Source organism: Carassius carassius, chromosome 10 (genome assembly GCF_963082965.1).
Source record: "Carassius carassius chromosome 10, fCarCar2.1, whole genome shotgun sequence".
Lineage (NCBI taxonomy): Eukaryota > Metazoa > Chordata > Actinopteri > Cypriniformes > Cyprinidae > Carassius > Carassius carassius.
The window spans coordinates 7,471,394-7,615,572 of record NC_081764.1 but is presented as its reverse complement, the minus strand read 5'-3'; the positions used below and the strand labels follow the sequence as shown (position 1 = coordinate 7,615,572).

Below are 144,179 nucleotides of genomic sequence, written 5' to 3'. Positions count from 1 at the left end.
TTTTGCTTAATTTATTATAAATTTTTTGGTTTAATGTTTATCCGCTTGCACTGTAGGATCAAAGCATATTGACTCTCACAGTCCCTTAGGACAAACGTTTTCTATCCGTTAACCTCGTGTAAACATAGCCCTGGCTCCTTCACAATGACCAGCTCCTACTGAATCCTGGATGTATTTATAATGTTCAGGAATAATGTAACTTTATGGTAGATTCACATGATGCATTGCAAACGTGCTTAGAGAACAGATACTGAGATATAATGGAATAATAATGCAATGTAACATGCTGCTTTCCCACACAGTATATACTGTATGCCTTTTTTTTTTATTAAATCGTCAATCAATACTTTATGAAGAACATTTTAAACAGTAGGATATAAACTACATGTCATATAACGTTTATTTGTCATCCTGGGAATTTTTTTAAACTTTACTCCAACTCTGTAAAAGCGTCTGGTAACACTGCAAAGGTTTAATGAGAATTAAGTTGATAAATAAAATTTTAATTAAAAAATTTAAAAAAGTGACGTGACGTGAGGCCAAGTATGGTGGCATACTTTGATCAAAATCAGCATAATAGAATGTTTGCTGAAGGATCATGTGACACGAAAGATTGGAGTAATGACTGCTGAAAAAAATTTGGCAGTCCAAATAAATATGGTGTCAAGAAAAATCTGGTAGTTATTACTTCAGATGTTGTTAACTACAAATTTTGCAAGTGTATTATGCAATTTTCACACCATATCCATAACTACGTCAGAAGTGGCATGGCTTTTTAAAAAACGGTGCTGTCTTACTTTTATCACAACATCTGGTTACCCTAATATGGACATGTGTGTTAACTTACTCAAACCACTTAAATTTTGAGGTCAGAGACTTACAGTAGTGTTTTTAGAACTAACACAACTCTTTCATTTCAAAAGATCAACAAAAATGTGATTTTCTTGATATTATCTCTTTATCATATGTCCAAAGAAAACACTGCACTGATATTTTGAGGTCAGAGCAAGCAAAAAAAAAAAAAAAAACCCCGAAGAGGCATTACATCTTGCTTGATGGTGAAACCATTAAGGCTTAAAAGGGACACAAACCTATCTGCCTGCTGCTAACACACAGCACTATTCACAATGTGAGGTCACAGCTTCAGCATCCCTCCACTGGAAAGCAGTCATCAAACTCAACTGATTCATCCCTTTTCTCACTTTCTCTCCTGTATCTCTCTATTTGAGTGCCTTCCCCTTCTTCTGTAGCCTGTTTACCCCTGACACAAGCCCCCTTGGCAGATGCACAGCATACGGCAGTAATAAGGAGCTTCCCTCATTAAAGAGGTTATCCAGAGGCATTATGACATTACTGTCCCCAAACACGCAGATATGCACATACACACACTGATTCCCTATGAGTGACACTGGTTAAACTGTATGAATGTTATTCATATTATAGCCAGCACATGAATGTTATTTTCTATGTATTTGTTTTAGGGAACTCGTGTTAAAATGTCTGGGAAATTCTATTATTGCATTCTTAAATGTCAGGAATGTTCGATAATTATTGCTTGAACAGCACCACAGAAATATCAACGAAGAAAGAACCTCCAGGAACACGTTCTTAAACATTTGCTCTTTTTATATTTCATCTTTTAATAACATTCTACAAAAATCCAAAACTTTGAAGTATTTTTATTTTTTTTCAGACTAGCTGGACAAACATCAACACATACCTACAGTGATTGTTGGTTTTTCTTGAATCAGTGTGTTAACATTGTCTGTAGCCGCAGTGTGAAAAAGAAAACACTAGTCCAAAAAAACTTGATACCTAGAACATGTTAAAAAGCCATAACCGTAATATTACAACTGTAACATAAGCCTGAAGTCTGAGTAAGACAATCTGACCTTTTATGCTGTTTACTGGGTTAAACATAAATATTATGTAGGGCATCTGCATTCATTTGAATCTCGATGACATGGTTTTATATCATTCTCACAGATAGTGAGAAAAATTAACCCCATGAAGCCCTATTTTGAGGCTAAAAAAGGAGATTCAGCTATTATCTTACATATGCCATATTTCACAGTGTCATTATTCATAACCACAATTACTTAACGAAGATGTAATAATGTGAAAGAATAATGTATTCCATGTTACATTATTAAATTACCTTCGTCTTTGGGGGAGGCCTCTGCTCTTTTCTCTAATTTAGAAAATACTGCTGAAGCAGAAACTCTGATATTTACACTTTTTTTAGCTGGAAGGTAAAACTGCACTTCCTTTTCCTTTCCTTTTGAATCAGGCAAAGTAAAGCGTTCTCTCTCACTCCTGACAGCTGATGCAGAATAACACCATACTGAGGGACAGAAAAAGCACGAGGAAGGGAGAAAGAGAGAGAAGTTAACTGAGATTTGTGGGAATAAATCACTGTCAAGCCAGAAACAGAGACAGCATCCAAATGCATCTGTTTCATTTGCTTAACATTTGAAACCTTTCCATCTCACATATTTGCTGTTAAAGGGATAGTTCCACAGAAAAAAATTAAATACTGCCATTATTTTTTCACATTCATTTTATTCCAAAACTGTATGACTTTCTTCTGTGGAACACAAAATAATAATTTGAGAAATACCTCAGTGTCCATGCCATGGAAGCCAATGGAAATGGCTTGAAAGACCTGTTTGAAATGTATGTTTGAAGTGACATAACGGCGAGTCCGTAAATTTTCACTTTTGGGTAAACTATACCTTAAAATGATTTACGCGAATGTCATTCTATCTGCAAATGATGCACATCTATGGCCTGAATTGTCACAGCCACAGTGTGTGACCTATATTACCAGGGAATCCTGTGGGTGCCTGTATGGGGCAGTAATGATGGATGTTTGCTTGAGCCAGGCAATGAAGCATCACAATCTATTCTCCTTGATGGCCAAGCACCTCAGGTAAAAGAAAGAATGGTGCCCCACGCTCGATCTCAAACATCTTTACACATACAGGGACACACATGCACACATGCATCAACCTCCTAGAAAGACTAGTTTTTCATCCTTGTCCCTCTGTGATATTTCACCTGCCAGAGGCCCGGCTTCTTTATTACCTCTGTTCTGTAGCTGATAACCTCACTTCCTGGTTCTTAGTCAATGTCATGATATTGGGTTTCATCTCATTTGTCAATGTAGCCTTTGTAGGCATCTGGAGAAATATCTCCAATCTGTCCTATACTCTAAAAATGCCTGCATAAACAGCTCTTTAAGGATTTACTGCACTGTCTTATGCTATATAGTGGGTTTACTTACAATGTCATTCATGACATTTGAGTGGCATTATAAATACTCCTTGATAAATTTCAGAACCACACAATTATGTAAACAAACTCCCCAAAATATAACCTAAACAGCAGTCTATCTTGCAATGCAACGTTGAGACACATTTATCTCATCCGCTGCTTATATGTGACACTTAATTAAGACATTACACTAGCCACAAAGAAGTCTCTGAACACAAGGTGAAGACTGATGATTTGTAATGGGGTACTAATTAAAAATATAATTACACATGCATCTGTTGAAATATGGATGCCAGCAGAAGTTCCCTCTAATTAATCTCCCAAGGACGCTCAGTTAGTAATGCTGTTAAATAAAGTGGAAGAGACAGAGAGAGAGAGAGAGAATCAACTCATCTTTCAGTGACACACCAATAGAAAAAAGCAGGAAAGAAAAATGGAAGGAAAAACATGTAGCTATTATTAAATGCTCTGTATTCTTTCTGGAAGATTTATGAAGTGCAGCAGGATGTGTAGAATCAGGAGAGCAGAGAATAAAAGATATTAAAGAGGTAGGAAGAGCGCTCCTAATGGACATGTTATTTAAATATAGTGGCGAAAACACACACACACTTGGTGTACACATGTGAGGCCTAAAGTCAGACTCATGGAGCACACATACCCAAAGCCCATAGAAACACAGAATACATTTGTGCACACTGTTCAACTAAATTGCAAAGGCATTTTGCTAAAAATAGAGACCCAGCTGACAGCCTGAGGGGACAGAGTGCACATCTACCAAGATACTCCTTTTATAACTTCAAAAAGTGCTTAAAGTAGTTAAATACAGTAGACCACAGAAGTCACATGGAAAATACACTGCAAAGATTTAAAGAAACAATTGCCACTATGATATAAATACAAATTATTAATTATTGGAATATATACATATATTAGTAAACTGTTCCACAAAAATATTAAGCAGTGTAAATTACATCATTTATAATAAGAAGAAATGTTTCTTGATCAGCAAATCAGCATATTAGAATGATCTCTAAAGGATCATGTGACAATGAAGTAATGATGCTGAAAATTCAGCTTTGCATCACAGGAATAAATTGCTGTGTTTGTTGTGTGACATAATTTTTTTTTCATTGTAGTAATATTTCTAAATATTACTGTTTTTACTGTGCTTTTGATCAAATAAACGAAGCCTTGCAGAGATTGCTTTCAAAAAACTTTATGAGCTCACACTTTTGAATGGTAGTGTATAAATTAACCCTCTCAGGCTCAAATTAAGTTTAAGTAACTTATTACTTTAATAACCTTTAGTAAAGTTTTTAGTACTCCAGATACATAAAATATGTATCTGGAGTAATAAGGTTTTTAGTTTTTAACTGTTGCAAATCAGCAACGCCTGCCTTGAGAGGGTTAAGAATAAATCATGTTTTATTATTATTATTATTATTATTATTATTATTATTATTATTATTATTATTATAAATCATACAGCTTAAAAACACTTGCCATTTGAAATATGTTTTCTGATACCTGCAAACACATTATTGTTAGAGGCTATTCTCTTCTCAAGTAAAAAGGGATCCCTGTGTCTCTTTTTAAATGTAAGAATGTGTCCAGTGTGAACGGCTCCTCAAACAAGCCAGCCTTTGTCAGATTTGTTCTCTGAATTTTAATGTTTAAAGAGTTTATATCATTTGGGAGAGAGAAGCTGATATCAGTCCAGTGTTTAAAGTTAGTGTTGCCCAAAGCATTTATATCTGTCAGGCCTATCAGTTAAAAACATGCAGCGTGTTGTTGAATGAATGATGAGAGCAAACTGAGCTGTAGCACACTTTTACTGTTGTAAGGGTTTTTGAGTAATCATATTTGTGTACAGGCAATGATCCAGCAAAAAAAATTTCCCCCCCTTTCAATTTGAATTCATACATTACTTCCTGCATTTACTTACCTCCATGTTGCTTCAAACATGTACTGTATGACTTTTATTTCCTCCATGGAACACAAAAGGTGGCGTTATGTGGAACATTCAGGCTGCCCTTTTCCATACAGAGAATAGGGTTGCCAAGCTGCAAAAAAATCATAAAAGTAGTTAATATATCTTGTGTACTATATTCCACATCTAAAGCCAAAGAACATACGTTTATAAGTAAACTACTGTTTTAAAGGTTTTTTAATTCTTTTGGAAAAAGACGTCTCTTATGCTCAGCAAGGCTGAATTTATTCAATCAAAAATAGGGTAAAATACTAATATTGTGAAATTATTACAATTTAAAACAACTGTTTTCTATTTTAATATATTTAAAATGTAATTAATTTTTATTATCAATGCTGAAAACTATTTTGCTGCATTTTTGTGGAAACCATGATATTTTTCTGCAAATTTATTTTTTTCAAAGATTTTTCAAAAGAACAGCATTTATTTTATGTGTGTATGTATATATATATATATATATATATATATATATATATATATATATATATATATATATATATATATATATATATATATATATATATACTTAAAATAAATGCTGTTCTTTGAAAAATCTTTGAAAATTTTTTTAAAAATTGCAGTAAAATATCATGGTATATATATATATATATATATAGTACCAAAGTAAAATGAAATTTTGCTCAGTTTAAAAGTACAATTTATAAGATATTTGCAGTAAAATATCCCAAAACAACTAGGTTAGTGTTATATATTTTGTCCAGCTGATTACTAACAATATCTCTAATGTTTTCAACTACTTGTAAATCATGAGAAAACTCCCATTTTTTAAACAGTGACACTGGGCAGTGCAGTCGCCTGTCAATGACGTTAGTTACCCTTTGTTACCGCCTTTACTGACGTAGAAACCACATGACAACAGTGTCGTGGACAAATGCGGAAGTAGCTTCATGACAAACTTCAACTAGAAAGAGATGCCGATCTCGCTTGTGTTTTACTCGACAAGTGAGTTGTTTTGATTCGTATTTTTACAGAAAACGTATGCTATTATAACGATCAACAAGATTAGTATTATGGGGCATACAGGCCAAACGCAGGGCATCGCGTCTCTAGACCTGCGCGAGGACGTGTCTGATCCATAGTCTGATCGTGTCTTTGCATTGACTTTGTACTGAATCTACTCGTGCAAATCGTTGAACTCGTGTTAAATCCATGATTTATCTTTCCGTCCGATTGATGGCTGTCAGCGTTTGGGTAGAAGACAACAAATCCCATCATTCCACACTCCTTCTTAGCGTCATCAAACCACGCGATTGTTATTGTTTTGATATTGCGCCCTTTTGTGGCAGGTCCTACAACCTGTACCTTTAATTTGATCTTACAGTTTTGATCAGTTTAATTTTAAATGCTGAAGAAAATTTTTTCTTTTAAAAAAATGTGCACAAACAGTAGCGTACATTTTTAAACATCAATTTTTTATGAGACCAGCAACAACAAGTGTTGTTTATGTAATTTAGCTTTTTCAGAGTTGAGATTTCACTGTTACATTTCCCATTGCCTTCGGAACCAAAAACACACATATAAATATTTTAGCAGCGCTCTTTGCTCAAGTGAATAGTCAGCACTATTGTCAATTCTTCAAGCCTTATATTCTCACGAAACCACCAGATGGATTTACACTCAACCTAAATTTACAATGAATATATATGCTTTCCCAGCATGCTAATATTTTGTGAGTTGCATCAGATATTGCCGTTTACCATGCATCTCTCAAACAGATGTCCAATGTCTCTCGTCATTAGAGTTTAACTGTGCATATCTTCAGCTGAATCGTGGTGTGTTAACAGCACCGACAGAGCAGTTTTGCTGTTTTTATGTGATGCAACATGGTTGGCAGGCGTGTTTGATGACAAACAGAAGTCCTCAGATGCACTTGAATATTATATGTTGTGATGTTTTGTACGAGTCCCCAATGCCACAAAGTCGATGCTATTATCTTTTATTTAACACCAAATCCTAATGATGTTTACAGGCCGGGTAGTCTACTTTTTTGTCAGTTAAAATATTTTAAAACTCACACTAGCACAGTAAAGTTACAAATGGATAACATTGGCTCTATATCTGTAAGTGAGTGACATTTAATTAAAATTAATTCTTATAAAAGAATTCAGGGCACAAGGGATATATCTCAGCAACTTTAGGGGTTTAGAGTCAAAAGCTCAATTATCAGTTTAATCACCTAGTTTATGGTTGGAAAATCTCATGGTTGAAATCAATTCACTACTTTGCGTAACAATAAGGGTGTGTTCAGTTCAGTTCTCTTGGTTCTTTTGGTCCGCGGACCAAAAATAAAAAAATAAAAAAATGTATGCAGTTAGTACTAGTTCACTTAACATTCACACACAGCATTCAATTTAACACCAAACCTAAATATGCAAAACAAAAGGCTGTTTGCTGGGCTAAATGCGCTTGTTGTGTGTATTTTATATGGTGGTATTTTTTTACCAGCTTATAACTTACGATATTTGTAAACGATGCCACAAATTCCTCTGTTTCTGGAGCTGGCCGTTCTGATGCCTTTACTGAACTGTAAAGGGCAACACAGCTCCTATGACAAGAAGAACCAGCTATGATTGACCATTCTGTGTTCTTTTTAGGGTCGTATCTTGTGACATCACATCCGGTTTTTTGTTCATTTAGATGTGTTTGGTCCACATTCTGCTCATATATCAGTGAAGTTTGTTTGGAAGAGGGTTGATTCCAACCTCTTTAGGGGTATTTGGTGTGTACCAAGGCCCAGCAGAGTTTGCGCTTATCAAATGATAATAACAAAGTAATCACAGCCGTTTTAATGTAACTAACCCTGCCAAGTGTAAAGACATAATGATTCATTGTAGTGAATTAGTTCACTTGGTTGATTTAAATGAATTGTTATCAGAAGTGTTCAGAAGAGAAGCGGTCGGTTTCAAGGTAGCTTCCCTAACAAAAAATGTATTGTGTTTTTGCTGTTTCATAATTGTTTTGCCGTATTACTATTACTACTAACACAGAAGAACCTTTGATCCTTATGCTGCTCTATCTATTGCCCACACCTGCATGTGGGCAGCAGGGCACGATTATTAACCATGCACGTCTGCATCACATCTAGCTGAAGCACGTAATTGAGGAGAGAATTCCTCCTCACGAGGCGTTAATGAAAGGTTTTCACTTGAATGACTGTGACATCCCAGCAGCTCAAGCACCAGCTACTAACGAGAGAGGTGAGAATATATTCTGTTACACATGCTATATAAGATATAGATGATCATACGTTGTATTTTTTACAGTCAAAATCTCAGTAATAAGGATTTTGTCTGCTGGCCAAAATTGGGTTAGTTTGGGTTAGTTAGATTTGTTACCATTTCACAGGCCAAAACTCTATTTCTAAAAAAAACAGATGTATGTTCACACACACACACACACACAGATACATACATACACAGACAAGCTGATTCACCATTTTTCTTGAATCAGCCATCAACATTTACCAATTGTAATGTATGAAAATAACTTTAATGATCATTTCAAATAGGTATTGAAGATGCGGTGTGGCTTTTCCTGACATTAGGAGATCATACAGACAGTTTGCCTGGAGGCTGATAGCTCTCCCATAAGAGAGAGATGAGAAGCTTTTCAAAGATAGAGATGGGCTGAATAGCTTAAAAGGGATTTAAAGATTTATCGCAAAGTGCCACAGGAGGATATTCCCATCGAAACCTCACCTGATATCAACCTTCCTGCTTCACTAAGCAGTTCAGTGAAAAATTCAGTCAACGAATGATATCAGCTTTAAAAGCAACAGATGATTCACACTCACTTCAAGCAACACCTTCATATATCATAATCATTTACAAAACGTCTCTGTATTCTTTCATCTCAGAGCCATATGTTGAGTTCATCGGGCAGATCAGACCCAAGAGAAATACCACAGAGATAGAGAAAAGACATGTGAGAAACTGTCAGAGCATGAGATGACTCCAGGCAACAGATGCCGTATTACCATCTTTGCACAATTATGGTGATGCGGTTGGATCCGAATGAAGTTGTAAGAGCACAGCTGTTGTTGTCCAGCTCAGGTGTAGCTCAGCATATATTCAATATTTATGTGACATTTCATGATATTGCAATTGCATTGTGCTTATCACAGTCAAACGCAGACCCATTTCAAAGGCTTGATTACCATCTGCACCAAGGTTTCACGGCAGAATTATATTTAACAAAATATCATAAAATAATGAAAGCGTTTCACAGATTTTAAAGAATTTTTGCAGACAATTAGATAATAATTTAGTTCCATCACTATTAAATTGAAGGAGGGATATATATATATATATATATATATATATATATATATATATATATATATATATATATATATATATATATATATATATATATATATATATATATATATATATATATATATATATAGACACACACACAATAATGAACAAAAATAACCAATATCATCTGAGGAATATGCATGGGGCAAACTTGAAGCACCCCAAACTCCTAAATATGCATTTACTGAAAGTAATCAGACGATAAAATGAATGAGACACAAGCCTCTCCGGAATTTTCCCCACTCTAAAATATGTTGCTTTGTGCTTCCCTTTGAAGACAGGCCTGCTGTTCACAGGCTTTGTGCAGTCTAGCCAGCTAGCTCTCGGCCTGAGTCTTTTCAACTTTCAGATAAATTATTCAGACAGATAGCCTATAAATACTGTTCCGTTTCAATGAAATATCCTGGCAAGGCACTGCAGTATGATGTAGCAAACACAGTCCTGTTGACTTCCACGTTCATCCATTTACATTTCTCAGAATACAAGACATTACAGGAAACATTTGATTATCTCATTTCATCTCATCAAGATCACAAATACTTGCTTACTCATACATTACCCTTTAAACGTTTGAGGTCAGTAAGTTTATTACTTCTGTTCAGCAAGGATGCATTACATTATAATTTAGCATTTCATATAAATGCAGTCTTTTTGAACTTTCTATTACTCAAAGAATGCTGACAAAATATGTATCAGTTCCCACAAAAATATTATGTTTTCACTAAATGAAAATAATAAGAAATGTTTCTTAAGCACCAAATGAGTATATTAGAATGATTTTTTAAGGATTATGGGATATTGGAGACTGAAGTAATGACTGCTGAAAATTCAGCTTTGCCAAAACGGGAATAAATTATATTTTAAAATACAGGTTTATCTCAGTAAATTTGAATTTCGTGGAAAAGTTCATTTACGTCAGTAATTCAACTCAAACTGTGAAACTCATGTATTAAATAAATTCAATGCATACAGACTGAAGTAGTTTAATATTTGGTTATTGTGATAATTTTGGTTCACATTTAACATAAACCCACCAATTCACAACAAATTAGAATACTTCATAAGACCAATAATAATAAAATAAAAAATAATGAATTGTCGGCCTTCTGGAAAGTATGTTCATTTACTGTACATGTACTCAATACTTGGTAGGGGCTCCTTTTGCTTTAATTACTGCATCAATTCGGCGTGGCATGGAGATGATCAGTTTGTGGCACTGCTGAGGTGGTATGGAAGCACAGGTTTCTTTGACAGTGGCCATCAGCTCATCTGCATTTTTTGGTCTCTTGTTTCTCATTTTCCTCTTGACAATAGCCCATAGATTCTCTCTGGGGTTCAGGTCTGGTGAGTTTGCTGGCCAGTCAAGCACATCAACACCAGGGTCATTTAACCAACTTTTGGTGCTTTTGACAGTGTGGGCAGGTGCCAAATCTTGCTGGAAAATGAAGTCATCACAGACTGTGGAAACTTAACTCTGGACTTCAAGCAACTTGGGCTATGAGCTTCTCCACCCTTCCTCCAGACTCTAGGACCTTGGTTTCCAAATGAAATACAAAACTTGCTCTCATCTGAAAAGAGGACTTTGGACCACTGGGCAACAGTCCAGTACTTCTCCTTAGCCCAGGTAAGACGCCTCTGACATTGTCTGTGGTTCAGCAAATTCCTTAACACGTCTGTGTGTGGTGGCTCTTGATGCCTTGATGCCCCACCCTTAGTCCATCCATTCCTGGTGAAGTTCACTCAAATTGAATCGATTCTAATTTGTTGAGATAGTGAATGTATTTGAAAATAAATTGTTTAGAATCTGACTCAACAAAATTTAGATGGATGTGACATTCCTTGAGTTGGCAAGTTTTAATATGTGCAAATGAGATTCGAGTGAAGGACAAAATTATAAGTGGAAATTGATTTTTGATTCTTTATGGTGGTTTGACAGGTTTTTTTTTTTTTTTTGTGGAGTTTGACACTCACTGGCCATTGTCTAATACCAATACCACTCCAAGTAAAACACAACAGATAATTTAACAGTCACATGTAAAAGCAAAATAGTAGGTGTATTGTAACTATAAGCGTTTGTCATCAGAGTAAACTTCACTTTGTATGCTGGGGGGAATAGCATTTGTATAGACTCCTTCATGTGCTTAAAGTAGTGCCGCCACCTACAGACTTTCAACAATTAAAACAACTTCAGAGCACTGCCAAAATCACTGACCGCCATCTATGTACATATGACTGACAAATACTCAAATGCATTGCTGTTACATTCTGTAGTTGCATTAATGGAAATATTAATAAAAAACAGCTACTTTATAAATGGATCAACCCCAATCCTCACCCCAAACACCAAGTATTTTCAGTAATACCTATCTTAATTATCTACACTTATCATCTTATCATCATTTTAAGCGTGTTAGTCATCATTTTTCTTGTAACATTCCTGTATTTTTTTCTTATCCAAATTCTTAAACTTACAAACACTTTTGCAGCACTTCAGTTCATAATCCAAGGTGTTCCATAGTTTAACGCCGTAAATAGACAAACACATCTGTTTTTGTGTAGGACGTGCAAAAAGAGTTTTCAAATTATATTGCCTTCTAGGGCCATCTTCCTCTGATACAAGAGTAAATAAATTTTGTAAGACCATAGGCAAAACTCTCTGCTTAGCTTTCCACATAAAAATCAAAATCTTCAAGTCAACCAAATCTTTAACTTTTAGAAGTCCAGAATTTACAAATAAACTATTTGTGTGTTCTCTGTAGCCTGTCTTGTTGATAATCCTTAATGCTTTTTTCTGTAACAAAAACAGAGATCTTGTGTTACTAGAGTATGTACTGTATTACCCCAGACTTCTGTGCAGTATCCAAAATATGGGAGTATTAGGGAATTGTACAACATATGCAATGAAAAACAGTCTAAAACATCTTTAACCTGATACAAGACCCCAATACTTTTACAAACTTTACTCTTAATATAAACTATGTTATCTTTCCAATTCAATTTATCATTCACTAATCACTAATCACTAATTTCAGATGACAATGCAAAAAAATCTAACTAAAAGTGACCACTTTGGCCTTCTAATATACTAAAGCAGCATGAGGTGTCAATTAACATGTGATAAGACAGCTGCCATGCTCCTGATGATCTCCGAGTGCAACATCTTTCCATCTTAGCCTCAAAGTCTTTTAAATCTCCTTAGCATTTCTGTCTAGAAAATACATATAAATGTAAATGTCAGCTCCGATGAGGATAGACACACTGGCTTTTATGGCTCATGAAACTGTCTGTGTCTAAGGGTGGGCGAGGAGCCACGGAAAAGCAGTCTGCGGTATCTTTAATGCAGTAGCTAAACAGAAGACTGTCAGATATGATGACGAGGATGAAAATGAATTGAATCAAGCTAAGTGTCACAAATTGGCATGCCACCTCCAAGTGTCACAAGCAATCATGTCACCTCACACTATGCTTTGACGAACGACACAATCAATGATTTAATGTAGCAAGATTGTGGCTACTGTCACACTTTTTAACAAGACAACACAAATTTGTTCTTCTATGATGGTGGGAAACGTAACTTCTTTTGTTTTTATACTGAGCTAATTATAGTTTATATCTATCTATCCCCTAACCTGACCTCTACTCAGAGAACTAACCCTCATACAAACCTTTTTGTGTTTCTACATTTTCTATAATACATGTCCTTATAAACAAACTGAGACTGAGACTGAGATACATGTCTTCATATTAAGCTGATTTGCCCGTGGGTAGCGTTAGCCTCAATAGGTAAATTCAGCTCTTAATATTTTTGTAAGGACATTTAGTACTACAATGTAGGCAAAAACCTGACCCCAAAACCACAGAGAGGAATAAAACAGACTTGCGGATTGTGACCACTAGATGTCAGAACAATACCATTGAAAAAAACAGCCACATCATTTGTAAAGATCCTTTGAAATATTGTTTTCCCTCAGCCCCTTCACTGGGTATAAGAGTTAAAAGAATAATATAAAAAAACAGACAATTTTGAAATGAAATATCGAACAACAGTATCGAAACACGAGAACTAATACTGACAGACACTTTTAGATTTCCAAACACAAATAAAATTCATATCTGCTAATCCAAATACAGCCTAAAATACAGTTAAAACGAAAAAACAAAACAAAAGCAGTTTTATTCACAAACTGCAATAACGAGTTTTACCTTGTTTGTGCTACGTTGAAGACGGGAAAATTGGACGTCATCTAGCGACGTAAGCATCGGAGTGTCCTAAACTGTTTAAAAACATTATCAGTCCTTTAAAGGTACAATACAATATTTACATTTTATATCTTTATATTTTGCTACGGTTAAGTATTTCGCGTGAGACAAGGGGACTGACTTTTGGTTATTCGTTAATAAAGATTGATAATAGCCTGTACACGCTTTCAGGACTGGTTGGTCTGAACCTACAACTGCTGTAGGCCTGCTCGATTTCTGTGCCACTAAACTGTTTCCATACAGGTTTCCTACACACTCCTCCCATCTTCCCAAAACTCATGCCATTGGCTTAATCGCTTTGGAGTTTTGGAATTGGACCACATTTACATGCATATCATTTTTCAATGAAAAACAAATTAAATAAAATGCTTCACTGCTTTTGGAAATTTCCTGTATCCCTGTAAACCAGCATTTTGCATCAGCTTTTCTCTGGTGGAAAGATGAACAGCCATTTATTTAAATGTATTTGTTATAACTGATTCACTAATTCTTCTTGACAACAGCACCTAAAAGTGTAGCAAACTGTGGGTCAGGATTTTCACCTATTTGTACACTGATGTATGTTCATTTTAATGTTAATTAAAAAGAATCTGTGAAAATGTGTTTAATGGCTTGTCTTTTTTGTGTCTCATACTTGAATGAGCAAGTATGCAGGTATAAATAAGTAATTAATATTGTAAGATGTTTACAAACCTGACAGACATTCTGATTAATATGCCACATGCCAACTGTCTTACTGGATTTCTAAAAGATAATGTTGTCTTAATCAGGTTATGGAAATCCAGTTAGCATTTGAAATAATAAAAATTTTTGTTGTGAATATCTCACACCATTGCCCTTTCTCTCTCACCTTTATGGACTCACATACACATGATGGGTTTCCATGTTTAATGGGGACATTTTTTATACTGTATGACCACACACACACACACACACACACACACACACACACACACACACACACACTCATGAAGATGCTCACACATCTTCAGTTACTGTGTGTGGTTACCAAGCTGTGCTGCTTTCACATTCATGAAAATCCCAGTCATTAATTCCCTGGGATGGAGGCGAGGCTGGACCACTGATGAAATATATACCAGAAGCCCTGCCAATTTCTATCTGAAAGCCAACAGACATCTCATTCACTTAATGCTGTTTTGGGGAGGGGAATGGGGATGTTTTTTTTCTACACCATGGACTTATGCATCATGATCAGCAGAGGGAGAGAGAGAGAGAGATTGAGAAAGAAAAGACTCTGCCTGAGGTGGGTCATTTCTCTGTGTGCCTTCCATCAGCTCTTTTATGGAATAATGGCATTCACATGGATATTGAAATAGATGGTGTGAGAAAAAAAAAACAATAAGTGAAGTAAAAAATGTGAACAATTCAAGCAACTCCAAAGTGCAAAACACAATTCTGACCCAAAGAATCAGTCAACGTAACACTAATTGACTTTGACCATCCAGTCCAATGTTTTTCTTTTTAACGTCTGGTATTAATGAAAGAAGAGCAATGCTGTACTGAATTGTACAACTGTGATCAGCAACTGCGTAGGCCTGTAAATGAAAATCTGAGCTCACTCTGACATCAAATGAAAAGAAATATTGTTCCAACATTTTAGTATTCATATTTGATCCTTTTTCAACCATCTGGGCATTATGGTAGTGAACTTTTTACTCTGTAGAGTTACTACTACAGTAGGCATGCCAGCTGGCAGCTTGGCATAACACATTGCTCTCATAGGTACTGATATTTCAGACAGCCATCTTCCATGCCAACAGTTCCTGCAAATCCTCATGCAAACTATTGTGGGGCCCCACGGACCCCAACAGAGCTAGAAATGCACGCCTTTCTGCATGTCATTTCAAACCGACCCTGTAAAGGCCCCTCTCAGCTTGGAGAGCAATAGCAATGTGGCTCAAAACTGCTTAGGAGCAGATATTATTTCAGAGAATGCAAGAATGCAACATCTGATATTCATTTACTGTCAACGCAAAATCTTCAATTGTATACTTTTTATATAGTCTAAGGTACATCAATATTCAGTCAAATACAATTCAAATTTAGCCATCATCTTCAAATAAGTGATTCATACAATGAGTTCCAAACTATAAACAGGGACTCTCAAACATGATAATAAAATACCAAATATAAAAAGACCAAATACAAAGTAGAGCTATAACTCTCCACCCAATATTATAAGCATAACTGTCTCCTAAATCTTCCCTCCCTTGGACAGCAGATGATTGGCATGCCTGTGAAATCCTAAAGGGTCCCAAAAGAGGTGATGCCTGGCGATGATAAAATCCATTCCCATCAAAGGTCAGAGCTGGTTAAAGAATAATATGGTCAACATAGGGCAAAATCACATCACTTTCCTTATTAGCATATTCCTGAGAGCTGCAGATAATGTCACTGAGAAAAAGTACAATGGGACTGTCGAAGAAAACTGATAACAAATTACAAAAGAGACAAGGCCACCGGAATGGGTGCTTAAGATTGTGACGGTAGTTTTCATTTATGCTGCATGTAATATCTGTGAAAACCTGTATTATGAATCAGCTTTTCTTATCTTCTTCGTCATCGTATAACAAGGCTTAAAAAAGATAACATTTTCTTCTTGGCTTGTTGAAAATGTTTGAAGATGACAGAGTTAGTCCTCAAAGCCCAGGCCACCCTCACAGGAGCAAAGCGCTGCACAAACAACCCTCATCTCCCTGAGGAAGGAGTGAATGAGTTTATGTTGCCTTACTGTACCTCGTCCTTTCTGTTTTTGTCTCCTCCTCCTTTCCTAACTCATGAGACCTTCTTGGCTGAGGTTCAGAGAAGTTTAGTTTGGAAATGACTCACATGGAAACTCATATAGTGTGGACTGCCAGGCTGCCGTGCCTGTTCCTATAGCCTGTGATATAGTGAGAATAATGGTGATTTAATGCCGGTACAGCCTTGATACAGCCACGGAGAGATAAACCATACATGAATGAAGAGCAACTCCTGCTTCACAAGAATAAAATGATTTTTGGCTCATTCTAGGAAATGGTGCTATTTGTGTCCCTGTGACTTAAGTAAAATTAACAATAAAGGAATAAACAGAGACTTAGCTTAGTTGAATGATTTGACATTTAAATATATAATATGCAATGCAAAAGATTTATTTTAAATATCACATTGCATAATGCATAATAATGCACTGACTACGTATATTGATGATTGATGAAAGTCTATCAAGGTTCTTTCACATTCTTAATGGGTTTTAGAAAAAAAAAAAAAAAAACATGGTCATAGCAACAAGAATGAAAACTGCGTAAATATTCCCAGTTTATACAGTCGTTTATTGATATGGAAATACTGACATGAAATGCACATGTAAAATGGTCTAATTCAGCTACATCTACAGATAAATTACTATACTTTCAGTGGCTCTGTATTCTCTGGCTGTTGAATTCATATTTGCACAATGCATGAAGAGATAAACTGTAATATATAGTGTGTGTGTGTGTGTGTGTGTGTGTGTGTTCTGTGGACTTATACACACACTTGCTACCCAGCCATGACATTAGAGCCAGGCGGTTAAAATCTAAGTTATTAGCGTTCAGACAAATGGAGGTTGCATTTGGTGCTATTTATTCTCATTAATTATTTAGCGGCCAGGGCCTCACATTATGCAGTTCAGATACTTAACAGGAGCAGATCACCGAGTGGGTCAGGAATGATTACACATTGCACTGGCTGGCAACGAGAAAGCATTTGCTGAATGGTAATTACTTGAAATGATAAAGCGCTTGCGTTAAACATGATAAAGAGAGGGTTCAAATGCAAAGCCACTCTTTGCAAAATTAAGACAATTAGCAACAATTCTGCCTGCCAGTCATGCAAGGAGTTCACATTGCTGAGGTCAAATCAGACCACAATACACTACAAACATATCCATGCACTAATTGACCAGAATGGATGTTTCTGAGGTTGTTTTAGAATTTTTTTTCAGCCGCATCACTTCCTATGTAGATGATGTCGGTCGAAATGCTTTAAAATAGCTGCTCAGTTTGCAAGCCTCCAGAGGTTCTTCTCTAGAATTGAAATAGCAACGCAGAATGTCTTCTTTTGAAGCAGACACAAAGACGAACCCACAGGAGCTGTAGCAAAGTGAGACAAATGAAGATTTGACCAGCAGTCAAGTTATTACTCCAGACTGGCAGATATGCCTGTCTCAAAGGCACCCAGGTTATCAATTATTAATAATGGGGGTTTAGTTCAGTATTCAGGCTGGTTCTTGAACAAATTCTAACTGTGCGTTTTAATTCATGCTATGTTTCCTCTTTCTGTCAGACATTTCCCTTGTTTGTCACTATCTTGTTCAAACATAATGACTTTGGTCATGCAAATTATGTCTCTCCACGGGCCCTTTTTTCACTCGCACACATTTTCTACTCATCATTTTCCATCACAGCTCATCGAAGAACCCAGTTAGAGGCAAACAAAGACTGAGCGATGAAGTTTATAGAGAGCACACTTGGCTGCTCAGCATGATAACAGTGGCAGATTATCCAAGCACACAGTGTTGACTTCACTGCTGTACTTGTAAAGTAAACACATCCCATGTCTTAGGAGAAGATTTAGTTAAATTCATTGTTTTTAAAGCATCATATGCGTGTTCAATCCAAGTCTAAACCTAGTAGGTAGACCTAGATATCATTCTTGAGCACCATAGGTTAGTGAACCTATTGAGCCGCTTACCTAGTCAACATTTTTGGCACAATCAAAACTAGTCAAAATCTAGTCTGCTACCTACTTTACTTAGCATTTTTGAGCATCATATTTTTTAATTTCACATTTGAAATTAAGATCCAGCATTTTGGGTTAGGCACTTTTGAACCTATTGTTGTAAATATATATATATATTTATGTATCTATATATATATAGGTTGTGGTTTTTGGACAGCACAGGTATGTAAACCCAATGAAAACATAGTGATATACCTATCTAGACAGTTTTTTTGTATTCAAAACTATAACGAAACTAGTGGGTACCTATTCAAAGGCATTCAAAGGCATTCAAACAGTTAAAACCCAGAGACACTCCTACCTAGACAGCATTTTGGGCATCATAGGCATGTACAAACCAGTCAAAACTACCTATCTACGTCATCTGTACGCATCATAGGCACATTCATTGCTAACTAGGCATTACAAGCATTTTAAATCCTGGATACTTCAAAATGTAAACACCCAGGCATACCGTAATATCTGTGCCAGATTGATATATATATATATATATATATACATATATATATACAGAAAGTATTCAGACCCCCTTAAATTTTTCACTCTTTGTTATATTGCAGCCATTTGCTAAAATTATTTATGTTAATTTTTTTTCCTCATTAATGTACACACAGCACCCCATATTGACAGAAAAACACAGAATTGTTGACATTTTTGCACATTTATTAAAAAAGAAAAACTGAAATATCACATAGTCCTAAGTATTCAGACCCTCTGCTGTGACACTCATATATTTAACTCAGGTGCTGTCCATTTCTTCTGATCATCCTACACTGTTAGACTTTGCCGTAATTTTACAGTAACTTACCGCAAAAAGCCCAGTAAAATACCATTTATATTATTTACGGTAAACTACTGTAATATGCACTGCATTGTGGGTATTTTGTATGAATTTTACAGTAACTTACTGTATATGGTCATTTACAGTACTTTACTGTTTACGCAAAAGCAGTAGTGCTACTGTAAATGAAGAAGACAGATATCTATACATACAATTAAGTTGTATGCCTTTTTGTATGCAAATTGCCTTTGTCATTGTGTCCACAACTTGTATTACTCATAGGGCTATATGCATATTGTATTAATGTTTTAGGCCTATTAAAATGTCATATGATAATGTTTTATAGTTTTTTCCGTCTTGTTCTGCAGATGAAAATCATAAAATTATTCTCATTTCACACACTGGATGTTAATTTTAATAGTAGCATTTTCTCCAATAAAAAACAACAACAACAACAACAACAACAATAATAATAATAATAATAATAATAATAAACGGAGCAGAAACAATAGGGTTCTCTCACCATCGGTGCTCGGGCCCTAATAATAATAGTAATCGACAGCTGGTTCCCATACAGGCAAATTAGGCATTTTTTGTTTTATTTTCATGCCAGGTATAAGAGCACAGGGGGGTATTCCAGAAAGCAAGGTTAACTTACCATTTGGTAAATCATAACCTCTGGGTTGATTTACCCCAAACCCGCATACCATGAGTATGTCGGTTCCAAAACACCTGAGAAGAGTTAGTTTAATCAACCTCCTACTGGTTACCCAGAGTTAATGCGCGTGCATAAAGGCATTTTCAATGGATCGCCGATTTCACGAGTCAAAATGGAAAATGACAACGAAAAAAAAAGAGCGGCATACTTTACTGAGGCTGAGTTGGAGGTTTTAATGCACGCATACGAAGAATTCAAGCCAATAATAATGAAAAAAAGCAATACGGCTGCATGGGCTAAAGAAAGAGAGTTGGCTTGGCAAAAAATAACGGACAGAGTAAATGCGTGAGTGTATTAAATTGCAAATTTTATATTGCCTCCCCTTTTATTATAGTGCACAATAATTAAACACCCCTTCCGCATCCTTTTGACTGTTAAATCACTACGAAAGCATTTGCTTTTCCTGCCATTCATTTCTTCAGATTAAAATAGTGTATATTGACTAGGAATATATGGTTTCTTATTTAATAAGGTGTAATCCTTCTGGAGCCAGAAGAACTTTGAGCCAAGTCAAAATGAAACACAAAAACATTCTGCAAAAAGGTAATATTTGATTACACAATTACTGAACTATTTATTAAACACGATTTAGTATATTCTTTCTGTCATGTAGCTAATAGAAAGAAGGCTGAAGCCCGTCTAACTGGCGGGGGCCCACCACCACCTCCCCTAACCCCATCTGAGGAGCTGGCTCTGTCCCTTAATAAAGGGCGACCAGTGGTTGCTGGCATTCCAGGGGGCACTTCATCACACACACCATGCACCACAAGTAACATGGTGACATGTAAGTTTGCCACTGTGATTTGTTCTCATTATGACTTAATAAATTACTCTCTGTCACTTATAAAGGCTTTTTGAACATGCTTAACGTTTTTATGCAGGCTTACATTATTTAACTACATATGATGTATAGGCTACTGTGGTCTTAGTTATATTGCTTTGATATTTTTTCCTGCATTATTGGTTTCTCTTTGATAATATTGAGAATTGTATGGGTTGTATTTTCTTATAGATACTGACAGAGGGATTGTATTATTGGACCCTACAGAAAGAACACAGTCTGTCACAGCTGTAAGTGTTTTGTTGTCAGGTACCTTTAGTTGCTTTTAGATATTTTTTATGTTTATTTTTGCCAGATAATGTATACTTGCATATTTCCACTTAAGGATGAAGATGACGATGAAGAGACCACATCTGCTGTGACAGAAGTGGACAATGCTGGTAGATCCACTGAGGTATGATGCACACCATTATAATGTATGCCCCCTTTTTACATTAGAGTAAAAAACTGTCATTGTCCTTTCACAGTACATACCTGGGGATTTGCCCACAGATGAAGGTCCTTCAACCTCAATGCACAATCTAACCAGAGTAAGAATTTGAGTGCAGTTGTCCATATTTTACTTTTATTGTCTGACAGAATCTCATTCATTAAACTTTTTTTGCCTTCCTAGTTGCCAGCAAAGGAGCTGTATAAGGTCCATCTTCAAAAACAAATAAGAAAAAGTGACATGGAGATGGACCTTATACAGCTTCAAATTAAAAAAGCAAAACTTGAAATTGAATTACTGGAGCATCGCCTTAAGGTGAGAACTTCTGATTAATCTGTTGCATGTTAAAAGTGTTATGTATATAAAGCATTGTAATAAAAAAACAACAAATTTTATTTCAAGCTTGTTTTGCTTCATTTTATTTCATTTTTACTTTCATTGTTTTGCAGGAAATCAAGAAATGAACTGCAGAGCAGACCAGTGCAAACATTTTAATAAAAGTAATTTTGACAAATCCTGTCTCTCAATAGTCTTCCATCTCTGTTGTGTGCAAAACCCTGTTGGGGTTCCTCTGGGCCATCTTCCTCAATCCAAGGAGGGTGGCTCTCTCCTCTTATAGTGGCAATGTTGTGAAGCACAACACAAGCCACTATGATGTCGCATGCCCTCTCTGGACTGACCCGGAGCCCACGCAGACACTGAAACCTAGACTTCAGGATCCCTATGGTCATCTCCACCTTGGCCCGTGTTCGGCTGTGAGCCAGGTTAAAGCGGGTCTGTGGTCCAGGATCAGGTTCAGGGTAGGGTGTCATTAAATAGGGCAGACAAGGGTATCCTCTGTCCCCCAGCAAGTAACCATTGTACTGTCCTGTAATGATTCAAGTGTACAATACAAATATAGTAAAAAAAAAAAATTATACAGCAAAACATACCCTCCTGAAATGCCTGACATAATGATGACTCGCGTAAAATTCTGGCATCATGCACAGATCCTGGCCATTTTGCCTCCACATTAGTAATGATGTGGGTTGCCTCACATATTACCTATAGTTAGTGGGAAAAAGTAATGAGTTTAATGATTTTAACAAGACAAAAAATTAGGAACACAAAATGAAATTGTTACCTGCACATTGATACTATGAATGGATTTCCTATTAACATAGTCTCCCTCATTTACTGAAGGAGCTTTAATAGGAATGTGTGTGCCATCAATGCACCCAATTACATTTGGAAATCCTGAAATAGAAAGTCATATATGGAAGTTTAAAGTGTGTGTGTGTGTGTGTGCAGGATGAATACATGTATAGATATAAATAGTATGACTACATATTTAATATGCGTCATAGATTTTACTACAAAGGACAAACCTGCCACTCTGTGGAATTCCTCTTTAATAACACGCAGAGGTTTATGGCCAGGGCACGCCATACTCAGTAACCTTCTGAAACAAACTAACCCTGGAACATAACCTGCTACCGAGCAGGTTATCTTCAGAGAGTAAGTCCCTATGGTTACATACATACCCAGAAAGTTACCTCCATTTTTGGAACCGAAAGTTGAGGTTATCCACTAACTTACCCTTAAACTTACCCGGGTATGTCACATAACCTGCTTTCTGGAATACCCCCCAGGTGTGGTGATATTTAAATAACAACAATAATAATAATAATAATAATAATAACTTTGCTTAGACCTCACAAATTTTAAATTGTTGCTCACGTGCAAAGCCTGCGCAACAACCTGGCAGAATGTAAACTGATGTTTGTGTGACGTGTCGAGTGCGCGCAAAACTGACGTCTGTCAGAGTGGATCGCTACTAGAAGCCAGCTGCAAGTTTTTCTGAGGTAAGTACTTTTTACTTAACAAATTTATTTTATAAGTTACTTTTACAACGTAAACCATTACCAATATCAATTAAATATAGCTAAATTTATGAAGAAAGTAAATAATACAATCTAATAGGCTATTATTAACAGGACAGTCTGAAGGAACTTTTAGTTTTCCTCAAAAACTGCCGCTTTCATATCCCATTATGTCATACAGTTGACTGACTGCTTTTAGATGGACCCAATGTAGTATTTTCACAATGGTTTTCCGTATTTTTTAAGACCAGTTATGGTATATTTTACTCGTCATTTAAATGAATGCCGTTAAATGTGTGTGACGTTAGGCTATTTAAAGTAACGTTGGCGCGAATTCTCAAACGCACTCTCTCGCAGTCTCTCTCCCCCAGTCCACCGCAAGCAAGAGCACACTCAATTGATACTGAAATAATGTATTGGCGCAACAGATTTGGCAAGCGCTCCAGCTCCAGTGTATATTAGTGCTTATTTGTGTTCACTCTCTGGTGAATGGCAAATGAATCTTACAACGCATTTTGCAGCGGTGAGCATCAATGTAGCCATTCACAGACATAACGTTAGTTGTCTGGTCTCTTGAACGCAATGACCTATCAAAGGTGTTCAAGTTAGTCAGAATCTACTCACTGCTCACAACGCCATTTTAATTCAGTGCCGAATTATGCAGGCTCGCGAATCCTCTCATCAACAAAGTCTAGACATGATGTAAGAGGTTTATTGGACCGACAGCCAATTGAATGCTGCAAACTGTCTGGTTCACCGTGCGATTCACTCTGCACGTGACAGAAATATGACATGTTAAAATAGTAACGCTTTTAAAGCAATGTAAAGGCAGACCAATAGATTAATTGAAAAATATTCATTGCAAAATATTTTAGATATTCTATGCTGATTATTGGTAAAACTGTTTTTCCTCTCCCTTTTTTCAGTGTTGATTGTCATCTGATTGTGTAAGTGATCCCAGATCTGTGATTTAACATCTTCATATAGTCATTACCCATGAATCATTGACGAAAAATAATGTTTCTTCTTTTTCTCTTTTCCCTGTGTCATCAGGAGCTAACTACAGCCCAAAGGCTCTTTTAAGAGCCACAAGCACTGAGGATCTTTGGCTTTGTAAGTATGTTTTGACTATCAGTTCAGATGCATTAACATATTGTAATGCATAACTTAGGGCTTTACACTTACATTTCTTTTTAGGAGCACTTAGGTGTTTTTTTTTATTTATTTAACCTTAATAAAAATTAAATAAAAAATAAAGTAAAACCCTGCCCTCTATTTAATATTCCGTTTCACATGGAAATACTTCACAACACTGGAGAAAAGTTGTTTGCAACTTTCTGTTCACTGGGACTTTAATGAGGCTCAGAAGGGGCATGAATGCATTTAAATTTATGATAACAATATGTTATGAGATTAATGTTTTAAATAGAAGGTTTTGAATATAGAAATATTAAATGATTTAAATAACTGAAAAAATACTTTAAAAATTAAACTAAAACTGCCAGTAGGGGACAGCAAGTCACTGTCTTTGTCACTGAACGATTCATTCAGTCAGTTCGTTCAAACAGCAGATTTATTCAGGAACAAAGCAAGCTTTTTGAATGGGTCATTGACTCACTAGATTTGTTTGAAAACGCAGATTCATTCATAAACGAAACACCGCTGTGTAGTAGTGGGAAGTTTGGATCATTTTACTGACTCGGATATTTGAGTCTCGTTCAGCAAAATTAAAGAATCTTTTTCGAGTCATTTCGTTCATTTCAGAATAATATAAATAAAATGGCATGCAATGCAGCCAAAGCCAAATTATAAGAAACCAAAATGTTTTATTAATTGATTAGTTGTTGGGTCAATTTGTCCCTCCCGGTCAAATATTGCGAACTTTCTGCAAACAGCAACAACAATTTTAAGTTGTCAGTGCTGGCAAATGACCATGGTATAAGCGGGATTATCCATGGCTAGCTGTGCATTAAATGATTTAGGGTCATTTCGTTTTGGGTGGTTCTTTGCCTCCATGTCATTAAAATTGATAAATGCACAGGGCCGCTTTTAAAGATGACTACTGTATGTGTTAATATGAACATTTAAGACCTGTGTTTGTTTTTAGATTCTTTGTCAGGATCAATCCTGAAGAGGGCACAAAGTGCACTGCAAAATTCGGTAAAAGCCGAAAGACAGGTGGAACTGTACAGAGAAAAGTTGCAGCCATCAACTCCCGGGTAGCAACATTCCTGCAGAGGCTTACGGAATTTGAATGGAAGACTGCAAATTAGGTAAGTTTCTAATGCAGGGCTGGACTGGGACAAAAATTTGGCCCAGACAGGCCACCACAATCAGTCAAACACCAAACACCAGTACACAATCTTTGCAGTTCCATTAAATATTTGTCGCTACTGTACTCAGGGTGCCTGTATGGAGCCAAAAGAGTCTCAATAAAGATAAATGCACACACTACATTCACATATGCACACACAGGATTCATACATGCACACACATGATTCATAAATACAAACACAGGATACACAAATGCGCACAAAATTTACAAATGCACACACAAAATTTAAAAAGCACAGAAGATTCACACCTTTTTGAATATTTAAATTAATATTAAAATTACACCTTTTTGAATATTTAAATATATCTAAATATTCTTTTGGATGCAATATAGAAGTCACTTTAATTATAATATTCGGTTCTTACATGAAGAGAGAGTCAGTGGTCCACTGCGAGAGGAAAGTGACTCTCCGACTGCGAAAAGTGGGTCTCCGGCTGCGTGAGGAAAGTGAGTCGTTCGCTGCGTGAGGAAAGTGAGTCGTTCGCTGCATGACTCGTGAGGAAAGTGAATCGTTCGCTGCGTGAGGAAAGTGAGTCGTTCGCTGCGAGAGGAAAGTGACTCTCCGGCTGCGGAAAGTGAGTCTCCTGCTGCGCAAAGTGGGTCGCCGGCTGCGTGAGGAAAGTGAGTCGTTCGCTGAGGAAAGTGAGTCGTTCGCTGCGAGAGGAAAGTGACTCTCCGGCTGCGCAAAGTGGGTCGCCGGCTGCGTGAGGTAAGTGAGTAGTTCACTGCGTGAGGAAAGTGAATCGTTCGCTGAGGAAAGTGAGTCGTTCGCTGCGTGAGGAAAGTGAGTTGTTCGCTGAGGAAAGTGAGTAGTTCGCTGATTGGCTTATAAGTAAACAATCCCCCACGTGGGGTGCATTCTTGTGATTGGCTAAAACAAGGGAGATATCTGATTGGTTGCAGATCATTCCCTGTTTAAAAAAAGGCATTTGTGTGTCGAGCCAAGTCAGGGGAGTCTCAAAATTCACACACAAATGCAGTGAAGTTCACAGACCGCAAGCAGTTTGTAAATCAAGATATATGTGTGTGTGCATCAGAAATACATTTCTGAATCTTGTCCTGTGCATTTGTGAATCTTGAGCGCATTTGTAAATGTTTTTTGCATTTCTGAATTGTGTGTGTATTTCTGAATTTTGTGTGCATTTCTGAATTTTGTATGCATTTGTGAATCTTCTGTGCTTTTTAAATTTTGTGTGTGCATTTGTGAATTTTGTGCGCATTTGTGTATCCTGTGTGTGTATTTATGAATTATGTGTGTGCATGTATGAATCCTATGTGTGCATATGTGAATGTAGTGTGTGCATTTATCTTTATTGAGACTCTTTTGGCTCCATATGCCTGTGGATCCTTTAAAAGTCTTAATGTCTTAAATTTGTTAATGAAAAGATAAGGCCTTAATCAGCGTCAAAATGTCTTAAATCCAGGTTTCAAAGGTCTTAAAATGCAACCACAGAGAAGATTAACATTTTATTTGCACTTGTTGCTTTCTGAAATGTTAAATCCATGTCAATGCATTGCGTGTTATGACTGCTTAAAGTTATTGATGCATTTGAGCAATAAAGAAATGTCGGTAAATGAGAAAAAGGCAAAATGCAAAAATGTAAGTTATTAAAATTGCAATAAACCATGCAAGATATCTCAATTTAGCACTTGCATACTGACAGGCAGCACTTTGTGCACACTCATTCGAAGAGTGAGCACACAGTCTGTCAACATTCGAGCACCCATTTCAGTTCTGTGCTTTTACAGATCAAATACACATATGTATGTGTCAAAATGCATGACCTGAATAGTATTCACGTAAGCCCAGAAATTGAATAGTCCACAATCATGTCTTAAGTGAACGTAAATAATAGGGAAAAAATTGGATGCATGTAAGTAATTATTTTGGATCTGTGCATTCTGTCTTAAAGTAACAGTAGCCTATATACAGTATACTGATGCTGTTTGCCATTGCAATCAAACAACAAAAGACAAAGAGAATCACTCACTACTCTTGACCCGATAGCTTTACTATCCCCCCAAACCTCTACACAGTAGTAAGTGCTCTGGACAAGTGGACTTGTTGATTCGACTGGCACTCTTGGGATAATAGGTGGCAGTGGACTACAAAATCTCCATAAGTAGAAGTACAAGTAATATTTAAAGAAAAAGCTCTGTTAAGAAATTAAATCAAGGTAAAAAGATAACTGTGAACTACACACCAATAGAAAAGCAAATAATATAACCTTTAAAGTGAAAGGTGGAGACAGATTGAGAAATGTGAGAATGATAATTAGGTGAAAGGATCACAGTTCTTCTATTTTTAATATAGGAAAATGTAAAGCGATAGTTGCATAGTGTACACTTACTTATTGTCTATTATGTGCATTTAAAAAACTCGACAATCTTTCCAAATTTTTACGAGAATCATGTGATTCCTTTGCCCAAAAGAAGAGAAAGCTTTAAAAAAATAAAAAATATGTAATTTACTCACTCTTATGTTGTTCCAAACCTGAATGAATTTATTTATTCTGTTGAACATAAAAGATCATATTTTGAACAATATTGGTAACCAAATAGTCCTTTGAATTCTATGGTATGAAAAAATTAAATACTATGGAAGTCAATGGGGACCTGTTCATTTCTTAGAGACAAAACATGTAAAATTCATATCACATGTGCGGTGCTACCAAATCTGGTGCTGGTGCTACAATCTGTAGAACTTGCTGTGTGAGTGTGTTACTCCAAGGATGTAATTGTTTTGTTTTGTTTTCTTTATTTATTTATTTTCCCCTTTCTCCCTGTTTCTCTCTCTACTTCCCATATGCAGAAAGGAATTGATGCCACCTGACACCAGTGATCTGCTGTGATTGGAGGAGTGGAAGTTTGGAACTGTTTTGAAGTGTATTTTTGATTGTGAATTTTTTTTTATTTTATTTGTTTTGTTTTGTAACTTAGTTTTGTTTTAATTAGATGATTTGTTTATAATAAAATATTTTGTTTGACAAAAAAGCACAATAAACAATATGTTGATGTACATGGACTCAAGTCACTTTTTTTGGAATTTGTTAAATTCAATAGCATTAATGTAAAATATAAATATTAAAATATTATTATTATTAAAATAAAATAAAATGACTAATATACTGTTAAATGAAGGGAATCATACTGTAAAATGAAATCACGGTAAGGGCATCTTACTGTAAAATGAAATCACGGTAAGGGCATCTTACTGTAAAATTAAATTGCGGTAAGGGCATCTTACTGTAAAATGAAATCGCGGTAAGAGCATCTTGCTGTAAAATTACATTGCGGTAAGGGCATCTTACCGTAAAACACATTTACAGGTAAGCTACTGTAAAGGGGAACTAACAGTAACTTGCTGGCAATAGTGCTGCCAGTAAGTTACCGCAAAAATACGATAAAAAGTCTAACAGTGTACACCTTCATTTGAGTCCAGCTGTGTTTGATTATACTGATTGGACTTGATCAGGAAAGCCACACACCTGTCAATATAAGACCTTACAGCTCACAGTGCATGTCAGAGCAGATGAGAATCATGAGGTCAAAGGAACTGCCTGAAGAGCTCAGAGACAGAATTGTGGCAAGGCACAGATCTGGCCAAGGTTACAAAAAACATTCTGCTGCACTTAAGGTTCCTAAGAGCACAGTGGCCTCCATAATCCTTAAATGAAAGACGTTTGGGACGACCAGAACCCTTCCTAGAGCTGGCCGTCCGGCCAAACTGAGCTATCGGGAGAGGTAAAAAAGAACCCAAAGATCACTGTGGCTGAGCACCAGAGATGCAGTCAGGAGGTGGGAGAAAGTTATAGAAAGTCAACCATTACTGCAGCCCTCCACCAGTCAGGGCTTTATGGCACAGTGGCCCGACGGAAGCCTCTCCTCAGTGCAAGACACATGAAAGCCCCCATGGAGTTTGCTAAAAAACACCTGAAGGATTTTCTGGTCTGATGAGACCAAGATAGAACTTTTTGGCCTTAATTCTAAGCGGTATGTGTGGAGAAAACCAGGCACTGCTCATCACCTCTCCAATACAGTCCCAACAGTGAAGCATGGTGGTGGCAGCATCATGCTGTGGGGGTGTTTTTCAGCTGCAGGGACAGGACGACTGGTTGCAATCGAGGGAAAGATAAATGCGGCCAAGTACAGGGATATCCTGGACGAAAACCTTCTCCAGAGTGCTCACGACCTCAGACTGGGCCAAAGGTTCACCTTCCAACAAGACAATGACCCTAAGCACACCGCTAAAATAACGAAGAAGTGGCTTCACAACAACTCTGTGACCGTTCTTGAATGGCCCAGCCAGAGCCCTGACTTAAACCTAATGAGCATCTCTGGAGAGACCTGAAAATGGCTTTCCACCAACGTTCACCATCCAACCTGACAGAACTGGAGAGGATCTGCAAGGAGGAATGGCAGAGGATCCCAAAAATCCAGGTATGAAAAACTTGTTGCATCTTTCCCAAAAAGACTCATGGCTGTATTAGATCAAAAGGGTGCTTCTACTAAATACTGAGCAATGAATACTTAGGACCATGTGATATTTCAGTTTTTCTTTTTTAATAAATGTGCAAAAATGTCAACAATTCTGTGTTTTTCTGTCAATATGGGGTGCTGTGTGTACATTAATGAGGAAAACAATGAACTTAAATGATTTTAGCAAATGGCTGCAATATAACAAAGAGTGAAGAATTTAAGGGGGTCTGAATACTTTCCTTACCCACTGTATATATATAAACCGTTAGTAGAGGATAGGGTATGGACCGGGCAAAAGATGGAGAAAAGGCTTTTCAGTGACAAAAACTGATGTAAACACTTAACCAAACAAACCTCAGCAGCTATCTAAATCTCCCCTGCTCCTCTATCCTTTCAAACCTTCTGAAACATTATTGTCTTACATTAATCAAACTATGGAAGTCACGCTGGACTGAACAAAGAGAAGCTCAAATTCAAAGCAGGCAACAATTCCTTCCTGCAAAATGGAGATCAATGCCATATTGGCTCGCACTCCGAGTAAATGATTTTTTTATTGATTCTGCTGGAAGACTGACATGTGGAAGCTAGAGAATTATGCTGTTTGGTAAGATCTGTGAGTGCATTTCTGTGCATGTAAACAATCGAATATTGGTCATAGGTTACCAATCCAAATACATATCATAGGTGTCACAGGTTACAGAAAGATGCAACAAACACACTCTGTGACAGCATGAATCAACTTCTGAGGTGAATTTTGTAATAAGAGTCAGTCAGAGTAATCTAAGAAACATTGAGTAATGTGAGATGCATGCATTCTGAAAATTATTAGGAAGGACATTTAAACTGACACGAGCCAAAAATAGCATAATCTTTTAGCATTTTTTTTTCAGTCCCCCCCCCCCCCCCCCCAGAAATCAAATAGTATGCATACAATATACAAACTGTACAAACAATATATCGATTTCACCACAGCACTTTTGAACTGAAATGATACAAAACATAATTATACACTATACATAATATATCGATATATGGGAATAAAATATTCAAGTTTGTATTCATAATAAATTGATCATTTATATTAATTAAAATAATTTAAAATAATTTAAATACAAATATCTTTAATTGATAAATTTGAATATACAAAATAATGTTAATACAATTTTGTTCATCTTTAGACCAACTTGCATAGTTGGTGCCAATTTCATTCACACATGCACAATATCTTTTATCTTTATCAATATCACCATCTTTTTTTTTTTTTATCAATTCATCCACAGGTTGGGTAAAAATCCTATTTACTGTTCTATTAAACACATATTCTATTTCTCTTCACTAAGCTTCTGGGTTTTTTTTTCTTCGTATGAAAAGCTCTTCCCTTACCTGCAGATGTTCAGATGTTAGCCCCTTCCCAAACATATGGAATTCCTCACCCTATGGTCTGGAGGGAGGGAATGTTACGGAAGAGACCCATCTGGACTGGGAACAAGGTGGGTAATGGTAGAGATTAAGTTCCCCCGTCTCTGCCATGGGCTTGTCTGGAAATGCATCAATCGGGACATACACAGCGGTCCGATCCGGAGCCTGTCACCAGATAGCCCAGAGAGAAGGGTTAAAACGACAACTGGTTCTGCCATTTAATGAAAGAAGCTTCAGGACACTGGAGACTGCACGAGTGCTGAACAGACAGGCTTAGTGAATGCAGCTGAAGGATTATGGCAGATTTTGGGTGATGATGGAGACAAGTGGTTTCGAGACCGTGAATAATCAGATGCAAAGTCAAACTTGACCACTTTTACATGCTTATTCAGACTTATTATCACGTGTGAAGAGCCAATGAGCAGCATTAAACCCCTTTCACCTGTCAGGGCCTCAACGCAGCACTCAACACAAGCGTCACATGCTATTTTGACATATATTGACATATATATTAAAAGCATCTGCAGATAACATTATTAAAGACGATGTTATGAGATTGCTAGGTTTACAAAGGTGTTTTTTGAGGTAAAATGTGAAAACAAAAGGTTTAGCATATTTTAATCTACTGTATGTAATGGGTCACATGCCATGCACTGTGCTGAATAACGATGATGATGAAAAATTTAGATCATGCTTCTTGCTGTACATAAATGGAAAATACATGTTTGTAACACTATTTTATGACTTAAGTACATTTTGATTCAGTGACTATCCAAAATTCTTTCAGCTTTGCAGCACACTTTCGGATCGATCAATGGCTGATGGGGGCATATTTGGGAATATTTTTTTCTGTTTGTTTGTTTTGTGGTACTAGTGTCACAGGAATTACACTTTTTCATCTTAAATGTGTCTGTATACAAGTCTGTCTTCCATCTTGTTTCATATTATGTCTTATTTTAGTCTTAAATTGGAAATCCCTGACTGTTTCACATGTCGGCAGCAATGATTGAAGTATGTGTTCAATGCACTCCAATAGTCAGGGCCATAGCTTTATGAAGCCACCATTTGTCCAGTTCAATGCATTTGGGAACACTGATGCGAGTCATTTAGCTAGAGGAAGAGAAAAGGAGTTGATTATCTCAGTTGGGTTAAAGCACTTGACCCCTCTGGGTCTAGTGTCAGTGCTTTACATGAGGAGTGAGAGCTGTATTCTGACCCAGATGAGACAGCTCCCAGCAGCCCTCAGGGCACCAGGACTCACTATCAGAGCAGCACACATCACTCAACATGCTGAGGAAGAAGTTTTTTATATTGCATGCCAAATTATTTCCTACAAAATGTCATCAGAGGACAGTGGTTCAAAAAGTATCCACACACTTAAGCTGCACTTAACATGTATAAATGTCATTGCATTAGATAAAATACCAAACAGTCACTGTATTAATCCGTTATTTTAGCTCTGGGTGTGCTGAAGATGAACTGTATGAAAAAGACCAAAATCTACACATTGATAAATTGAACATTTTATTTGTGGAAAAAACCAAGCAAAGTGCATCAATAGACATTTCTACTGGAAGCAAGGGATATGATGAAGAAGCATCTAAAAGCAAAGTCGTGCACATGCCAGAAGTCTGTTGAATGCTAGCCCTGTATTAGCCATAGACAAGGAGCAGTGATCAATAAAAAAAATTAATGAGATCCACAATTTTTTCATTAACAGTAATGAGCAAGGAAACAAAATGAGGAGAAAAATAGATTCTTGCTTACAAAATTAAAACTTCTTATGCAAAAGGAAATTGTAAAGGCATTTTTACAAGACACTGACAAAATTTAAGAAGCCAGGACTATACAGGTACACGGTAATTTCACAAGGTTAACGCTAAAGCATATGTAAACAAGCATTCTATATTTGGGTTTCTGACAAAGAAAGCTAAAAAAAAAAGTAACCATCTTTACACAGTAAATTAAGGTTACTAGTCGTACACAAGAACAGAGCTGCTTGCGCGTAAAAACTCCATTGCCATTCATAGCCTATTACGTTGGCTTTTACACCATTTTGAATTATACATAAGCACGGTTTAAATTCAGCAATCGTTTTTTCTCCTCAAATCAAAATAAATTAACATACAATTCATTGTTCTTTTTTTTTTCTTTACAGTTTTACAAAATTCAGGTAACTGTTTCTGACAGCGGATAAGGCAAGTGAAAAAATGGCTATATTCATACAATTTTACGAAACATTGCGTTATGCTATACATTGCACATTTGATGACGTTTGGGGTTAAAATGTAGTAAAATCTCAGTAATCAGAATAATGCAGAATAATTAACACCCCATTGATTTGTGATTTGTCAAACAGCTCCCATTCTGGTTATTACTTTGCATACTTGTAAGAAAAAGAAGATTTTACGAAGTGTCTATCTTGAATTGCACTGATCTAATTGGGTGAGAAAAAGTCAATATCAATACAACTTAAATGCTTTGTATCCAACAATCAATACCGCTTTGGTTGGTTAACATCACAAATATATAAAGAAGACACATGGTTACCCTCACAAAACAACCCAGTGAAGTCTTCATTTATACATAATGCTTTAGTCTGTCTACTTCTGTTAACAAAAACAGTAACCTATTCAAAGCGTCGAAGTTGCCAGCCAATAATATTGTCCATTTATCTCTTCATTTCAAAACAACACAAAGGCTTAAAAGCACAATTTGTGAAAGGGAAAAACAGCTTGATGGGAGTTTACTGTAATAATTCTATGCTGTTACAGAATTAACACGCAGTACAGTGACAAAAGTCAGTTTTGTCTTTACAGACTTGACATGAATGTCTATGACTTTACAAGTATACAAATCTTCTGCATATATCAAGAGGACAAGAATTACACATTTGAAATGGATTATATTAGACTTTATTAAAATGTTATATCACACATATGGTAATTACATTTTGAATTATTCATTTGTCTAGCATGTCTTCAATATCAAATTCCTTTGGTCCTTCAATAAATAAAACTCATATCATATACACATACTTTGTACAAGTTTAATACACTTCAATAGGGAAGATGTGCTGACCTTGAGATGTGTGGGACTGCCTGCTAGACATCTTGCGTTAATGGGGAGCGGGAATATTGTATGAAATCATGCTTGCATCAATTTATTGTGACAAATCAAAAAATTTTAGTACTGAATGCTTGCGAGTTTTCCCATGCATTCAGTGACAGTTCATGTTCAGCACAATATCACTTATTTCTAGAGTTGGGACTGTTTTAGTAAATACTGCACTGCTTACCATCATCTAAATTTCTGTAGATTATGGGGAAAAAAAACTTCACAAGTTTGTATTCAGATTAAAACAAGGCAGAGTAAAACCCTAAGATTAAAATCTGTATCTTTCGATCAAAAATAACTATAAAACAAAAGTAGTTCTTCAAAATTAAAGGCCTACAGACCTTTTAGTGTTTTTACAATACATCATATGTAGACCATAAAGAACAACAAAAGCGGTTACGATTGCAAAACTGGATGTTAAGCCAAGGGAGTGTTGAGAAAGCTCAAATTCACCTCAGAACGATCAAATCCATAGCTCACATCAAGCTTGCAATTTCTCCTTGCAGTTTGTGAATGGCAGCTGTTTTCTCCATAACACACCAGATGCAAAACACCATACGTTCAGTATGTTGACGAAACCAGATCTCAGGACCATCAGTGCACAAATGTCCAGATCAGTTGCAAAAAGGAAAAAAGATCCCAAAACAAAGCAACAGAAGAATGCAGCCGTCATGACACCAGGACACAAATATTTCCACTGTTTCCAGGAGCAGAGGGATCTGTTTCGATGGTGTGAAATCATTTCACAGTGTATCTAGCACCATTGTGAGAAGTTTCTCGGGGATCTTCAGAAAAATCATTTCAGCACTAAAGGGGAGCTGTTGGCTACTTTAGCTGAGAAAAACGGTCCATCCGAAAAAAAAAAACAAACAAACAGGGTACAAAGATGCAACATAATAAATTAGAGCAATAATGGTCCAGAATAGTTAAAATGTTGGTGGTTATTGTGCACCACGGACATTTACATATATAATTTTTTTAAAACAAAAAAATGTTGATTCAGCTGCACATCCACATACAAATATAATACAATACATACAAGAGTGGGATGTCTCCAGGAAGGGAAAATCAATGGTCCGCCATGGTTGCACCATTCACACAAATGTATGTGTAGTTATGTTGAGTGTGTGTGGGTACAAGGACCTTACATCCCTGTTTCAATGATAGAAATGAATACGAGTTGACTCAGGGCAAGGAGAGGGGAAAGTGGAGGCAAAGTACATCCCTGCTGTCTTGACAGCGTCCGAGGTGCTCAGAATGACTCATCGTGCCCGACCGAGAGATCTCCCTTTGGTGTTGAAGCACGGGATGAGCCCTTGTCCATGCTCTCGGAGCCAGAGCTCTGGTGCTGCTGTTCAGAGCTGGCGCTGGAGGTCACTGTGGAGGACGAGGTGGAGGAGGTGCGGGTCTTCTCCTTAAAGTCTGTTATGATCACTGTGACATTCCCCACGGTGATGGCCAGCTGCTGGGCTGTGCTCCTGTCAATGTTTTTCAGCTTGGGCCTGCAGGTTTGGAGATGGGGAGAGAGTGAGAGAAATATTCAGGAGGGTAATGCGACAAAGAACGCAATTTTGATCATGTGAAAAAAATTGATAATGGCTGTATATTTGTGGCTTCAATTTATCAAATGAAGATACAATTCATGTGTCATGTCTTCTTTGCAAAGTAAAAACATTACAGATTCTCTCTGGTCACGTCCATAACAAACAATTCTATGGTTGGATAATGGGGGGCAAGTCCAGCATTTCACCTTCCACAGTATTTGCGTGATTTTGATATTAAAAGCTGAAAAGGACAGGGGTATGGCCGTTGCATGCAAAAAGACAAAAGCAACTAACATAAGTAACATAAGTAGTGCTAACATTTAGGAATAACATTCCCTTTAGTTTAGTATTCAAAAATTTGAGATGAAATGTTTTTCCCAAACATCAGAATCTAAGAACGCAGGCAAAGATTAACAGTGATCAGCAAGATTAACACTGAACAGCATTAATAATTTCATACGATAAACATTACCCAAACTGACACACAAATTTACACAAAATGCCCACCTCAAAATCTGTCAAAAAACGGAGACATATTTCCATGGTTGTGTGCATGGCAAAAGCACAAAGCTAAATTTCATTGATTGGCATTAGCCTCAGTTGTTAGTAGGCCACCAAGACAATGTGACACAATGAGCTCTGCTAGCAGAAGCAGACAGAAACTGAACGGTGGGACGGCAGCCAACAGGGCGTGTGTGGGAGTAAAACTGTGCTGCTCATTTGAGATCAGCCCACGACTCGCTCATTCAGACAGAAAGAGAAAGACATGCAGACAGATAGAGAAAGGCATTCATGAAATCAGAGCACTGTCTGCAGTGACTTTCGTCATTGCTGTCTGCCAGCTTTGTTCACTGTCAGTGTGACTTACAACACATTCTCAAGCCAGACCTTCAAAAGCAGTTATTATTATTATTGCAATACCATTACTCTGGCTTTTAAATGACTGCATCAAGCATCTTTATAAATCTGTAGAAATAGAATAGAAATAACCACCACCTGAACAGCACCCTCAAAATGAGTAATTAAACCACAGAAACCAATATTCTCAGTTGTTTTCTGTAACAAAATTCATGCTGGCAAATTTGTTGTTGTAGTCTGGATCCCTGTGGAGTAGGGAGCCAACATGAATGATCCACAAGCCCAAAACGCTACAAGGATTAAGGCCTGTTCACACCAAGGATGATAACTATAAAGAGAAGGATAAAGATACAGTTCTAAACATTGTTGAGTCCACACCACAGCTATATCGATAAAGGCACAGATAAACAATATCGTTGGAATCACGTTCAGAATGATTTTTTTCCAGCTGATTAACGATAAAAACATTGCAGCGGCTATTTGCACCAAGTGTAAATAGCTATCGATTCTATTTACACCATGTTAAAAGTTTACTATTTATAGCAAATACTGGCAATTATCTGCACCTCAGTATTGAAGTACACTGTAAAACAGTATACAATATTAACTTGGAGTGTAAATTGTAATTTTAATTCAAATTATTAAATGAATGCCACCTTATTGGGACAATAAAGCCCTCCCTACACCTATCCTAACCCTACCCAATACTTTATTTTCAACTTTTTGAATATATTCTTCATTTTCAATGAAAATAAATGCTTTTCTGATATGATTTTAAATTTGAAAGGGGAGGAAAAAAAGTTCGCCAAAAGGCGGATTTGAACCCAGATCGACCATATCAAAATGAATGTGTCACACATTTTACCTGTATCTGTGCCACTGGAGTTGATGATTATGGGTTGTCTTTTGCAGTGTTGGTGGGCGGCGTTAGTGTAAATAGCTTCAACCAACAAGGCAGGCTATTTGCACTTAGTGTAAATCGACACTCCGTAAAAACACTGACACCAAATTAGAATCAATCCTGCTATAATGAGCTTGAGAATTTAAAGCAGCAGATTATTATCCTTATTTTTTCAGAATTCTTTGATAAATAGAAAATTCAAAAGAGCAGCATTTATTTGAAACAAATTATTTGTACAATTATAAATGTCTGTGCTGTCATTTTTGATCAAATTAAAGTGTTCTTGTTGAATAAATTATTAATTTAAGAATTTATACTGACTACAAACCTTTGAACTGTAGTGTACATGTTACACTAACTTGATAAACTATTAGTAGACAGCAGGAATATGTATATAAAAAATTATTTTGGTTGACTGGTAGGCAAGTCAGTATGTAGGTATTAAGTAGGAAGGAAGGATGAAAGAGTGAAAGAACAAGGGAGTAAAAGAAAGAGTGAACAAAAGAGTAAAAATAGATAAATACATAAGAAAATATTAATTTACAATACCAGCCTTTCTACAGCATTATCAAAGAACAGCCTCAATTCAACTTGAATTGAAATATGATTTCATTTTATACATCTTGTGTCCACCAACACACACAAAAAAACTTTACAGTAGAGGGGTAACTGACTGCAAACTTTGCTGCAAACTTGAAACAGTGCGGATTTGTCGTTACAGAATGCATACAAAGATAAAGGGGAGTTACCTGGAGATATGGGAGTTCTTGGTCTTGGTTGTGGATTTGCCGGACTGAATGCTGTTGCGATCACTGGGTGGGCTTTGATGGCTGTCTGACTTGGGTCTGTGAAGAGAAACTTTTCTGGTTACACATGCCATAAAGCAGAAAATCTGAATTTCTCACATTCTTATTGGTGACTAACATACTTGTTCTTTTTGCTCTTGGGTTTCTTGATGACGGCTGGGGTGATTTCTTTCTCTCGGTCCTTCTTCTCTTTGTCAGGCTGCTCCTTCTCACTCTTGTCCTTGTCCGTGTGTTCGCTGTCATGCGGATTTCTATCGGGACGCTCCCCCTCGGCTCGATCTTTCTCAGGCCTCTCAGGCTTTTCCTTCTTGTCTTTCTTTGGTGGAGGAGGAATGGCGTACTGCTGGGCCACCTGCTGTGCCACCAGCTGCGAGTTTATCCGGGGTTTTCTGTGGGGCGAACCGAGTTAATAGTCAGTACCAGAGCAGCACTAACTCCACTGAAACAAGTAAAGTAAACTCTTCACTTAACCGCCGAATCTGGAGATTATGGAGTAGAAATGCAATATCTTAAGTCTGAAGTAATATATCCTTTTTAAATTAATGTTCTGTTCTGCAAAACAATGCATTTACAGTAATGCAGAAATCTATGGTGAAATGCACTCAGCCAGGATATACATGTTAAAATACACAATTTTCTGAAAGTATAGCCATGTCTCTTCAAATTAGCCATGTCAACAGAACATTAGAGTGATCAAAATGTATGCTTTTATTTAATAAACCACTAAAAACTGACTGAAAGAGAAAGAGGCTGTTTTGCTTAGAGCAAACCTATTCATTCATCTAGAACTGATAAATAATCACTAAAAGACTGGAAAAGATTAGATAACTAACCTTGTTTATTTGTTTTTGAAAAAATACTGGATGACATACTATTCATGAATCAAATCTATGTCAGATCACAGCAAAGTCTGCAACTAGTGGTCAAGGCTAAATGAACTCAAATTGTTATATCAAGCACCTCTCACTGGAATAATGTACAGTACTAAAACACGTCTGCTCTTCATCATACATCTAAATGTAATCCACCTCAGCCAGTGTTTACACAAAACCATTTTAAAGCACAGATTCTCTGGATTGTTGTGAGGGCATTAAGACATACCTAGCCAGATAAAGCCCTCTGGAAGCATTTCAGGGACTAAAACCCTTTCACTGGTCTCCTGAATGTGATGACGGCCCATCGCCAGCTGTGTGGGTCTGCTGAATGTGTAATCTCATTACTCTACTCCTTTAATAAATGACTGTGAGGATCATAGGGTGGGACATTTGCAGCATGACAGGGACTAATCAGATTAGTTAGAAGGTTTGGCCTCATTTGCCAAAAACCAGAAAGAAAGCGGTTTTCAATCCAATAGACCTCTGAAACAAACAAGCCAAGCCTCATCAAAACTCGCATAGAGGGGAAAAAGTTTACTCAAATGGTCAAAAACATCATTATTATTAGCTTTTTACACTCACAGGCTGTCCAAAAAAGCCATAAAAATAGTCAACACAACTTGATCTCAAGTATTACGAAAGCAATATGATAGCTTTGTGTGCGGATCAGACCCAACTATAAGCCATTTACTGAAATCATATATTTATATCAGGTATTTACATATTTTCGGATAACCTTTATGCATTTAAAAGTTCAAACTTGTCGATTTCATGATACACATGAAACATATTTTTTAATATAGCAGTGTTCTACAAGAAAATACTATTTCAGTTTTTCTACTTCAAAATATCATGTCTAATTAAACTGTTAGATGCCCTTTCTTTTTTAAATTATTTCACTTGCAATTTCTGAGTGTAAACTGACCCTTCGCCCAGGAGATTGATTGACAGTGCTATAACTAGTAAAGAGGAAGAGATGATCGTTCCACGTGATGCTTGTACTGAGGTCTGAGGTAACCTGCTCTGTCTTGTCTGTCAATTTCCTCTTTGCTCCGCAATGTATTTTTCACTGCGTGAGAACATGATGTGTGGCGTGAGAGCACCATAGCTTGTCGGACATAGAAACAGTCTTAAGGTGGCAGGTCTTTGTGATGGGTCAACTGTTTCACCACATTTGTTTTTTTCAGTGTGTGAACTTCATTTACAAAAAGCGCAAACATGAAACAAAGGCTGAGAAGAAACTGCACAATATATTCATCTATTCTCATTAGGGATGGGTATCGTTAAGGTTTTAACGGTATTAATACTCTGACCGATACTGCTTAACGGTCCAGTACTTTAACGGTATTCTTATCAGTACTTTGTGTTGTGTTACTTTGTGTTGTGATAGGCATTCGAAAACTTTGCATTTCTCTGTCTGCACATAATGCCCTTTTGAAAGTGTGTGCGAGATCTCGCAGATTTCACACACAAACGTCTTAATATCGCAAATTAGAAATGTTTGGTAAGATAAAATGTTCACGATAACATTATTAAACAAATCTCTTCGCCATCGTCACTCTTTATTATTAAGCGGGAGTTCTCATACTGTTATGTCTGTGCGTGCGCCGCGCTCGTTGTGGTGTGTGTGTGTGACTGACAGACATCTCGCAGATCTCACAGACAAACGTCTAATATGATCGCACATTAGAAATGTTTGGTGAGATAAAATGTGCACGATAACATTATTAAGCAAAAATACATAGTACATTAATTTTTTCCCTCCAGTACCGAGAGCAGAACCGATACCGTCAGATCTTACTGATAATACGGTCTTTAGCCCCGGGGCCATTTTAATACCGGGTTTCGGTACCCATCCCTAATTCTCCTATGCACCATAAATACACAGTTTACCAGTTACAAAGTGATTTATAAGAACCTTTACTAATGGTATCTATGTAGCTGAGGAAACCTTTCTTGCGCTTCTGTGCTCATGCACACATTCTGTAATGGTTGCGTCTTGGAGTCTCTCTCTCCTCAGTGCGGTGTGGAGTTAATTAAAAGCAGAGGGGCTGTGTCTGAGATCTGAGGCAGAGCACCATGCAGCCTGAGCCAGCTCACGTTCCTCAAGCATAATGGCCAACATCTGGCAATAGCTGGGGGTAACACAGGATTTCGATCATGGGGGAAGAGCCAAAGCCCATGAGTGTTTTTGCTTTGTCTAAACATTTAGACTTGGGAGTCCTCTTCACCTCAATATTTCAGATCAATCACAGTTGTGAATGTTTAGGTGTTTAGATTGTGGTTAGATTTCCAAAACTCACGAATGAAAGATAAAGGCCAGACACATGATCTATACAAGTGCACAAACATGCTTGGCCAATGCATTGCACTGTGCCGTTGTATGGACTGAAATGAAAGTCATGCTCTAACATTTTGGAAAGTGATGACAAAGCACAGCCTTTGTTGCAACAGGTTGTCACTAGAATGTCATGTTGTGCCTGGTTAGCAGCGCAAGTGGTCACAGAATAAAAAATAATCAGAATACAGTTTAAGTACTGATAGAAGCTGCTCTAGTGATCCTAAGACCCATTGGTCCTGTTGATGCCCTTCTACTCAAAACCAATAGATAACCCACTGGAGGTTTTAAGAAAACTTGTGGCCCTTAGATAGCGATGGTTCTTTCACTCCCTATGACTGATGGAATACAGCCGCCTTTCTCAAAGAGACCGGCCAAAGTGAAGCCAATCTATCCCTTATAATGGGGAATCATGTTCATGAGGCCAGCACAAGTACAATCAATACAACCTCTGTGAGAAATCTAGATGAGCTTCAAGGCCCGCTGGCAAAAGATACTGTAAAGCATCTTTCAGAGCATGTGGGAATAGTATGTGTTGGGTCTGTGCTGGTCAAGGCAAGAAAAACAAAGATGATGAACTAACACGAAATGATGAAAAGCTTATCATGCCTTACGGCTTTCAATAAATGGGAAAAAGAGTGATATGCCAATTTAATAAAGTAATTACCGTATTTTCCGGACTATAAGTCGCACTTTTTTTCATAGTTTGGCTCGTCCTGCGACTTATAGTCAGGTGCGACTTATTTATCAAAATTAATTTGACATGAACCGAGAGAAATGAACCAAGAAAAAACATTACCGTCTACAGCCGCGAGAGGGCGCTCTATGCTGCCAGAGACGCTGCTCAGTGCTCCTGTAGTCTACACTGAGCAGCATAGAGCGCCCTCTCGCGGCTGTAGATGGTAATGTTTTCTCTTGGTTCTAAATGAATGCGACTTATAGTCCAGTGCAACTTATACATGTTTTTTTTCCTCATCATGACGTATTTTTGGACTGGTGCGACTTATACTCAGGTGCGACTTATTGTCCGAGTTTGGACACACCTTCTCATTCAAAGAGTTTTCTTTATTTTCATGACTATGAAAATTGTAGAGTAATTAGGTGTCTGATGGATGTCACAGATATCTGCCAGCATCTATGAATTAAATATTCTGGCAACGTCATTTATTAGCTAGTTAACAACTGCATCTTAATCAGGTTAGACACCATACTGAATATAATGTGGATGAAAAGGGGTTTGTCAGGGATAGACCTACAGTCTTTACAATGACATGCACTGTATAAAAGTCCTAAGTCACGTAACTTTCACAACTCTCAACTTTGAAACTGTTTTATGGAGTTTTTGTCTACTGAAATATTTCAGAAAGACATTTCGCAGGCAGAACTTTCGATATGTTGTTATCCAACAGTAAAAAAAAAATCCATTGAACAGACTGTATTTTAGTCCTACACTGTCTCATTTTCATTCCTGTCAAAAATAAATATGGTGTTACCCTGACTAAGGCCTACGAGAACAATCAGTTCATCACACACCAGTGCTGAAAGCCACAGACATCCGTCCATCACCTGTAGTACCTTGAGCGCTGTTGGAATTCGCTCTAATCCAGACCAGAGATTTGTCAAAAGCACACAATCCTCCACTTAACAGGGACTTGGCTTAGTTTACCTTTCAGAGGGGGATCAAAAAATCCCTTCTAACTTGAGGTTAGCCCTGGAGTCTAGCACCGGACAGGCCCGTGATTGATTTGATTAACCTCCCCTCAGTGGAGATTTGTATCAGGGCAGTACAGCAAGACAGAAACAGGCAGAGTTTCTGAGCGTTTGAACTACGACTCAGTGCCAGCTGTAACTCAGCCACGAGAGCTCACTGGCATGTCAAGCCTGCTGTCAACACTCCCGGAGCACGACAAAAACCACACAATGCATTATTTACTGATCGACACATGACCGCCTCATCACAACCTCGTCCTGTTGACTGGGTCTCGTGTATGAACACAGGTGGCTTCACTCCAGTGGAACAGCACACAGTTTGAGATGGACACGGACCAAACTCACATTACCAAACAGACGATGCCAAGTCGAGGGAAACCTAAATGAAGCTGGTGAGACAGGCCATTGTGGTTGTTTTGGAAAACCATATTACTCTTACTATGGATTAATCAGGGCATATGTCACATTTAATTTGGCTTGAATGAAAATGAGGCTGTGAGGGACAATGCACTGTTGTATACTTTGGTTTCCATCATTTAGAAAACACAGGGAACACGTGCTGTGAAAATTACACATTAAGACAAATATTGCAAGCTACTGAATGGTCGGCATCTCTCTCCCTCACAGGCTTATTTTCATTTGCATCAAAATAAATGATGCATATTTCTCCAGTATAGTATACTGTACAAAGTACATTTCCTTTAAGCATAGAACACCCAAGATTTGAACACCCAAAATTTGACAAAATCTGCAGTTCAATATAGAACACTGTACAATACTGTATCCCACATTGCAGTGCAATGCACTTGACTTGTCTTGTCCTGCCATGTACAGTTTGACCAATGAACATAGAAACTAGGGATGCACCGGTTGACCGGCCATAAATCGGAACCGGACGGTTTTTGCTTAAAATACGCGATCGGCAATCGGCCGGTTTTTGGTCTTTTTTGCAGATTTTTCCGGAAGTGCACATTCTACATTGTAATCATTCGTTATTATGCGTTTATGAGGAAGTATTTTGAAATCTGTGCGCAGGACACGGGCAGCCGTTCAGCACTAGAAGTGCAGGAGCTGCGCGAGCGTATCTGTACCGGTCCGTGCCCTGTGAAGGATGTTCAGATCAACTTCTCACGTGTTGGATGAGAAACGAAACGGACTAAACTGTGACAAAACTGAAATGCTTTTTTTTTTTTTTTATAAAGTAAAACTTGCATACGGGTTTGAAAAGCCAGAAGTAAACATCAGTTCTGTATAGGATGATTATTTTTATTTTACCTTAAATTTACATCGACTTGATTTAAAAATCACCTGCTGTGGCACACTGAAAAAAAATGTAATTCATCCAATTAAAACATTTTAGGGTAATGATTCACATCTATATTTTTTTAACTTGAGACAATAGTTAATTATTTTTTATTGGCTCAAGTAAAAAAATATAGATGTGAATCATTGCCCTAATTATTTTTTTATTTTTTATTTTTATATTGGATGAATGAAACACTTTGCATCTTTGTTTTATTCGCACCAACATTATTTGATTTTAACATTTTGGAATCATTTATATAGCATACTTTTATGTAGTCTCACTGGTAAAGACCTTTTTTTAATTTAAAACCAAATTTAAAAACTAAAACAAATACTGAAGGCTGATTAAGAAACCTCTTATTGAATGTGTGTTGATTGTGTTGTTTGGACTGTAGAACTATGCAGTTGTTGCCTTTAAATTTCACATGGTTACAGTTAATGTTTTCATTTAAGGCCAGTTCTATGTAGTTTCAACCCAATTCAAAAACAAAAGCTAAATGCTGATGTCTGTACTAGGGCTGTAGCTATCGAATATTTTAGTAATCGAGTATTTTACCAAAAATTCCATCGATTAATCGAGTAATCGGATAAAATGTGTTTTTGCTTAAAGTGCAATATTAATTATGCAAGAGAAAATAAGACTCCTGGGTCTCTTAAAATTAACAACTAAGTTTCCTTTTTTAGAATTTTTATTTTATTTTATTTTTAAATGCATAGAATGCAATGCATACATCAAAAATAATCATTTAATTATTACCCATTGTTTCTCTGTCTGTACTTGTACTGCTAACAATGACAATAAAGTTGACAGATGAATTAAGTGCATTTAAGTGCCATTCAGTTTGGGTTTTAAATAAAGCATTTTCTGAGATGCACATTAAACACATAAAACATTAATTTATCTTTTAATTATTTAAAATTTACTTAACTTTTTGGTAAACAAATGGGATTTACTATAAAAAATAAAAGTTGTGTGATTAAAACTTAAAAAAAAAAATTTTTTTTAGTAGTAGGCTATGTACATTCTGCTGAACAATAGTCTTTAACCAGACTTTTATTTTGAAGGGTTTGGCGTACCTTTACAGTTCTGTGTATGTGATGTGACGCTAGTTTTACTCAAATCAAACGGTCAAATGCTCATGAAGTGACTGTCAGAGCAGTTCTGGAGATTTTGTTCATGTGTTCACGTCTTTATTTAGTGAGACAGCAGACGCTGAATTCACCGCGAGCTTCATGCGTGCTTCCGTGTTTAAAGAATTAATTAACAAAGACTATATGCAAGATTCATTTTTAAACGGACTATTCCGGTTTAATATTTACAGATATTAGTCCATATAGTGATTTGATGTAAGTGCAATGATCTATTTTTGATTAATTCATTCAAAATGTGGCAAATTCCGTGCCATTCCGTTTTTATGACTGGATTCCGCGATTCCCTCCGTGTTTTCTGCATCGCGGGAATCATTGGGCCCTAGTTGTGGTATGCCAGCTTTATCTCGCAATGGACACACGCCACGACGTTCTCTTTACGTTTGCCCGCGCTCTCAAATCAAAACACTGCTGACTCCTTGCAGTATGCGATTTCGGAAGCAGCACTTGTGTCTCCTTCCGCTTTGTGGGTGACGTAAACGCGTTGTGTCACATTAAAAAAAAAATCACTGCCAAAGAACCTGACGTGAGATTTAAAATAAATTAAAAGAGGCTTCGAGGCAGAGGAATTTGCCTCGATCATTTTTTGTAATCGAGTTACTCAAGGAATCGTTTCAGCCCTAGTCTGTACCATCTATGTTTGTATTGAATATAGGCTACATACTGTGCAGTTACTGCAGTTAATTTCAGATGGTTACGGTTATTGTTTTCAATAGCCAAAAGCCAATTTGGCCTATTAAATACCAAATAAACATCTCGTTTATGCATACTTTCCTTCTTTCTTGTTTGTTGCTTAAAGATAAAAAAAATAAAATCGGAAATCGGCATCGGCCAGTTTGCTTGTAAAAAAATCGATAGCAGAATCGGCCATGAAAATCATGATCGTGCATCCCTAATAGAAACATCATGATTTAGCCAAAAACATCTCCTTGATTCATTTAATCTAGTTCTTAACCTAAGAATTTATACAAAAATTGATTTAAAATGTGAAATATTCATAGTTACTTCTAGTAGATAAATTAATTATGCCACTTGATGAATTAGTTATGCAGTAAACCGCTAGTATGGTGCTAGTATTCCATTCCAAACATAGTCCTCATGCTCAACAGGCCCTCGACAGAAACCAACATGAGTAAAAGGGAAACTTCAACTTCAAGATTAAACCAAGTGAAAATGCATGGGTCATTAGAAGTCAGAAACCCTTCACAACTTTCTCGCTGCAAAATATCCAGGCTCAGTTGCGAACAGCCCTTAAGCCAAGAGAATTTGTTTTATTTAAAACTAAAGGTTATCATGAAGGGTTTTCTTAGCTTAAATGTTTTTTTGCAACCAGCTATTGCCCTTTCTGCTGAATATTCAAAAAAGTGTTACTCAGATGTAATCATATTTCCAAACTAAACCTTGATTACATTATATAATTTTGTACAAAATTTCAAACATATAACTGGTCATTTTCTAAATGTAGGAGTGTGCAAAAACAAGCCTTGGTCTGAAAAGTAATTAATAACACCGCACATGGAGGCTCTTTAATTCCTGGAGCAGTTGGCATTTCTGTGAGACTCCGGTCTAGGCTTCAGTTACAAAAATGTTAGCGGTGCAGTAAATTACAGTGGCGTTAAATAAAACAGATTGCTTGTAGAAGCAAGACAGAATGAGAGAACGCTCCAGTGAAGACAGGCTACAAAAAAGTGCTCAATTAACACAGCTCTCCATTTCAAGTGCAGCATAACCAGGCAATCACTGTCAGTGACTCTTGCAAGCTATGGGGGCACAAAGTGGCCTGGAGAGAGGACAATCGGGTCAATGGGATACATATCTGCTACTTGTGTATGGCTGTACAGGCAGACTGCAATCTTAAGAGCAATCTGTTGTCATTTAAAAGACAAGTCTATTTAAACTGAACCCAGACTCTATACTGAGCCTACGGATTTAATTAATCTCAGATGGAGGACTCTGAATGTAAAAAATGCAAAGCACTTATATTTGTCCTAAAAATACTCTACATTTTTTTTTGACATTTCCTGACAGCATTCGTGAGATTCTCCACTTGATTTAACATCATTCGCCTCTTACATCATGGCAAAGGCGACAGTTATGAGCAGTGACAGTTCGCAGAGTGCCTTGATCCTCTGGCATAGCAGCATTATGTGTCTTGCTGGTAGGGGATGATGAAGCTGCCATGTGTGCGTGTGTTGAACAAGCTCTGGGACCGGGCTCCCATAAGCCATTCTATTAAGCGATTAATGGCTTTGTGCCTGCTGTACAGAACAGAGATAGTGAAGCCAGCACCTAGAGAACAGGCCCTGGGTTCTTGTTCTGTCGCTCTCGACTGGGTGGAGGACATTAAACATTCATCTCCACCTTCTGGAGGGATTCTGCCCTCTCTCTTCCCTGAGGAAATTGCTCTCTGGGGAGAAGATTTCAGCTGTGGTGAAAAATCTAGCCATGATATCTAACTGCTCAACTTAGACATGGACGTGAAATGCAATATGAAAACGCAGCAGTTAGCTGAGTGCAAAGTGTATAAAATAAAAAACACCAAATAGTGACATAAATGCAATCTGCGGGATATTTTATTTTAGCAGAAAATTATTGATCAACACCCCTCAGGAGGTCAAACTACACAGTTTGTGAATTTAATTTTCTATTAATTTCATACATTAATAAAATTTCTAAGCAATGTTTAAAAATACAAATGTCACAAACTGTTTTATAGACATCAAAATAAATAAACAAAATTAAATAAAAAAAAGAAAAAGAGAAAGACATTTGCAAGTAACAGGGCTTTTTCCTCAACACAATCAAGGGATTTGTTCCTCCAGTGTCATTTTAAAAAAATATGACTAGAATTTTGGACTAGCAGCTTCTGTGTGGGCCTGTCTAGAAGTAGCAAAAAAGCGAGCGATAAAATTTTTTTTTTTGTCTAAACATCTCTTTCTCTTTTTGATCCATCCAAGAGAAGACTTCCTGTGTTGTCTGACCTTTCACCAAAGGAAACCGCACTATTGCCCTTATCACTCACACTGCAAACCCAGGTGTAATGTTTGTGTTTAGCCCACATAAGGATCTATCTATCAGCACAGGCTTGTCATGTTTCTTTTCACATAACGGCCTGAAAGAGTTATCCTTTTTCTATCCAGTTCACTCCCTTGAGTGCTGCCTTGCCTCTGACCTCTATAATTACAGCTCACTTTTTGATTCAGTATGAACGAGTTAAAGGCTGTGCAATGTGCACTCTTTTCAACAACAATTTATTGAATATTTATGTCTAGACTAGTCTGCTCTGCTAAATTAATAAGGGGAAATGCAACAATGAAGCACTTTTTGTTAAGTGCTCAAATAGAAAACCACGCTGTGGCGCTGAACTAGTCCTTTGTGATTGACTTCTTGCACTGAGAGAAAAACGAAGAAAAAAAACTGCATTAAAAAGAATGTGTGAAAATTAGACATTTTTGAAAATGTTATTTAAAAAATCATATTTGGAGGCTGGATTTGTTTGCAGATGTTGCTTGATTTGATATTTTGCACGTGATTTAAAGCTACCATGTTTTCCAAAAGACCATGCTGTTGTAAAATAAAAGCTTCACATGTGAGTTCACAAAAAACATGTTTCCCTTGCAATCACCTTCATACGTTATCTGTGAATCCATGCCCTTACTGCTCTGAAGAATTTCAATATGTCATAGAAAAACACATCAGCAAGTAATAAAGCAAGCGGACTAATCCTCTTAGCACTAACATCTATTTACAACCAGAGCTGCAGATTGGAATGGCTGTATATTTCCTCTGGCAAAAACAGATTCCAGCTTATATCACGAGCTGTCAGTCACATCGGCTTCTATTGTCTGCCTTACCATCTTCATCAGCGCTCGGCATCGCAGACTACCGTGAGTCAGCGCCCCTCAATCGAAACTAGAGGTCGACCGATATATCGGTCGGCCGATATATCGGGCCGATATTTGTCATTTTTTTAATATATCGGCATCGGCCGATATCCGTGTTTAGTAGCGCCGATTTAAAGTCAGGCACGTCGGCTGGCAGCCCCGTGTTATTGGTGCGGTGGAAAGTGCTGCTGCAGCAGCATGTGAAGCACTCCAAGCCAAAAGTTTTGGAAGATTCAACAGCAGTCCTGGGAGATAAAGGTAGTCAGAGAATTTCACTCTGTAAATGGGGTTGAGAAGTTGGCAGCTCTAACAAACACTGCAGCGTGACGTTACTAAAGTAAACTGTCTCTGACGTTACTCCGCCCCGCTCACAGACAGCACCGCGCTCGGAGAGACAGCTGTGCTGGAGCTGTCACATTTGTTCGGAAGCATGGTTTGATGCAGACAATAACCAGTTTTCCATCCAACTCATTTGTATTTAGGGATGTCAATATTCGATAATTTCCATGATCGATCGTCGTTTAAATTAATGATCAATTAATAACCTTAATGCTGCAAAATGCGTCTGCAGTGGTAGGCTATTATTATTATGTGCAAAAGCCACTTGGAAAAAAAGCTTTCTCACCCGAATTAAAGGGGTTTTAGTCTGAATAAAATGCTAGTAGTAGTACTATAAAATGAATAGATGTGATTATGATCATTTGATAAAATGAAGAGAGCGTGCCATACGTTGGGAGATCATTTTACTTTGTTGACTGTTTCCCGTCAAGGAAGACCACTGAATGCGTCTCTTTAAATAGTTTCGTGGTGCTCGTTGTTGTATTTTAAAACGCAACTGCAATGTTTTCAAATGACACACTATAGTAGTGGTGCAACGGATCATCATTGATCAATATCTTCGGTTCGGCACACACGTGACCCCCGGATTGATTTATGAAAAAAAAAAAGTTGCGCATGTTCAGTCCACACTCAGTGGTAATGGCGAGCGGAGGAACGGAGGAGCTTGAACGCCCCGTGCATTTTGGATTCCCTGTCAGATATAATGATGAGGAAAGAGGTTAGAGTGAAAAGATTGTGCCAGATCTTTATGAACAGGAGAAGAAAACAGTTGTGGATGAACTATCCCGAGCATCCTCTGTTGCGCTCACGACAGAAGGGTGTACGTCCAGGGGGACGGAGAGCTATTTGATGATAACTACTCACTTCATCACAGCACACTGGAAAATGAGAAGTCGGGCTATTATGTTAAAAAGAAGATATTATGTGCACTTTAAGTTGATTTCATATATTTTAATTTAATAATTTAATGTTAATAAAAAAAGACAAAACGTATGTTTATTTGTCTTGGCCTTTTTTTTTGTTTTGCTGATCCTAAAAATGATCCGATCCATAGGCTACGAGGACGAGCGAGTGCGGGTTTGACTAGATGTATTTGGAGGTTATTGCTCACGTCTCGTTCTGCACATATCCAAATGTTTCCATATTCGCAATGTATCTGAATGTTAAACTATAATATTTTTTATTTATTTAATGTAAACTAGACAGATAGATCATCCTCTACACATGAGCAAAAACGGCCTTGGAATAACAGCAGAGTGGACCGGTATACTACGGTCTATTTAAACTGACCAGTGTAACCTTTTATATGTTTGGTTGAGTGTTCTTTATTTTAATAATGAACAGACTGCGATGTAAGTTTGAAATTAGAATGCACTTTAGATGTTCTGTGTCATTTATACCAAACACAAATGTTGCTGGTTGCTAGTGTGTTTGCAGCACTACTGTTATTTATTTTTTATATATTTATTTTTTTATATTTTTCAGTTTAATTGATTTTTATTTCTAAAATTGTATTTATTTAAATGTATATTTAAGTTTACATTTATGTTCCAACAAACTTGAAAAATTCTACTTGATAAATGCTCTAAAACTTTAATGCAAATGATTGACTATATATATATATATATATATATTACCTGTTTTATATATTTAATACTTGGTCAGTTTATTGATTTTGTTTGGTTAACTTTGGATACATTTTTTATTTTAATACCGTGCAGTGCACCAAATTAAGATTCGAGAGATGGTTCAAGTCAGTGCTCAATAAATGATGATAAGTTTAGAAATGTTGTGCATCCACTTATTATTAGGGTTTCATTTTAGCATGCAAATGAAGGGGAAAACTTCAAGATATCGGCCCTAAAAATCGGCAGCACATATCGGCCATCGGCTGACTCTGACCTCTAAACATCGGCATCGGCTATAGAAAAACCCATATCGGTCGATCTCTAATCGAAACAACTTCAGTTCCTACTCAGTTAGCTGATTAAGTGTGGTCACCGAACGTCACTGACTGTGGTTACGTGATATGCATGAGTCAGGCAAATGGCAACTGACTGAATGACATGCGGCAGACGAGGAGGAGGAAGACAGAGAGAGTCGAATGAGGGTGAGCCCAGTGCTTCCCTGCACTGGGTAATGATGTGCTCCATTCTTCCTTCCCTCTGAGAGGCTCTTGGCTGAGTGAGCACATCCCAACAGAGCCGTCCATCAAACTCAGCATGCAGTGGCCCACAACCCCCTCCTCACAGCGCACACACGTACAACACGCACACTCACATTCATTCACTCTCTCTATTCTTTTGGTTCCTTTTTTATCTCCTCCCTGGTGCCTTGGCATCTACCTCCCTTCAGAATCACATGGCCAGAAATTTCTCTCTTGTTAAATCACTTTCAGGCCAATTTCAGCCCACTCAAACAGACACACACACACACACACACACTTGGTTGAAACTCAATACGAAGCATCAACCAGGGCAGGGAGGATGGGGTTCAGTGGCAGGGCTTGAAAATAAGGACTGCCCAATAGCCCGGGCCGCGATATTACACTGTTCCAGAGCATATGCATGACTGTCAGCCTTCAGTGACAGTCTTACTTACCAATAGAGTGAGTTTAATCTCCTCAATCAGCTCTGCTCTAGGCAACTGTGTAAACGCCCACCATTATAATAATAAAAATAATTAAAAAAAAAGGTCTGTAATAATAATAACAACAGCAACAATAAATTTTTTTGAGGCAGGGCCAAAAATTTTAATTTAGAAAAAATACTTAGCGTTGAGCCCTGAGTAGGTCCATAAGTCTGAGATGTATTTAAAATGTACTTTTCATCAATATTCTTGGTAGATTTCCAGAAGCAAAATAAATTATGCTAATTACATGAAATTAAAAAGCCAAAATACATTTTTAAAATAGAAGCAATTTAACTGGTGGTCTCAGACTTTTAGGATCTCACTTCATAAAACTGCCAATTCCAAATAACACAATGGCCAAATATTGTTTGACACGTCAGCCTAGCAAACATATTAATAATCCACCACTATTCATTACCTCCATCTAAACTCTTAAAGATACAAAATCTCATCTGTGTATTCAGATCTCTTATTTTCACTGAAAGACAACTATTGTGCTCATTCACTTAAATGTCTACAATCTCATTAAGAAGTTTTAAACACTCAGTTAACACACTGGTATAGATTAAAAGCTTATGCCTGTGGTTTAAAGCAGGTCTAAATGCTGATAACTGTGGATACGAAAAGTGTGTCTAAGTGCATTTGTTGATGCATGTAAGAATTTGACACAGTGTTAGCAGAGCCTGATTGTGTAATTTCATTATCCTCAACAATCTGCACCTAAGCATTGGCAGAGAAAATTACTAGATTGTAAATCTCTGCTTCAATTACACACACCGAATCTAAGCCATCCTTGTTGATTTCACAAATCAACTGTCAAGACAATATTATGTTTTTCCAAGCAGATAAAAAGGCACTTAAAACCTCAATTTCCAATCGAATCAGGAAAGAACCAGATAATCTTAACAGATCTATGACTTTTTGTACATACTTAATAATCAATCTCCTTGCTCAATGTGCCTCCCTGTACATGACACACGAGAGAGACAGTCAACAACTGAAACTTGTTGAACATGCAATGTTAAAACATCTCACAATTTTGATTCAATTTCGATTCAGTGACCATACAGAAAATAATTCAACAAGGTATCCTTCTGCAAAGCGTTGGTGAGTTAAAGAGACTAGATGTCAAATTCAATGAAAAGATTCTGTAAAAAGCCATAGTAAAATATTTGGTCAGACCAATCAATATTCGAAATACAATAAGTGGCAGGTCTCCAACCTTTAATTCAGTGTAAATTAATTAATACATCAGAATGGCTTTAAACTATGGTAATCAGTATGTCTTGTTTTCTGTAGATCAACTACTGAGTATTTGATGCACTAAGTAAACACATATATGCCCTTTAAATATAAAAGTACATAGGCTGCTAACATTTTGTCCTGTGTAAGCTTTATCAATAAACAGAATTTTTTAAAATTTAATAATCTAATGCAGACCAGTTCAGAACCGCAAAGGAATTGCAATGCATCTGTGAATTGATTTTCCCCAGCACTATTGCTGAGTGTTAAAATATAAAAAGCTTAATAAGAAAACTGGGCGAACACCAAGGAGAAACTGAGAGGGATATCTAAGAGAGCAAAATCAGTTCTTTAAGTAAATTCTAGTGTGAAGGCGCACAACTCACATTCACTTTGCTTTTTTCCTCACATGCAAAGAGAGAGACCAAGCGAAAGTGTCTTATATAACATGCAGAATTGACAAGCTATATGTAAACAATATTCTTTATGGTTTTTTTCCTGTCAAAATACTTTAGCTTTTAAGAACTGCCGGGTTCTCTGGTAGTGGGCAGAACTAATGCGAAAACGACAATCTCATTGGCTGGCGCTCACCTATTATCGTCCCTGTTTTGAGCAAATCAATTCAAAAGAATGCACACAACCTGATTAATATTCATAAATCCAGCAGCTCATTAATCCTTATTGCGTTTTATATTGTTCTTATTGGTGGAATTTGTATCATTATTATTTTTATTATTATTATTGTATTTATTATAATTTTTTTACAGATAGAAACGGAATGGCCAAAAAAGCACCACCACCAGTCCTAAGTTTAGTTAAAATGGCTAATTTGCATTCATATATATGGTTACCAAGTTTAAATTCAAATTACTAAAGTTCTATCATTAAATGATACTTGATTATCATCATATTATAATATCATATTATAATGCTTGACTGATGTTAAGAGTGTACTTTCAGATATTTAATAAGCTGTGCCATTTTACAAACATGTGTATGTGTTTGTAAAATAAACAGTACATCAGTCTGGCAAGTAAACGAACAAAAAAAAAAAAAATTTACTAACCAATGGTGATTTAATTGCCTGTGTGTCTGTAGAGGGTTGTGTGGCTTTGCATTTGATTATCTTTATTGAAACAGGAAGGGGAAAAAAAAAACTACTTGGACACTTGTTTAAAGGAGGAAAAACTTTGGCTGGGACCTGGCAGGGAGCTTGAGGAAATTAGATTTTGATGGGCTCAGAGGAAAGAGATCATTTTAAGCATTCCTTGAGGCTCAAGAGTGTTTTAGTTCAGAATATTCAAAAATGAACATGAAAACTCGAATCCAAAAAGTGCTACCTCATAATATACAGACCGCACTTCTTCTTACATATCATGCATCAAGCCCACAGTGATGCAGTAGACATTTCTGCCAGGTTGACAGTAGCATGACCCTAGATAACCTCTACTGCCATGGAAACAAACACTGAATGAGTCTATGAAGTGTGCAGCTGCTGTGTGTAAAAAAAAACAGTGAGAGACATGCCCTCCGGCAAAAATGTCAACCAACTCATACAATCCTGCAAGTTGCGGATACACGAGCATGAAAGCAACACATAATTCATTCAACACTTAATTAGCACACTGTCGAGCATCAAATTGCCCAGTCCACAAGTGAACACCCAAACCTTTATGAGATCTGTTAGGGAGTCAAATGGGCAAAAGAGACTATTGTGCTTAATTAACATTTTTCCCAAAAAGTTGTCTTTAATTATCATTACAAAAGTCCACAGAGGCCAAGTTCACGCTGCATGAAAACAATCGATCAGCCCTAATCCAATGTGCTCAGTAATCAGATTAATCATGATGGTGCTTTCAACAGACCTTCTTTACATGACAAAAAACATTTACTGCTTATCTACAAACATCCTTGCACAGGGGGTTGCTGCATTCTTTGAACGCCAAAGACCAACAAAGATAACATAATTGGTGAGTGGAATGTGTTATCACACCGCAAAGACCCATTCATTGAGGGGAAACGGAGATAAAACATGCTGAGATGGGAGCATAAACCACTGCACACTTGTATGGGAGCGCATCGTTTCTCAGCGAGTGCCCCACGCTCCCTCCCGTGCACCACTGGAATACATCAAACATGGACAAGATGGCTAATTAGTCCTCATTACAAAGGGAGTCAGGCTTCTTACATCAGCAAACAATCACATCCATCAGAGCTTGACAGTGTAGATCAAACAGAGACAGAGCGACTCTCATCACCAATATCGTGTGTTTTCTATTTAGTAGACTGATAGAAGCTGGACTGCTGCCAGTGAAAGTGAGAAGAGGGGTTTCCGTCCCGACATGCATGGTATCTTTTTTTGTCATTACCACAAACTTAACACGCCTGCTTTCTCCGAACAGATCCATGAGCTGTGCTCGGTTTCGAAGGGAATAAACGCACTAATCGTTATTGACAAATACGCCGTCTGAATTCTCCCAACACCTCTTCTTTCCCTCAAACGTCAGAAAAGCACTGGATGTAAAAGAGCAAATGAATTACTGTGTGCAGCCACATATTACTCATCAGTTCACACCACATCAGTCAGCTAATGAGAAGTGTTGGCGGGTTCACACATTAAAAAAAAAAGAAAAAAAAGTGCAGTGCAGCCCAGACAGACGTAGAACATAAGTAACCGTGGATACACAGCTACACTCACTTACAGGAATATGACCACAATGGCATTTCAGGCAAACCGAACATTAATTTGCTGATTTAATCAATGGTTCTCAATCCTGGTTCTTGAGTACCCCAGCACTGCACATGTGCATTTATTTAACATATTTAAAATGCTATCGACATATTTCCCATGCAATATATTATGCAAAACACAGTACAGTCATCATAATAAAAAAAGGATTTTCAAGCCAATGCCATTTAAGAATTAATTTTGGTTCAAATGTGACGAATGTAAAGAAAATGTAAAAAAATTCAAAGAACCTTTCTTGCAATGGAAGCCTTCCATGAATGTTAAAGCTTTTCCATAGTTCCCAATAAAGAACCTTTATTTTTAAGAATGTACAACAGAATGAAATGTAGACCTAATACTTATACTGAAGTGTCCAGCCAGTAGGCAGTTGAATATCCCATGAACAGCTCAAAACCTATTACATTTGGGGGAAAGAAATGGCAGAGAACTGTAAGCCAGGAAGTGATAAAGTGCTGTAGGTATCATTAAAGTTGTTCCTCATCGTTACACTACATTCTTGTGGGATATCATAGGGAGCGAAGGATGCATTTATGCTGCTTTCAAAAACCAACCAGACATTCTAAATAAGGGGTCAAATAAGGTTGACCTCCAAAACGTAGAGTCTTCCAGGACAAAGAATGAGAACAACATGATTAAATGACCTTTGTGAGTACACCTAGACCTGTTAGTGACAGCTTCTAACTGAACAGCACAAACATGAGAGCAATGCAATCATCCAATTAGACAAACCAGAAAGACAACATTAACGTCTGAGTCTCTGCTTTAGCTAAACAGATATTATAAATGGGTAGCAGGTTACTTTAATTCTTAAAACAAGCAGAAACTGATACCCTTGCAGACCTGTTACAACATAAATGTCACATTTTGAAGAATTTCTGACACCTGATTGACATTTAAAGGTTTTAACCAGGTTAAAATGCCAGAAAACCCCAACAAAATTTGTTTCCTGATCTGAATCTGACCAGCAAATGTATCTATAAAAGCTTGACAGCATAAAAACACACCTAAAACAAAAAATGCCTTTGATCAAACCCAACAAATGCCATCCATAGCATTTAATGGGAAATCCGACAGGAGCCAAACACTGCAGCAGTGCAATAAATAGCAAGAATGCATCTGCAGGCATGCATGATCATGGAGCTGCAGTCAATGCATCTGCAGGCAAATCCAATGCAATAAATTGTGTCCAAGCTAATGCAGAACAAAGAAAGTTTGCCTGCCACTGCAATGACTGCACAGGCTGGCTGCCACACTCAATCTAGTGCCAGTCATCAGACTGAATAAATGACATTTAACTTGCAGGAGAAGAATGACGTTTCTCTGAATCTTAAAGAGCAAATCAACAAGTAAAACATCGAAATCAGCTGCATCAGTGATGAGATCAGGATTGTAATGCTGCAGAAGTCCAGTGTAAATGCCCATACCTGGTAGACGTGCCCTTCCGTACATCACAGATGCTGCATTTGAAGGCTTCGGCACTGTTTTTGAAAGTGCACACGCTACAGTCCCAAAATCCGTCGTCCGCTGTCGGTTTGGCTTGTCTTTTCGGCCTTAAATAACAACAACAAAAAAGCCCAAATTATTAAGGTCAACTTCCATGCTGTCCCCCTAACATCCTACACCTTGAAGACTGTCTCGAACGCGTTTAACAACCTAAGTGGCACAGAAAAGTGACAGAAAATCCGAGCCATGACGTGCGAGGACGGTTTATTAGAACCGGAAAATACTGGAAATTCACGCTAACCAGCCACTGTTCTTCTCTACTGCTCCCAGTCGCCGGGCTTAACAGAGATAATAATACACTTTAAGGTTCTAGATTGGTGTCCGTTGGCACTGCAGCTAGCGTTAGCCAGCGAGCTAAAGATATCGCGTCGGTAAACGGCGTGAAATTGAATGTCACAAACCGTCCATTTAACAGTGAACTTCGATTAAAACCCCCTTCCGAAGAGGCCAGTCGTATTCCGTAGGAAGAAAATTTCTTTGTCTGAGAGGCACTGAGTCGTGTTGAGAGTCCTATGTGAAGAAGAGAAAGCCGCCATAGCTGGGCTTGTTTCTGAGAGAAAGGAGAAACACTCCTCGAGAAAAGCATCCGAATATCCACCGAGCGAAAAAACAAAACAGCCGCGCGGACACCAAAATCGCCTCGGAAACTACCGTCTGTTGACGCTTTCTTACCTGGTTGGGCTCTTTTTGTCGCCCATGGTGGAAAACAGACTCTCAGAAGACCGAGAAGGGCTCAGTAATTAACAATAATTATGTGTGAATGTCCGCGTGAGCGTGTACGTGTGTGTGTATGGTGGATCCACACAGAGAGAAGCGCTTGCAGGCAGACTCGCCTTCCCCCGACTGACTGACTGACTCTAGGCAGGGCGAAGAGACTGCGGACCCCGTGACTGCGCCGCCCAATCACCGCTGTCGTCGGATTAAAAGTCTCGCCAGAAATAATCGGCACGGATAGAGTGATAGTAGTACACTACTCTCCGATTGCCAAACGTAATTAGGCTGTGTGCATGTCGAGCTGAGAGAAAGCAGTTGTGAAAGACTGACTCGATGACTGAATGACTCCGTTATATATCAACAGCAGCGCCTGGGAGTGTGCGTCTGACTGGGCTGTATGGGAAGAGAAGTCAAGTTCAACTTGGGACATCGCAGCACTGAAATTACTAAAATATAGGCGTTTACTTTGTCTTATGGCTCACCATCTCAAACCATAGTATCATTTGGCCATATTAAGCCAAACAAATGGAAATTCAGGGATTGAATGATCACATAACCACAGTTTAATGCCCGCCTGATCTCAGTGTGCAACAAGTTTACCAGCAACAGTTATTTTATTATTCATTCCAATACCATATTTATTCATTTTAATTTTAATTTTCAGTGTTAACTGGTAGCCTATGAAGAACCAGGTGTATTTTTTTTAATGTCTGATTATTGATGAATTATCCATAGATTAAGAATGAAATGGACATTATTATGAAAAGTTGTTTGGATATCTAAAAGAACAAATTTATTTTCAACTTTGGCTCATTATTTAATTATTTAAGTTAGTATTATTCTTTTTCTGTAACCATGGCATACACTGAAGTAAAAATTAAACACATGGATCAGTCGTTCACAATAAGAGTGATTTAGAAAAAAAAACAATAGGGCACATTTTCATTTAATGCAACTTTGACCTTAACTTGCTAAACTTGTGAATGCGAGCGATGGTATTCTGTTGTCACTGACATATTGACATTTTGTAAGTCATGGCTTTTTATCTGATTTAACAAGCATGATCAGAGGCTAAATTGTGCCAAAATAAACTGTGGTCTTATGGAAGATACAAGAAGTTCTGACTATAAACACAATTTACCTCATCTGTTTTCTCTTGGTGTGAAACACACACGATCATCACCACACAGCCAAAGAGATTATGAAAGGAGCACACACACATAATGAGCAACAGCCGATGATATGAGTGTTTTTATTGTTTGTCTTAAAGACTTCATGATTTCAATTTTTCAAGTGTCCAGTCCTTACTGCGGGTTCCGTTTATTTTGAATTGCATAGTGAAAACAAACCCTCGAAGAGGCCCCTCAAGGCAGACACAAGGACCCCTGTGTGGGGGATATGAAATGTGAATCATTAGCGGCTCTCTAGGGTTCCAGCCCCTCCGTGCCCCTTTTTTCTCCATGTGCTGCTGGGTCTCTGTTGCAACTTCATGACAGACTCCTAAGTTTTTTACCTGCTGATGTTAACAGGAGGTTTGTTCTGGAAACTCTTTTCAGATGGTTCCCTAAAAAATCCAGGACAGCTAAGAATACAAACATCTAAGGTTCGGAAAAGCCAAGAACTTCAAAGCCCAATGTAGAAAATTATACAAGAATCACACAATTGTAAATGCAAAATACAACACAGACACTGTCAAAGTGTTTTTAGTCACATCAAACTAAATATGAAATATTACACAGCACCGATTACCTGAGCTTACAAACCAAGTTCACACTCTGCCTGATTGTGAACACTGGAGAACTTGGAGAAAAGTTGTAAGGAACTGACAGATCCTTAATTTAGATGAGCAAGCCTGTGAGGTCTTAAAATTAGAACAGTGCATTTGGTTGTCACCTTTGTGGTACCAGATTGAAGTCACAGATTTTTAGCTCTTACATGCTATCTCAAGGATGATGAGATGTAATGTGGGAGGAGGTGAATTAGGTTTCTCAGATGAGCGCAGTCATCAGAACTGAGAATCAAGCAAACAGATTAAATAGAAACTTAGAACATGGTTTATTTCATGATTTCTCACGTGTTTCCAGGGAAATCAAACACATTATGAATCAATTTAATCAGATGGGGCCAATGTATCCTAAAAATAAAAAAGCATTATATGCATTGCTCAGGGACAAATCGGGGTGACCTCTAGATTTCTATCATTTTGTTTGTGTTTGGTTCATGTTTCCCGATTAGTTTCAAACCAATAATTGCACAATTACTTCTAATGTACAACTGACCTTTGTTGCCAATTTCATAACCATCTCACTTAACACACTGCAGCACTTTTCTTTTCTATTGGTATAAACTATAAAAAGAGACGTGATGAAGCAAAGTGAGGTCTTTTAATTCAGTTTGTAATGTTGTTGAAGCCAGAAGAAAGAATCAGATGCATATCTGCAGCCCTGTGGATAGTTTTCATGCTACTGGGAATGAGTTTATGCAATTTGTTCTACTTGACATTTAACCTTACAGATAAAACACATCTGGATTCCATCCCTAGGGCTGCTTCTTGTTGGCAAACTCTTTGTATGCATGTGCTTGTGTTGGACTTCAAACATGTTTTCACTGATCAGTAAACACAGTGTTTGGTGACACATTTGAGTGACTTACAATCCGTGTTCTCTCTTGAGACGGATGTGGCTGACCATTTATGCATATCTGGCATTGACACAAAATCTTGTTTGAGCTCTCAGCTGGCACGCTACCAAATGAAGGGCTCAATCAAAAGGCGTACTTGAAATGCACAATCTTTTAAGATCCCACACTATCACCCATGACTCAGAATAGTGATTAAAGATTAGAGAAGCAAAACTTTTTTTCTTCAGTTTTTACATGTTGTAGGAATTTTCACTCAGACATTGCTAGCTAGTACATTTCTAAACATGACATTTTTTAAACATGAAATGGTATTTTCTTGTAAAACATAATTTTGTTATTTACTTTTTTTTTTTTTTTTTACAGCAAACAGTGCAGGGTAGATTACTTAAAAATTGCATTTCAGGTTCCAATTTATGTGACAAAAATTACAGTTAGTAACGTAATCCATTATAACTGCCTAAGATATTGTAATCAGACTACTTTTTGATTTCCCAATTCATTTATCATATATATATATTTTTCTTTAACCCTAAAACAATAAATCAAACTACGGATAAAATATATTTTATGGACTGTTCTTACAATGTACATATGTTTTAATATACACACTCAGAGTAATAAAGTTCATACAACAAGTGCTTCTGAATATTAAATATCCACTGGTGGTCAGATTCTCAGTGATGTCAACTCAAAGAGCAAGGCATTTTTTGGTATGTGTGTGTGCTTGGAGAATGTTTGGGAAATGGAGGACATGATTTCCTTTTCAACACAAGGAATGTCTCCATAAGTTCCTTTTTGGAAAGTGGTTCTCTCACTCTGGTAGAGAGCCAAGAGCTGCTTATGCTCTGATGAGCCCACAGCGATAAGGAGAAGTGCAGCCAAATCTTCAGGAAGGTAGATTATCCAACCAAATGCTGGCAAACGCTCAGAGTGTGAGCGTTTTATTTGTTAGAGAAAGAAAGCAAGAGGCAGACTGCTAAAGTCAGGTGAAGAGACTGAAAAAATGACGACAAAGAGAGCCAGACTGAGCGAAGGGGGAGAGAACGAGAGAGAGACTCCTTTAGTCTCATTCTACAGAACTCTGCTGAATCCAGGGCAAGCTTTACAAAAGGTTGCAGAACAAAGGCCTGCAAGCTAAGTGTGTGTGCAGGGGAGTATGCACATGCACACAGGCAGCATGATGGGGAGGCTCAATCCCATGGTTTGTTAACTCAGAGGAGCACTGTAACATTAAACAAGAAAACGAGACGTTTTGCATCAGCTGCCAGCTCTGCCGCTCTCACTTTCAGATGTCGTTTCTCTCTTTGAAAAGGAGAGCATTTGCTTATCTTTCAAATTGTCACTCTTCACAGTTAAAGACCTTCCTAAAAGATTTATCAAAATCAAAGTCACTTGAAAACAATCAAGCATGACAGACCAAGAATTGTGGCACATTTTCTATCAGAAGAAAACTCAAATCAAGCTCTTTGAGAACAGGCCACCTTTAGATGAAGTCATGAGAGGTTGAGGGACTTTGTAATGCTTTTATGTGGTACTTCTAACAAGAACAGTTTATACAGAGGACTTTAAATCACCCGGTGTGGTCAAGGAGACCTGAGTCTCGCAGAGCTACACATTAAACTGTCTGAATGACATTTGGGCCAACCACAGTTTGTTTTACATACCATTTAAGGGTGGGTACATTTGAAATTGATGATACAATAACATACTACTGTGCAAAGAATTCATGTCCATACACAACACAAGTAATAAGAGAATTTCATTTCACAGGTAAACTTAGAAAACAACATGAAATATAATGTTATGTAAATAAGCAGTTTACCTCATAAAAATACCTTTGATGCTGGGAACCATGCAAATGATTCAAGTTCTTCTAGCAGACTGATAAAAATCTGTGCATCCCAACTCCCAGAATGTGCATTAAAACCATCAGACTGGAGCTAAATTTAGAATTTGCTCCCTTTAATTTCATGATGTGGAATTTCAATTGAATAGCCATAAGCCACAGGAAGTTAAAATGAATTTTAATTTGGAATGACAGGAAAAGGAATTGCAATTGAAAGAAATTCAAAACAGGTATTACATTCTGCGAAATTGTGTCTTAAATATTCATACTGTTTAAGGCTTTTTTTTTTTCTTTCAAAACTTTCAAATGAGCCAAAATTCATGGCAAACTTTGCTTTTCTAGTCAAAAAAGTGACGTGACATACGGCCAAGTATGGTGACCCATGCTCAGAATTTGTGCTCTGCTTTTAACCCATCCAAAGTGCACACACACACAGCAGTGAACACACACACCCAGAGCAGTGGGCAGCCATTTATGCTGCAGCGCCCGGGGAGCAGTTAGGGGTTCGGTGCCTTGCTCAATGGCACCTCAGTCATGGTATTGCAGGTGGAGAGAGAACTGTACATGCAATCCCCCCCACCTACAATTCCTGCCAGCCCCGAGACTCGAACTTGCAACCCTTGGATTGCAAGTCCAACACTCTAAGCGTTAGGCCACGACTGCCCCACGACTGCTCAAAAAAGTAAGTTGAACTCAATTTTAATTCTGTATCCTTACATTCAAATTCAAATTCAAATTTGCTGTCTCATTCTGGATTCAGAAACAGTACTGGAATAAAGTGCTGCAAACATGGAAGACTAATTTGCCATAGATTCCCTCAAGATTTTCCTATGGGTTTTTATAATGGGGTTTCTCAATTTGGTCTGTGGTTGGAAGTTGTGCTCTACAGAGTAAATTACAAACACCCATTCTGACAACACAACTTCTGAAGCAATTATGTTTATTTCTAAAAATGTATGTAAGTGTGTGTGTGTGCGTGCAGTTTATGTACAACAACAAAATATTGCCAAGTGTTTAACCACAAACCTTATTTTACTAATGAATTGAAACCACCATTGTAAAAACTTATTGGAAAATCTCAAGGGAACCCAATGAGTCTTTCAGAGTTTTGACATCACAGCTGCAACACTCTATTTGAAATATATTCTCGTTTCAATTTTAAATGTTTCACAAAACCATGTTTTTTTGTGGAGTTTGCATTAGATGCTCAGTGAAAGGACTGGAGGTGGTCTGTTTTCCTGCTTTCTAAGGTTAAGAAGACCTCAACTTAGTATGGATGATGTTTAGACTGAATCAAGCAGTAGAATCACACCAGGTAACAATGGGTTCCAGTTCATTTTGACTGATTAGCGCATTGACGAGTGCAATGCAATCAACTGGCAAATCAATCCCCCGTGTGCTTGATTCATTTAACCGAGGACCTTTAGAGGACCCTTTCTCTATTTACTCCCCTTTTTCTTTTCTTTCCTTCTTTCTTTCTGGTGACTCAGCTTGTTGCGTAGCACACAACCCTACGTGAACTGCATAAAAATGGACAATGCTGGAGCTCTGGATATTTTTTTCTACATGACTATTATCTGTTCTCTTCTCAGATGAATGAAATTATCAGAAAATATCCATCTGGCACTCATGGGATAGAGGAGCATGATGCTTTATGTGTTTATCACTTTCCTCCACACCCTGAAGCTCCATTATGATGTATCTGCAACAGTTTTAGAGGGCAAGAAACCTTCACATTAGACTCATATTATTACATGTGATAAGTGTGAGACTCAGAAAAGCAGAGGAGGAAGAGAGAGGGGAGCAGCAGGGAGCTGTGGGTGGGAAAATGCATTAAAGGAAGAAAGAGAGGCTGAGAAAGGCAGAGAATGGGGGACAATAGGTTAAGTGGGACTGGATAATGGAGAGTGATTCGTCAGAACATGAGACAGAATCAGGAAAGATGGCAGGGGGTTGTTGCTGAAGTGAGAGAAGACCTGCTTCTTTTTTTGGCTTCAGTAACAAGCAGGGTGACATTTTATCACAAGCAGAAACCTTTCATGTGTGTATAAAAGCTATTGTGTTTGAAAGCCTGATCAAGCAGGCAACCTCAGGCGAGTAGCTAATGTCAAAAGGAACATAGGCTTTCCAAGAAAATAACTTTCAAACTCCAGATGAAAAAAAACTAAAAAAAACACAATGACCTGAAATGGTCCTGGTCCATGGATTTAATGAACATTCAAACTAAATATAAACTGTACACAGAAGATACACTAATATCTTTACTGTTTTCTGATTATTGTAGAACAAGTTCTCTGCTACTTATGACAAAATCATTGCTTAAGTGTCAGGAAGAATATTGTGATGCAATCAAAGGAGTCCTTCAAAGAAGAAAAACCTAAGGGAGTCATATCATGAGGAATCAAAAGTTCTTTGTTTTTGAGATTAAGGAACTTAAAGCAATATAAAAACATACTGCAACTTTCAGAATTAGAAATTTCCGGTAAGAAGGGTTTACTGAAACTCAATCTAAAGACCAGAAGAACAATATAAGAGTTATACAATAATATATCATTGCTAGAACACAGTGAGGAAATGTTGTCAAACCTTTGGCAGCTTGTTTCTGGTTATGGGTGATACTTTTTTTCATCACAATTCTAAGGAAAAGAAAAGGGTGTAATATAAACTCAGAATCAGTTTATAGCTTTAAGAAATTCTTTAAATATGCATCAAAGGTTTTTTTGTTTTTCATAGAAATTGCAACTATAAATGCATTCAGAAAATGATAGTGTAAACCTTTAAAACCCTTTTGCACTATAGTAATACTTTCCTGTGATTAATGATTTTTATCACTCTACTTATTCTACAACCCGAATTCCGGAAAAGTTGGGACGTTTTTTAAATTTTAATAAAATGAAAACTAAAAGACTTTCAAATCACATGAGCCAATATTTTATTTACAATAGAACATAGATAACATAGCAAATGTTTAAACTGAGAAAGTTTACAATTTTATGCACAAAATGAGCTCATTTCAATTTTGATTTCTGCTACAGGTCTCAAAATAGTTGGGACGGGGCATGTTTACCATGGTGTAGCATCTCCTTTTCCTTTCAAAACAGTTTGAAGACGTCTGGGCATTGAGGCTATGAGTTGCTGGAGTTTTGCTGTTGGAATTTGGTCCAATTCTTGCCTTATATAGATTTCCAGCTGCTGAAGAGTTCGTGGTCGTCTTTGATGTATTTTTCGTTTAATGATGCGCCAAATGTTCTCTATAGGTGAAAGATCTGGACTGCAGGCAGGCCAGGTTAGCACCCGGACTCTTCTACGACGAAGCCATGCTGTTGTTATAGCTGCAGTATGTGGTTTTGCATTGTCCTGCTGAAATAAACAAGGCCTTCCCTGAAATAGACGTTGTTTGGAGGGAAGCATATGTTGCTCTAAAACCTTTATATACCTTTCAGCATTCACAGAGCCTTCCAAAACATGCAAGCTTCCCATACCGTATGCACTTATGCACCCCCATACCATCAGAGATGCTGGCTTTTGAACTGAACGCTGATAACATGCTGGAAGGTCTCCCTCCTCTTTAGCCCGGAGGACACGGCGTCCGTGATTTCCAACAAGAATGTCATATTTGGACTCGTCTGACCATAAAACACTATTCCACTTTGAAATAGTCCATTTTAAATGAGCCTTGGCCCACAGGACACGACGGTGCTTCTGGACCATGTTCACATATGGCTTCCTTTTTGCATGATAGAGCTTTAGTTGGCATCTGCTGATGGCACGGCGGATTGTGTTTACCGACAGTGGTTTCTGAAAGTATTCCTGGGCCCATTTAGTAATGTCATTGACACAATCATGCCGATGAGTGATGCAGTGTCGTCTGAGAGCCCGAAGACCACGGGCATCCAATAAAGGTCTCCGGCCTTGTCCCTTACGCACAGAGATTTCTCCAGTTTCTCTGAATCTTTTGATGATGTTATGCACTGTAGATGATGAGATTTGCAAAGCCTTTGCAATTTGACGTTGAGGAACATTGTTTTTAAAGTTTTCCACAATTTTTTTACGCAGTCTTTCACAGATTGGAGAGCCTCTGCCCATCTTTACTTCTGAGAGACTCTGCTTCTCTAAGACAAAGCTTTTATAGCTAATCATGTTACAGACCTGATATCAATTAACTTAATTAATCACTAGATGTTCTCCCAGCTGAATCTTTTCAAAACTGCTTGCTTTTTTAGCCATTTGTTGACCTGTAGCAGGCATTAAATTTTAAATGAGCTAATTAAGTGGATAAAAGTGTAAAATCTTTCAGTTTAAACATTTGCTACGTTATCTATGTTCTATTGTGAATAAAATATTTGCTCATGTGATTTGAAATTCCTTTAGTTTTCATTTTATTAAAATTTAAAAAACGTCCCAACTTTTCTGGAATTCGGGTTGTAATTTGGATCCATCATGGTGTGGTGTTACATGAACAACAAGGGCATTGCATGAATTCCTTGCATAAACATACATCATAAGACACATGTGAGAGTTATTTCCACTAAGGAAGGAAAGAGGTCAATCTGTCTGTATAAATTGACAAAACGAACCAGAGCTCAATTACACAGCCCTGAGCAGTACATGATCCCAGAGAAGGGTGGAATTATTTGTATTGCAAATGAGTGCAGTACTTCTATTAGAGTACAGATCTACTTTGCAAAAACACTCACCCCTCAGGAGAGTTCATTTGGCTGTAATTGAAACACCACCTGCAGCTTTGAGTGAAATCATTAACAAAGGTCACATGTGTCTGCAGTAAGATTAGCCACACATGATGTTAGCATTGACTTGCTAATCCACCTGGCCGAGCTTCGCCGGGGGTATGGAGTTTGCCCTTTCCCGTCAATAAGGGATTCTTGGCACAGCGTGAGCGTTTTATTGCTTCATGCATTAAACAGTTCTGCTCTGGGTCTGCTTTTGGACTCCAGCTTTAAACCTGTTATAGCTGTTCAGCATTTCCATCAACTGAATGATTCGCTCACCCATGCTGCAATGGAATGCAACAGCTTGCTAGAGAGTGCAACAACAACAACATCCACCTCTGGAATTACAGCCAACACTGTCATTAAGACTCATTTGGCTACTTTGATTTATTGCATGATATTATGCAATGAGAGAAATCAGATCAGCATGAATCAGAAAAGTAGATAAGTTGCAAGTTAATGCAACATTTAGGGCTGTGCTATTTAAGTGCATTTAGAGATATAAGTAAAAACAGTAATACTGCAAAATGTTATTACAATTTAATAAAACTGTTTTAGTATATTTGAAAAGGTAATTTATTCCTGTGAGGATTTCTTACTCCTTAAGAAATCATTCTAATATGCTGAGTTGGTGCTCAAGAAACATTTCCTATTATTATCAATGTTGAAAACAGTTGTGCTGATTCATATTTTGGTGGAAACTGTGATATGGTACCATTCAAGGAAAGCAATACTTTTATTCAGCAAGTATGCATTACATTTATTAAAAGTGACAGTAAAGACATGTTACAAAATGTTATAAAAGGTTTCTGTTTCAAATAAATACTCAGAATGGAGAAATTAACATTCATATTTGCCATCACATAAATAAATGGCCTTTTAAAATGTATTAAAATAGAAAACAGTTTTAAATCATAATAGCATATCACATTATTATATTCACTATATGCAGTCTGGGTAAGCGTAAGAGACCTCTTTCAAAAACACAAAAATCTTAATTATTCCAAGCTTTTGACCGGTAGTGTATATTTACATATATTGTACAAAAAAATTGCTTGCAAACTATTTTTTGTGCTCCAATTCAGATCTGGGTGAACAGTGATTAGACAGTTTTGAGGAAAATTGTTAAAATGACAGTGCCTGCAGCTTCCCCTGCTGGCTTTGAGATTGAAATAGAGATGGAGATGAAAGTGAGCGAGCGAGAGAGGCTGCATCGTGGCAGGATGGCTGGAGCGAGTCACTTCAACTATAAAACATGCGCCTAGGGCAGGTCATGCGTTATGCATTGATCCATGTAACTGTGGCAGGAAAACACCACATGGCAATTCCCTGCTGCTACCGCCAAATCCCTTCTTTTTAGTGTGGAAAAATAAATGGCACTGCACTGTCCGACAGCGTTTTTGACTCTCTCACATTAATTGGGCAGTTTCTTTAAAAATGGCAAGGAGCAAAATATATATTTTTAATGAATTTGGAGAAATTGTGCATTACATCACTTGCTCACCAATGGATGCTGTGCAGTGAAAAGGTGCTGTCAGAATGGGAGTCTGATAAAAACATCACATAATCCAGACTCCAATACATCAATTAAATTCTTGTGAAGCAAGAAGCTTTGTAATTAAAAAAAAAATGCTTCCAGTCCTCTATCCATAATTTTGCTTTCTGCAGTCATCACACCTCAATCAGGAGACAAATATGAACAACTCCAGCATCATTTACAAGCAAGAAGTTGAAATCAGTTTTAAACAAATATGTTAGATGTATCTTAATGTGGGAAGACAACAGGAATTGAACTCTTTTCACTGGAGGAAGCATAAATTTGGATTATGGACTCCTATTTCAGACAGAAATTAAGGTATGAAGTTAAAGTGCTTTAATGATGGATTTATTTCTTGACAAGCATGCCTCTTTTCACTTCACAGAATTTTATATGATGGGTCGTGGGGCTGACTTATGGATTGTTGAAATATATAAAAAAAAACATTTATCAGTTGACGGCACCCATTCAACTGCAGAGGATTCCATTGGTCAGCAAGTGATGTAATGCCAAATTTCTCCAAATCTGTTCTGATGAAGAAACAAACCCATATACATCTTGAATGGCCTGAGGGTGAGTACATTTTTTTTTTTTTTTTTAGCAAATTTTCCTTTTTGTGTGAATCAATCCTCTTACAAAAACCTTGTAACAAACCTGTAAACAATCTTTACCTACAATTATCATTAATTCATGACAATGACAATGCCATCACTCCGCAGCTTGTTAGAGGCACTGACTGGCAGCAATAGTGAAAAGTAAATATAAAGTACATTTGGACAGCTTTGACTTTTTATTTGTATTTTTACAGCACCTGGTCTACAGAAACATAATAATTCACATCTGACGTAAATAAAGTTGAAGACTGAAGCTAAATGTGGTCAGTAGAAAATTAGGCTTTTGATTATCTTTTAGTCAAAGAGATTTCATGGATTGAAACACTTACTAGCTGAGGAAGAATCCATCTAAGATTGGTGCCATGTGAACCACATTCAATTGTTGCTCCACAGTGCTCCAATATGATAGAATCCCAAATGTGATTTCTCATATGAAGGTGTTTCTTGCCCAGCTGTGGTAAGCGCAGGACGCTTTGCATTTGCAGGATTCACAAAGTGCTTGTAAATCTCTCAGCGTTGCTAATGCCATACAGATGTGCGGTGGGTGAGGTTTGTGCTGAAGCTAAGAACAAGTCCTTGGCCGACCACAGCAGATGAATTGCACTTGGGTGGGCGGCTTATTGATCCGGTGTCAGAAACAGATTAGATTAGGTTAAGGTTGCACACACACTTATGAATGGGATAGATTAGAAAGAAATAGACACCCTTTCGCCTCAGTTATAGGTCCTGTCAAGTCAGAGTACAATAGAGCGTAATGTTTCCATACAACATTGTTTATATCAAGTAACAATATGAAAGACATTCAGATAACAACAGTAACCAAATAAATAAATCTTCTGTTGGAATTAATGACAGCCATTGACTTCCATGGTATATTTTTTTCCATACTATGGATGTTAATGGTTTGGTTACCCACATTCTTCAAAATATTATATTTGTGTGTGTGTGTGTGTGTGTGTGCAATAGAAGAAATAAACTCATATGGGTTTGGAACACCTCAAGGGTGAGTAAATGATGACTGTATCTTTATATTTAGATAAACTATTCATTTTAACCTCAGTGTTAAACAATTCCAAATTCTTTCGCACATTTTTCTTAACTATGGGAATGGGAGGGTGCAGCTAGTTTATTTTTACATTCATTTTACATAACAGTTTCATTTCTCCTGCGCAGTCCTAAAGACAACAACCACTGAATAATGAACAAACAGGGTTCCAGCTCTATATGAAGGTTTGCATGGTGAAGTAATCACCAAAGGTTCAAAAGTCAGCAATCACTTTGAGAGTGTAATGGACTCTGTAATAGTCCATTCAGAGATTACATAAGAAGGAGCAGGGCAGCCAATACCAACAAATTCCACTGAAGTATATTAGCATCTTATCTCACTTGACACACTTTCCAGGGTTTGACTTCTAAGTACTAAGTTACTCATTCCACAAGAATGTTACACTGCCAACATCAAGAGCTGACAATCATCAGCATTGCTATGGAGTACGCATACTAAGTAATTAATTAAAAACATGAATTAAAAGTACATTTACACTAGCCTTTATAGTTATAGAGTTGGAGTCTTCATATGCACTACCATATAAATGTTTGGGGTTGGTAATTTGTTTTTGAAAGACAAAATGCAAGAAGTCTCTTATGCTGACCAAGGCTGCATTTATTTGTTTAAAATACAGCAAAAACTGCAATGTTATGAAAAAGTATAGCAATTTTAATACATGCTGAAATGTTATTTAATCCTATTATGGCAAAGCTGAATTTTCTTCAAACAGCATTTATTTGAAATGGTAATCTTTTGTAACATCTTTATTATTATTTTTGATCAGCTTAATGCATCCCATGTTGAATAAAATATTAATTTCTTTAAAAATAATAACCTTACTGACCCCAAACTTTTGAACATTAGTGTGCCTCCATTTATTGGAGTCTCAGTCCGGTGTTTATGGAATCTGGTTTAGGCTAGTTCTGGCTTTTGACTCCAACTGGGGTTGGAGTTGCAGTGTCTCATTTCCAACAACACAGTTCTGGTGGCACTGACAAGACGAGGGAAGTCCTTGACAATCCCAAGAATCCTTGAGAGAGAGAGAAGAGAGAGAGACCTAGACAGCAGCAGGGTGACACATTCTAATGATGTGCCGAGTTGATGAGACCTCCTGAAGCAGCCCTTCTCACATCCCCCTCATTGTGTGTGTGTGTGAGAGTGAGTGTGACATTGACAGAATATGTTTGAACCTAGAAATTCACAATCTCTTTGTTAGCTTCACATGAAAGTGTGATATGATTGATGGATTTGACTTTCAAAATGTAGCATCTCAAGGTCTAGTAAGCAAGCTTCTAATGTGAGGTCTGTCTCAAGAGCAACGTTTTGCTTCCTTCTAAGATGCAGAAATATGGCCATATTCATGTAGTAATGCATATGCTTCACTAAATAGGCAATCTCAGAATGCAGTGCAACAAGGTCAGTATGGAATTTTTTTTTGATGCTTCTATACTTTTGTTCAGATTATAAATACTGACAAAACAATGTAATAAAAATTACATTAAAAAAAAAAAAAAAAAAAAACTTATGCTCTTTGCAATTAAACATCTGTCACATTTGATCAATTTAATACATCTTTACTAAAACACAAACAAACCCCAAACATTTTAACAGCAATGTAGATGAGCAAAATATAAAAATTCTACTCTTTTTATTTATTTCAATAGGGACAGTATCTAAACAAAATAATATAGAGAGTATAGCACAACACTAATTTGCATCTCTGGGCCTTGTCCTTATAAATAAATAAATACACAACAAAAGTAGAGTGTACCAAATTAGTCACTTATCAGTAATGCACTTATTAGTTAGTTATTTAAATGTAGCATTCTAAAAAGACAGCAAGGCATCTTACTTAGTTTTGCAACAGTGTTACCATGTGTTGTGTTGGTTGGCCCGTCACTTCCTGTTTCTGCATATTACTACCATCATTCGTGTGTGTGTGTGTGTGTGTGCAGTGTGCAGATGTAATTTACACCATTCAAGCAGTGAGAGCTGTGCTAAAGGAGTCACAGAGGGCAGTCTAGGGGGTGACAAGCTAACACATTCAGCACATGTAAGGAGATCTGTCTCTCTACACCATATCCCTGGGGGCACTGGGCCACTCTGTGTGTGTGTGTGTGTGTGAGTGGAATGAGAGAAAAGACACAAAGCCAAGCATGTGACAGGCCCACAATCTTGCAAACTACGAACAGACACCAAGGCAGTGGATGGAGTTAATGGATACCAGGCTCTATCAATGCTAAACAATGCACGAGGTAACAAGAGGTTATAAAGCCAACAGCTAGAGTTCAAACAAACAAAACAAGGTGGAAAGCTAATTAAACAACATTCACTGAAACACTACGAGCTGAGAATGAAGTGCGAAGGCAGTTGAGGTGGCCTTTAACTGTTTTTCAAGTCAGGTCAAGTCACCTTTATTTTTATAGCTCTTTATACAAAACTGGTTGTGTGAAAGCAGCTTTACAGTGTCAAACAGGAAAACAGCTTGTCAATAATACAAGAAGACAATAACAAAGAGTCATTTTTTCCAGCAAAAGTCAGTTCATTGATGATTCAGGTTCATCATCCAGTTCAGCTCTCTTCTAAACAATCCAATCCAGTTTTGCAGTAAGCTTTGTTTAGGACAAAGGGGGAAAGCAAGTGTTGCTCTTAATTTTTTTTTTTTGTATAAACGTTTTTACTCAGCTGACTGGGGTGTAACGATTCACTCGTTTTCTCGATGCATCGATTACAAACCCTGTCGATTCATATGCATCGATCTTGAAACATGATTTTTGAATCGCCGATCTTGGACAGTAATTGATTCAAAATGCTAAGAATCGAATGAATTGCGATTTCTATAGCGATTCAATGCTTTCAAAATGTATACACATTAAATTACTACACGCACGAATTAATGGAGACCTTGAAGAGTGTTCGTGAATCGTGCCTCTTATCTGTCCTTCACGCGCTCCACCGTTTACCGCCTGAGACTGTCACAGGATTGCGCTCGCGCTCCGTTCGTCTCTGACGCAGCTGACGTGTGATCTATAGGACTTGTGGCCAGTAATGCTAACGTTAAGTAGTTTTACTTTTCTGTAGTTTGTCAATGGCTCTCTGTATCTTACCTACGGAGTTACCGGAGCCGTCGACAGCTGTGTTTATTGCATGGACGGAGCAGAAATGTAAGTGTCTAAATCATACGCACAGATCCATTGAATGATAAATGTTTTTAAACAATGCGGATTAACCGAATATACGAAGGAAACTTTTAAAATTAACCACAGCATTAACAACGACCTTGAAATAAGAGCGCGAGATTTATCTGATTATCAGATGCATGAAAGTAGCGTTTGTTTCATTAGCAAACAGATCTGGCACGTTTTCTCTCAGAATCATTCGCTGATGGAGAGGAAAAGTTAAATAGCGATGAAGACTTTTTCACACTGAAAGAGAAGCGATCTCGCTCTCATAGACGTGCCAGGCTATATCTGCAGCTAAACTGAATAAAAGCAGAATGAACTGATGAAACGAAAAAAAAAAAAAAAATTATGAATGATGCAGTGCTAATTGACATTTATTACAGTACAGAAACTATAAAGTATATTTTCTACCTTATTCTGTGCAGAAAATTTAAATAATTGCTAATTAAATGTAGCCTAGTATATAAAACAATCATAAAATTGCCATTAGGAAAAAAATATCGATTACAAATGATTGATTATTGTCCAGCAGTGTATTTGATTTATTACCGCTAATTAAAAGTAATTAAAAAAGAAGATAATTCCTTGTAAAAAAAATAAAATAATAATAATAATAATTATTATTATATAGGCTACATACATAAAATGATTGTATTTGACATTTCTGTCACTTCTGAAACTATGGCTATGCCCCTGGTGTGACAAAATGTTAGCTTATACATAATACTCTTTAAGCTCTTTTTAAAAAACTTGGCTTACATACATTTTTACATATGCCATGTCCCATCATTAAACTAGCATTTAACAATGGACAAAAGTTTTTTTTTTTTCTAACCTATGGTTCTCTAACCATAAATGCTACTGTAATTTGCCCCCTGACTAAGCATTCAAAGAATTTAGTAGAAGCATTTAAATAATCCTGTGAATGCACTTAAAGAATGCAGAATCGAATCGTTATAATCGAATCGAATTGAATTTAATTGTGAATCGAATCGAATCGTTCTAAATTTGCAAAAATCGTTCTTGAATCGAATCGAAAACCTATGAATCGTAATCGAATCGCTGCCTTGCCAAAGATTCACAGCCCTAGTGCAGACCCCATTTAAAAAGTTAATTTAGTGCGATGAGTTATATATATAAAATTACATTTCGTAAGTGATTTTCCTACCATCTGAGTATTTTAAGCTACAGAATAAATTGTGTACATAGTTTTAATCAATTTAAAGCACTGGGGTTCAGTTTTATTTTATAGAAATAAATAAATTATTTATAAAAAACTGACAGGTCTACATTGTTATAAAAAAAGCTCCCCTGAAAAAATGAATGAAGATTGGAGTAATAACTGGTGAAAGTTAATCTTTTAAAAACAGTTATTTTAAATTGTAATACAATTTAATAATAAAACCTTACTGACCCCAAACTTTTGAACAGCATGTAAATACAAGTCATTTGATATTTTTTTAAATGATTGACAAGACAAATGTGGTTCAGAAGTAAAAACCTATAAACTTAATGAAAGGATGCACAACTCCCTCAGAGTTACCTCAACTTATGGAAAGAGAGCAGGAGGAATGGAGAGAAGTACTTCGACAGGTTGGCTTGCTGCCTCTGTGGCTTCCAGTCTCCCCAGTCTCTTCCAGCAGAGCTTCTCCCTTCCAACAGCAACTTGCGCGAAAACATTAATACTCTGACTTTTGTTTCAAATGGAAAACAAATAAGGAACTGCGGCTTTTCTCAAAGCAGCAGTTCTTCAAAGTCAAGATTTATGTTGTGGTTCAGAAACTTTCAGACTGAATTTAGAAAACTACACTTTCCTACTCTGACTTGTGAAGCTTTTACATAAACATGGCGGTCTTGAAGTTGAATGAATCTAAGAAAATAGCCTCTGGCATGAAAAAGACAGTAAAAAAGCCATCTTCTTTTAGCCTGGAAATACCTTCAATGGAGCAAACAAAGGCAGTATATTCACATTACAGTCAAGCTACTTGAACTTGACACCTCGGCTAATTGTTACCGTAGCCTTGGGAGTAAAGCTATACAGTGTGCGATTCTGCACAGCGTAAAGTGCCTTTGCAATCTGAGAGCTAATGATGGGACAATGGCTTAAAGACACTCACTCTCTCTCTAACATGCACTAGTGTACCAAACATCCACCTTGTTAGATAGGCAGGGGTAATCGTTTCCATTAGGTAGGCTGATAGCAAACGTCTGCTGCATACAAGAAGTCATTTAACACACACCCTCAGGCACGTACTACTTTAATTTCTCAATTTAAAAAGAGGGATTTAACGGATGCTGCTAACTCCAATTAGAGAAGAAGTGAAGAAGTGAAGTGACATTCAGCCAAGTATGGTGACCCATACTCAGAATTTGTGCTCTGCATTTAACCCATCCGATGTGCACACACACAGAGCAGTGAACACACACACACACACACACACTGTGAGCACACACCCGGAGCAGTGGGCAGCCATTTATGCTGCGGCGCCCGGGGAGCAGTTGGGGGTTCGATGCCTTGCTCAAGGGCACCTAAGTCGTGGTATTGAAGGTGGAGAGAGAACTGTACATGCACTCCTCCCACCCACAATTCCTGCCGGCCTGGGACTCGAACTCACAACCTTTCGATTGGGAGTCCGACTCTCTAACCATTAGGCCACGACTTCCCCTTGAGTGCATCCGGAAGCTCTGCATGTGGGAACTGTTGATGCAAGCACTCTCCGTGGGCCTGTGTAGCTCTCTACAGCTTGGTTGCTTTACGCTTTTCACTCTAGTTGTCATGTGAATAAGTGCGAAAGCATCCATAACATGGGACATCACAAGTCTAGACAAGATGATTTGCTCTTTCTCTACTGAAGTAACAAATAAAGGTTTATTACAACTCTAAGATTGACAAATGAGGAGACAAAGATTAAACAGACAATCAGAGAGAGACAGAAAGGGAGGCATGGCACAAAAGAAACCTTACTTGCATGGTCATTGGAGAAGAGCCAAGCTCTAGAGAGAAAGAGATTCATTTCTCCTTTAGGGTTATTCATGTGCTCAAGTACCGGAATTGCACCACTTAAAAGGAAAAGAGATTGAGTATTCTATTAGTATGGCACACAGGGGGATCCTGTGCATGTAAGTGAACACATTGTCCTTGTTCTGTCAGTAGTAAACCCAGTGCGGGTCAGGACCGTTGGATGCAATGTGTCACACAGATTTCACCAGACAGCACCAAATCTCACCTTTAATGGCAAAGTAGGAAATATTTACAGGGTTACAATATGTTCTCCTATCCAGTTTTAATGTATACCTACATTACCGAAAAGTAGGGTTGATACCCAAGAACCAGTTCTTATTAACAATCAATTCTATTTATTAAAAAATTCTAAAGTGCACGTTCTGGAACATTGCACCAAAATACTTTTGCTGCTTCTCCACTGCACGGTATGGCTCAGTACGGTTCACTTTTGGGGTTTTTTCCCACTGGATACAGTACCTGGTACTTTTTGAAGTACCACCTCGGTTGAGGTTCCAAGTGAACCATATCATTACCAAAATGTGACGTATAAACCCTGCTGATCACGGATTGGCCGGAGAGAATCATCTTTACCTGCATTACAACTTTCACACAAACACAAAAGAACCACTAGATTTAAATCAGCACAATAAGCAAAGGATCAAACGCAACTGTTTTGAATGAGTTCACATTTTTTAACAATTGGAGGGCAATAACAGTTAAAACCCAAGGACCAGATATGATGAATTAAGTCCAGGAGTCAGAGATGCATTCAATTAAAGAAACATTTTCTGAAGAACATGGTTTGCAGTTTCATCAGCAGAAGTCAGCTTCAGTACTCTCGATGGAGTTTGTAGGCTGTTCTGCGTACAATTCAAAATCAACAACAATTATACCCTGGACAGAGGATACTAATTGCGTCAATGCAATTAACCCTAACCCTAAATCAACAAAATTCTGATTGGTTCCAAAACCTAGATAAACTCTCCAAAGATGTATATCTGATACGCTGGACATTGGCAGTTGAACGTTTGTCCTGGGTCTGTCTGAGCTTCTCCCTCTACAGACAGATACTAACACACATACTCAGAGAACTTATCAGAACTTCAAGGCTGCCTTGTCCTAGCTAGAATTTTATCAGTATGGTTCGTTACACACACACACACACACACTATAGAGTCATCATCTTAGAGAGTAGAAGTACAGCATAAAGCAGGATTCTTTAATATCTCATAAGCGCACATAAGGTTACACATTTCACTCTTGCCATAACTTGATTAATAGTCACACAAGAAATCATGTAACAATAATTAATATCAATATGAAGAATAGGGCAACTCGGCATCCACTTCTTCACAATCAAAAAGTTTTGTTGTCTGTTGAGGAAGTACAGACGTTCCTCTTGTTGATAGCAGAGGAGTGGATCCAGCGAGAGCTTGATGGGGTGACGCGGAAATAAAATGTTTTTTTTAGGAGTCGCGGCAGTAGAGGCGACGCATCTATAACAAAATGTGAATAATCCCGCCCACTCTAAAGCGATACTAAACTACAGTGGAACGCAAACAGAGCCAAGCCATACCGTACCACACTGAGCCATGGCGAGGTGAGTCGTACCATGCAGTGGAAAAGCTCTTTTTGTGTATTCACAATTGCCATTGTTCTGTGAATTTTCACAGGCAAAATTCTGGCATTTTATTAGGAATTCCCATGTTTGGGAATGTCACATGAGGGCAAAACATTTCCTCACAAAAATTTCACAACAAGTTCAAGAAATATGATCAAACAAACAAAAAATCTCCAGATATACGAAGGATGCAATACTACTCTATAAGTACTTAAGATTAACATGAGATTGGCATTAACAGATTGCCTTCTGTGTGAAAGCAAACACGTCCCGGGATTGATTCAGCGACCGACCCCATGTTGGGGACCTAGTAACATTTCCGGGTTCAGTCCCAGAACAAGCTCTGTGTAAACAAAAGCCAGAATCAATGCTGTAAAGGGTGTGTTGAAGTGATGACGCACGTTATCATGCGACTTTTTTACAGTGTGTTCTGAAGGCAGATCAACGTTCGGGACAAAAAAATGTGTGCAAACTGTAATGAAGCAGAGATCAGTTAGTTCCTCAATATCCACATTGAAGCTGAGATCGTTTGCCTGCTTAAGTCAAAATTAACGTGCCTAGCATTTTTGACTTGTACATTACATGTCATCCTGGTGTCATTACGAGACCTTTACGGGTTGTGTGTGAACGCATGCACATATTCTGGAAAATCACTGGCAATGTGAATGAACCAAAATCTAGTGACCCGGGAACAATTTCCCGGGACACATTACCCATGTATTTTCCGTAATTGCAGTGTGAAAGGGGCTTTAGTACCTTGTTCATTTACGAGCTGTTAAAAGTTTAATTTGAGCTGCAAGATCCTAGCAAAGCTAATTTTGTCACTCACTGTTATGAGCTTCCTCCTGACAATACTCGCAAACAACAGTTAAAAGATGAGATGAGATGAGGAGCTCACAGCAGAGTGTCAGAGCTGTTCGTAATTACTGTACACTGCAGAGGACGGAGGAAAAAAAGCCCCCTGAAACACGACCGCATTCATCCAGTTTTGTAAGCTGAATACATTTAAAAGGCACAAATGTCCCTTTAGCTGCAAGTGAAACCTATTAAAAACTTGGCTGGAAAACGCTCAAGACAACAAACGGTGTGAAGCACCAGTTTGGTTCCCAGGGGCTGGCATCATAATGGGAAATATAGGTACCTCTTTACCATGAAAAACGGCGATTCAAAAGAGTGTCACAATCAATGGTGGACCCCACAGGGGAGAGGCGGCTACACAAGCTATGGGCAATGAAGTGAGAATAAAAGATGGAGGGATGAAGGAGGAGGGTTTGATAGAGGTCGGACAAATGATTAGGCTCCCAAGGTGCTGCTGGAGAGCCCGGTTGGCCCCACTTGGAGGGAGCTACTTTAACAACGTCATCAATCCTTAACACACTGCAATAGGTAAAGAAAAAATACATAAATAAGAACTGTGAAGAGTAAGAGAGACCGAGCGATGGGGAGACGGACAGAAATAAAAAGCTCTAGTTACAGACAGAGACAGCGTCTGTCTCCAAGGTATCAGACAGACTCAGTCAGATGGCGCTTTTCCACTACACAGTACCAGCTCGCCTCGGCTCGGTTTGGTTTTCCACTGTGTAAAAGTTGTACCTGTACCGGCTTCCAGGTACTTTTTTTCGTACCACCTCCGGCGAGGTTCCAAGCGAGCTGAGGCGATACTATAATGTGACGTGAAAACACAGCAGACTGCTGATTGGTCAGAGAGAATCGTCACTATTCACTGCGTCATCATTACACGCGCCAGCAATAGTATCCAGATAGTATCCAGAATAACCCCGTCATTTTTAAAACAACGTTTGTCTTCTTGCTGTGAGAAACAGCCACATCCCAAGGATCAAAAACAACATGCACTCGATTTCCTCCATTGTCCTGTGTGTGTGGGTAGCGGGTGTGTGTCGCGTAGAAGATTACGTCACGGCAGTTTCCTGCAGCGTCGCTATGACAACCAGGTACTATTGTGGAGGTACTATCTGCAATGGAAAACGGAGCGAAAAGCGAGCCGAGCCGAGGCGAGTCGAGTCGAGCTGGTACTGGTAATGGAAAAGAGCCAAGAGAGTGAACAGAGGAGACAGCCAACAGGAACACATGGCCTAAAACAGCATTTTGTCCAAGCTGCTCCTCACTTGAACAGCTACTAGACTGTCAATGACAAAGTTAACGTGAAATGGTATTCACAGCGTATACTACTTCCCGACATATTTCTGAGCAGAAAGTTAATAGAGAGGGACAAAAATGTAAAGTGACACTACTTGAAATAAACAATTGGTACAGTTTTAGAAAGGCTCTTTTCTTAATGGCTTTGCATGATTAATGTGAAATTGTAACCTCATTCAAAGTTTTCGCAACCCAATCTCAAACTATCTTGCTATTTTACTATTTGACAATTTCATACAAATACTTACGATTTTAATAAATTATTTTATCCCTAAACATAAGCCTTTGGGAATAAGCAAACATGAAAACAAGAATCGAGACTGTAAATTCGCCAAACCGTAAAAAAAAAAAAAAGTTACCAACAGCTATTGCTTTATTTTAAGTGAGGTGTGTTTGCTGATTGCAGTCAGTTAAACGCGGTCTGTTTTCTGAAAGGGTGGTGGTGGAATCTTACAACCTTATCTCCTCAATTTCCACTTGAACATTACACAGTTGGCCATCTATCTGCCTGACAACTGCTTCCCTGCTTGTTATCTCGCCTCTCCGCAATACTGAACGGTTTTCATAAGACTCATCTATTCAGCACAGAACAATCAAATCAGTCAACAGCACTCAAAACTGATACAAGTGAGGCTGCAAATGTGGACTGGGATAACATATATGTGGACTGGGATAACTGCAAATGTGGACTGGGATAACATATAACAATCTAAAGCCAAAACAAAAACCCTCTAAACATTATAAAATAACTTCTTATTACAAATAAGGCTAAAAATGAGCATTTTTACCAGAACAAAATTGATCAGAACTAAAAATAATATAAAAAATAAAACAACAAAAAGGTCACCTAACAATACATGTCTTTAGTTATCGTGTTAGCAGAAAGGTAACAATTTTTTTTCTCAAGACAGGGCTGTAACTAACATTTCCTGTTGATAAACCCCCACCCCCACTTTTTCTGCTATCGTCAAACGACCACCTCCTACTCCTTGACTTCCAAGGAAATGACAATGTGCAACCCAAACATGCTAATCTCACACTCATCAGAGTGGAGGACTGACACGCGAGGGATCATGCTTCACCGCAACAGGATGCATGTAAATAACAGCAGCTTCTTACACTGCAGGAAACTCATTGCAAAAGATCAGTTCATACAGATAAAGAACCCCAAAATCTCTGTGCCACAGGAACGGAGACATTTGACTTGAATGGGTATTTCTTTAAAGACAACACTGTGGTATTTAAACAAAAATTGCTGATGTGCTGTTTTACTGAGGAAGCCTTTAAGTAGTGCAAAAGGGATGCACTATTTTTTTTAAATGTTGTTTTATACGCATTTTTAGACAGATAAAAGGTATACACTTTAAAAATAATTCTGTATATAATACAAATTATATATTGATATTATTTGCAACTGTTAAACACAAATAAAATGTTAGAAAAATTGTTTTATGCAAAAAAAGAGAAAAAGTTTAATATGAAACTACACAGAATGACAAATGTACAAGGAAAAAAAAAGTCATTTATTTTCAACAGCAGAGGCACTGTGAAATGAGCAATTATGACAATGGCACATATAAAACTTAAATTTTTCACAACATAAATCCATGAAAAAGCACAAATTCATTTTGACAGTTTCAAGGATACATCCGTTAGTCTTAGTGTGAAGGAATCGTAATGCCCAAGCAACAATGTTCCCACTAAGGTCCTTCTTTTCCCACTGTAAGAAGTAGATTTCCATCATCGTCACTGTCCAGTTCATCATTGCTTACGATACGCAGTGGATTCCTCTGAAGGCACGCATCAAGTAGCTCTCTACTGGCTGCTGCTTTCGTGTCGTCTCTTACGGTCTCAGCTGCACGCTGATGGTTATATTCTCCCTCGCTCTTTCTCTCTCCCTCTCCCTCCGTGTTACTGCTGCTAATAGAGCGTTTCTCCCGAGGCACATCCTCCCGAATCGTTAGCCCCGCCTCCAGCCTCTCTCCCAACTCCTCAATCAACTGTCTGGGCCCTCGCGACTCTCCACCACCACGCTGGAGCTCAACTACAGTTTCAAGAGTTCTGAGTCCCGTTTGGTTATTTTCCATCTTTTCTTCAGGTTGTGTTTCTTCAGGCTGCTCTTCCTCACTCTCTTCCTCATCCTCCGAGTCACTACCACTGCTTGAGTCCTCCTCCTCTTCTTCTTCTTCATCTGCTTCCTCCTTCATCGCAAGTTCAGCAGCTTGTTCGAGTATCTCCAGCTCCAGGTCTAGATGGTTCTTCTGCAGTTTGGCATTATGTAGGGATTCAGCCAGATCTAGCACATGCTTGGACCTGGTGGGAGAAAACAAAAAAAAACAACAACAATGTTCAGTTGAGCTTATTAAATAAAAAGATATTTGTGACTGGACTTCTGCATCTAAAAATTTGTAATATCTCGAAGTGGCTCATTGTCCATATATGCCAATATCACATACTCAATCTTGTGTTTTTCTATTTTTCACAAACCAAGATAACTAGCAGAATATCCCACATTCTTAGAAAAAAAATTGCACCTTTAGGGGTACAACAGCTTCTCACTGGGGCAGTACCCTCAAAGGGACAACTGTGGATCTTATTTACCCATGAAAGGTTCATAGTACTACTTTAAGGGAACATATTACTACTCTAAGGTACTAATATTCACTGTGTACCATAAGTATCATAAAACACCATAAACATGTTTAATGTGACTTGTGTGCTGTCAAGCCTTCTGAAGTCATAACTATTGTCAAAGGACTGAATTATATTCAAATAACTTCAAAACATTTATTATGCTTTCTGTCATTTTTAGAGCTCAATAGCTCACCATTTCCTTACATTGCATATTAAAGGAGCAGCATTGACATTCTGTTAAAGATCTACATTACCATTCAAAAGTTTGCGGTAAGTAAGAGATAGCATTCTATTGAAGAAAGAAAACCACATCTTTAAAATGCCATGAAGGTGACAGAATCTACATTTCTGGCTGAACAAATCCTTAGATTATTCATTTATAGGCAACATGTTTTTGTGACCCAAAATAGTAGGTTTGGCAGTTGAGTGAAATGTGAATATATTAGAATTCAGTTCACAATACAATTGTCTCCATGGCTACTGTAGGAAGAATTCGAGGACTTCAGCGCATGCTTATCAGCTAGTGGATAACTCCTTTTACAACAGACAATTTACGAGCACATATTTAGAGTGATATAAACATTAACCAGAGAGACTGAAACATATATGTACTTAGCCAGTAACTGTATCTATATGCAAAGTTTTAACAAGGGCACAGAAATGATCTGGAAAGTAGGGAATAATCATGGCTCATGATTATAAATTAGGTGATGTAACATTAGTTCAGTAGTAGTCACTGCAGAAAATTAGGTTAACATATGTTTTAACTATAAATAATTACTATATATATATGTGTGTGTGTGTTTGTGTTCATTTATATATAGTATTTTTTATTTTATGTTGATTACCGCCCACAACCGGTATTTTTTTTTTTTTTTTTACTAAGTTGGATTGATCTTGTGCTAATCATGGTCAAAATATATAATGCGTGCAATATTATGTCTGAACACTAAAATTAATACATCAGTCTAAGTTTCACTAATACTGCATGCCGTCACATAGTTCCCCTGGGGATAAGCAATATGGAAAACAACCTGACAAAGCATTCACCAGGAAAAAAATATTGCAACAATACACTCAATGCAAAGATTCCATTACTACAAAGGACCTCGAGGCATACATTATTCATGTAGCAAATGCGACCGGGTGCTGCCAAAACTCAAGTGGACACTATTCAGAGTTGCTCGCTGCTTAAATCCTTCATCACCATGGAGATTAGCGAGGGAACAGGGGGTCATGCTTCCTGACAGTTTGGAGGTCATGGTCATTCACAAAAAGGATAAAGCATGCAAGTCTGACCCGCCCCATCTCTATTGACGTGCATTGCCATACTCTGTGCTTCAATTAACCCACTGCTGAGAACCAAGATGCCTCGTTATCACCGTGCAGGCCTAATAATGTCCTGGACCGCCGGCGGACAGGGATTCCTAGCAGGAGAGCAGCACTACTGTCTCAGGAGGATACTGTGCACACAACGCTTTAGTCACAAGTATGCTTGGTGCCTTCAGAAAGTGCTTATCTGAGATAAAGAGGTGATCTTTGATATATTGAGGAAAAGTCATGGTTAGATGGAGACGCACAACCGGTTGGAAACTTTTCAGAGACTTTACAAGATAAAAGACTGTTCTTTTGAACTTTTTATTCATCAAAGAATCCTGAACAATCCTGTGCCATGGTTTCCACAAAAAATATTAAGCAGCACAACTGTTTTCTATATTGATAAGAAATGTTTCTTGAACAGCAAAACAGCATATTAGATGTCTGGATCATGTCTCCCTGAAGACTCTAGTAATGACTGATTTTCTCTATATTAACAAAATTCTGCTACTTCTACTCGGAAACAGAATCAGAATTATAAATAGAAAGTAGAATAGAATAGACAAAGAATGGAATAAGATATAGGGTACTATTAAGTAAATAAAAGTGTAGGGGAGAACATTTGACTGTTCATGAGGTAGATTGTCTAAGGGAAGAAACTTTTCTTATGCCTGGCATTCCTCGTCTTCGGTGCTCTGTAGCACAGGTCAGACAATAAATGTTCAAAAAGGAGATGGCTTGGATGTGAGGGATCCAGAGTAATTTTCAGAGCCCTTTTCCTCACTCTGGATATATACAGTTCTTATAGGGTGGGCAGGGGAGCACCAACAGTTATTGAAGTGCACAGGACAGACACAATGACAGCTGATTAGAACTGTGTGAGCAGCTCCTGTGGCAGGATGAACTTCCTCAGCTGGTGAAAGAAGTACAATCTCTGTTGGGCCTTTTTAACAAAGGAGTCAATGTGATTCAGCTCCAGGTTGTTAAGACTGCACCAGACAGCCAGCTGCTCAACCTCGCTTCTGGATGGGGCTGATGACTGTGTTGACTTGTGTTGTCTGCAAACTTCAGGAGTTTAACAGAGGGGTCAGTAGAGGTGCAGTCATTAGTGTAGAGCAGGGGTGTCAAACATATGGCCCGCAGAAGTGTCCAATCTGGCCTGCAGGATGATTTAAACAATAATCTAAAATAATAAAACAATTTTGAAAATTAAATAAAGCGTATTCGCTACAAGATTTCATTTTAAATTTAAAGCAGAACAAATTGCTCATTAATTTACGTTGATATTAGCCTCGGGAATTTGGACACATACAGTAACATGCGCATTTTAAAGCGGCGCCAGAATCTCGGGCAGCAGGAGGATATGATGATAGCAGTGTTGTAACTGATGCTTGTGTGCCAATTTTCTGGTGATTTTAAATATGTCCAAAAGAAGAAATTTGACCTGGAAGGGTTGACAGGCTATTTAAGGAGAAATGGAAAGAAAGGTTTTGTAATCTCAACTCCAACAGGTATGTTTAATCACAACTCGTGGCTGTGGTAAAGGTGTGCAATATTAAACCACTTGACAGCTTCGCATGGAGAAAGTAAATGAGCAAGAAGTGAAGTGAAGTGAAAGTGACATTCAGCCAAGTATGGTGACCCATACTCAGAATTTGTGCTCTGCATTTAACCCATCCGAAATGCACACACACAGAGCAGTGAACACACACACACACTGTGAGCACACACCCGGAGCAGTGGGCAGCCATTTATGCTGCGGCGCCCGGGGAGCAGTTGGGGGTTCGGTACCTTGCTCAAGGGCACCCAAGTCGTGGTATTGAAGGTGGAGAGAGAACTGTACATGCACTCCCCCCACCCACAATTCCTGCTGGCCTGCGAATCGAACTCACAACCTTTCGATTGGGAGTCCGACTCTCTAACCATTAGGCCACGACTTCCCACGATATTGGGAAGTGTGCGATATTTATCGTGTACTAATATCCTAACTGTTGTTTTAATGATGTGCAAGCTCACATTTTGTAATTTTGCAAAAAATAAACACAATGAGAGTTTTTTCAGTGCCGGATGAAGACTATCAGATTACAATATAATTTAAGATTTGAGGGCAAATATGCCCTGTAAGAAATTATATTTTTTATATTTATGTCATGAGTGTTAAGTAATGTCTAACTATAACAAGAGTGTTGCTTTCTCGAATGTCAGTGCAATCGCAAATTAATTGATTTTATACAACAGCTCAACAAACAAGATGTTATTAAGTGTGTTATATTAGTCACAATGCTGTCGATCTCTGTTTCGGCAAGAAAACGTTTTTAACAAAGCTGAAGTATGACCAATTGTGCATCTCTGAGCAGCACAGTGCTCAATGAGCGCATTTATTTCTTACCGAATGAATCTGTTTTTGAACAAATTATCTGAGTCAATGATTCAGTGGCCCATTCATAAAGAAAATCAATAGCTTCATTTCTAAACGAATCTTGAGTTTTGAATGAATGAGTCAATGGATCACTCATGACGACGGAAACTTGCTCCAACCTACTGGAGGCTTTAGTGTCATATTTATCCATGAATGGCTTAAACCAACCAAGGTGCGAAATATGGTAATTTTCACTATATATATATATATATATATATATATATATATATATATATATATATATATATATAAATTACATTTTGTGTCAATATTGTACACCCCTAAAATAACCTAGCATCATCTTTAAAAAACATTTTCCTAGATTTTTTTTGTTTGTATGGTTAATATTAATTTAATTGCGAGCAAACTAGGGTTTAACAAAAGGTAATTCGACTCACACAAGGTGACATTTTCTTGGATCTGGCCCTCAACCTTAAATGAGTTTGACAACCCTGGTGTAGAGGGAGAAGAGCAGTGGGGAGAGAACACATCCCTGGGGGGCACCAGTGCTGACGGTGCGGCTGTTTGACATGAATTTCAGAATCTGTCTGAAAGCTGGTGATCCATTGACAGATAGAGCTAGGAACAGAGTGCTAAGTTAGTTTGGTCTGGGGGAGTGCTAGGATGATTGTATTGAAAGCCAAACAACAAAAATAGGATCATCACATCATGCAGTCCCATGTTGACTGCATCATCCATGTACCCGTTTGCTCAGTAAGCAAACTGCAGGGGGTCCAGTGATGTCCTTCAGATAAGCCAGTCTCTCAAACGACTTCATGACCATAGATATCAGGGCAACAGGTCTGTAGTCATTAAGTCCTGTGATTTTGGGTTTCTTTGGAATGGGGATGATGATGGAGCATTTTGTAGCAGGCAGGGACTTTGCACAACTCCAGTGATCTGTTGAAGATCTGTGAAAAGATGGAGGCCAGAAAAGAAGCCACCTAGTCATTACAGGTTTTCAGACAGGCTGTTGAAAAACAATCTGGGCCTGGTGCTTTCCTTCTCCTCTGTTTCCTGAACATCTGACGCACATAATCTTCACAGATCTTAAGTGAAGGAGAGGTGGGGTGGGGGGTGGTTGATGGAGCTGTTCATTTCAAAAAATGAAAGTAAAAATCAATGTGATGATACTTATTATATACATATCAACCTCAATAATTATGCTATGTTTTATGTTAATATTAAATCATCTATAAATTGGCTAGACAAAATCAATGCTCTGTTAGAATAAATTTCAAATAACTTAGTTTGTGTGTTTTATTCATGTTAATTTGTTTCCCTCAAAATAAATAAATAAAACTAAAAATAAATAACTTATACAAAAAATGCTTCTTATTACCAACACATGCAACAACATCTGCAAGCACAGATATCGGAAAGCCACAGGTCACTATAGTGTCTCCAGAAGTACATAACTATAATATTATCAAATATCAGATAACAAATAAAAAGCATACATTTTTAGTGTTATTCTGGCCTGAACCCTGGGGTAATTTCTGTCCCCGGCCAAAGAAAGTTCTCCGAAAAGCACCATGTGGTCTCTGAAGAAGAAAGAAGGTCCATAAAACTATTAGGCACTTCCTGGAGTAATGTGATTGGTGGAAGTACCAAAGAAGTGGCAGCAGCGCTTCAAACACTTGCCATATTCGTTTTCTCCCTGTGGGAAGTCATTATTGAGCTAGTATTCTAGAGGATCGCTTGTTTTCTCTCTCCTCCTTCACTTCTGCGGTGAGAGAATGCACACTTGCGGTGCAAATAAAGGCCCCTTTTGGGGCAAAGGATAATGTTGTATACAATTCAGTCATTACGATGGCACTGTTGTGGTTTGCCTTAATTAACCGAGAAGGGGCGGCTTTCAAGGTTAAAGGAGGGTGGGGGGGACAAGCTTGCCACAACAATAACAAACTAGAGGCAGCCTGAGAAAATATTTCAGACCTTTATGTCTAGAGAGATGGGTTAAACCTGATTTACTCATCTACTTCAAACAAAGCTCTCGGGCTGTGTCCACATTAAGCTCTTAAGATATTCAAATCAAGGACACACAAGGATGAAATGTACCTATTGCTTTTCAGTTAGATAATTAGTCTATAATAATATATAAAATGTCACGTTAAAAGTAACTGAAGTTAAATTAATTATTCATTTTTTATCAAAGTGACTTATGGTGTTTTCTAGGTATACATTTTTGAAAACTGTGCCATTGATTCATTCAGCTTTTCACATATTACAAGACAGGATTCTGGGGAAACTGGAAATGGAGAGAGCACCGTCACTGCTCAGACAGACTGTACAAGTCGAAGTCTTCAAATGCTGCTTAACCACACACTGAGAAGGAATATGATCCACTTATCTGTGAGCTCTAAGACCAGGATCACTTTCCTCACACCAGCGGGACACTACAATCCTCCCTCCAGCTCTCTCTCTTTCTGTCTCTCTCTCTGTATCTCAAGCACTCACACAAGACTATGAGACTATGTCTGAGAGAAAGCCCTACAGAGAAAAGCCATGTATGCTTACAATGTAAAAGAAATGCTTGACATAATATTTTAAGCTTAAAGAAGTAAAAAAAAAAATGTAATAATAACAATAACAGTAATAATTATTATGGTAACTAAAAACTTGTGCATGATGCCAAGGCCCAAAATTGTCAGTCCAGTCCAATAATATTAATTTCTTTTCATAATCAACATGCAGTCTTCACTCTTTTCACTTTTCCCAAACAACACCAAAGCTGACAATTCAGAAGTAAACTTTTTTTAATCAGGTGGCAAGCTAGTGAAATGTCAGAGAACAAAACCAAAATGATTGCGATCAAACTCAAAATCATCCAAACTGAAGTGACCACAATCCTTAATAATCTAAACAATGCAATTAACACACACACACCAAACCTTAATATTTTAAGCCCAATTTCCCTAAATGCTAGAGGGGGATTTCACAATTGACTTAGCTACTGAAGCGAGAAGTGAAAACACAGTGTCCCTCACCTCTTTTACTCTGTCGTGATTTTACACTAATTGACAACAATAAAGTCCACTCTAGGGCAACTGACCACAAAGCTTTACAAAACCCCTGACCCATGTGGCCCCTGGAGGCCTCCTCACCCTCAAGCCAGGGGCACCACTTGGCTGAGCGTCAGTACTCTGACAATGTGTCGTTTTCAATGTTAGAGAAAGCAACTTACTCATCCTGTCAAAAGATAAATCTCTAAGCTCACCTTTAACAGGTTACCATGGTTGCCATTCAGAATCCGACTGACCCAATTAAGGAGTTTGAACACAAAGGGAAAAGGAAAGCAAGGCTCTGTCAGATAACAGTGCCATTGCACTTAGTGAAACACAGTAAGTTACACCTTATCTAACTGCTTTCTGAACTGGCTGAGGAGTCGACTCACTGGAGTGATTCTGAATGCTGGATAGGAGAGGGAAGAAAAGATAAGAAAATGCCAGTTGTCTCAGTAGTCTGGCACCGAATCTCAGACCTTGGCTTCAGTGGCACATATTGAAGCTATACTGAAATGTGTAACTGAAGTTCATCTGCACTGACCGTAATTGAATGCAGAGTTGCTATAAGGTGACTTTTGTAACAGCTGACAAAAGTTCACATTGTATGGAAGTTTTGCATGCTTAGCTAATGTTTGTAGGCAAAATGTTGTATCATTCCATACCAGATATTTTGTTAACACAAAACTGCTTTGTCTCCCCCGAGTCTGTTGTTTTAAACACACAAATTTCCGGATATTAACAAAATGAAGCCATTTTACTGGTCTGTTTTTATTTCCGTTAAATGTTCCTGTTTCCCAATCAGGGGTTCACTAGAAGTAAAATGAATTAAAATAATACTGCATTTTTTTAAAAAATACAGTTAAAATAGAACCTTTTATCATTATTTAATCATCCTCATGCAATTCCACGATATAACAAATTCAATAAAAACCTTAATTTTACATTGACCAGAACTGGTGTGTTTTATGGTGTTTTTCTCAAGTTTAAAGCTTGATAGTCTGTGATGACTATATTTCTGTCGGGACCATTACCATCAAAGATGATTGACAATTAACAGTTTCGATTTGCGGTATGGTTCTGTTCTGGGCAAAAACTCCCTGTCCGTCCATGGATAAGAGCAGCAATGACCCCTTATGGCTAACAGAACAGAACCAATCTAAAAGTAGAAGATATGTTTTTAAAGGACAAGTTAATGTAACAACCTAATTCAGGATCAAAGAGGAATATCGAATGCCAAGTCCTGACTGTGGATGAAATGAGGAGCTGGGAATGGTGGGGGGTAATTAGCTCCTACACAAAGCAATAAGCTGCTGTATAATACTGAAGGAACCTTATATGAGGAAGTAGGAAGTAGGCATCCTATTCCTATAGCTAGATGTGGATCAGCTGAAAGTCAGCTGATGCAAGATTGACTGATGTGACCTGTCAGAACAAACTATGCTTGATAATTGACACAGTATGGAAAAATGCATGTGAAGTTTATTTAAAAATTGTATTTTTGTGTTCCACAGAAAAACACAACAGCATGTAAGTTTGGAACACCAGGAGGATGAGTAATAGTAGGATATGGAACAAGTTCCTTAACACCATTCCGACCATTCTTAAAAGGTCTGAGTGATGGTGGCTACTTGTCGGACCATGGTAACATGTCAGTCAAACAGCCAGAAAGAGGAGTGTCCAACTCAATCCACTTTGTTTCATTGTTGATCAGGGTCCCATACAGAGATTTAAATCACACCTGAAGTCTTTAAGACAAAAATTTGAGCTTGACATTCGGCAGTCGGGAGGATTTCAAGAATGAGAATGCTGGTCGGATTGCATAGAGACACTATAAATCATGCCCACAGGGGCAGCATTTATTAATCCCAACATTCATCAAGAGCAGTGGATCGCATCTGACTGCTGATAAGAGATTAGAAGAGGAACTGCTGCCACAGACGAGCCTGGATAACATCTACAATCTAAAGATCTCACAAAGGCTACTTTCACACAGTCAGGGGTAAATTCACTAAATACATGCGTCACATTTCAGAACAGGTTAGAACAATAACAGAACAAAATGCAGAAGATTGGATCGCTGGAACGACAGAACAACATACGGAGGAAAGGATGGATGGAACAGAACAAAATACTGGATGGACGGATGGAACAATATACTGTATGGATGGATGGAATGACAGAACAATATATGGATGGATGGATAGAATAAAAGAACAATATACAGATGGATTGATATGACAATATGCCTAAAAATAGATAGACAGACAGACAGATTTTACCCAGCTCTGCTGTGAAATTAACAACAATTAAGCATTCTAAACAAAGACTAACAAGAGCATTCTGCCACTGTGTGAATGCAGCCAAAGATAACTTGCCCAGATATCTGGACTGAGGCATCCTTCTGGGAGGATTTTTTTGGAAGAGAATTGTTTAAATCATCTGACAGAGGATATGTCAGATGTTGAAAACGCTGTCATAACAAACCTGCCATGATAACAGGGAGTTGTCTACACAAACCAGAGCAGTGGGGATTTGATCAAACACTCCAACACTTAAAAGGAGGAGCAAGTCTCCTGCAGTCACTTCCCATGACAAGAGGGGCTTTGTCTGAACTCAAAGGAAAAGTTTGCAGCAGTGTTTCAAGACAACTAAAGACGCTCTAAAAAGATGCACACTGGAAATCAATTTTCAGTGTGATGTTGAGAGATGTCAAATGCCTCAAGGCAAGTATGACTAAGATACATCAGCGTCACTAGAGTGCTGTCGCAGATCCTGCAAGCTGTGCCTTTCAACTCTCTCCGGTCTGTTTTTCCTTTGTTCTGTTCAATAAAGTGCTGAAGAGGGAGAGGAACAGACGAACACAAGCATTTATTTGTGGGTCAATGCTACTGATGCCTCAGTTGATGTATTTAATGATCGATGGAGAACAAGGTGCACAGTCACCCTAAGGACACATTTTCCCCCAGTATTGAATATTTTATGTTCCTTTTATTTAAAGAAGAGAAAGAGGGAATAAAAATAGGATAGTGCTTTGTCTAATTTGCCCCTTTAACTCAGAGGCCCAGTAAGCATGATTAAGTTTTCCACCACACTGATGGTGAAACTGTGCAGCTCTCAGAGGACCGTGGAGTCTCTTTACCCACCTCCGTCTCTCTTCCTCATTTTCTCCCTTTGTCTCATTGAGAAAACAGGCACATTTAAACGCTGCCATTTTACACATCCATTATTAATTAGATGTCAAGGCTGCAGTCTTGCCATAAAATCTACACTTTGGCAAAACATAGGACGGAAAAATTTCAATGCAATCTCCTCAGGACATTTATTGCATCTGGGCATCGGGCCTACAACTTCAGATGCACATTTTTCAACTTGACTCTTTATAGACAAGCATACAACTTTAGCTGAATCCCAGCCTGGAAACAGAGTATATCTCATTACTGAATTATGCGGGGGCTGTAGTTTGTAGTGTTTACTAAAAATGAAATCATGATTGCAATACCATTCATCACTGCGGTTCTGTTTAACAAGCAGAGACTGAACTAAAACAAAACCAACAAAAATAAATAAATCAAATGGATAGTTTGGACTCTTCAGAATTGTTTAATATTGTCATAATATTGCTTATTGGTTTAGTCTCATTAAAACCTGACAAAACATGTCTGCAGCATATCTTATATATGGAGTGAAATGTGACCTGGACATGATTTTGTGAGATTTACCTGACAAGACCCCCAGCCCTGGTATAATCACTGTAACACCCGTCTCATGTGGGATACTGGTTTAGTGAACCTCTCAAAATAATGAAACCGGTATGATTACCAGACAATCAGATTTTGGAGCCAGTTAATTTCCTGTTGGCTGATTTAGGTGTCATTGTGCTGGACTGAACATACTTGACCCTCTGGATCCAGATGCAGTAGTCGGTGATGTAGAGGTCATTGAGGATATATGCCGGATCATTCTCTCTGAAGATCTTATGGATGGCCAGCAGACATTTCAGGACGCAGGCCTTCCCTGTGACAAAGAAAACAAGCAGTAAATCAGTCTAAACCAGAACGATGTGTTTATTCAGACTTAACTAAATAAGCATGATCCAAAATTGTGTACAAATATTTTCTTAATCAGCATCTTTGTCTTTTTTTAAGCATGAATCTAACAGAAGTTAGTTAGGGTTATGCTTAAACCAATGGGGTGACCCCAAAAAAAAATCGGATTTTTTTTTGTTTAGTTTTTTTGCAGTGAATGCAGCTTATTTAGTGATCAACCATGAAACTTTTGTTGACGTAAAAGGAAAAATCTGTGCTGAGCAGATGCTTTCTGAGATTGTATTTTCTACTCTGGCAGATACTTCCACAACACAAAATATACCCACAAACACCCAGACACCTTGAGGGCACCGTGCCACAGCGATTATATTTGTCGTCATAACACCTTTCTCCCAAATAAAGTGCAAAAATATCCCCTCAGCGCAAAGTAACGGGCTCAGTTGTGAAGCGAAAGAAGGGCCGTGAGGATTCTCGAGCCGCCCACAGAACAGCCTGGCAGCCAGTGGAGATATTCCAGCCACCTCAGAAAACAAACAGCGTACTCGCACCGAGGAAAGCCTTACACAAACATTTGGTTCCCATTTAAGCTGGAGCTCTTACCCGGAGAAGCCGTCTTGGCTTCCAGCTTCAGGACATACGAGAAAAACTCCAGGAACTTGAACCATACTCAGTCTTTCCCCATTCTTCCTCTCTCTCTCTCTTTCTCTGACTTTCATCCATCTATAAATGAAGGGTTTTCTGCTTTTCTTTACTGCTCACTGGGAGAGGGGAAGACAAGTAAACTTTGGATTCTTCTGAAGACCAGCTGTGGGACTGTGCTGTGCTGGGTTTAGATTGCATGTTGAGCCAGTTAATCATGTGCTGCAATCAGGCGTCTCAGGGGAAGAAGTTGAGGAGAGGAGAGCAAAGAAGAGAGAGAAGAGGAATGGGGTGATAAGGTGAGATTCGGGCCCTGGAAGTACAGATGGTAAAGGTCCATGTGGTACCAATATTTAAATCTCACAGCATTTTATTTCATTCGAATACACAGCTACTTTCTTTGTGGTTATTTTAATATAAAATATTACAGTATAATTGTGCTCATTTGTCACGAAAATCATGTCAAAATGCAAAACAAAATAAAAGGTCCATCAAAAAAAAAAAGTCTTCTTTGATTTAGGTGTAAAATAAGACCTGGATATGTTGTCAACAAGCTTGATGAGATTCAGCCTCAAACCACCAATTTATTTATCACACAAAATGACACTGACTGCTAGCTGTGTGAAAAACACTAACATGACTGAACAAAGCAGCAAACCTTGAGAAACAGCTGCAAAACTTACATTAAAGAACAGTGACATAAAAAATATGTTGTATCAAATAGCCTACATCTATCATTTTGAATCTAGAAATGTCCTTAAGGTTGATTACGTTGGCTTCGAGATGATGATTCCTGCTGAGCAAAACAATGAATCTCAATAAACTATGATGGAATTTGGCAAAAAAAAGAAAAAGAAAAAGTCAAGCTCTGAGGGATGTGAAAGGGTTTTTAAAATGCCATGAAAATAAACCTGCTTCCAAACCAAAAGATAAAAACAACTTCCAAAAACAAAAATGTATATGACATAAAGGTTACTGTTTAAAAATGAAATGGATCAAACTGATTGATTAAGCCGGTCAAAAGTGACAGTAAAGAAATTTCTAATGTTACAAACTATTTCTTTTTCAAATAATTCTGAACTTTAGAACTGTACATGTTGATGAAGGGGTATTTAAGCCAGCAATTAAGGCCTGTATAAATATAAGGCATTTAACACGGTGCTATGGAGAAAGTTACAACAAAAAGTTGTGAAACACTGCTTTAACTGGCAAGCAGATACCAGTGTGAAGAGCAAAACAAGTGAAAACTGAATCCAAGCTATGCAGTTAAATGAAATACAGGCAAGCCTCTGAACGTTCAGATTACATACGAGCATTTATATTTGCCCACAGTGCATATAGGACGTTACCCGCAGTCTCCATACTGAATCTCCTTGAGGGCCCGCTGGCTTTAGCAGGATCTCTCCAGACAAGCTGCCAGAGGGCTGTTCAAATATTTACCTCTGGATAGCATTTACCATCACGGCTTTCCTCATGCAGCATCATTAATGGGTTTGTTTTCTACTAACTACAACTGTTTGCTCGCACTGCAGGTTAAACAAAGTGCCTCAAATTAGAGTACACACACATCAGACACACACCTCCATTCATGTTCTGCCGACAAATTAATTACCCAGGACTCTCTGTGTGACAGGGCAGTCTGCTTTCTGCTTTTTCTGCTGGTTGCTGGCAGGTGTTATATACAGTCACATTTTCTCTGCACACTGTCCAACTTATGCAAGACAACTTACATGAAATGTGACTTTGGTAACTTTGTTGTAAGTTTTCATTTGTTAAATAGTCTCTGAGGCAAAAAAGTATCACATTTTGATGGCAGATTATAAAACCTATTAGAATTGTGCACAGAAGACCAGCAACATTTATTATGAAAATAAATATAGCTGATTTTGGTTTTAATCTGGTCTTTAGAGACAACCAAAAAGCTAAACTGACTCTACTTTCTTAATACACCCTTGGTCTTACTGTGAAAGATCCAGTGGTGGACCATTTTCCTATCTAAATTTTTTATTTTTTTTTGCCTACCTCTGAAAAGACTTCCTGCCTGATTTTACCACATCCCCTCGCTTTTCAACCACCTCTTATTAGGAAACAACTTTTCACGATTCAATCAGTTCTTGGAGGAATACTGAAATTTTTCACTGCCTTTATGGAATACATATTTTTTTTGCCAGTGCAGGAAGCTGCCAGAACCTGAAGTGAACCTGTGATTGGTGAGGTGTGATTCTTCTTATCTAATCTTGTTTTGTCGTACAGTCTCTCTTCTGACTTAACTTTGCAATCAACCATATCCTGCTAATCCTAAATCTTACAAGGCCTGAAATTACAGTTACTTATGAGTGCTAAAATCAACATGTGTTGGATAATCACACCATACTCGCCTGAAAACGTGTTTACACAGCGCTTCTGTCACTCCCACAGATGGCTTCTTTGATTTAAAGGTTGCTCCTCTCTCAGAGATATCAAAGGCAACTGTGTCTACTCTGCAGAACTGCTGATTTCTTCAGAAGTGAGGAGACATCCCTCTCGGATTCCCTCATTCTTAACCTCCCTCCCACTTACGCTGACAGAACAACAAGACTAAGACATGACCAATCTGTTGACTTTCCTGTCATGGAAAACGTCTTTTACCGAAGCACCCCGCTGTTCAGGGAGGGCTGGCGAGCGTTGTGTTAAATTTGGTCCCGAGTGAGCAGCTCTGTCTGCTGTGGGTAAATATAGGTTGCTGTCTGTCAAGCTTATTCTCATTAGTACCTTAAAGTCAACATGAGATGGCATTCGCAGCTCACACTACAGTAAAGTGACGTATTTCCAAGATTAACAAAGAAAGAAAAATCCATCAGAACTTGTCGTTTTACAGTAAAAATATATAAACACTCCTTAAATCAGATAAATACATAATGATATAAAATAATACAAATAAATTAAAATAACTTTTAAGCTTATTATGCTTATAACAAAAAGGTTTTATACATTTATATTAAAATGATATTTGAGATGTATTCTCTGATCATTTTACACATTTCTTGGAGAAGGGTTTTTTGACCAGGATGTGAAGGCTAAAGGTTAGGTTCATTCTCAAGAATATCTCAATGCATGCCAAAGTTAAAACCGATTTTTATCTTAAACGTAAAAAAATAAATAAAAAATAAAAATAAATATATATATATATATATATATATATATATATATATATATATATATATATATATATATATATATATATATATATCAGTAACAAAAAAAACATCAGTTTCAACAGTTTTTTTGGCTACTGCTTATTTAAATGTAAATAAGTGAGAAGATTAAAGTAAACAGGTCCATTCTGATTTCTTGCTGACTTTAAGTTTTGTTTCTCTGAAAATATCACATAGCTGACAAATAAACACTAATACAATAATTCTAAGAAAGCTTCCTTCCTTCTTTGAAGTTGAAAGAGATACGCTTGGTTTTACTGTGGTGGCAGCAGGGATTCTTGTAATGAGGTGGCAGCACTGCAGGGTTTATAGGGTGAGGAACAGGTCACACGTTTAGTCTTGACCCTCAGCCTGATCCCTTGGTGGCTTGGAAATGGCTAAAAGGTCTGGCTTTAACCGCGAAGTAAAGAAAGAGAGACAGAACTCACCGGACTGAAAAATGCAAGCAACGTCTTTCACAGCTCTTGTGATCAGAGAGAAGTGCCGGTAGAGTGGGTAGCACAAAGTCCTCCTGCCGAAAGACACCAGCACGTCTTGAACCGAGTGATATGTCTACAACACACACACACAGAAACACACATTTATATAACCGTGGTCTGTAAATTGCTCCAGATCTGTTCATGCATATAACATCAATCATTTTTTAACTCCACTGGTAATTACAGCAATTTGCTCTAATTATTCCCAATGACTTCTCATTTTATTAGCAGGGTAAATAGTAGGCCAACTTTTTAACACCTTGGCAAACGGCATGCTTAATTATAGACAAGTGTTAAATCACTTGCCTCTGAGTTCTTCATAGTCTAAGCATCCACAGCCAAGCGCTTTGGGGGGTAGGGAACCAGGTCTTTTTCTCTCTCTCTCTCCCTTTTCTCTTGGCATTTTCCAGCCTCCAACTCTCCCTCCCCATTGCTATTCTCTGAGCAGCTTATTAAGAATGTACCGGAGTCAGTCTAGCATGTCATCATAGCTCATGCACTCCCCCAGGCTATTAAACACTGGAGTAAATAAGCCTGCTGAGAGGGGCGGCTCACCGAGCACTGCCGACCGGGAGTTTACAGTGGTTAGGCAAAACAGAGGGTGGGAGAGGAAGAGAAATAATGGGGATTGAGAGAGAAAGAGAGTAGGAGACAATGATAGGGTGTTGAGGAGAAAATACATTAGCATGTCCTTAAGGAAATACCAGTGCTTGTGAGATAGCTAAAGAATAGTTGAGGTTTTAGGACTCTTCAGTTTCAGCAGGTCTTCATTCTGCATAAATGAAAGCAGTGTTTTGTGTTCTATTGGCCACGGAAAAGAATCGTCACACAACGCAACAATCTTTGCAGAATGGTGGCGGCTTTATATGGTAAAAAAAAAAAAGACCACAAGTTAGTATGCAAATAATTTGCAAGAACAAAAAAAAAATTCAGAACTCAGTGACTTGTGGATCAACAAATTCAAAGAAAAAAAAAAAAAAACACATAAAAGAACAACGTATGCTTTTGACAAGAGAGGTTGAGAACAAACTCCTAACATTAGTTTGAGGAATATCAACGCTGCTTTGCAAGCACTTAAAAAAAAAACTGAAAGAGACAGGGGCAAAGAGTTTGTGATGCGTGTGTGTGTGTGAGAGAGAAAGCAGGCAGTTGTAGGATGTCATTACTACCCTTCCATTATCAGTACTGCAGTGGAGTGCTGGCTCTCAGTGCTCTGAGCTGGGAGAGGTGTCGGGTTACTCGTCCTCATTGTCACACTCACAGAGGAAATGTGGGGGATTAGGAACTGCTGCCGCCCCAGGAGTCAGGATACACGTACACACACATGCACCAAGTTTGGAGTGCTCACTCTAACCAGACGCAAGCACTTTAAGGTTGAATTTGTCCCTCGCTTTGGCATCAACTTTGGCACAGGTGCATTATGCTGATGATGAAATGTAAATGCCTGTCTGTGACATTTCACTATCCACGCATGCAAGTTTAAGAAAACTACTGATAAGCACGAGTAATCGAGAACTCAGGAGAGACAAAGATTATTCAAGAAACCATGTTACAGGATGGTTTTTCCAACTTTAAAACAATTTTTTTATATTGTGACTTGTTACGGTGACATTCTGGGCAGTATCTTGTAACCTGATTTACAGGATAAGAATGTTCATATCAGTAAAACTCCACCTAGCTGTATATTATACATCAGATGTCTTGTGATTGGTTGTTTTTTGTTAAGTTGTACAGCATGTTCATGTTGTTGGAAGCTTGTTGTGTTGCATCTTGTTAGGACAAATGTTAAGAACAGAATAACTTTAGTTTTAGTTGTTAAACTTTCAGATAGACAGTGGTATAATCTACTAATCTGCTTGTATATCAATGTCAGCAGTGGCTTTAAAAGCGAGATTCCATCAGAGGAAGAAAAATCACTTGTCTTAATGTAATGTGACCAGAACATCCTTTATTGTAGGATTTGTTCAGGCAGGCAGCGGAACTTGGGATGTTAAGCACAAGTAACGTCATTGAGTCTACAATACATTTTGGAGCTGCATCTGAAAACACTCCCTTTCTTGTTCCTTACATAACAAACCAGTGATATTTTAGTATTATTTATATTATAATAATTTTAAAACAATATTATGAATATTTTCAATTATTTATTTTTATATTTTCAGTTTTTTTCTCTTACGAGAGCTCTCTCGTACTGCGTCTTAGCTAAGACGCTACGGGAAAAGTCTCTTTTCACGAAATACTGAAGCAAAAAATTATCCTTAATTTTGTATTTTTGTAAAGCGCATTTGCAGCAGTACACAGCCATAGGCGAGACGGCTCGCTCGCTCACTGGCTTGTTCTGCGGCAACTGCACAGCCTATCGAGCGCAGGCTGATGCAACATCAGACCAATAAGGGCGCTTCGCGCCCTTCTTGCCACTTCCCGCCGAAACGGGTGTGGCCCAACCTATAAAAGGAGCTCGAAAAGGCTGACTCACCTGATTTTTCATCTCTTCAGCGAAGCTCACGCATCGCTGGATCACGAGGAAGCAAGCGCCGTCTGGAAGAGCATATCAGCAGGACGAGCCATCCTGAAGCCGCTGGCACCGCCGCCTTCCACTGCCGTTCCTGCTGCGCTATCCGGCGCCCATATCCTTTATAATCCTTGTTCTGTTATACTCTGTGTGTGTGTTCGCCCTGCGACGCACATTCACAAAAGAGCTGCGTCTTTTTAAAGATGCCTTCGTGCGGCTCGTGCAGAACCCCGCTCAGCGAAGGAGATCGTCATGTCATCTGCGTCTCCTGTCTGGGTGAAGACCATGCAGCGCTCGCGCTCGCTGATGGCGGATGTCCTCATTGCGAGCTGATGCCTATGGTGACTCTGAGGACTCGCCTGGCATCCTTCTCGAAGCCTGCATCATCCGCTGCGCCGCAGCGCCGTAAGAAGCGCCGCTCGCAGCGCCTACCAGAACCGCCTCCAGCTCGGCCGAGCTCGCCGGTTCCCTCCGCTTCGCCGGTCTCCCCTGCATCGCTTCCCGATGCTCAGTGTCCGCTGCTTGCCGACGCGTCATCGGAGGAAGTGGATCTCAGGCCCGCGTCGGAGGAAGAAGACACGTGCTCTCTGCTTGCTTCGGGCAGTGAGGGTTGGACGAGCTCCGTGGATCTCGCGCCAGCTGCTCAGAGGCCCAGCAGACGGGGGGATATCGATAAGGAGCTGATGCGTGTACTCTCGTTGGCCGCGGCGAGCCTCGGCCTCGAGTGGTCTGCACCAGCGCCCCCTTCACGTTCCCGGCTGGATGGTAGCTATCTTCCGGATGAGCGCTCTTCCTCAAGCTCAAAACACGCCCCTTTTCTTCCTGAGCTTCACGAAGAAGTGGCGAAGGCTTGGGACGCTCCATTCTCGGCGAGAATCCGCTCATCTGTTTCGCCAGCACTCTCCACACTGGACGGTGCTAAGAACAGAGGCTACCTGTCACTTCCGCCGGTGGAACAGGCTATAGCAGCGCACCTTTGCCCGCCCTCTGCTGGACGGCGGACTAAGGCGGCGTTGCCATCCAAAGCCTGCCGCATGACGTCATCGCTGCTCACACGGATATTCTCTGCTGCTGGGCAGGCTGCGTCTGCGTTACACACCATGGCGACGCTACAGATTTTCCAGGGCAAAACTTCTCCGCAAGCTGGATGAGATGGGACCTGAAGCGATCTGTCTCGCGGATCTGAGGAGTGCTTCGGATCTCTCCCTCCGAGCTGCTAAGTCCGCTGCACAGGCCATGGGACGGGTTATGGCTTCCGCTACGGTGGCTGAGAGGCATTTGTGGCTGACGCTTTCTGACATCAAGGAGTCTGAGCGCGCTGCGTTTCTTGATGCTCCGCTAACTGCTGCCGGCCTCTTTGGATCTTCCGTCAACGAGTTTGTGGAGAGATTCGCCGAGGACCAGAAAGCTTCACAGGCGTTCAAGCACTTCTTGCCGAAGCGCTCCAGTTCTGCAGCTAGCCGCTCTAGACCGGCCCCACAGAGCTCTCAGTCACGCCCACCGCCTCCTGCTGCGCCATCACGACAGCGTCAGCAACGCAGCTCGGGACCCCGTTCTCGCTCTTCGAGCCGTCGCCCCGCGCCGCGGGAGCCGCGGCAGAGGATTGCGGTGAAGCCAGAAGCCCCGAAAGCATCCTAGCACGGCTGGGAAAGCGCCGGTGTTCGAGTTCCGCTGCGGCCGAGCTCTCACCCAAGCGCGCCGCTGTTGCAGTTCCAAGAGTTGCGACTGCCTCAGTGTCTTCTGCAATGCGCAAGCCTGCACGAGTGCCCGCTTGCCTGCACACAAAAGCCGTTATCACGGCTACCCAGATGTTTCACAAAAACAGCGTTTTTTCTGGTGTCCCGGCCACGGCCGATGGTGCTATAAATGTTGTGACGATGCCCACTCCTCAGTGCCCATCTCCACATGTAAGCACAGCCCTACACACAGGGCCTGCGCTCATAATGTCGACTCAAGTCGGTCGCGCACACTACATAGTAAACGTGCCCACCCCTCAGTGCCCACAATTACTATGTCACACGCGTCATGCGGTTTCTGTAAAAACGAAACCCGTGCACGCTCGTCCGGCCACGGCCGATGGTGCTTTAAATGCAGTGACGATGCCCACTACCCAGTGCCCATCCCCGCATGTAAGCACAGCCCTGCACACAGGGCTGGCGCACATAAGATCGACACAGATCGGTCGAGCGCGCCGCATAGTAAACGTGCCCACTTCCCAGTGCCCACATACACTATGTCACTTACGGCGCGGGGCTTCTGTAAAAACGAGACCCGTGCACGTACATTCTGCACAGGCAGACGGCGAGTTGGAAGTGGTAAAAGTGCACACATGCAGCCCACGGTTACTCGCAGATATATTGAGTCCCACGGGACCCGCTCAGCCTCCCTCCAGTCGGTTAAGCGCCGGAACGGGGTCGAGGATGAGCGATCTGCCCGCTGTGATCAGCGCGCTCCCCGCCTCAGATGCGCAGCACACTCGAGCGCCGCCGTTGCCCAGTCAACAGAGCGCGTGTCACATCCAGCCCTTAGCCATTCATGCAGATGCATGGTCAGCGCTTCCAGGGGTTTCGGATTGGGTGCTAGGCATTATAAAGAGAGGCTACTCGCTACAGTTTTCTCGACGCCCACCGCGCTTCTCAGCGCGCGTCGAAACTACGGTCAAAACAGAAGTAGCACACATAATTCGGGCCGAAATATCGAAACTGTTGAGCAAAGGGGCTGTAGAGCCTGTGTCTCAAGCTCAAAGCGAGGGGGGGGCTGTACAGCAGATACTTTCTGGTGCCCAAGAGAGACGGGGGTCTCAGGCTCATACTGGATCTAAGGCAGCTGAACAGGGCATTGATGAAACGCAGTTTCAAAATGCTCACGACCAGGAAGCTCCTCGCGCAGATTCGCGGAGGGGACTGGTTCATGTCAATAGATCTGAAGGACGCGTATTTTCAAATACAGATAGCGTCAAACCACAGGCGGTTTTTGAGATTCGCCTTCGAGGGCCAAGCATACCAGTTTGCAGTCCTGCCATTCGGCTTGTCCGTAGCTCCTCGTACGTTTACGAGGTGCATGGATGCAGCGCTCGCTCCTCTCAGACTCAGAGGCATACGAGTGCTGAATTATTTGGACGACTGGCTGGTTCTGGCCCAATCACGAGCGGAGCTCGTGGACCACAGGGCTGTTTTACTCGATCACCTCGAGAAGCTCGGCCTCAGTGTCAATTGGGCGAAGAGTTCGCTGAACCCCAGTCAGACGATCCTGTTTCTGGGTATAGTTCTGAACTCGTGTTCCATGACGGCGCGACTGTCACCACAGCGCACGATGGGCATTCAGCGCGCAGCGAGTTCTTTCCGCTGCGGCGCGACTGTGTCGCTCAAACACTGTCAAAGGATGCTGGGTCTCATGGCCTCAGCATCTCCGGTTCTGCGGCTGGGCCTGCTCCGCATGCGCCCCCTGCAGTTCTGGCTGAAGGCTCGGGTGCCGCGCAGAGCGTGGGCGTCTGGCCGGCTGCATTTCAAGGTCGATCAGAGCTGTATTGCGGCTCTAGCACCTTGGACAGCGAACGGCTGGTACCGATCAGGTGTAAGCCTGGGGACTTCCCCGAGTGTGAAAATGGTGTCGACAGACGCCTCCACTTCGGGATGGGGAGCGCTGCTCGAAGGCAGACCGTCCTTTGGCCTATGGTCAGAACGGGAAAAGCTCCATCATATCAACTGCCTGGAAATGCTGGCAGTGGAGAATGCGCTGACGCGCTTTTGTCCCCATATCAAGGATCACCACGTCGTAGTCCGTTCGGACAACATGTCCGTGGTGTCCTACATAAATCGCCAGGGCGGTCTCGGGTCCCGAAACCTGTACAGGCTGACGGAACGCCTCCTGATTTGGGCTCAACGCAACGTGCGCTCGCTGAGAGCGGTGCATGTGCCTGGACTGCAGAATCTGGGTCCAGACAGGCTGTCCAGAGGCAATGTCCCTACGGGCGAATGGTCTCTACACCCGCAAACAGTTCGGCTGTTGTGGGAGAGATTTGGCATGACGGAGGTGGACCTCTTTGCGTCCCACGAAAACGCTCACTGCCCCGCATTCTTTTCCAAGAACGAAAGCGCGCTGTCACGGAAATGGCCGTGCTGCCCGCTTTATGCGTTCCCTCCCGTCTCCCTCCTTCCGCAGGTGATAGAACGGGTGAGAGAAACGAGATGTTCAATACTGCTTGTGGCACCTCTTTGGAAGAACCAACCATGGTTCCCAGATTTGATGCAATTAGCAGATGTCGCCCCATGGCCGGTACCGTTGAGGAGAGATCTCCTCTCGCAGGCCAGGGGCTCGATTTGGCACCCTCAACCGGAGTTGTGGTCCCTCCATGTATGGGCACTCAACGGTTACCCGCTGATCTCGCAGTGGGAGTGCTAAATACCATCACTCAGGCTAGAGCTCCGTCGACACGACGTCTGTATGCCTCGAAGTGGTCGGTGTTCTCCAGCTGGTGCACAGCTCGAGGTTATTCACCCCTTAGTTGTGAGGTGACGGAGGTCCTCTCCTTCCTACAGGAGCTGTTGGATAAGGGCAGAGCCCCATCCACGCTCAAAGTTTATGTGGCGGCCATCGCGGCGTTTTCTGAAACGGCGTCCGGTCAGTCAATAGGAAGGAACGATTTAGTCATCCGGTTCCTCAGAGGAGCTAGGAGGCTGAATCCTCCCAGACCTCCGTCAGTCCCTATGTGGGACCTCGCGGCGGTTTTGGAGGCCTTGAAGGGTCCCCCTTTTGAGCCTATCCAATCGGTTAGCCTTCAGCATCTGTCGTTCAAGACAGTATTCTTGTTGGCTCTCGCTTCTGTGAAGCGTGTGGGTGATTTGCACGCGCTCTCGGTGAGCCAGTCGTGCTTGGAGTTTGGGCCCAATGACTCAAGGGTCATACTCAAACCTAGGCACGGTTATGTGCCGAAATCCCTCAGCACACCGTTTCGGGCTCAGGTTATTGCCCTGTCTGCCCTGCCGGTGTCAGGGGAGGATGGAGACTCGAGTCTTCTTTGCCCTGTCAGGGTTTTAAGAGCTTATGTGTCTCGCTCTGCTGCCTTTCGGCAGATGGAGCAGCTATTTGTCTCATTCGGTGGACGTTCCAAAGGAATGGCTGTTTCGAGACAGACTCTATCCAGATGGATAGTTGACGCCATAGCGTTAGCTTACGCTTCCAGGGGCCTTCAGTGCCCGTTGGGCGTCAGAGCACACTCCACAAGAGGCGTCGCCTCATCGTGGGCGTGGTCTACTGGGATCTCCTTGCAGGATATATGTATGGCGGCGGGTTGGGCCTCGCCGTCTACATTTATCAGGTTCTATAACCTGGAGGTTCCCGCCTTGCAAGCAAGGCTGCTGTCGGTATAGAAGAATCAGGGCCCTGAGGGGAATTCTGAATTCATGAGCGCTAGGCGCTGCCGACTGTTATATGGGCAGTATTGCGTAAGACCCGCATTGCCACATTGGTCAGGCCTTGCCTCGGCTGTGTGATGTCATATTGCCGCATCTACGGATGCTGCTAGATATGGGACGGAGGGTTTTTCCCCCTTTTTTCTGTCCCGGACTCTCTGTGAGTCCCTCAGGTGACTGTGCACTGTAAATCCTGGGCGTTGCTTCAGGTTTATCGGTGTGTGATCCCTGCGCGCACGGCGTTTTACATCGGGTTCCCGTAGCGTCTTAGCTAAGACGCAGTACGAGAGAGCTCTCGTAAGAGAACGTACTCGGTTACTAAACGTAACCTCGGTTCTCTCTAGAAGAGCGAACGAGTACTGCGTTCTCTGCCGTGCGTACGATTCACTCTGGTTCGCTTCGGCGATGAAATAAATCAGGTGAGTCAGCCTTTTCGAGCTCCTTTTATAGGTTGGGCCACACCCGTTTCGGCGGGAAGTGGCAAGAAGGGCGCGAAGCGCCCTTATTGGTCTGATGTTGCATCAGCCTGCGCTCGATAGGCTGTGCAGTTGCCGCAGAACAAGCCAGTGAGCGAGCGAGCCGTCTCGCCTATGGCTGTGTACTGCTGCAAATGCGCTTTACAAAAATACAAAATTAAGGATAATTTTTTGCTTCAGTATTTCGTGAAAAGAGACTTTTCCCGTAGCGTCTTAGCTAAGACGCAGTACGAGAGAGCTCTTCTAGAGAGAACCGAGGTTACGTTTAGTAACCGAGTACGTTTTTTTTAATTGTAGTAATTTGATGTGCTTTTGTCATTTTTTTATTTATTTATGATTAAGTAATTTTAATGTTTAGGTTTCCCTTCTAATGTATATGATTTATTTTCTTTCAACTTTAAATTACCAAAAATTATTTTTAACAACACTGTGACATGGCATAGTGACATTCACTATGTAGAGAATCATAAACGAATGTACACGTCAGCAATATCTCAGTGCATGTGTAAAATCTGTACGTGTAAATGTGTAAAAATGTTTTCTCATATGCCTTGAGTTCAGCATGATGGACATAAGCAGAGGCCAAATTTCCAAATTTTTCGACCTTTCTTTCCACACTGACAGCTACTCTCACTTGTAGCATGAAAAAGTCTCTTGAGCATTGTGAGACGCTTACACCATTACTTTAGCAACTGAAGTTGATACACCGGATATTGACTACAGCGTTCGAACAAACAGATCAGATTTAATTACATGCGGAACAGCAGTGAAGACAGTAAGTCCTGAAGATCAGATTTGAAAAACAACTAATCCGAAAAAAAGCCTGAGTCTCTAATAAGTTAAAATCACTCGCTCATTCATTTTTTAGCGCATTCAAGGCCTTGTCATGTTTTGTTATGCTGCTAAATGTACCACATACCTCCAGCCAGCTGAGAGTACCACTGAGCTTCCTGATGGTCCAGGCTGACTCTACCTGCAAATCATAACAACATCAGTCAATATTGTAATCATTAGCTGTGTTTACATGGACTCTACTAATCCGATCGTAACAGGACTAGATGCACAATCAGAATAAAACAGTCCAATTTAGACACGTCAATCGGACTGAACTGGACAGGTCTGATTCAGATTTCAATCGGATTGTAAGGGGTGGTTTATAATCGGAGTGAGAGGACCTGTAAACACTTGATCGGACTGAAAACCAAAACTGGAAAGTACTGTGCATGTGCAGAGAAATTTGCCAGAAACATAATATTGTGCATCACTATTTTGTCATTTTTCACAGTCAACAGGATTGAAATAACGAGAAATGATTATGAAAAGGGGAACCGTTTCTGATGAGGACCATGGCTCAGTGAGAATAAGGGCTAACCACCAAGCCACAGCTTCAATGCTAAATTTGTTACTTTAGACAGGAATGTTTTGTTCTCTAGCTATAATGATTGAATCAACGCCTAGAATTTGACTATACTTTTAACATATGTTAAAAGCTTTGGAGTCAATCCAACAGAGCTCTTCACAATTGAAGCCCTTGCAACATTCTATTACTTCAACTTCAGAAGCCGTGTTTTAAAACATATCCATGATTTTTATATTTTTCAAACTTATTTTTACAAATTACTACCATGTGCATTGGCCTCCAAAAAGATTCTAGGGACTGTCTGGAAAACATTACAGGAATGCATCAACTTCCTGGAGCTTTTCTGCACTTGAAAATGCCACGACTCGCATGCCAAACCCACTTATTAGCAGAGAGATGTCTGTGGCAATCAAGCGCACACTTACATTGTGCTCTCCTTCTGTAGTGCACACATCATAGACATACGCGAGAATGATGTCCACCAAACCAAGCCAGACGTGGAAGTGTGCTTTCTTATCCAGCAAGTACGAACGGTTTGTGAATTTCCTCATCTGCTCTTTTTCCTCTTCTGTGAAAGTTATTGCTGAAAGTACAGAGAGAGAAAGCGAGGCATTCAGTGTTGTTTATCAAGTTATCTCAGGGAGGTACAGTCAAAGTCAATCTTTTAAACACAGGGCTCCAGCAGGGAATGATGGATGCCTCTGCTCTGCTGAGAGCTTTAAAAAACAAAAGCATGTTTGCCGCAATTATTTTTAAATCAAAGTCGGAGACGGGACTTTTGAAGCAGAGTTAAGTTACCCCATGGGAAGAGCAAAGTTACAGAGCTTGATTGATGCCCGAAACTGACTTGATACTGCATCAGGGAGGATAGAGTCGAAGGCAGGGCAGCGAGAGAGAGAAAGAGAGAAAGAATGGGCAGCACTTTAGTAGCAGCTGAAAGTGATCCTTTTCTTGGCTGCAGCGCTACCCCTGATAGAGCCCCTCGTGTGCATGCTTGCATGTCCATATACACACACACTTAAAGCTATTGCTGGCAGAAGTCGAGTTCTGGATCTGTTGGGAGCTGCTGGATTCCAGCAACATGACGACTGAATAGCTCCCCCATTTTTTCTCCCTTTCTACCTGATTTACCCTCTAACACAGCTGCCTTCACCTGGCAGGAAACACCGTCTTCTGTGAGACCAAAACCAGAAGCTGAGGAAGGAGTTCATCTCCACCCCGGCTCTTGGCTTCTCTTTATATTAAACGGTTTCTGTCACGGATTACTCATTTACAGATTTTTTTTTGTTTCTTTGTTGTTTATAAAGAAACTCTTAGCACTTTAACCACTGCAAACCATTCCTTCTGTCTGGGCCAACTGCCTCGTGAGCCCAAACACTTTTGTTTTATCAAAAAGAGAAGCCTGGACAATAACTTCTGAGCTACTGGCAATGCCTCATTGGGGCTATACCAGCCTACTTTTATGGAATGCTTTATAATTTGTCATTCATTCAATTGCAAAATCTGCAAAAACAACATCTGACACCACACAGGTGCCCAGACCACTAACACAAACAGCTATTGGAGTGAGATGGGGGAGTGGAATAATGAAGTGCATACATGCATAAACATACATGAGGCTGTCATCTCCATTGGGACCTAGAGTGAGAAGATACCCGATACACATGGGAAGGTAAGACACTTCCGCAGGTATAAATATACACACAAAATAAAGGAAGATAGACAGACAAGGAAGAAGCAGAAATTTTGAATCAGAATCTTAGGAAGTAAACATAACACATTCTCGTGTGTGATCTCTGTTGTGCAGGAAAGTTTCTCATCATGAAGATGAACAGAAAGAGTAAAGCCTTTGGGTACAGCTATTCCATGTTGTTCAATTGTGAATTGCACTTAGAATGTACCTACAGGTTTGTGAAGAAAATATCAGTGTGAGAGTTTATTTTGTTTACTTTCTTCTAACAAACACAAATGCATCTTTTATTTTGAGAGGCACAGTGGGAACCATAGCTATCTTTGTGTCCAGGAATTTAGGAATGTGCCTGTATGATTTTTGCTAAATTGTATTAAATAGACATGGATCACATCATTTCAGTGGCGAGAGTAGGTTGTGGAAATTCAACCGTTAATTTCAAATCTAAACATAGAAATAAAGCCTACATGGTTTCTCATAGCTAAACGATAATGAAAATGAACGAGCTCATCCTAATACCCAAAGAGCAAAGGGCCTAATTAACGTTAATGGCTTAATGAGCCATAAACAGTCAGGAAAAACTTAGAAAACCGCGAGGAGGAGATATATTGGCACTGATTTGCGTGCACTTCACTTTAGGATGTTCAGGACAGTCTGTCCAAGCAATTAATCTGCTCTAAGCATCCTGCATGATGATGAGAACACTAAAAAAAATACAGTTGTATAGAATTATCTTTGTGCTCTACAAAGTTATTTGACTGATTGACAGCAGAGACAGACAGCTTGGAGCACATATCTTGAAACGTCGCCATCTCCCTCTGTTTAATCCTTCTCTTCTGTGAAAGGACCCTCGTCCCCCCTGCACCAACATATGCTTGCATCTCAGAGTAATTTCCTCATTCAGTAATCGGGCACTGAGGAATTAGCACACTACTGTAGTGATAAAGAACATGCTGGTGTGGGACACAATCGCTTCTCGGCTGATTATGTCTGTGCTGCTTAATCACACACGTCAATATTAGGGATGGGACGATAACCGGTTTTATTGATAACCGTGATAAAATGTGCTGAAGGTTAGTAATATCGTTTAAAAATGAATTATCATTAAAACCGTGTTTGATTATCGCGGTTTTAATAACTCACTATTAAATCATGTCCAGCCAGCAACAGTCTGACGCAAGCGCAGCGCACAATGTTTTTTTTGTTTTTTTTCGAGAAGGAATGGCGAAAGTCAGTGACTTTTCTATGCTTTTCTATGCTTCTACACTTTTCATTGTAAGGAAGAAAATGCCACAGAATTTAATCTTTCTTTAAATTAAGTGCATAGAGTTGCTTGTTTTATTAGTTGTTTGTTGATTATTAAATATAAAACTTGCTGAAATGTTTTCAGTGTGAGCATCAACTATTTTTGAACACTTTCATCTCGTTTCAACAAAACCGTGATAATATTGATAATCGTGATACTTTTAGTCACTATAATCGTGATATTAAATTTTCATACCGTCCCATCCCTAGTCAATATTACACGCAACTTTAAACGTGCCAGAAAGCTTTGTACTGTTACAACAAACCTGCCAAGAAAGAAAGAAACAGACAGACAAAACAATAGATGCATAGCTATATAAAAAAACTGAGTTAAGATTGATGGATTGAAGAAAAGATGAAGACATAAGAAAAGAATAGATACGACAGAATGACAGATATAAAGAAATATAGATAGACGGAATGACACAGAACAAGTAACATTAAAGAACGATAGATGAACCAGACAAAACCAGAATGACAAACAGACAGAAAGAATGATAGGTAGACCGAACAATAGATAAACGATGGACAGAATGAAAGAAAGACAAAGTGATACATAGATAGATAGATATGAAGTTAGACATTAATGATAGACAATAAGACGAAAGTAAGAAGAAGAGAGTAGGTACAAGCTGCTTTGTTGGCACAAAAGTGGGCTGAGAGGTGGTTTGTACCTCACTGACTAAACTAACTCTGTGACTAAGACACAGCCACATCAAAATGACTCAGCAGTTATAAAACAATGATAAAAAACATACATCAGCCAAAGAGTAAAAGTATGAGTGTTAAAGCATTGCTAGACTACAAATAGCTTCACATCTTCTATGTGCAGCGTGTGAACACAACAACACTGTCGCTAGTCTAAGATTAGGCTCTCAAGATGATCTGTTTCCGGCAAAAGCGCGCCACCTGCCGGCAGACAATAGGATTAGCAGATCTGGAAATATTCCAGGTTGCATTGAAATCTTGACGTTGTCAACTAAACCAACCTAGTTCTCCATCCAGACCCACAGAGAGAGACACACAAGACAAAGCAGTAATTATGCACTGAATGTTTAAATACATTTAGAGAGATTAACTTTACTCTCTAAAGACAGAACAAAGCGATTTAGTGGATCTGAGGAGGTAAAGGTCTCACAGGTGTCGGACTGCGCTGAAGGGTCCGGGCTCAGTTCTCTCCACCACGGTTTAAACTTCAGCAGGTTTCTGATCTCCTCCTCGTCCTCATACAAGTTCACCCTGCGTCAAACATACTCAACAATTAATGAATGAATGACTCCCAAAACAGTAAAAAAAAATATCATAAAAGAATCTGAATGTGTGGATGTTCTGATGCGTGCAATGTGAAATTAAATAATGTTTGAAATATTCTTTGTCCTTGAAGTTTCGACAAATTTGACGAACATCAGTACATGAACAAAAATGGTGGACTTACATGTAATGGTCGGAGCAGAATATTGTGGTCTCTGCTTCTAGTCGATTGTGTCTCCTGAGCTCAGGAGCAGTGTTGTCAGGATCCTTCAAGTCAATCACCTCATTCAGTTCCTCCTGAATGAGCAAAACAGCAAGTTGTCAACAATAACTCAAGGTCATTTCATTTTCTAAATGTCTCATGGTGTCATCTGTATCAAAATCTTACTTGCAGTCTGGCGAAGACTCCAGACCTAAGGTTTCCAAAGCCATACTTGTGGTATTCTTTCAGTGTCTCTGCTGGTGTTTCAGTGTAAACCTCCTGTTCTATCTGCCAATCAAACTCCTCCTCTTCTTCTTCTTCCTCCTCACATACTCCACCACAGGCCTCTGTGAGAATGCCAACAGAGACGTTCAGTGAATACAGAATGAGTGGAACTTGAAATTTGAGAAGAACGTGCTGGAAGATGATCTGCTTTTCATACCCAAGGAAGAACTCAACCTTACCTGTGTCCTCCACCAGTGGTTTGGCTGACCTTGATCCCTTAGGAGCCAAGAGACTGGTGAGCATCTCCAAACCTTCAAAGTGCTCTCCGGCTGTCTCTTTAGGGACATGCAGCGTGAAGAGGCCTGATAAATACACACATCCTTAAAGTGGTGTAACAAAGGCATATCACGTTTTGAGTTATACATTTAAGTGAAACTGATTATTATAAGTAAAAAATGCAACCAAACAATCGGTTGATGATTGGATGGAGGCCGATCTGAGAGTTTACAGTTGATCGTAAGAAAAATGTTCAAGAGGACTAAATGATTGAAGACTTCCATCACCAGAGCAAGTCTGTTGTTGCACTGGAAAACGGAGTTAAGATATTTTAATAAAAAACTTACCAGGTCAAAAATAGTTTACTAAATTGAAATATATTCATGGACAAAATATATGCATTTAGAAAATAGGGAGAATATTAGATATTCAAACTACTAAAATAACTAATTCAATAGTTATATGAATGAATGTTAGCTTACCCAACTAAAACCTTTTTTTGAGGAGAATTATACTGCCATTATACTAAAATGCTGCAATTCAGTTCCTAAGTTGTTCTGAATGATTGTTAATGTACGGTTTAGCGTTAGTAGGGTGTACTTTTTTTAGGGCGAGGTTGGGCTAAAAGTCTCTATTCTTTGCTTGCCTTTGGTCTGTATGTGCACTCTAGAAAGGGAGTTTGAGAGACCAGTTTTGGAACTCATTCTTTCAGCAGTTTCTGTTTGGTTCCAAGGCTAATGTTGCAGAAATGATCCACTTCGCCTTTAAATCGCTAAACAGCTCATTAAGCAAGCAACTTAGCAACTTATATATTTCAATGGCACTGAAACAAAAACAGTAGGCCCCAACAAAATGAACTCATTAAAGTCAGCAATAGTGATATGCCTGTATCAAATTTTCCTGTTTCGGTTAATGCTTTTATCACGGTATACGGTATTATCACGGTATTTAAATTTTGTTCTAAAAAAGTGGTCATAATACAGTATAACAGGTTAAAACTTTTTTCTTATAACAAAAATAACTAAACATTTAAAACAATAAAGCAATACAGAAAAATATATAAAAGTTAAATGTTTTACACAGATTCAAGTGCAAAAGAACTATAAAAACCAATAGGTATCACTTTACAATAAGACCTCATTAATTAACCTTAGTTAATGCATTAACATTCAAGGCAAGGCAAGTTAATTTATATAGCACATTTTGTACACAATGGTAATTCAAAAAGAAAGTAAAAAAAAAAAGTCATGAAAAAAAATAAATCACAAAAATAAAACAAGCAATTTAAGTACTTGAAAATGATTTAAAAATGAATTTAAGACAGTTTAAAAATAGAAAATGATTTTACATAAAATACAGAGCAATACATAAAATATAGTGTAATCAGTTCCGACATCGCATAGTGCTCATTCAATAAGTGCACAGCTAAACAATGAGCAATAGCTACATTTGCTATTAGGGGTGTAACGGTACGTGTATTCGTACCGGACCGTTTCGGTACAGGGCTTTCGGTACGGTGCACTTGTGTAATGAATGACCGAATGCAATATTTTGTTTGCGGAACATATACATTTTCGTGTTTCCAAATTAACATATTAAGTGGCGGATTCGGAAGTCTCCGCGATCAGCGCAAATCCCGCCCTGCAGCTGATTCTAAGGCCGGTGACACACTGGCTGCGTGGCGTGAGCGTGGCGTTTCTGCTGTTGTCAGTTGCGTGACACCTGCTTCGCGTTTTCTGTGTCTTTACACACCAGAATGGTGCCTGACGCGGCGCTGACGCGCTGCTGCTACTGTAGGTGACAAATAGGGAGACGCAGAGGCGCCGACAGACCAGGATCTTGTCTTCACGACAACAATATCTATACTTTATGTTGAGCATAAATATAAAGCCTACTGATAAAGGACGGTGTTTGACAGGTGCAATATGCCAGTGTGTCACCGGCCTAAGGTTTTCAAAAGGCATCACGCGAGTGTGAACATCACTACAACTAGGAAAAAAACGATTGTAATTCAAACGCAGCTCCCGTCGGCATTTAAACGGACATTTGCTCTTAATTCCAATCGGTCCAACGCAATAACGAAATCTGAGCAGGTCTCAAAACTGAACCTGTTCATGCTGCACTTTACACTTTGGAAAAGTTATATATATTTTTTTAATATGAGCAGGCCTACAAGCTGGGATTGGTAATGCTGCACTGTAATCATAGTTATTTATTTATATTTTTCATTATATTTTATTATATGATATTGGTTTGAGACAGAGTATTTTATTTAGTGGAGAACGTTGCAGCAGTATTTTTATTTCTTATTCTTTTTTTATTTTATATATATTTTATTAAAAAGTATTTTAAAAAAAGTGTAAACAAATTGTTAAAAAAAAGTTTATAGTAATAAACAACCTGCAGTTTAATGTTTGCATTTCTTTCCCTTACTGTACCGAAAATGAACCGAACCGTGACTTTAAAACCGAGGTACGTACCAAACCGTGATTTTTGCATACCGTTACACCCCTATTTGCTATAGATGTTATTAATCTTTGTTAAAAAATCTTAAAAGTCTTAGTTCATGTTAGCTCATTAAATAACACAGTTGCAACTTTCAATTTTAACAATGTGTTATTAAATATTGGAATACCTAAGATTAATGAATGTTCAGAATAATTCATAAATAACAAATGAAGCCATAATTGCAATAATAAACCATAAAAAATTGTGAATGAACAATAAAAGATCAAAACACTTTCAAACAATATCTAGGGCATTTGTAGTCCAGATTAAAAAAAAATGAATGTTTGAAGATAAATAGCCTACTACGTCTAAATATTTCAGTAGTTGGCTCTGTAATAAACACCATAGGGAAAACACAAATCTGAATGGTTATTTAAGATTATTTAAATATGGTTTAGAAAGTAACAGCTGTTTTTTTTAATGTGTTTACAGGGTAAGGGCTTCATTTAGCGCCATCTGCTGTCAGAGAGTGAATGTGCTTTCATTCAGCGTCTCTCACGTGTTCCTCCATGTGCTTCTCATGCTTGCTTGTTTACATCAGAGGCATGCGCTCTTTCAAGCAGCATACAGCAATGTAGTGCATTTTAAGCAGTTGATGGGAATACTATTCTTAAAATGCATTCCAAATTCTGAATAATTTGTAATGTATATTTATTCACGGTATTTAGAAGTGCCCACGATAACAATATCGTGCATGTTAATCACCGCAATATATTGCATTACCGAATACCGGCACAAGTCTAGTCAGCAAGAAATCGAAATTCACTCTATTTCTACATGCATGGTATATATTGCATTGTGGATTCTTTCATGAACATTTCATTTTTAAAACTTTTTGACTTTGCAATTTTTAATTAAAATGTTATGAGCATTCTCTTGAACACTACCACTTACATATTATCGACTGCAAGCTCACATCTATAGATCTCTCCATCCAATCAAGTCCCCGACCTCCATCTTTTTCTTTTCAATAATTAATTTTATTTAGATGTTTCTCACAATATGGAACAAAACTGTATTTCATTTACATCAGAACTTTAATGCAACAGTTCACCCCAAAAATAATTTTTCTTTTTCTTTTTGACCATACAATAAAAGTCAGTGGGCTCCAAAACAACATTCTTCAAAATGACACTGTCCCCAGCTGCTATTGGTAAAGCAAACAGGTAGTCCCACCCCAAACTCAAACTCACTCTTTTGAAAGCAGCCACAATATTAACTCTTTTCTGGGAAATCAGCCTACATGTTGCTTACGTACAGGTGTCTCTACTTATTAATCTTGGCAGGATAATTTTTTTTTAAATCACAAAAAATAAACATCATCCTTAAAATGACAATAATTGCCTTGATTTTAGTCCTTACAGATTTGTGAATGATTTATAATTTCTTATGTAAACACAGTAAGCAATTAAAGGTACTTTAAGATAGACGACTGCTAAATTATTCATTGGTTGTTGATCAAAGATGATGTGCTGAAATGAGGCCAATGAGATGTCAAGCAGAAGATCCCATGGCAATTAGGTATAATTAAAAGTGCTAATCGGCAGCTCATTAAAAAGACATGTCATGACTACAGCTGATCGGTGAGACATAAATCACACCGCTGCCTCTGCTGTTTCTTCCTGAATTAAAGATTGACGAGCACTGCACGCAAGAGAGTGAGAGAGAGAGATAGAGAGAGAGACAGAGAGAGAAGAGTGAGTATAATCAATGTGTAGGTGTTAGAGCCCCACCGATATGGGTTTTATTTGGGGCCGATACCGACACCGATATTAAGGAGTAAAAAAAGGCCGGGTGGTCTCATTTGAAAGAGGGCCTCTAGACGTACACTCGATTCATGTTAAAAAAGGTTCCTCGACCTGAAGGGATACCTCGAATTTGGCGCGGATATGCCTCCCTGTTACGGCGATATGGGCATTCAAAGATTCAATGGTTTTCCATACACTTAAGCTTTAAAGTGTTTCATCCAGATCACCAGTAGCAAACAATGGAAAACCAGTAGAAATCTGCTGTACAGAAAGACAGCAAATAAGAGTAAGCAAGAGAGTTTCTCCATTTCATTATTCCCATTACTGAAAAACAGCAACAGCAAAAACACCTTTTAAACTAGGCTAAGTTGGTTTGCTGGTCTTAGTTGGGCATACTTGAGCTGTTTGCAGCTAGAACAGCTGGCAGCCTAGCTAAACCAGGTCGAAAGACCATCTAAGACAAGCTTAAAGAAGTTAAGACCAATTTAGGCTTAAAGCAATTTTTAGTTGGCATTTCTTATTGTTTAAAGGCATAGTTCACCCAAAAACTACAATTTTATTGTAATTTACTCATGTCGTTCCAAACCTCTATATGAACTTCAGTTATTCTGGGGAACATAAAAGAAGACCATTTGAGAAATGGCTCAGAGTTTTTTTTCAACAATGGAAGTTAATGCTCAACAATGGAAATTAACATTATTCAAAATACCTTCTTTTGTGTTTCACAGAAGTAAGTAAGTCATACATACAGGTTTGGAAAATCATGAAGGTGATAATTTTCACTTTTTGGTGATCTGTTCATTTAACTCTGGGTTTTTAAATGAGAATGGGAAATCATCAGAAGCAAGGTAACAGCTCCAAATCCACTTCTCCCACATGTGCACAATATCTGGATTGCATCAGTGTGCTAAGGCCTAAAAAAAAAAAAAGTTTGGTTCCGGTTGGTTGTCAGTTGAGGTCATTGGTCGGTAGGGATTTATTTTTTTTTTTAATTTTTTTTTTTTTCTCCAGTGGCAGTTTTACACACACGCGCTGATTTTAAATGTGTGTACCGGTACTTTTACGACAGTGATTCTGTATTCCCGTTTAAAGTCTGTTGTTGCCATAGACACGCAAAACGCACACACACACACAAAAAGCCTTCGCGGGAGTTTGACAGGCGATCTCATAGTAGATTAACATGGAGGATTTTAACTTGAAAAACGGAGTGTACAGTAGAGCTGAAACAATTACTTGTTACTCTCTGTAAACACAGAAAGCAATTACTGTATTTTTCGGACTATAAGTCGCACCTGAGTATAAGTCGCATCAGTCCAAAAATACGTCATGATAAGGAAAAAAACATAAGTTGCACTGGACTATAAGTCACATTTATTTAGAACCAAGAGAAAACATTACCGTCTACAGCCGCGAGAGGGCGCTCTATGTTTTCAGTGATAGACTACAGGAGCACTGAGCAGCATAGAGCGCCCTCTCGCGGCTGTAGACGGCAATGTTTTCTCTTAGTTCCTTTCCCTTGGTTCATTTCTCTTGGTTCATGTCAAATTAATTTTGATAAATAAGTCGCACCTGACTAAAAGTCGCAGAACCAGCCAAACTATGAAAAAAAGTGCGACTTATAGTCCGGAAATACGGTAGACGTTCTTTATGACAGACTACTGCTAAATTATTCACTGGCAGTCAATCAAAGAAGACATGCTGAAACGAGGCCAATGAGACATCAGGAACAGGATCCTATGGCAATTTCTAAGCAACTGGAAATCTTCATGCTATTTGGAGAGCAGTCTGACAGCATGAACTGTTGTGAAAATGTTAAAAAGCACAGGGATGTATTAAATATCAATTACCTATCAATCAGTTCCATGGGAACTGTAAGGAAAAGCAAATCCTTGGCAGTCAAATAGCATTGTTTTGCCTTAAATTCCTTAATATTTCATCTTGGATTTATTGTTCTATTTTTTGGGTAAACATTAACTTTTTATTTTTTGGGGATTTATTTCTACATGAATAATACAGACACGTTGGTGACCAAAAGCCAGAACTCGCCACTGCGCTGTATGTCAGAATGCTGCCTACAAGGATATTAGCTCCAACATATTTTCGATCTTATATATGTCCTGTGAGGTTGTTATGCTGTATCCTCTATGTGTGATTTTCTTCCAAACCAGTTAAACGCAAACCTCACTATTTCCAACTATTATTTCTCCTTTGCCCTGTATATAATGTTAGTCAAAAAAGAAATGCATGTATGTTGCCCTGTACAAGTTTAAACCTTGTCATTTAAAGCATAATTGCTTAAGAGCATCCTTTATCTAATTCTGTCTCAGACTATGCTTTTATTTTAGATAAAACTATGGTAATGACAATTTCTCTAAAACTGCACAGCAGTTCACTGTAACACAGGCTAGTTATAAAATACTGACAATTTCACTCAGGCAATAGAGCTAACCCACATCTATCAGACTTTAATCACTATGTTATGTTTGCATTAGATCTTAAGCTAGTAAATACAAATAGAAAGGAAACTTAGAAGAAATTGATTTTTGCAAGACTAGTGCAATTTCGCTGCTTCTGCTGAAGCTTGTTCATGTCGTGTCTTAAGAAATGCCCATGTCTGACGTACTGAGTGGTAAAAAAAAAAAAGTAAAAAATAAAAGGCGGCAGAGGTTTTCAGAGACACCTGCGGAAGAAACTAGAAAAGGTAAGCGAGTGATTGTTACCTTTATCAATATCAAATGAAGCTTTTTCCCGACCATCTTCTACTATTCTCCCAGGAAGAGTCAATCTGTAAGGTTAATGATTACATAGATTCATTAATAATGGTACAAATAAAAGCACCATATATATCTCCATATGTAAGTGTATATTATTATGCGATATTCATTTGCCACCAAAAAGCACAAATTATTCCAGAATTGTTTTCTCTGAGTGTCTGATAACTTAAAATGTAATGTATTTAAGTGTGGATGAGCTGTCCTAATACTTTTCTGGGTTTCCATCTTAAGTAAAAAGTGCTGTAAACATCTTATATTAGGAACTGCAAGTATATTCCCGTGGCATTTGCAGGTGAGTCACCTGAGAAAGTAGGGCTTGGCATAGAACTTAAAATCTTCCCCCTGGATGTAGATGTCAAACTCAGATGTTCTGGTGTAGGGTACACGAATAACTACTGTAAGGAAATCAGCATCTTGACTCAATTCAAACGCTGGTGTTATCATGATTACATCTGGTGAAGTACTAAAGCAAAAGACAGAAAAACACAAACAGTTAGTCAGACTTCTCAAACTGGTCAGCAGGGATAAACAAGGCTAAATGAATGCGAATTACAATGTTAATTTAATTTGCAACCAATCCCAATGTTACTAAACAAGATCAAGAGGATCATTTGTGGAAGAAAAAAAAGTGAAAATATTATTTTAGTTTGTTAATCTGTGCACGAATCTCTCTAAAAATTAATAACGTTACTTGGCACTGTAAAAAGAATGGAAGACTTTATAAAGTCTATCTAGTCCGTGCTCAAATAGATATTTGAGAAGTAATGAATAAAGAATAGAGCTCACAACTCCATCTTGTGGTTACTCAATTTGAACACAATGAGACAAAAACAACCCATTCGCCGACTAGCACACGATAAACCTTGATTTATTTGATTAGTTTCAAATTAAACTAAACTCTATTTCAACACAACGCTGTTATTCGCCAGTTAAGACTGAAAGTATTAAGGACTAAAATAAAAGAACTCCGCGCTAAATGTCATCCAAGTTACGCTATGCTAATATGATGCGTGCACACAGGATAAAACCAAACCCAAAATAATAAATGATAACGTTAGCTAAAACCCAACGCAGATTAGAAGCTGTCCAAAGTCTGCCGATGGTGTTTGTAGACGCAATATTTATGCCAACATAAAACAGACAAGACCATGCACTATTTAAGACTTTTACGGATTCAATGGGTATAGTACGATTTATAAGGCAATTACAACATTATAAAAACAAAACTGATACCTTCACGTCTCTCATGTAAAGCGCTAAACAACATCAGTAGCACATTTGCAGCACATGGACTGCTTCCTGCTCTCAGGACTGGCCATGTTTTACCGTAATGACACATATAAGGAGGACTAAAAAAAGGAATTTCACTGGAATACTGCATGGTAAAGACGAACCATTAAAAACATTAACGTAATTGTAAAATATTTATAAATCAAATGAAATAATTATTTACTATATACACATGGAAACTGGAGTCAAAATGGATTTCTACAAGTTAATAAAGATGTGTGTGTGTGTGTGTGTGTGTGTCTGTGTGTGTGTGTGCGTGTGTGTATAATAAATTATAAAAATGTTATTTTTCAGTTATTTTCTGATTCGAACAGTCCCTTCAGAAGATTATCTTTTAATTTATAAACTGATCATAAGCGTGAACCAATAGCTACCATGTACACACAATACTGTAATATATATAAAAAAAATATTATGTATGACACCTCCTTAATATCCTCCTGACAGCTAGAAATATATATTTTTATTATTGTGTTATTTATACTTTTTACAAGGCTTCTCTACGGCATCAGTAAGGCATTAAGGTTTTATCGCAGAAGTATTACAAGTATTACGGTAATGAATGTAAGGTCCGCCTTCAGAGATCCATTTACGTGTCTGATATCTACGCTAAGCTGAGCAGCATCGTCTTCATCGCCACACTACAAATGAAGAAGTATGGCTGAACACTAAAAATATGTCCTGTGTTTTAACCAGAGCCATGGTTAATATATTTCCAAGCGGACAGAACACTTTTTCACCATGAGGATCCACTGCAAGGTCGTGGCGATCGCGGTATGTTTCGGAGTTTTTCTACTTTTGTACTTTTTCGGGGGGAACGCTGCGGACGAGCCGCCGCTGAAAGAAGTTGCGAAAGAAAATCATTTTCAATCCTTTAGTCATATCGAGGATATAGCACCGGCAAAAAAAGCGAAACAAGTCAACGAAGAGACACAAAAACCACCGAGACTAATCCGCAAAGAGCCGAAGTTGAGCAGCAGAGGAGGAGGGAATGTCATCGCAAAGACTCGGTAGGAAATTCTTAAGTGCAACATCACGATCAACAACCAGTTTGATGCAAAGCAGCATGTATAAATATCTGTTTCAAGTTGTCAAGATGTTTTCAAGGGTTTTAATATAATATAATATTATATTATACGGGTTTTTCCCTCATACTGTTGCTATATATATATATTGGCATCCTTTCAGCTCCCTTCTGTGCACATGATCAGTGCTTTAGTTTCTTAAGGGCATTTATGACCTCAGTGTGATTTGCAATCTCTACAAATCAGTGCAAATGCATGATTTAATAACAATCCATAAATCATTGACCTTATCCCGGATGTCAGTCCAACTAGACATTCTTGTCAAATGCCTACTTTGGCAATAGAGATTTAGGCAAGAATGTCTTGAACTGATTGTGCAATATTATGTTTCTTAATGTAACAAGGAAACCATGCATGACATTATTTTTGCATTACCCACATCCATATTAATAAATCTTACCAGAGACCAGTGTGCACTGCGCATGCTGCAAAGCCAAGTCCAAGAGCCCCCTGTATGCGTCTCAGCCACAATCATCTCAATTGTATTTTCATTATGGCTTTATTAAAAAGGTCACCTTGAATGCAGTTGCCTCGTTTCCAAAGGGTCTCAACTGAGGACAAAATCAATGATTGGTTGTGATGAGTGAGTGAACACGGTCCCTTGTGAGTGGAGGATGGAGTAGTTTATCCATCAAGATGATCCGCCCTTTCCGAGACATAATTAAAAAGAGATGTCACATTCATCCTTTAAGTGAACTGAGGATTGGTTCATTTGTGTCAGTATTTTGATAGTGTAAATTCAATAATGTCAAGGTTGGCGAACTATAGATAGATGCCGTCTTGTATAGTGTAAAATCAATCCTGCATTGAGGACGAGTTTAATATTCATTGCTTGTCTTCTGACAGCTTCACATAAACACCACTAATTGCATTTGTGAGATATCTCAACCCTTTGACCCTCCTGTTAGGTTTCCAGCAGTGATCCGTCTTGATGTCCACACCCCTGTGACTGCTCTCTGCTGATAAACCAACATTGCAGAGGGCCAACGCAGCCAAGGCGAAATTAGTTAAACAGTTCCACCGTACAATCAGGAGGGACGAGAGGGTGTGATTTGGAAACCGCTCTATGCGTTAAATTCCTGGCTCCATATCCATCTCCAAAGAGGAAGGAGGAGGGGTGAAACCGTCTTGTCTCGTATGACCTGTTGTTTTATTTAGAAGCGGTTAACTCTTCCGCACATTTTTTACTTTTTTAAGCGCATCCTCCAGACGTGCTTCCTGCCTTACTACTGCAAAACAGACAAATGTGTCCCTGTTGATATGTCTCATCACGTACAGGGGGCCCGGAAGGATTTTGACCCAAGGGCTCTAACACAAACAGACCTTTTGATCCCAATCTCTAATTTCTATATTTTTATTAGCTAGGGTTGTATTATAAAAAGAATAGTGAAAATTCCTTCATGTACTCAACCTCGTGTCATACCAAACCTGTATGAAGATATTTTGAAGAATATGAAGAATTTTTAATGTGTTTTCCCTCTTTGTATCCACGACAAAAGCATTTTGGGGACTAAAAATGCATATTTTTGAAAACGGGTTTCAAAGTGCAAGTTTTTGAAAAAAGCTGCTGTTATCATTTCTGTGTAAGCACCCAAAACGTGATTCTTTAAAAACGGTGACTTCAAGCGTGTGCGTAGTACGTGTTGATTTTAAAGGCAAGCACAAACAAAAATACACAACAATGCCAGAGTATACGGTACTTTTGTTGCTGTTCAAGAGTCTAAGGCTACGTTTACACAACAACGATGTAGTAAAAAGTAACGGTTATATGTTGTATATCAGTGGTTTTCAACCACATGGAGGACCCCCATCACTGCATATTTTGAGACACCCATTTCAAGTCTGTGAAAATGTAGGTCCTCCGGGAATGTGGTTGAGAACCACTGATATACAACATATAACGGTTACTTACTTACCTACAGGTACTGTTTACTAACAAAGTGACAGCGCCAACTACTGGCCTGGCATACGTAATACAGAGTTTTGGCTGTTTTCTTGGATATGTGTAAACGCGAATCATTTTGAAAACGTCATGTATACATTTAAACTTTTTAAAAACGAAAGGGAAAAACTTTTTCGTTTTTGACTACATCGTTGTCGTGTAAACGTAGCCTTAGACTATGCATTTTAGCAATTCTGGTTCTATCATCCTGAAGTCAATGGGTTTTTGGTTAAAACAGAAATAAGCTCATGATATTTAAACTTTTTTTTCTACAAAAAATATATAAGTAATACATGCATGTTAGAATTGTGCTCTTGCAAAGTATTATAATTTTCATAATTGATTAAAAAGTGAAAGAGATGACGGAAGATTAATGGTAGTGGTATTAAAGTCATGCAAGCATAGTGTACCTATGTTTAGCTTTTTATTTTTAGGGATTGTGTTCATGCTTACTTTCATGAAAGTTGTGTTCATTTGTGAAAACATATAGGAATCATAAACTTTCCTTGGCCACTGAGCTTATTTTCTACAATAATCCAAAAGCCAATGAAAAAAATCCTTTTAGGTTTTTTTGTTGAGGGAACCAGGGGGATGCGAGCTTCCAGACTGGCCTACAAAATACGTCATACTTTTTGTAAAACTCTTTTAGTACAAATAACATTGACCACCATTGGCTTTCATTATATTGGCATTTAAATACAGTATCTAAATATCTTCTTTTTATTTGAATTACATTACTGGAAAACTGGTTGCTCATAACACTTGTCTTGTGTTTTGCCAGAACAGCAAAACACCACTGCAAACGTTCTTGCAGCACCTAGGATTAAGTGTCTATTAGCTGTCAGACGAATAGCTTGCTCTGTCATCTGTAATGCAGCTATGACTAAAGGCAACTGTCGTGTGACAGCTACATTATATGAAGCCATAAACATGTCATGGAGGAAGAATAAGAGCCCTCCACTTGTGTGTGTGTGTGTGTGTGTGTGTGTGTGTGTCTCTAGCCTCTAATTTTTTGTCATAGATTCTATACAGAACACAGATATCTTTCCATTGTTACCCTTGCCTCTCCGAGTTTATTCCTCCCCTACGATCTTTATCTTCTAGCCTGGAGCACACTAGCATTTCACTTCAGGGTTCCATGGAACAGCTGGCTCTGCCAGGATCGGTTTGCAGACATTTGGAAGAGAGCAAGTAAGGCTGGGCGATATATGAAAAAAAAAAAATATCCCAAGGATATTGTCACATTTTTTACGATATTCAATATATTTCTCAAATGTTTTCATTTGGATTTAAATAATAAAAAAACTGGGGGAAATAATTAAACTGAGATAAGTATTCTCTCTCTCTCTCTCTCTCTCTCTCTCTCTCTCTCTCTCTCTCTCTCTCTCTATATATATATATATATATATATATATATATATATATATATATATATATATATCTTAGTAGAGGAGTGTAGAGCAGGCGGCAAAAATGTTCCCTTTTCTGGAAGTTTTTGGGAAAGTATGCTTGAATTTGAAAAATTCGATATTCACAATATTTTTTTAATTTTACATCATCAAAATTATTCCGATATTATCGCTAATATTCGCTTCATAAAATATTAAAACAATTACAGTTGTGAAGTTACTTTTCTAATTTAATATTTCAAAACTAAAAAAACAAATGGCAAGTATCCATGACACTAATATCAAAGTAACTTTTGTTGATGTAGTACATTTAATTGAACGGCCAATCTATGCAAGAATTACTAAAACCGTTCTTGCATAAATTGTTGCACTCAATTGATTGCATCCATTTACATAATGATTTTATGAATTATTTGTTCTTGTATAAATGAGGCTAAATATTCAACAATTATGGGAAGAGATAATGAACTTCAACCCTGTACACAATATAAATCCTTGTCTACAATCAATTGTATTTCTCAACAAGGAATCATCAGTGTCAGCCTTAAAACCGTTTCAGGAACTTTTGCTCAATAAGGAGTGCAATATTTAATTCGGCCTTCGTAGAGTCTAAATGGTTCCAGATGTGTCCACTCAGACTGCAAGAATTTTTATAAACTCAGAACATTTCATTTTTAGTAAAATGGTAACAAAATGCAGTTATGTGTTGGTCGTATGCTTGATGCGTTGTTTAGGATCAAAATGCCTCTCAGTGGACACATGATTGAAGAAATGAAATGAATAAATCGTTTGATATCATTCAGTCAGATCATTGATGCAATTCCTGTTGCTTAATTTGTAGTGCTATAAACAAAGGAAGCTTTCCCCACAGGAAACAAACCACAGCCACCAAAGCAGATTCTACAGTCTTTTGTGATACTAGTCAGAAAAATCTGAAAATATATTTTCTTCCCATTTGTCAAAGCCCAAGGTGTTTCCATGTTTTCCCTATTCTTTACTTCACTTCAAATGAAGGTCTGTGGTTCACTTGAAATGAGAGCAAGAGTGTTTGCACGTCCTTGGCTTAATGGAAGCTCTTTGATGTCTGCTTGAAAGGCTGTGTGCTTTTCTTGTGGTATGAATTTGTTTCCTCCACCAAAGCCTTGGATAAATGGAGGACTTTTTTTTTTTCCCAGAGGTCGTCTCTTGGGTAGAACGTTTGAGGGTTAAAGAGCTTACCTCTCTGGAGCAATAGAGACTCAGCATGACTCACAAAAGCAAACATCACACCAATAACAATTCTGATGGAGATTCAAGACAAGGAAATGTGAGAAACACCGGGTCATGATGAACAAGGGTGCTGCTCATCTGCCTGTTTAATATCTCGAGTTGTCTTGAAACTATTTGTCGAGATCAAATCCATTTCTCTAGAAATAAAGACGAAACAGTTCTACAGGTGATATCTTGTGTGCTGTATATAAAGTTAAAAAAATTCAAATAATTTTATTTTTTCAATGTTTCATTTTTAATATTAGGTTATTATAAATAATTTTCAAATGTATTTTATTTTGTTATCAGGTTTGCCCTTTTGTCCTCTCATTGAGCTGCTTTGCAGGTTGGTCTGACTCTGACACAGAATTGTTTACCCTTGAATCATTTAATTGAGGTTTTCAGTGTGCAGGAATATTTCACGAGTGTTTTGTCTCACGGTTTGTTCCAGCTGATTCATATCAGATGTTTTTGTTGTTGATGTCACCGTTTGTTTTTGTTTTGTTTGAGTTCTGTTTGACTTAAGTTGTATCTTTACCCTATAGGCAGAAAAGTGAGGTGGGACGTCCTGGGTCAAAGGTCACACAAACAGAGGATGTCATGCACTTGGCAGTGGTGGCTTGTGGGAACCGTCTAGATGAAACGCTCAACATGGTTAAGTCAGCACTGCTCTTTAGCATAAAGAAGATCAAATTCCACATCTTTGCAGAAGAGGACCTGACCGAACAATTTGAAAAAGGGGTGAGAGTATGTACCGTGATTCTTTTCTCTTTACTGTGAGTAAATGAGCCTTTTAATGTTGATGGTAATGTGTAGCTGACCGGTGACCTGAAATTGTTTTTTTTTTTTTTTTTTTTTCTGATGCTTTGTTTTATTTTCTTCAAAATGATTTGAGTATGTTTACATATCTAAGGTTTGTCTTCTCTCAAAAAAGCTGTGCAATGGTTAACTCTGTTCCCAATGAAAAGAATATCTTGCTGGCTCTCCAGCTATTTTATCTCTGCAGTGGGCTATATTTTATCTTAGACAAAGCTTCATCTCCTAGCTATGTAGCTCTCTTGGACCAAAATGTTGCTTTGTTCATTTGATATTAATTAATTATGGTAATTCTAATTACTATATTAGAACAAATGTCTTTTTACAATCTTTGTAGCTAGCTATACAATTTCTCATTGCATTTAAACAGATACAATGAGAAAACAGACCTTTAATTTAAACAGACCTTTGTTAGAACCCCAAGTGTGAATTTTGTGGCTTTGTGGTAACCCTCAGACAATGTCAGGCTAACCCTGACGACCAATCTGGTGAGGATGGTAACGTGAGAAACCTTTGCACATAAATCTATCGATCTCTTAGCATGCACTTCACTCATTACTCAGTTTCTGGTAAAGTGGTCATTCTCCACAGTCTTATGCACTCCTGTCATAAATTAATCGATTACCTTTCCTACATAATTTTTAACAAAAAACATTGGTAAAATATATATTTGGGAGTCTTAGACCTTTTCAACAAAATGTAGTTTGTCAAGATTAGATTAGATTTAATTGTAATGTTATATAGTGACGTAAATGTAGGCGTCCCACAGGGGACGGGTGACACTTAACAGGTTAATCGTTTTTACACTTGGACACTGGACAGCCAAAGCTTTTTGAGAAGTGCCCTCAAGCCTGGAACTGATCTTGATCTAGTCCTGCATCGTATTGCTGCAGATAAAAGAACTGAAAGCTTTGAAGAGTGATAGTGAAGGAATGCAATGTCATATCCTCAGTATTTTTTCTCTGCAGCTTTTTCAGCATTAGTTATTTGGCTGTCAGCAGGATATTATAAACCAGTGCTTCTTTACTGATGGGTTATGACCCAAAAATGGATAGCAGGTCTGTTCTAATGGGGTCCTGGACAGCTAGGATCTGCATCTAACAAATTAACAGTTGAATTTACAATTAAATACTGTCAAGTTTACATTCACTTGGTATTATGGCTATTATTAATGAAGTAATAATTGTATTCATTTTTGTTATTTATTTACCCAGTTTTTGCTGCATGTGTTGATGTAATGCATTTTGAAAATGATCAGTTTTCTGATTCTGAATAATTTTGCATATTACTTGACTTGCAGTTTTTGGTGATATTATTAATATAAATTTTATTATTATAATTTATAAATTAATTGTTATTCTTTTTTTTTTTTTTTTTTTTACAAATTTTATCTAGAAAAAATAAATGCAAAAATTTTAAAAAATAGCTACATTTGATACTTTTTGCAATTTGTAAAAAAAAAAAAAAAACTAAACTAAAATTACACTGGTCTGTGTCAAAGCTGAAAGCAGGGAAAATTGATCTTCATTATGTTAAAATGTGGTTAGAACAAGGTGTAACAATATGGGTAGACATCTTTGGGACCCATGCAACAATATTGCATTCTATAAATCACAATTCTTACAAACATAAGAAAATGTTGCTTTTTTTGAAAGGATTGGTATAGGTCTCCTCACACTCTTCTCTTCACTGACACCTGTAAGCAATAGCTTTGGGGTTTACTGAAGACTGACAGCCATGACATTGACTGATTCTTTCAATTTCCTCACAGTTCAGTCAGTGGCCTCAGACGGTGTCCTCCAGGTTTCATTATAGCATATATCCAATCACCTTCTCTGTGGGGAATGCAGACGAATGGAAGAAACTCTTCAAGCCATGTGCTGCCCAGAGGCTGTTTCTTCCCGTGGGTTCCCACCGCTGCTTCATGTTCTTTCTTCATTTGTTTGTGCTTTTCACCTCGCCACACCGACTGTAACCAAGTATTTCCTCTGATACCAGGTTATCCTGAAAGACGTGGACTCGCTGTTGTACGTGGACACAGATGTTCTCTTTCTACGCCCTATGGATGACATCTGGAAGTTTCTGAAGGCTTTCAACAGCACTCAGCTAGCTGCCATGGCCCCAGAGCACGAGATCCCTAAGATCGGCTGGTATAGCCGCTTTGCAAGACACCCCTTTTATGGAGTCACAGGGGTCAATTCAGGGGTCATGCTAATGAACCTTACACGGATTCGTAGTACTCTGTTCAGGGTAAGGAGCAATAGAACTGGCTTGACTTTTTTGCAGTTTCTTATACACAAATTATCAAAGCATAAATCCAGTAAATTGCTTCCATCAACACCTCCAAAGCTTGCACAGACATACTATTTCCTGGATCAACCTTTTACTCCGTAGCATTATGCATTTTTCATTTATATGCTGTCTATTGCTGATCATGGCATTATTTTTAATATGCATCTGTTTATGTAAGAGAATGCTCATTTCTTTGTCCTGTTCACGTGTGTTTTTGTTCGGGAGGTTTTGTACTCGTTCAGAAGATGTGTAATAGCATGTTTATATCTTTTTGCATTATTTATGGCGTTTGGTTATTACTAGATATTGCCAGTGTTTTCCTTGTGTGGTTTATTTCTCTTGATAGTCGTTTCACATGTCTTCTGAGGTTTCTTTGCACATTTAAATCCTTTTAACCTCGGGCTGTTTTTAGTAGGCAGTGATGGAAGTCTACTGATTGCCATCCATCGAGAGCGAGTGGGTGACAGTATTTTTGTAACTCAGCTAGAAGTGATATTTCCAACCCAAGCACATTTTCAAGGCTGTCTGGGGGAACAAAAAGGAAATTTCTTCTTCTGAAAAACACCTTAATTTCCATATCAACAGCTGTCTGAAAAGTGGCTGCCAGCTTCACTGTTGAGGGAAATGACCTGCCACTGTTGTGTTTACAGAACAGCATGATCGCCAGCGGTCTGTCATGGGAAAATCTGCTTCACCCTCTCTATCAGAAATACAAGAACCACATCACATGGGGAGACCAAGACCTCCTCAACATCATCTTCCACTACAATCCAGGTACATGTGTGTTTGCTCAAAGACATGCTTGAATATGATGAACTATGGTAAAGCAGTTTGTTTTTTGGACACGTACCAATTTTTTTTTATTTAGTTTTTAGTATACTATAAATACAATGGTATATATCAAAATAGCTTGGTTTTAGTGTGTTTTTGGACATACTATTAATACCATGTTTTTTGGACATGTCCCACGGTAATGCATAAGTATATAGTAGAAATTGACTTGTAGTAGATTTTACTGATACCACACTGGCATATACCAATTAATCAACCATACTTTGACAACCATACAATGAACCATACTTTGTAAATTAATAACAATATTAATATCAATACCTTGATTTAGCATGTTTTTTGGAAGTGTTATATGAATACCATGTTTTTTACACCTCTTCCATGATATTTGACAAAAAAACAAATCCTGTGGCATATCCTGTAAATAATACATGTTATACATCATAATACATGTACTATATTAATACCATGTTTTTGGCCATGCAGTTATTAAGGTCTCTGAATTGGTGAGACATTTGTCAAGCATTGTGTTTGTCTGATAACACTAATGGAACAGGTCCTAAAAGGCAGATTAACGAAAAATGAAAATGAAGTTGCTGGGGTATGGTATTTGCAGTTTGGATGAAACATTGAATATTTTAATTTGTGTCTGCAGAGTGTTTGTACATATTTCCATGCCAGTGGAACTACAGGCCAGATCACTGCATGTATGGAAGCAACTGCAAGGCTGCGGAAGAGGAGGGGGTGTCTATTCTTCATGGTAACCGTGGCGTGTACCATGATGACAAGCAGCCCGCTTTCAGGGTGGTGTATGATGCCATACGTGAGGTAACTTGCTTTTGTATCTTCAGGAGACAATTGTATGATAGAACTAATAGAATGGCTTTTAGACTGATAATAATATGTTGCCAAATTTAGATTGCAAAGGTGGCACAGAAAAACTTCTGAAGCGGCATTTAGGTGTTTTTACCCAGACTGTTTAATGCTGCTTAGATCTGGCATAAATGCATTTTCACAGCAATTACAACTGAATTACTAGGGTCTGAGCGGGTCAGTGCATGCTTGATTTAGTCTGGCTCTTTTATGTAGCATTGCATAAAAACTTGGCTGTGTAAAGACACCTTATGTTATGCACACTAGCATTCAAAAATGTTGGCTCAGTAAGTTTTTAATTTATATTTTAAATGTTGTTACAAGGAGGCTGCATTTATATATATATATATATATATATATATATATATTATATTATATTATATTATATTATATTATATTATATTATATTATATTATAATTTAAATTATAATATAATTTCAAGCTGAATTTTAAGCAGCTAATACTCCAGTCTTCAGTGTCACATGATCCTTCAGAAATCATTGTAATATGTCGAATTGATGCTCAAGAAATGTTTCTTATTATTATTATTATTATTATATATTATTATATTAAATATTATTTGGATTAGGGCTGTGAATCTTTGGGAAGGCTTCGATTCGATTACGATTCATAGGTTTTCGATTCGATTCAAGAACGATTTTTGCAAATTTAGAACGATTCAATTTGATTCGATTATAACGATTCGATTCTGCATTCTTTAAGTGCATTCACGGGATTATTTAAATGCTTCTACTAAATTCTTTAAATGCTTAGTCAGGGGGCAAATTACAGTAGCATTTATGGTTAGAGAACCATAGGTTAGAAAAAAAAAAAAAAAAAACTTTTGTCCATTGTTAAATGCTAGTTTAATGATGCGACATGGCATGCGTAAAAATGTATGTAAGCCAAGTTTTTAAAAAAGAGCTTAAAGAGTATTATGTATAAGCTAACATTTTGTCACACCAGGGGCGTAGCCATAATTTCAGAAGTGACAGAAATGTCAAATACAATCATTTTATGTATGTAGCCTATATAATAATAATAATAATTATTATTATTATTTTTATTTATTTTTTTTACAAGGAATTATCTTTTTTAATTACTTTTAATTAGCTGTAATAAATCAAATACACTGCTGGAAAATAATCAATCATTTGTAATCGATATTTTTTTCCTAATGGCAATTTTATGATTGTTTTATATACTAGGCTACATTTAATTAGCAATTATTAAATTTTTCTGCACAGAATAAGGTAGAAAATATACTTTATAGTTTCTATACTGTAATAAATGTCAATTAGCACTGCATCATTCATAAATTTTTTGTGTTTTTTTTTTTTAGTTTCATCAGTTAATTCTGCTTTTATTCAGTTTAGCTGCAGATATAGCCTGGCACGTCTATGAGAGCGAGATCGCTTCTCTTTCAGTGTGTAAACGTCTTCATCTCTATTTAACTTTTCCTCTCCATCAGCGAATGATTCTGAGAGAAAACGTGCCAGATCTGTTTGCTAATGAAACAAACGCTACTTTCATGCATCTGATAATCAGATAAATCTCGCGCTCTTATTTCAAGGTCGTTGTTAATGCTGTGGTTAATTTTAACAGTTTCCTTCGTATATTCGGTTCATCTACATTGTTTAAACACATTTATCATTCAATGGAACTGTGCGTATGATTTAGACACTTACATTTCTGCTCCGTCCATGCAATAAACACAGCTGTCGACGGCTCCGGTAACTCCCTCGGTAAGATACAGAGAGCCATTGACAAACTACAGAAAAGTAAAGCTACTTCACTTTAGTATTACTGGCCACGAGTCCTATAGATCACACGTCAGCTGCGTCAGAGACGAACGGAGCGCGAGCGCAATCCTGTGACAGTCTCAGGCGGTAAACGGTGGAGCGCGTGAAGGACAGATAAGAGGCACAATTCACGAACACTCTTCAAGGTCTCCATTAATTTGTGCATGTAGTAATTTAATGTGTATACATTTTGAAAGCATTGAATCGCTATAGAAATCGTGATTCATTCGATTCTTAGCATTTTGAATCGATTACTGTCCGAGATCGGCGATTCACGATTCAAAAATCATGTTTCAAGATCGATGCATATGAATCGACAGGGTTTGTAATCGATGCATCGAGGAAACGTGTGAATCGTTACACCCCTAATTTGGATAGAAAGTTAAAAAGTTTTTGTAACATTTAAATGTCTTTACTATATATAAAAAAACTCGCCCATAGCAGCACACTAAAAACAAGTTAAAACTTGTAAAAAAGAATGTAAAAGCCAGTTGTTGGATTTGAAGTTTTTCATTCGATTTTAAGCATAAGAAATCCATTTTTCTTTGCTTTGCCAGTCCACTTTCTAATTTTCAGTGCTAACAGAGCACATCCTGAGGCAGTTGAATCATATGAGAATAAATAGTTGCATTATGCATTCAGAGTGCAGTCTCCCTGAATATCTCCTTGAAGACTAATAGCAGGAAAGTGTCTCTTCAAGAGGAAGCCTTTTGTGTGGTTGAGTCAGGAGGGCCCCTCTGCTGTTCAGAATTCATTCAGATATGAAATGTGGACCTTGTGCCTCAACAAATGCATTGAACACTTTGAAACATAATGGATTTCATCTTCTCTTTCAGCATCCTTTTGAGGAGAACTTGTTCCAGTCTTTATTTCACCCTCTTCAGACTAAGTTCCTGGACACAGTTAACACCCTTTGTGGAAGGATACCACAAGTGTTCCTCAAACAGATTGAGAAGACCATGAGGGTTCTTTATGAGAAAAAAGTGGTGCGCCGTGTCCGACTGCCACATGAATAATGAACCTCGACTGCATTTCAGCATCATAAGGAAGAATCTCTGCCTGCTTGCTTGAATCAGAGTGATCTTTTCATCGACGAGGAGCAATGCCAGAGGCAAGCTACATTTGTTCCATTAGGCACAGTATGAGCTTAATGAGCCAGAGGAGTTGGAGATTTAAGCTGGAAGTTTCATTTGAGTAGAGGTTTTGGTCTGCTGGATGGAATCCGCAATGCAGGATGAATGGAACGCCAGCAATACCATCAAAAACTCTTGAAACAGAGAAGTGACCAAATGCATCGAGTGTCTCCAACTGTGAGAAACCAACAACCTGAATGTTCCTGAAAGAATATGAGAGACTCGTTGACAAAGCGGTTTTTAACCAATCCAAAAAAATATGGATTTATAACTGTTTATCTACAACTGTGTTCTACCACTTTTCAGCATCTAGTTTATCATGTCTGGTATTACACAATTGGAGTGTTTGTGTCTCAGTATACTTTCTTGTCCTTAAGCGACTTCACCAGTTCACCAGTGCATTCTGCTGCTTAATAGCATGAGATAGCACCTTGTTTTCAAGCCACACAAATGAATGTAGCATGCAGAAACTACCAAAGAGAACTAGCCTGTCAGCCTTTAGAGTTTAGTAAGATGTACATTGAGTTTAAGGTGGATGTTCACACGGTTTACATTGAAGATGATTTGTTATTAAGACTAGAAAGAATCCTGATGTTGCAATGTTGCCATTTGGATTGCATTTTAATATATACTGTATATATAGAACTTCAAGAGGAACCCTTTTGGCCTTTTGTAAGAATTCCACTTAAGTCTGTTCTCCTGTATATTAATACGACAAGCCAATTCTGATGGACATAATGAATTTGAGGTGCAATGTTTCTTTTATGGATAATCTGCAACAGTCTGGGAGCTACGCAAAAGGAATTGATGTTAAAGTATTTTAAGCAATATTCAGTCGGGTCAAGTTAAATGGAAACGTTTTGTTATCAGGAGTTTGAACTTCTGCCATAGTGGGATTAAACTAATGCGATCATATAAAATAAATCATATGCACTGATTAGAAAGGTTTGCACATCCTAACATTATACATAAAAACAAAACTATAATAAAACCATATAAAGTCATAGTTTACATTTAAGTGCACTTTTTAATACTGAATTTGGAGAAAATAAAATTAAAGGAAAATCAATGGCAAGATTTACATAACAAACTCTCTGCACCCAGTATGATCAGTTTACCCATCTCTTAAAAAAATCTAATCAATTCAATTTTGGGTAATCCCTTACTGTTATTGTGTTGACTGTTTCAGTGTGTATGTAGGAATATAGAAGGCAAGAGTGTGTTGTGATGTGTGTTTTGATCTCTTCGTTAGCACAATGTGCTTCATTATCACTGGTGTCATCAGTTTCCAGCCTCCTGTCACTGGTCTGGAATCAGTGATGACATTTCTTTTACTGGAAACTCAGGAGACACTAATACATCTCATGTTATCTCTATGTGAAGAGATACACCAGCGATGTTTATTGTATTCACTGTGCTTTTCTGTCTTTCTAAATGTATTGCATTGTATGTATGTATTTTATGTGTGTGTGTGTGTGTGTGTGTGTGTGTGTGTGTGTGTGCGTATATATAAGTGTGAATGTCAGAAATGTAATGAATACATATGCATTTAATATTAATTTGATTTTGTCTAACAATTATTTTTGCATTACATTTCATTACAGCAAGTAGGTTTAAATTAAGAGAGAGATGAGTCGTACTTGCGTTTAAATAAACTGGAAGATGAGCGTTCAATTATAAATAGGCTAATAATTCCAGTCAGGCTGCTCAAAATATTCAGGCCGTGTTTAAAAACCTATTGAACCAACTTTGACAGCATTTAAGGGCATACCGTTTGTTCGAATCGCTTCTATTGTGCTCCAAATTGTTGTCTACATGGGGAGTTCACTAGGTTTTGGAACATTTGCAAGTCACATTAACAAATCACCAGTAATACCTACAAACAAACCCCCCAAAAAATTAATTCTAGGTAAGCAGCAGCAGACAAGCTATTGCGCAACATTCAGCCGGCAGTGACGTCGCAGACTCCGCCATATTGAAATGTTTCCTTTCTCCTCTTCTTCACTGAGCTCAACAGCAGCCATCAGCTTTCGCTTTCCAACTGGAGACGGGGACAAAAACACAGACATGGAGACAGACACTCTTCTGGAAGCGCTTAAAGGTGCCCGGCTGTGTGTGCTGAGGTGGTCTGCGTGAGTTTAGAGAGGAGTTATATGAGCTGGTAATATGAGTTAGCTAATGTTAGCATGGCCTTTGGCTAAATGGCTTTTTCCTGTTTTTCGAGGTCTGACTCTGGTGTGGGTTAAGAGCAGATGAACTGGTTTCTATTTCCTATTTTATGACTTCTATCTTTTTATTATTATTTTATTTTTAGGCTAAAACGACGCGTTAGCTAAGAAATACATTGATAAACTATTGTTGATTGAAATAACTAGTTAACGTTAGTGGTATGGGATGATGTAGAGTTAATTGTAAGTATATTACACGTCTGTTTATTCAGGGTTAACTCTAAACTAATGAAAACTTGAAAAATGAAGTCAGCTTTTTTTTATATAGGTTTTCTTTATAACCCGAGTTTTTTTTTTGCCATTTATACCTTTCATTTCTTCTACTAACTTGAATATTATAACGGTTGTTGTTAATAATTTCTAATTCTTATTTGTATTTTTATATTTCTAGTCGGAGTGGGGTATATAGTTTTTGTGACTTAATGACGAAGCTCAGATTGATTGTACCTGTACTAGTATTTTTTTTTTTTTTTTTACTTCAGTGTGTTAGGAAAAATATTATAATATTTTGTCATTTTTTCATAAAAATACAGGGCTGGACTGGTTATAGATTTCCTTTAGTGGTCATAAAAGTACGGCGAGGTTTTGGATCTTGAAGATGGCCTGAAGACTAGAATCAAGAGGTTTAGGGTCATTATAGATGTACTGCTTACTTTATTAACCCTTCTTTAAAAAAAAATAATGATATATGTTCTAATTTTCATGAAAGCATGCATATTATTTCAAGACTAATTATAGATATTGTCTGAGTTGTCAAAATAGTTGTAGAAAGTAAAATTCTGTGTGATTTTGGATCTTGAATATGCACTAAACCTAGCAACAGGTGCACTGTAGTTGCTCTGTTAACATTTAAAATGTGAGATATAGTTAATAATAAATGCATATTTATTCCCATGAACTCAGATAAAAGTCAGAACTAGAATGAACTAACTAAATTTAGAATATTAGATATTTTTAAGTTGGAGGTTGCTTGGATTGCATCCAGTGCATATAATAAATCCTTAATGTGATCTTATTATTGTGTTTGCTGCAGATTTTGACAAGAAGGTGAAGAAAGAGTCATCTCCGGTGTTGGATCAGTTTTTGTGCCATATTGCGAAAACCGGGGAAACTCTGTAAGTATCTCCAGATATCAGTGATTTAAGAAGGGCATAGAAACCATATTTACCTTTGTGTGACCCCCTTTTTTATTTTTTAATCATAACTACTTTTCTGGGTAAGACCACAAGGTGGTTTATTGCATTACCACTGCACTTTTGGATTTGTTCCAAAACGCACTGAACCTTGTACTTATCGACTAGATCTGCTTTAGACAACCTGAACCTGCTCTCATTTCATGATATAATTATGAGAATACATAGTCAGATGCATATCAGAAGGTTTAATCTATGTATGTCTCTGGAATACCTGCTTCTGAATGGTCAGTTGAGTTCTGTGGTCAGTTATTTTTGCATAATTACCACTGAACTGTATTGCAGTGTTTATTTGATCCTACATACTTGTGTTCGTTCCATATCTCTCATATCACTCTGGTCTCTTCTCACATAATAAAACAATTTCAGCTGAATTTTCAAATACAAATATTTCATCCGCATTTATTTGGTTGGTTGGATTGTGACCGGCAGATGTTGTCTCTTACACATTAATATGAGTTAATAATGCTCTGTATTGTTGCATTTCAGGGTGTCCTGGTCTCAGTTTAAAAGCTACTTCATATTCAAATTAGAGAGTGTGATGGAAGATTTCCAAGCATCGGCCCCAGAGCAACGTGGGCCTGCCAACCCCAATGTAGAGTCGGTTCCTTTTGAAGAAATGAAGGAGAGAATTCTTAAAATAGTCCGTGGATACAACGGGTGAGTAACATGCTAAATAATTGCATAGTCATAGTGTGGTGCTATCACCAATTTTCCTTTCAGAAAAGCACTGAGTTTGTTCCTGTAGTAAGTGTACCATAATGATCTTTTGGATAAAAAGAGAGAGCCTGTCTCTTTACCCCAGAGTAAGTGTGCCATCTTCTGGCTGTTGAATATAACCTAGCCTACACCGTTGTGGAGGATGCAGCAGCTAATTGTTTTCTCTATCCAGGATCCCATTCACTATCCAGCGCTTGTGCGAGCTGCTCACTGAACCTAGGAGGAACTACACGGGAACAGAAAAATTTCTCAGAGGAGTAGAGAAGGTCAGTGCATGATGTATTGTACGATTCTAACTAATAGCCCAATGGATGCTGTTTATTTGTGTGTAGTGGTGCACTTCCTATAAAATGCTTTTATCTCCTTAACCCTGTTCTTATATAAATGACAGTTCATTCCCAGTATGTTCTCTTTTTGTTTGCAATTTTATTATAGTTTTGCTATAGTTTTGTTCCATCCGAAGTCACATGTGAGATAGCATTACTTACTATCTTTGACTTCCATAAAGGTTCTGTTTATTTATGGTCAAATGCATTTGTTTTGCAGGTGTGATTTATAAGTCTAGATGATCGTTTACAGTGTTCTACACACTTGTCTCTTCAAATGTTTGCTAAGTGGATTTTATTATGTGCTGTGACTCATGGATGTGTTTTATTGCTTAAGTGACAAGGCCCACATTTTAGTCCAATGAATTTGTATTGTTTATGTTATTGAAATTGATTGTATTTTGTCTTCATCAGAATGTGATGGTGGTCAGTTGCATTTATCCTACATCTGAGTAAGTAATTACTGTTCACTATTAAAATATAAAGATGCTACATATTCATTGAATGCTTAGATAGATACCTCTAATTATTGTAGATAAATGAAGAGCTATTTCTGGCCTCTTTGTAGGAAGAATGGATGCAGCGGTGTCAACAGAATGAATGGAGTCATGTTGTCAGGGAACACATCCGCCTTTACAGAGAGGTGAGGAAAGCAGATGGAGCTCAGGACTAGTGATTTTAAAAAAAAATAAATAAATACAAGAGCTTGAAACTTGATTTCTATATTACAGGAAAGTGAATGGTCCAGGAACGCCCAGACCATTAAACAGACAGAAACACTCCATGTCCAGTTCACTGGCCACAAATGGCCTTCCGGACAGTACAGAAAACAAAGAGACAGACACAGCACAAGGACACAGCAAATCAGCCAGGTAGGCTAAGTTTGCTATCATATCTCATCTCATCTGGTCTTTCACACTGTTTTTTCTTTCTAATTTTACTTCTGAATCGTACTTAACACTAGGACTGGAAAATAGTTAAATATCAATATGTATCGTGATATAATTTTTTCAGTGCAGAGATATGATTTTTAAACCCATTTTAGATATTTCGATATACATTACCAGTGTTTCCCATACACTGATTTATTTGTGGAGTTTGACTTCGTTGAACACGGCGCAGGGTGTTTTATATGAATGTATCTCTGAAGGGAACCGACTGTCTTCAGTAAAGAAATGACAGAAACGTTATTTTTGCACTGCAATTTTATTTTATTTATAATACTTTTATTTAGCAAGGATGCTTTAAATTGACCAAAAAAGATTACAATGTTACAAAAGATTTCTATTTCCAATAAATGCCGTTCTTCTGAACTTTCTATTCATCAAAGAAACTTGAAATATTCTACTAATTTGTTTTCAACATAATAATAATAATAATAAATGTTTTTGAGCTACAATTAAGCATATTAGAATGATTTCCGAAGAATCATGTGACTGGAGTAATGAATCACAGGAATAAATCACAATTTCGTAGGTTTATAGGATGTTTCATAGACTTGGAAAATTCACATTTCAGAAGTTTTTAGGTACAGACATCTGTTGTGGGGGTTTTTTTTTTGTAGTGTTTATATCAATATTGAATTATATTGTATCAACCGAAATTAAAAAATATATTGTGATATAAATTTTGGCCATATCGTCCAGCCCTACTTAAGACCAGAGATGGTGACCCGCAAAAATGAAATGCAGAGAAATACATAAATTACTGGAAAGCCCTGAACATAAATAGACAAATCAAAGGAATCATGTCCTGTTTTGTTTTGTTTAATAATGTGACTATACATCATTTGTTGTATCTTAAATGGTTTAAATCTAACATGGTGAAATCACTTTTCATCAATATCTCTACTAAATTCAAAGATCTCCAGAGTTGGATACAAATGTTCTGATTTGTGTAAAACTATGATGGGTAAATAAGTGGACATATTCACTAATTTCTCACATGATGAATAATTAAACAGCTTGAAATTTAGCAGCCCTTAATATCCTTCACATAACAGAAATACAGAATATATCTTTGTGTTCCAGTGATGCGTCTGTATCAAGCATTGGTGGGCCTCTCAGCAGCTCTGTGAAAAACAAACACTTAGATGACGAGGAAGATGAGGGAATGGAAGAGGAGGAACATGAAGTCAAGAGGCTGAAATTTAACCAGGACGGCAATGATGAAGAGGAGGATGAAGATGAAGTAGACCAGCAGGTCGTCGAGACACCCAGATCTACTTCAGCTAATAGCTCATCAGATCAGTCAGAGGAGCCCGAATCACCATCATCCATGTTGCAAGAGGGGAGTGAAGAAAAGGAAAGTAAACCTCATGGTTCAGCCGGAAGCTCTGAGGACCAAGGTAGCATCATTTTCATGCCCTCCTCTTTTGGGTAGTTCACACACTACATAAATCACTAACATATTCTACTCTTTGCTAACGTAGAGCCTTCCAGCACACAGCCTGAGTGCTCCGTGGCTGATTCTAGAGAGTCTTTTACTGAGAGAGAGGTTCCCTGTGGCTCCGAAGACTCCTCAGAAGAGCCCAGCGATATGGACCAATCAGAGCAGAGAGCCCCGGTGGGCGTGGACTCTAGCCCTGAGGTAAGAGAAGGGGAGGAGCCAAGCGAGCAGGTCAGCAGCAGTAGCACTGATGAAAATGTGTCTGGACCCACATCCAGCAGCAGCAGCGTAGAGTCACCCACAGAGGGCGACTCTGGGTCAGGGGCCCTGGACTTGGAGAATGCAGAGGAGGAGCCTATGGAGCAGGACTAGAAGCCTGCTAGATTGCTAGCCTAAACAATAACTGCAAGCTTTTGTGGAGATTAAGAAGACACACTTCAGTGGTCTTCCACAAAGGCCATCAGAAGCAACACCCAAGCTACCGCCATGCGCCTTTCGGTCGAGAGTCCACCTAACTTCTCCAACTTTCCCAAACGGACACTTTATGCAGGTGTACATATGATTTTATTGCTGAAGTAAAAGTTTTAAACTGTCTTTTTTTTAACAGTTATTTCCCTCAGTTTTTATCATATCATCGGTTTCTGCCAGTCTGTTTTGTCATAGAGCCTAAAGCGGTTTGACTGAAGTTTTTTTGGTGTCCAGTCATCACATTGTCAACTGTGACATCAATAAACAGCTAATTAAAGAAAAATTCCTGATAAAATACAAGTTAAACTCTATTGATGCAGCTGTGGCGTGCTTTTGGTTACCACAGGAAATAATTCCAACTTGTAGCTCCATTAGAAAAAGCTTAATTGGAAGTCACCCATCCTAGACTTCTATAATGTTAAAGCTGAACTTGTATTCAACTATTTCTTCTAATATTTTAGTCTTTAAGAGAGTTTAATCTGTATCTAGTCTTGTTCAAGGCTTTAGATCAGATAGGTCTTCTCTGCATTGGTTTATTAATATTTAAATCACCTAGTGTCAAGCATCAGGGCAGTGGAGTTTATCGTCCTGCTCTCTCTGAAGACTCATAACTTGGCTGCTGTTCAGGTTACGTTCCAAGCAAATACAAGCCATAGCTATCTTTGTTCTGTTGAATGATTCAAGCCTAGCATAACATTTTCTTTCTGGTCATTTGTGTGTAACTGACGGAATGTAAAATCTCCTTTCTCACATGCTACCACCTTCGCTTTTGTATTCTTGTGCAGTCTGCGCTGCATTGAAAGTGAGTGGTTTATGTCAGGTACATTTACCTCTTGATTCAAACTGATTTCATGATTCATGTTAATTTATACCAGCATTTCAATCTCCTACTTCATGAGAAGTTGTTTCCATTTGTTTTGGTGGGTGGTTGTTGACTGCTCCGACTAACTCAATTACAATGTCGTTTGTGACGGTCCAACCTCGAGTTATCCCGCGATAACAGCTGGCTGCCGTTTTGCAGCTGTGTGTTTTCGATATTTAGAATTTTTCAATTTCTTTAAAGTAGTGTTTTGTAGAGAATTGTTCACTGCCTTTTGTGCATCCATATATAATTGTATACTTTTTTCTGTGTATTACTGAATG

The 144,179-nt window shown here is 38.4% G+C and overlaps 4 protein-coding genes across 6 annotated transcripts; 2 read left to right on the top strand and 2 right to left on the bottom strand.

Moving 5' to 3' along the window:
- Positions 1-33,024: 33,024 nt before the first annotated feature.
- On the bottom strand, positions 33,025-59,507 carry LOC132151651 (RING1 and YY1-binding protein B). Of its 2 annotated transcripts, none has more exons than XM_059559920.1 (5): positions 59,137-59,507; positions 58,386-58,511; positions 38,862-39,128; positions 38,683-38,778; positions 33,025-36,132 (listed from the first exon to the last, which is right to left on the bottom strand). In XM_059559920.1, the coding sequence occupies exons 1-5, from the start codon at positions 59,160-59,162 to the stop codon at positions 35,883-35,885; spliced, it is 765 nt and encodes a 254-aa protein (XP_059415903.1). In that variant the 5' UTR covers positions 59,163-59,507; the 3' UTR covers positions 33,025-35,882. The 2 variants fall into 2 exon arrangements, with proteins under 2 accessions (XP_059415903.1, XP_059415902.1); XM_059559919.1 differs by lacking the exon at positions 59,137-59,507 and adding an exon at positions 58,866-59,082.
- A 23,555-nt stretch (positions 59,508-83,062) lies between these two features.
- On the bottom strand, positions 83,063-122,397 carry shq1 (SHQ1, H/ACA ribonucleoprotein assembly factor). Its single transcript, XM_059559918.1, has 12 exons — positions 122,265-122,397; positions 121,333-121,494; positions 120,978-121,042; positions 113,965-114,087; positions 113,687-113,847; positions 113,483-113,595; positions 113,186-113,286; positions 109,478-109,635; positions 108,612-108,665; positions 99,243-99,366; positions 94,829-94,949; positions 83,063-83,870 (listed from the first exon to the last, which is right to left on the bottom strand). The coding sequence occupies exons 2-12, from the start codon at positions 121,473-121,475 to the stop codon at positions 83,258-83,260; spliced, it is 1,776 nt and encodes a 591-aa protein (XP_059415901.1). The 5' UTR covers positions 121,476-121,494; positions 122,265-122,397; the 3' UTR covers positions 83,063-83,257.
- Positions 122,398-122,917: 520 nt separating this feature from the next.
- On the top strand, positions 122,918-136,060 carry LOC132151649 (glucoside xylosyltransferase 2-like). Its single transcript, XM_059559917.1, has 7 exons — positions 122,918-123,331; positions 128,551-128,746; positions 130,593-130,724; positions 130,820-131,071; positions 131,764-131,887; positions 132,561-132,733; positions 135,417-136,060. The coding sequence occupies exons 1-7, from the start codon at positions 123,063-123,065 to the stop codon at positions 135,594-135,596; spliced, it is 1,326 nt and encodes a 441-aa protein (XP_059415900.1). The 5' UTR covers positions 122,918-123,062; the 3' UTR covers positions 135,597-136,060.
- A 1,587-nt stretch (positions 136,061-137,647) lies between these two features.
- On the top strand, positions 137,648-143,294 carry LOC132151648 (serine/threonine-protein phosphatase 4 regulatory subunit 2-B). 2 transcript variants are annotated; one of them, XM_059559915.1, is made up of 9 exons: positions 137,648-137,814; positions 138,975-139,056; positions 139,624-139,794; positions 140,027-140,120; positions 140,595-140,632; positions 140,749-140,823; positions 140,912-141,052; positions 142,211-142,527; positions 142,612-143,294. In XM_059559915.1, exons 1-9 carry the CDS (start codon positions 137,694-137,696, stop codon positions 142,938-142,940), a joined length of 1,368 nt encoding a protein of 455 aa, XP_059415898.1. In that variant the 5' UTR covers positions 137,648-137,693; the 3' UTR covers positions 142,941-143,294. The 2 variants fall into 2 exon arrangements, with proteins under 2 accessions (XP_059415898.1, XP_059415899.1); XM_059559916.1 differs by having other exon boundaries at positions 137,795-137,845.
- The last annotated feature ends 885 nt before the right edge of the window (positions 143,295-144,179 follow it).

Bases quoted from the DNA above. Each gene is read 5' to 3' on its own strand.
- LOC132151651 (XM_059559919.1), bottom strand. From the start codon at position 59,050: ATGCTTTTCTCGAGGAGTGTTTCTCCTTTCTCTCAGAAACAAGCCCAG. The intron at 58,512-58,865 runs GTTTGTGACATT...TTGTTATTTAAG, and splicing joins AGTTCACTGTTAAATGGACG to GCCGAAAAGACAAGCCAAAC. The intron at 39,129-58,385 runs GTATGGGCATTT...TTCGCCCCACAG, and splicing joins CGGAAGGGCACGTCTACCAG to AAAACCCCGGATAAACTCGC.
- shq1 (XM_059559918.1), bottom strand. From the start codon at position 121,475: ATGATAACACCAGCGTTTGAATTGAGTCAAGATGCTGATTTCCTTACA. The intron at 114,088-120,977 runs GTAACAATCACT...TGTATTTATCAG, and splicing joins TTCATTTGATATTGATAAAG to GCCTCTTCACGCTGCATGTC. The intron at 94,950-99,242 runs GTGAGTTCTGTC...TCTTTGTCACAG, and splicing joins TGCTTGCATTTTTCAGTCCG to GGAAGGCCTGCGTCCTGAAA.
- LOC132151649 (XM_059559917.1), top strand. From the start codon at position 123,063: ATGAGGATCCACTGCAAGGTCGTGGCGATCGCGGTATGTTTCGGAGTT. The intron at 128,747-130,592 runs GTGAGAGTATGT...ATTTCCTCACAG, and splicing joins CCGAACAATTTGAAAAAGGG to TTCAGTCAGTGGCCTCAGAC. The intron at 131,072-131,763 runs GTAAGGAGCAAT...TTGTGTTTACAG, and splicing joins TTCGTAGTACTCTGTTCAGG to AACAGCATGATCGCCAGCGG.
- LOC132151648 (XM_059559915.1), top strand. From the start codon at position 137,694: ATGTTTCCTTTCTCCTCTTCTTCACTGAGCTCAACAGCAGCCATCAGC. The intron at 137,815-138,974 runs GTGCCCGGCTGT...TGTTTGCTGCAG, and splicing joins TCTTCTGGAAGCGCTTAAAG to ATTTTGACAAGAAGGTGAAG. The intron at 140,824-140,911 runs GTGAGGAAAGCA...TCTATATTACAG, and splicing joins ACATCCGCCTTTACAGAGAG to GAAAGTGAATGGTCCAGGAA.